This window comes from Acartia tonsa, chromosome 4 (genome assembly GCF_053477335.1).
Source record: "Acartia tonsa isolate MP-2025a chromosome 4, ASM5347733v1, whole genome shotgun sequence".
Taxonomy (NCBI): domain Eukaryota; kingdom Metazoa; phylum Arthropoda; class Copepoda; order Calanoida; family Acartiidae; genus Acartia; species Acartia tonsa.
Genome location: NC_137263.1, coordinates 2,197,130 through 2,332,451, shown reverse-complemented (window position 1 = coordinate 2,332,451; position 135,322 = coordinate 2,197,130). Strand labels below are relative to the sequence as shown.

The window sequence follows — 135,322 nt, the reverse complement described above, 5'->3', positions numbered from 1 at the left end:
GGATGTTCTAGGAGTATTCTGACCAACCCATGATGACCCTGCAACCAAACAGCTACATTAAGTGGTCGTTTTATCCTGTAAAAGAAAGCCTGCAAGAAATACACCGCTATGACTGCTGAAAGTCTGCAACAAGTATACCCAATACACCAAAATTAAAGCCTTCAGCTTCAGTAAAAAAAACATATGGGCATTTTAAAATGACATTTTAGGTAGGTGAAAAGTTTTTCAGCATTTATGATAGAAATTGGGTATTGGGTCTACTTTTGATCAGTTAAAACGGTTTATTTCTTGCAGGCCTCCTTTAAATCAGAAGGCTTGATGCTGACATTTATATTAGTTATTGTAAATGTTGATTAAAAGAAGAAATACTTTTTAGTTTCAAAGAAGAATTATTCTATCTATGTTCATATTTTGTTTTCCAGTTTTCTTTGTTTCTTCCAAATTGAAAGAATTTAAAAATTTATTAAAACATCCACTTGAATGTGACTGTGCCTTATCTGCTGCGCCTAACAGGGCTGTTGAGCCCTCCGGGGATCTTTGGTTGACCTGTATACCTTCTACTCCTAGTAGTTCTCTTACTACCTAGAAATACAGATATATGTATAGTTAGGTTAGGTAGCCCTCTGGGAATCTCTAGCTAACCTGTATACCTTCTACTCCTAGTAGTTCTCTTACTATCTAGATATATAGTTAGGTAAGGTAGCCCTCTGGGGATCTCTAGTTAACATGTATACCTTCTATACCTAGTAGTTCTCTTACTACCTAGATATATAGTTAGGTAAGGTAGCCCTCTGGGGATCTCTAGTTAACCTGTATACCTTATACACCTAGTAGTTCTCTTACTACCTAGAGATATATAGTTAGGTAAGGTAGCCCTCTGGGGATCTCTAGTTAACCTGTATACCTTATACACCTAGTAGTTCTCTTACTACCTAGAGATATATAGTTAAGTAAGGTAGCCCTCTGGGGATCTCTAGTTAACCTGTATACCTTCTACACCTAGTAGTTCTCTTACTATATAGATATATAGTTAGGTAAGGTAGTCCTCTGGGGATCTCTAGTTAACCTGTATACCTTCTACTCCTAGTAGTTCTCTTACTATATAGATATATAGTTAGGTAAGGTAGCCCTCTGGGGATATCTAGTTAACATGTATACCTTCTATACCTAGTAGTTCTCTTACTACCTAGATATATAGTTAGGTAAGGTAGCCCTCTGGGGATCTCTAGTTAACATGTATACCTTCTATACCTAGTAGTTCTCTTACTACCTAGATATATAGTTAGGTAAGGTAGCCCTCTGGGGATCTCTAGTTAACCTGTATACCTTATACACCTAGTAGTTCTCTTACTACCTAGAGATATATAGTTAGGTAAGGTAGCCCTCTGGGGATCTCTAGTTAACATGTATACCTTCTATACCTAGTAGTTCTCTTACTACCTAGATATATAGTTAGGTAAGGTAGCCCTCTGGGGATCTCTAGTTAACCTGTATACCTTATACACCTAGTAGTTCTCTTACTACCTAGAGATATATAGTTAGGTAAGGTAGCCCTCTGGGGATCTCTAGTTAACCTGTATACCTTATACACCTAGTAGTTCTCTTACTACCTAGAGATATATAGTTAGGTAAGGTAGCCCTCTGGGGATCTCTAGTTAACCTGTATACCTTCTACACCTAGTAGTTCTCTTACTATATAGATATATAGTTAGGTAAGGTAGTCCTCTGGGGATCTCTAGTTAACCTGTATACCTTCTACTCCTAGTAGTTCTCTTACTATATAGATATATAGTTAGGTAAGGTAGCCCTCTGGGGATATCTAGTTAACTTGTATACCTATATAGATAGATAGATAGGTAGGTTAAGTGATTGATTGATAGATAGCTAGATAGATAGCTAGCTAGTTAGATAGATAGATATCACTACACAAACAGACAAATAAACACCCTAAAACTTTGTAACATTTCCTACCTTTTCATTTCCGAGACAGGAGGCGACAATAAGAGCGCTTTCTCCATGGTTATCAACCTAAAAAAGAAACATAAGTAGCGCAGCAATAATTAGGGATAGAACAATTGATTATAATAAATTTTGTAGGATAGACATGCAAAAACTATTATTTATATCATGTATCCCAAACCCCGCGGGGCTACCCAACCATAACTGACATTTTTAGTTTTAACCATGAACAGGCAGGGCTACCTAACTATAACTAACATCTGAAATGCTAACCCGAACCTGGTGTAGCTACTCAACTCTAACTAACATCTATATTGTTAACCCTAACTCTACCTAACCTGATTAACATCACCACGCTGTATACAAGATTTTACTTGTTCTAAGTCATTTTGTCTGACTGCCTCTATGGAATAGTACCTCTATAATGTTAACCCTAACCCTGCGGGGCTATGCCTAACCCTACCTAACCTGATTAACATCATCACCCCGCTGTATACAAGATTTTACTTGTTCTAAATCATTTTGTCCGACTACAACCATAGGGATTATATCTCTACAATGTTAATCCTAACCCTGCGGGGCTATTCCTAACCCTACCTAACCTGATTAACATCATCACCCCGCTGTATACAAGATTTAACTTGTTCAAGATCATTTTGTCTGACTGCCTCTATGAGGCCAGTCTCTCCCATAATTCTACAAATCTGAAATTTTAAATTCATTAAAAGTAATTTTCGTAGCGAAGCTACTCCATGATATACTTGTCCATCCGTCCGTTAGTCAGTAACGCTACGATAAAAATATCATTTTCTCAGCTACTATTCAAGATAGTAGAGGGATGAAGATTTCCTATACACAAGAGTATCTAGTTTCGTCGGTTTGTATGTCATGCTACAAAAACTAAATATTAAAACACATTAAAACAAAACACTGGTTATTTGCTCTTTAAATCACTTATTCCGTATTTTAATTCATGGAAAATTTGTACTTCGCTAATAATGGATATTATCTTCCTTGTTAAAAGCGAAGCTTTTCTATAATTAGGGTCGGTCCGTCCGTAACGGATAGCTTTTTTTCGCTAATTTAGGCATGTTAGAATTGTCCTATTGATTTCAAACTTTGCAAGATGATTCCTGTAGTGGTTAAGCATGATTTAGAAAGCTTAGCAACTCTATAATCATTACCAGAATGTCCTTACGTCCATTTTAAACATGTTGATATTTTACTTTTTTAACAACAAATTTTTATGTGATCTAATAATCCGATTGATCTGATTTTTGGTATACTGATTCCTGGGACAACAAAGTACAATATTATAAGCGAAGCAACTCTATATCAAGTCCTAAAAATGTAAGTATGTACATAAACATTATTCTGTATCAAGCAGTTTTTCAACAATTTTACTTACAATTTTGCTTCGACATTTATATTCTGATTATTCAGTTCTGACACTATAAAAGTGTTAGTGTCCGTTTGTCCTACCGTTTCAGTGCTTCGCTTTTTATGGATGTTGTCATCCTTGTTTTTAATATAGTATCAAATGTGAAGCAGCCTTTAGAGCCTATGAAAAAATAAGCCATACAATACAAATGACCAATGATAGGTCAGCATACATTTATATTGACCAATGGTAAAATGAATTCTAGCCTATTGTTGTTCATTTGTATTGATAGGCGCTATAACCTGCTTCATAAAATGTACTATTAGACCAATATTTTAGTTATTTTTATACATATATGAAAGCAATTAGAGGCTAGTAGCGAAGCCACTAATTTATAAATTACTAACAACGTCTTATGGTAATACATTGGTATGCTTAATTTAGTAACTTAATTTCTTTTTTCATTTTCCTATTTGGTTGAATTAACCCCCTTGCCACACACTTTTAAACTTGTTATATAAAGTAATAGGAATTTTTGTCCGCAGCTTAAGATCTCAATAACTTCCGAATCAATTGTGATATCTATATTAGGTTTCGTGATGGTGTCAGGTTATTTCATTTAAAGATTTTCATATTTAGTTCTAAGGATGGTATTTAGCTATTTTTCTGATCCACTTTGCCCCTTTAAATAAAGAGCCTCTAGATGCTAGGGTTGCAGTCGCTAGTATCAATTAAACAATAGAATAATTAATTTAAATGTTTTTTTTTCAGGATAGGGATGAATAAAAAATATAATCAACAGAAGGGTGGACGTTTTAAAAGGCTCAAATAAAAAAAATGGATATTATGAAATAACTAAGTTTGTTTGTTTCGTGATCGTATGGCTTGTAGTTAGTTTCATTAATATCAGGAATATGGGTATATATGATCGTATGGCTTGTAGTTAGTTTCATTAATATCAGGAATATGAGTATATATGATCATGTGGCTTGTAGTTAGTTTCATTAAAATCAGGAATATGGGTATTAAAATGCTTTGAACAATATAAGATAATAAAACTTTTCTCTTGATTTTGAAAAATATCCTATCGTATTTTTTTTATGTAGTAAGGTTTTTTTAAGACTTCAGATTTTGACAACTACTTAACCGATATGGATCTCCTTTACTATGAAGATTTTTAGAAGTTAAGGAGAGGTTTTTAACTATTCTAAGGAAGGTTAATTCCACCCTCTAAGTTTACCTTTACTTTTCAAACTTCAAAGTGGACGAACAACCCCCCCCCCCCCCTTCTCTCCATAGATGCCTCTAGGGGCGTATCCTCTAGTTTATAACTATAAATATATATAACATAACTTAAAATATAGATCTGCCTATTCTTTTATTCCTGGTTAATACTTATTATGTCTAACAACTCTTTCTTATTCATTTAAATCAACAATATTAAAACTAAAAATCATTTTATTTTGGGTTAAATTTATTTTATGTCTAAAAAGTTATTTTCAAAAAATTTCTTTGCTCTTCTGCTTTTACTTTTTACTCGGGTGGAAAGACGTATTTGGGGATGTATGTATTATTACTGTGAGGTTAGGTTAGAAAACGCAGAGAATGTACCATTACGGATACGACCCTGCAGGGCTAGAACCCCGGTCATGGCTGGAAATAAAGAAAGGAAATCTTGCCAGCATGAGGTAATTAAATATACACGGAAATGATCCTTTTATGTATATTGTAATGTAATTGTATATACATATATACATTTTTTGTATAATTTGATACTTGTTTCTATAGTTCTAAAAATATATTCCCTAGAAGGGAAGAAAAGGGAATAAAAAACATGAAGAAATAATCCAGGGAAAAGGGATGTTGTTTCCAGTATGGCTTCGAAACCGGTTGATATCCGCTTTATCAGCCATACTGAAAAATCATATATAGCATTTAGTATTACAGATTTCAATTACAGACAATTTTACACGAATAATAAAATAAAAATCATAAAATTAGTACCATTTTTTGTTAGTCCGTGCCTTTGGACCTCGGGGCTAAAAAAACTTTTAATTTTAATTTTTATATCCGCAGAAAGCTGTCTTTAATTCGGTAAGATAAATATTAATTAATATCAATTTAGAATTCTAAACAAAATTGAACATGAATTTGTTGCAAAATTGCCTAAATACAGAAATACATATAAACATAATTATATCTTTAGGATTTGATTATACAGTTGCTATAATATTGTACCTTTTTGTCATAGTAATCATTATTCCCAAAATTAGATAAATGGGATAATTATATCATTGCCAAAATAGTTCACAAGTACATTCCAAATTCCTTTTTTTAAATAAAAAAAATAGAAAAAAAACTCAACATTTAATTCTAAAAAAAACTAAACTTCGCAAGTAAAAATAATGAATTTTTTTTATACATCTATAAATGCCGTAATACAGAATTTTTTTTTAATATTATATTACAGCCCTGAAAGAAAAAAGTATATAATTTATAAATATTATTAAGTATGAGAAATCATGATGATATTATGTGTAGTATAATTTCATAAATTACTTAATGCTTTTGCAAAAAAATGCCGGGAGGGAGAGGACAATGATGTGTTTATTATACTAGTCCCCAAAGTTTTTCTTTTGCGTTGCCTAAACAACTTTGGGGATTTTTTAATAAATTTGTATTGGTTGGTTAAGTAAATTGAGTTTCCAAACGCTTCAACCACTTTTTAAAAAATTCCAAAATGAAATATCTCTTATGTTGATATTTAGTCGATCTTTTGTTCAATCCGAAATTTTGTCTAAATTTAAAGTAATATTCTAAGTTATTTTATGTTATTTATAATACACTCTTTATCCTTGTATAATAGTAACAGAATGGCTGACTGTATATGCAGAAGGATACCGCAAACCGCCGAACCGATATTTTTCTCCTTAAGTATGTAGCTTCAAAAATGTAATCATAAAAATTAATTCAAGCTTTATTGACTCCGAGCATCAAGATTCCCGGTCTAACAAAACAGTGATTTTTATTTATCTATCTTTATTTTCTATCTATCTACAGTATAGTGAAAATGTAATAACGTATTGCTAAATGTTTCTATCTACTATCTATCTATACATCTACCTATTTGTTTATCTATCTAACTATCTATCTATTGATCTAAATGGTAGTGAAAATGTAATAATGTGTTGCTAAAAGTTTCTATATACTATATGTATATCTATCTATCTGTTTATCTATCTGTCTATCTATTTATCTAAATGGGAGTGAAAATGTAATAATGTGTTGCTAAATGTTTCTAAATAGAAATACATAAGAATCCTTTTTTTCGATAGAGTACCGTTATATCCCCCTTTTTTCATTTCAAAATAGATTTAGCCCTGGTAGGTAGCTTAAAACATAATAGCGTTTACATAAGTAAAAATTATTTTAGTCATTTCACCTCACCTAAATGTGGACCAGAAACTAGCTTGCTATTCATAATTATGCTTATTTCAATTAGGTTAGGTTAATTGAGGATTCAAAGAGCTTCCGCAGGGGTTGGAATTTTTGTAAGGGGAAAGTTTGTGTTTCCTTTGGTTTATCATATGTTATATCCAAATACTAGCGGTTAAAACTCTAGCGTCTAGAAGCTTTTTATCTTAAGGAGTAGAGAATGGAGATAAAATTAAATTAAAACAATCCAACACGGCATAAACCAAAAAAGCCAAAAACAAACCTTGAAGCTTCCCTAAAATGGAGAACCCTATCAGTTTGGTAGTTATCAAAATCTTAAGCTACAGACAAAAAACATTACTACTTTTTATTAGAGTATAAAAATCTAAAACTATTTCGGGGGTGGGGGATAGATCATTTGTGTTCAATCGAAAAATAAAGGATTTTGTAAGAAAATTCTCTTGAAAATTAGGCCATTACCATAACTATTACCATTTACTATTACTATTTCTTTTCATAAAAAAAAACATACACTTTCTATTTTGGTAGCAAAGCTCCTCTATTATATACTTTATAATAATGTTTGAAAATTACTATTACCATAACTATTTATTACCATTTACTATTACTATTTCTTTTCATAAAAAACATACAATTACTATTCTAATAGCAAAGCTCCTCTATAATATACTTTAAAATAATGTTTGAAAATTACTATTAACATTTACTATTACTATTTCTTTTCATAAAAACATACACTTTCTATTCTAGTATTGAAGCTACTCTATAAAATACTTAATATTATTGGAAAATTTGATATATGTATATTGAAGAACCTTCTTTCAAAAAATCACAAAATGTAAAAGAAGAAACATAGGACCTTAATAAAGCCAACCAGTAAAGGAGAATTCGATTTGGTCAGAGGTTAAAAAATTTTAGCGGACAGACAAACAGACAGACATATTTGTAAAATATATTCAGGGATTTTAAGGGATAAGACAATGAAAGATAAATTGATGTACAAGTACATCCTCAAAAAGTACTAATGAAATAACCACTTATTAAAATCAAGGTTATGTGTTTAAAAATTTGAAAACATCAAAATTCAATACCTATAGCCCAAAGTGTGTAAGCCAACGAAAAAGATTACGTGCTTATAAAACTTTGTTACTAAGGAAATTTTGTGTCCAATGTCCCTTCCCTGACTGCTTTATATTAAAGTATAAGATATCTTTTACTCTCTTAAAACACCTCTTATGAGATATTGAGCTGAAATTCACTTTTAAAAAGTGATTCCTAGTGAAATTATTTAAGATAAGCTACAGAAAAATATCAGCCAAGGCTACACTGTGCTATCATTATATCCATAATATAAGGGTTTTGAGAACTTCCCAAAGTTAATAGTGGGCTTACATCCAGGGAGGCAGGGGACTGTTTATTACGCTAGTCCCCAAAGTTTTATAATACCGTTTTCTATTTCGTTGGCTTAGAAATCTTGGCGACTTTTATTGAATTTTGATGGTTTCATTAAATTTTGTGTCCAAACGATTCCACCATTAATTGAAATCTACAGAAGGGGTAATCTTGTTAATCTTTGACATGGTGATTTTTTATCATAGACACCTTCTAAATTTTAGCTTACGGACGGATGGACAGACGTAGGGACCAACCTTACATGTAGAAAAAGTTTTCTTAAAAAAATATGTTTTATATAATGTTTGAACACTAGGGTGAAATAAGTTTCTAAGATGAAAGGAAAATTTTTATTTAATCTCAAAACAAGGTCATCTATAAATAATTTCAGTATATGCAGGAAAGGAGGGAGAGGACATTGGACCGTAAATAATTCTGGTCCCAAAGTTGTTCATTGGCTCAAAAACTTTGGGTACTTACACTTTATTTTCATTGGTAAGTTTCAAAACTATTAGTGTTCAAACATTTCAACCAACAATTTTAATCTATAGAGAGCATAATTTAAGATAAGATAAGATTTATTTTCCAATAAGGTACAACATGGTTTTAGTATTTTATATTGACACTAGCGGCTACGCCCCTAGAGGCCTCTAGTGGCACTTTAAATGTTTTTGTTTGTTAAAGTTAATTTTTTATGTACGATACCACCTTATTTGACGTTGAAGTCTCCCCTAAATTTCAATTTTTTTTGTCATTTCTCTTGGGAGGGTGGTGGTACCCTCCCCCAAAATAGTTATAAACCTTCTCGGGACTTATGAGAAGCTACCTTGTTAAGGAGAACCCGATCGGTTAAGCGGTTAGCGAGATTCTTCGGTACACACAGACACACAGACAGACAAACATCCTGTTACTTTAGTATAAGGATATCTAAATTACTTTAGTCATCATTCATGACAGTAAAGTTTTTGTGTGTCTTTTAAGATCTTGCAAACCACTGAACCATTTATGTTCGTTAATACCTGGAAGCTTTACATGTGTAGGTTATTAACAAATAATTTCTTAATATAAAATACGCCTACTAGATGCTATGGGCGCAGCTGCTGGTAATGAATAAGAAATTGGATTTATTGTTACTTGGATCTTACACCAGATTATCATGTATAAAAGTAAACCTTGCAGCGGGCTTAAATAACCATTACGTCCCCTTTCTTTAACCCATCCCCTAAGCCCCCCCCCCCCCCCCTCTAACTGGATAAACAAACTAGCCAATAAATGAGAGGGGAAATAACAATCTAAATTGACGAAAATTTTTCCCCTGTCATAATATTGACGTATATTCAATATCAATTCAATACGTATCAATTATTTTAGCATAGAGACTGATCTACAAAAGTCACCTTGTAGAGATGGAACAATAATAATAAAAATTGTATTGAAATCAAACTTTTGTGAAAATTGCAATTCTAAGCGTCTACGCGTTTTTCTTATCTTCTTCTATAGGGTGAAATGAAAAAAATGCATGATTTTGAAAAAAAATGACCAAAATATCAAATAATCTGCTTAGGAGAGGATATTGGGCTATAAATAATACTGGTTTTAATAATAACGACATAATTACAATTAATTACTCTTCATTGGTTGGTTTAAACCAGCAGTATCCAAACTTTTCCTCAACATTTAATGTTAATCAATTTGTAATTCCTTTCAATTTTCCTTAAGATCATATGAAATTACAATGTGAAATTTTAGCAGAATAAAAAATATAGGAAAATTCGTCAAAAAGATATTTGACCATATAAAAATTCATAATTAGAAATAATATTAAAAATGGAATCAACTTCTGAAGATTAAAGGGAAAAATAATAATTGGCAGTTTAAACATTAAGATAAATAAGTGCATTAATTCTAAAACAGAAAAAAATCAAGAATTGTGGAGACCCTGTAAATTATATATTTGCACAAGTTTTATTTTTTCTGATAGTGTCTCAACAACTTTACTCAATAAAACAGGGGTTTAGGAATAGGAAAATAATGATAAAATAATGCTGCTTATAATTCGGACAATCTTCTTCTTATTGACTTAGAATTTACATTGTTTAGATGCACCCAGTGCATTGTTTACTTTTCAATATTAATTTCTGATAGCGTCTCAACAACTTTACTAAATAAAACAGGGATTTAGGGGATAGGAAAATACATATTAAATATTGCTGCTTATAATTGGGATAATCTTACTTCCTATTGTCTTAGAATATGAATTGTTTAGACGCACCCAGTGCATTGTTTACTATTCAATATTTATTTCTGATAGCGTCTCAACAACTTTACTCAATAAAACAGGGGTTTGGGAATAGGAAAATACATATAAAATAATGCTTATAATAAGGACAACCTTACTTCTTATTGACTTAGAATTTACATTGTTTAGACGCACCCAGTGCATTGTTTACTTTTCAATATTAATTTATGATAGCGTCTCAACAACTTTACTCAATAAAACAGGGGTTTGGGAATAGGAAAATACAGATAAATAATGCTGCTTATAAATGGGATCTTACTTCTTGTTGTCTTAGGATATACATTGTTCAGATGCACCAAGTGCAATGTTTACTTTTAAAATACAGCGTATGATAGCGTCTTAACAACTTTACTAAATAAAACGAGGGAAATTATAATTCCTTCAAGATACCTAGTCTAGCACAGAAATAAATTGGAAAAAAGAAGTTGGGTCACCGTAGGTTCTACTTAAAGTACCTGAAAAGGGGTATTATTATTTTTAGAGAGAGTACCTAAATAAGAATTCAAAAATTTATTTTACTTACTTATCTATTTTCCTATTGAGTAACCTAGTACGTATATACTATATTATAGATATCATATATAGCAAACAATCTTATTTTATTTATTTTTAGAAGGATTAAATAACTTTTCTGTTTGATCTTCTGTCGATGTTCTGAATTATACAGAAGCTTTTAGAGGCACTTGGGGAACGGGGAAGGAGGCTAAAATGCCCCCCTCTTTCAATTTTAGTTTGAAGAAGAAAAAGTAAATTTTTTCCAGGGGTGATTTTCTTTTGGAGAAAGGAACTGCCTTACCCCAAAATATTTAAAATAAGAAGCTTTATTGTGGAGGAAAAGCATATTTGTCTATAGCGGTTTGTGAGATCTTAAGCTAACAACGGATGGACACAAAGACATTCTGTTATTTTTATGTAAGAATTACAAAATTAATAAACTCAGTATTACTAAACCACAAAATGACAGAAAGGTAGTTCATTTTTATGCATTTTTCGTTAGGAAAACAATTTTGATCTTTTAATCTAACAAGGATATCAACATTCACAAAGCAAAGCTCTAAAGTCAGAAGGAAGGACAAACGAACAAAGACTCTTTTAGACTAGAGTGTCAGAACTTAATGAGAAAAACATTAATTATTTGTACGTCCAAACAAAATTGAAATCAATTTGTTGCAATATTGTCTAAGTTCAGGATACTGTATAAGGACATAATAGTTTTAATTTAAGAATTTATTATAGAAATTATAATATTGAACCGAGTTGTCCTGGGATAACACCATTCCAAAAATCATATGAATAGGGTTATCATATCATACAAAAATTTGTTGTCAAAAAAAGGTAAAATTAAGAAGGATATTTTAAATGGACAAAGGGCCTATCTGGTAACGATTATAGTCTTCCTAAATCTCTCCTAACTGCTATAGGAATCATCATGCAAAGTTTAAAATCGATAGGTCAACTCTAACATGTCTAAATCAACTAAAAGAGCTAACAGTTACAGACGTACGGTCCTTATTCTATGCTAATTTTCTGAAATATTTTGAGGCTACATATTTTTTTTAATGACCCTGTAAGATTGCATTGTCTATAGTTAATGATCTATGGCGATGATTATTTTTTCATTAATAAAACTAATCATAATATTCACTCTTAATTATCATGAAAACAGGAATCTAAAGGGATAAGACAATAGCCGATAAATTGATCTACATCCGCAATGATGATACACAAAATTATCGCTTTTGTAAATTACAATTAGGACACTCAGCCAAATAAACCAACCAATCAAAATTTTTAAAAGTCTTCATATTTATTAAGACAACGAATAAGAAAACGTAATCATAAAACTTTGGGGACTAGCGTAATATACCCAAAGCCCGATGCCCCCTCCCTACCAGCATTAAGAGCAATGCTTTTCTACATTTATTGTGCGATTGTTTGTACGTTATATAAATTGATATAACGTATTACTTGGATGTTGCACCAGATTTTCATTTACTCTGATAAATTAATACTCGCAGCTGGCTAAAATGAGGATATCCCCCATCCACCCCCTATAATCGATTCCCTCTCCTCATACTAGATGAACTAAATGAGGTCCATTTTAGCAACCTTAATTGAGGACAAATTTTCCCCTATGAATATATCTACATGCATATTGACTATGGCTATATCCATTATGACTATAATCCTATTATATAAAGTAGTAAGAGTTTTTTGTCTGTCCCGAAGGATCTCGCTAACCGCTGAACCGATATTGTTCTCCTTTACAGTGAAGCTTCTTACAGGTCCTGGGAAACTATTTTTGGGAAGGGTGTCTTCACAAAAACATATTTTTTTTAACTCTTTTGTAAACTCAAATTTAAAATGGGATAAGGTCGGTTTTACCTAAAGTGTCCCTAGAGTCTTCTAGGGGCGTAGCCGCTAGTTTGAAAATTTTGTATGGTAATGTTATAAGAAATTACTTGATAGAATTGTGCCATTACTTTAAAACGTTTCATTATCTTTTATGGCATAAAATTGCGGAATAAATCATTTTCACTTATCCATATAATCTTTGATCAAAAATACGTACTTATTTTATTTTACTAATTTTATAATAAATCTAATGTCTTTACAAAATACTTAATTTGTGTATTTTAGACTATTCTAAAACGTTTGATTGTGTGTCATTTGATGATCTTATTAAAATATAGTAATAGTTATTTATCGCTTCGTATTATAGACAGCTTTCTGTGGATATTAGAATAAAAAATTATAAGATTAAAACCAGTTTTGTTAGCCCGAGCCATCAGCCCCTGAGGGTATTAATTATTTTTATTTTAATATCGTGGAAAATTGTCTGAAATATGATTCTATACATGATTTTTACTGAAAACCAGTTTTAAACAAGCGGTTTGAAATCCATACTGGAAAATGAGTACTTGTAAAATATTTCACTTGACAAGCATGACAAAATGCAATCCAAAAGTTCCAAAGCACATAACTGAATTTTAAAAAGGCTTCGTTCGTCTGTTTATTTCTTTAGGGTACTGGTAGGTTATGTTATGTTGTATTGGTTACTGTGCAGCCCCGCAGATTTAGGGCACAGAAAAAATATGTCCCGTAGGGTTACAGCCCCCCGCAAAATTAATTATAGATAAAACTATACTTTTTCTTGCTTAAATTTTAAGAACTTTATATGATTCTTTACATAAAACAATTTTCACTTCAAACAATAAACTTCTAGTTTAGTATTAGATTAAAATTGTTAAGGCCTATTCACCTTTAAATCTTTCGTTTAACTGTCATTTTATACAGAGAAAATTATTGCAGAATAAGAGAGAGAGAGAGAGAGAGGGGGGGAGAAGAAAGAGAGTGAGAGTGAAAAATATAGAAAAGAGTTATTTCAATGCGTCAAATTATCGGGCTCTCTCCTTCTCTCTCTCTCTCTCTTCTCTCTCTCTCTCTCTCACACTCTCTCTCTCTCTCTTCTCTCTCTCTCTCTCTCACACTCTCTCTCTCTCTTATACTGTATCGGAGCCCCAGAGGTTTTCTGTTCAAATCTCCGTTGGGATCGTAGGAACCTTACGGGCTCTAGCTCAAGGGTGTGAAGACAATGTATATATTTTTATAACACCTACTAATATGGAATTATTATTATTTGGCCTTACATCAGATTATCATGAACTCTAGTAAAGTGAAACTTGAATCTTGCTAAAATAACGATCCACCACTCAAGATTCAAAGTTGCTTGCGAATAGGGGGGTGTAAACATCATCTAAACTACAAAATTGAAATTGACAGTCATCCCCTGTTTCTACCATACAAAAAGTTTAATAAAAACCGTTTTAAATTTTTGACTTAAAAAAAACTATTTTATCGACACTGACCTATTCTTACATTAATAAATCTAATGAGATTCTTAAGTCATATACTTCTCTTCGACTTATTATTTGTTACATTTTAATATCTTTCGAATATGTCCCCAGGACATAAGGACCTATATCGAAGGGACAAAAAAGTAACTTAAAATCAACCCAAGACTTTAATAAAAAAAAACATTGCCGAATACTACAACTTGACATATGCGAATCTCTTCTAAAATGGAGAACTCATTCGGTTGGGGGCTTTTTAAAAGTAAGGTCTTTTGTCATTCTAGATATTGTGATACAAGGCCTTTTGTAAACACTCCGTGTTAAGATCATTTTGAGGGTTGTTGGGGGGATCATTATATTGGTACCTATTAAAGGGAAAGTTAAGGGGTAGGAAAGTGCATTTTGGGGAAAGGGTGTCAGAGAGGTGGGATATACTTTAGTGAATTTTATTAAAATTAACCTTTAACATTAAATTTTACCCCCTGAAATAATTTTTCTGGATTCATGTTAAATTTGACGTCTTATAGTAGGTAAAAGGGCATCCTATTAGAAAACCGAATTTGTTAGTTATTTTTTTTTATATATTTGTTATGAATTGATTAAGGTCGCTATTTTAGGAAACTTTCGGTTTGGTTTTAAGCTATTTAATGCCTCCTTCCTCCTATTTTAAATACAAAACTTGTGTTATACTGGTACATAAAGTTTTTAAACAATCTCTCTAAATGGTTGGCTTTAAAATTTTGGGCACTTTTTATTAAATCTTGAATGGTTGTATCAACTAGCAGTTTTAACCTTTTACATCAATAATTTAAATGTAAAAGAGTAATTTATTGTCCATTGTCATTACCCTCAAAGAGAAAGCTATGTACAAGTATGCCAAAAATATTTCCTTAAAAATTACCGTTTATAAGATCTTAGGGACGCATAGATGAAAAACATCTAAGTTCTTTAGGGGATGAAGAGTTTAATTGAGATTCTGCCACTTTTACCACTAGCAAAAATACGACCACTATGTTTTTGACAAAAAGTGGATGAGTTTTAGTTAATTTCGGTTTTTGCTGTATTTTTGGCAATTTTTTTATCCACTGTCAAAATCACACCTTTACACCATAATCAAATAGGGTTATAAGGTGTTAAAATGGGTAAAAAAGTTTTACTCTAGAGATTTATTAGAACAAACAGATGTAACAGTTCTCTAGAGGATCAGAGGTTAAACCAAGGTGTCAAGTGAAAATGTATTGGATAATGTTAATAAGTTTAGAGTATAAGGTGGTGAAAGGGGGTAAAACAAAAGAAGAATTATAGGTTTTACATAAAGTTACACGTATAAAACTTCCCTGAAAACATGACTGTTCTAGAGATTCTATAGAACAAACTGATTAATAGTTTTAGGGGATAAGGGGTTAAACAAAGGTGTCAAGTTAAAATGTATTGGATAATGTTAATAAGTTTAGAGTATAAGGTGGTGAAAGGGGGTGTAAAACAAAAAGGGAAGAATTTTGGGAAGGTGTGAACACTTACATATATAAGTTAGGGCTGTTCATTGTTTGAACTTTCTGAATATATTTCTTTTGGTCAGCAAAATAGGTATAAAAGTCGCTGTTAATGTAATTTTCAATAATCATCAAAATATCTTAAAAATTCAGTTTAACTTCTGTTACTAAAATTAAAATACTTGTGGAGAAATAGGGAAACTAATTATTAGGATTTAATTATAAAAAGCTCTGGTTGTAATATTGGACGGTGTTGTCCTAGGAATAATTATTCCAAAAATCAGAAGCATATCATACAACAAGTTGTGTCAAAAAAGGTTTAAAAAACCAGCAAGTTTTAAATGGACTTTCTGGTAACGATTATAAAGTTGCTACGCTTCCTAAATTGTATCTTACTGTTATAGCAATAATCTTGCAAAGTTTAAAATCAATAGGACAATTTTAACATGTATAAATTTAAAAAAGAGCTAACCATTACGACTGGACGTACAGACGGACAAACCCTAATTATAGAAAAGCTTGACTTTTAATAAAAATAATGCACAGGTCTAATGGCTAGATAGGTATATGATATATGTATATGTATTTATATTATTGGATTGAAGAGAGAGAACAACAACAAAGAACAATTTTCTTAGCTTTGTCTTATTTAGGTGAAGGGAGAAAGTCGCTCAAAAAATCATCATGTGACGTCATAAAAAAAAGATGGATTATCCATCTCTTTTTTGGGAGTTTTCTTTCCAACTTCTCTTCTCCTCATCCCTCATTTTTATGAAGTTCACCTAGTATCAAAACAATAAAAAAAACTTTCTGAGCATGACACTTGTAATCTAACAAGGATGAAAACATCCATAATATCAAAGCTCTATCAAATAAGAAGGGTGTACAAACGAACAATAAATCTTGTAGAATGTCAGAACTTAATAAGCAGAACATTAATTTGTAAGTCTTAACAAATTTGCATAAATATTGGATACTGTACATAAGGATATAATTTCATTTTAGGATTTAAATATATACATAGATTCTTATTTACTAAGTATATTTGCGATTACTTTTATTTAATGAAATCTTCCAATTTTTAACATGTACAAAACGGCCTGCTTAATTGCTTCAAGATCCATGTCAGATCTATATAGGAAATAAATGTCTATAAACGAGCTCAAGTTTTCCAAGGAATATATGATTAAAACTCATAGTGCTCCAATAATCCATAATAAACTCTCATTGCCCAGAACGATAAGACCCATTATTTTACTTTATTAAAAATAAATTCATTTTTTTCATTTCATGTTGCTATTTACCTTATATTGATGTATTTAATTTCTAATCATAAAAAAGAAAATTTAAATTTATAATATGATAAATTTAAGAAAACTATGTTTTAAAAGAATTCGATTGTGGCGACATTTTGTGTGTTCAAATATTAAACTAAAATTGTAATCATCATCATTAACCCTTTAGTGATGGTAATGTAAAGAAAAAAATATAATTTTAAAAAATCTTTTAAAAATCATTTAAATTATTAAATATTTACTTTCTTTTAGATAGTAATGCCGGGTGAGGAAAATAGATTTATTGAGAAATAGATATGCATATAGAAAACTAGCCAATAGGGAGATAATAATATCGAGCCAACTCTAGTCTTATAATATTATAGTGTGTTGTCCTTGGAATCATGGTTTCAAAATCAGCTAAATCACTCAAAGGTCCTTTAAGTGTCCTTTATAGGTAATTTTTATTAATTAATGGGGGTGTAACATTTTTGACTTGACTCCCCACTGGGCTATTTTAAGGGTGTTTACCAAAGACTTATTCTATGGTGTTTACCATTGTCAAGAGGGGTGAACAGCGGTTTTGGAGGGGGGGTGGGGCACTTAGAGGGGTTGTTGTAACCATCCCCCTGCATGGAGGAGGGGTTGTGGATACACCCTACTTCTGCACGCCTGATCTGGTCAAAGATATATATCCTTTACTAAGTATATTTGCGATTACTTTTATTTAATGAAATCTTCTAATTTTTAACATGTACAAAACGGCCTGCTGTATTGCATAAAGATCCATGACAGATCTATATAGGAAATAAACGTCTATAATCGAGCTCGAATTCTCCAAGTAAAGAATGTTAAAAACTCATAGTGCTCCAATAATCCCAATTAAATTCTCATTGACCAGAACGATAAGACCCATTATTCTACTTTTAGCATCATTAATTCAGTTTGTTTAATTCATGTTGCTATTTGAATAACATTGAAGTATTTGATTTCTATTCATATCACAGAAAATTTAAATTTATAATATAGTAAATCTAAGAAAACTTAGTTTTAATATAAATTGATTCGTGCGACACTCCCGTAATGTGGTCTGATATTAAACTAAACATTTTAACCCTTTCAGGACGAAAATTTGAAATGAAAAATATTATGTGAATATTCTTTAGAAAATGTTAAAAAATGAGGCAAAACGTTATATCGTGTATTGTTACATTGAATATAGATAAAACAAAAAATTACTGAATAAATCAGTTAAACAGATATTATAAAATAAGACATTAAAGTCGTAATCTTTATGTGCAACTTAATATTTTTAAAAGAAAGAGAGAGAACGGGTCGATAGAGAGAGAGGTAGAGAGAGAGAGAACATGGGGATAGAGAAAAGAGAGAGAGAGAACGGGGTGATATAAATAGAGAGAGAACAGGGGGATAGAGGGAGAGAGAGAGAGAGAGAGAGAGAATTAGGGGATAGAGAGAGAAAGAGAGAACGGGGGGATAGAGAGAGAGAAAGAAAGAGAGAGAACGAGAGAGAATTAGGGGAGAGGACATAACAGTTTCAAAAATTTTATTGTTGAGTTTGAATTCAATAGGACAATTCTAATATGCCTAAATTAACAATCAGAACTATCTGTTAGGGATATTCAGATGGACAGACCAACCCCCACTGTAGAAAAGTTTTGCTTTTAACAAGAAATAGATCATTAATATTATACAATCCCTTTTCAAACTGACCAATAAATGAGGTCCATACTGGCAAGCTATGTTGGGAATATTTACACAATTTTTCAGCCATTGATTAGTAAATGAGAAAATCACATTTTTCCCTAATCCTAGCCAACAGCAGACGAACGGACAGACATTTTGAATTATAAATGAGATTCGCTACTAAATAACAGCGGAAAATGAATTTTGCAAATGTTCCATTATAATCTTGATAAAAAATGTAATCCAAAACAAATATTTTAGCTATAGGCGTACAGAAGTGCATTGCTTTCCAAAAAATTAAACATTTCTCCTACAGTAATTTTATTTATTTCAGAGCACTTAAGACAGAAAGTAAAACTTTTTAAATTTAAATTTATTGACTTCGCTACTAACATTTAACAGAAAGGATGACAAAATCCATAACTATAGAAGCTCTTGAATTAAAAAAATAAAAGGCAAAGCAAATGAAAGCAAAAAGGGTGCACAAAAGACAGACATACTGAGTAATGATACTTAGTGGTATTTGAATCTTTACACAAAAAATATCTTCGATAAAAGCTGGGAAAATTATTTAAGAGCATTACCGATAGACCGACAGACAATACAATTATTCTTAGAGTATACATGCATTGGTCAGCAAACATAAAATAAGCCTTCTGTCTTAACCCTGAATTCTTAATACATCGAATTTTATACCTTAATATTTGCATTAGCCTTCTACCTTTCCAGTACGGATATTTAATATTCTCAAGAACATTACAGACCAGTGAACAACGTGAGCTGTAGGCTAGTATTATATAATGTAGTAAGCCTTTCTTTGTCTGTAGCGAAGGATTTCGCTAACCGCTGAACCTATATGGTCAAGAAAGACCAGTGAAGCTTCTTGAGGGTCACGAGATGGGTTTAGGCTTGTTTTTTAAGGTCATGGGATGATTTTATGCTATTTTTCTGACCTTTATATCCGAATATAGTGCCCCTAGATTCTGGGGCGCAACCGCTAGTATATTTATTTGACCAGTATATTCTAAACCATTATAAAACCAAATATTTACTTTGGCAGCCAAACCAATCTGTCTGAACAAGCTAATCTATCTTTAAATTTGGGATAGATAGATAGATAGATAGATAGATAGATAGATAGATAGATAGATAGATAGATAGATAGATAGATATAGATAGATAGATAGATAGATAGATAGATAGATAGATAGATAGATAGATAGATAGATAGATAGATAGATAGATAGATAGATAGATAGATAGATAGATAGATAGATAGATAGATAGATAGATAGATAGATAGATAGATAGATAGATAGATAGATAGATAGATAGATATATAGATAGATAGATAGATAGATAGATAGATAGATAGATAGATAGATAGATAGATAGATAGATAGATAGATAGATAGATAGATAGATAGATAGATAGATAGATAGATAGATAGATAGATAGATAGATAGATAGATAGATAGATAGATAGATAGATAGATAGATAGATAGATAGATAGATAGATAGATAGATAGATAGATAGATAGATAGATAGATAGATAGATAGATAGATAGATAGATAGATAGATAGATAGATAGATAGATAGATAGATAGATAGATAGATAGATAGATAGATAGATAGATAGATAGATAGATAGATAGATAGATAGATAGATAGATAGATAGATAGATAGATAGATAGATAGATAGATAGATAGATAGATAGATAGATAGATATATAGATAGATAGATAGATAGATAGATAGATAGATAGATAGATAGATAGATAGATAGATAGATAGATAGATACATAGATACATAGATAGATAGATAGATAGATAGATAGATAGATAGATAGATAGATAGATAGATAGATAGATAGATAGATAGATAGATAGATAGATAGATAGATAGATAGATAGATAGATAGATAGATAGATAGATAGATAGATAGATAGATAGATAGATAGATAGATAGATAGATAGATAGATAGATAGATAGATAGATAGATAGATAGATAGATAGATAGATAGATAGATAGATAGATAGATAGATAGATAGATAGATAGATAGATAGATAGATAGATAGATAGATAGATAGATAGATAGATAGATAGATAGATAGATAGATAGATAGATAGATAGATAGATAGATATAGATAGAAAGATAGAAAGAGATAAACACATAGATAGATGAAAACTAGCTGCTTTGCTTCTAGCATTCAGGATAAAGTCCCAAAAATAGCTTAAAATCAACGAAAAACAATTATCAAGCATACGCACACAAACATCCTGTTACTTTAGCAAAAAAAAAGAATTATATCAGCGTTAAACTAAGCCCATGGTAGGGGGAAAAAAGACAAATCCATCATATCTTAAATTATATTAAAACAATGGATATAGAATATACGTGGATATTATGACAGGGGAAAATTTGTCGTCGATATAGCTTGTTAATATAGACCTCATTTATTGATCATTTCGTTCATCCAGTAGACGGGGAGGGGATGGAGTAAAGGGGGATGATGCGGGGTTCCGTTATTTTAGCCAGCTGCGAGCATCACTTTATCAGAGTACATGAAACTCTGGTGTAACATCCACGTAATGATATATCCATTATTAGAACAAACTGCAACTGACGCATGTACCCTAGCTAACGAAAAGCCTTACTCATTTCAAATTTCATATTTCAAGACAAAATATTTCAAATCTCACGTAGGTTTAATATATAGAACGGGATCTTAAGGGATAAGACAATGGACGATATATTTATGTACATACCCAATTATGATGAACAAAATTACTCAATTTCTAGATTAAGATAATTGGTTGAAAAGTTTAAATACTGCTAGTTAATATGTATCAACCAATCAAGATGAAGTAAAATTACATATTTTTTTTAAGCCAACGAATGAAGCAATGTTAAAACATTGGTTAGTAGTATAAATTACAGTCCAATGTCCCCTCCCTCCCTGAAAATAGCCGAGACAATTTATGCCTAAACTGTCGAAAACATAAGGAATAAAATATATATAAAGTGTCCATACACTTTAGCCGCCAGAGATGGGTTTTTGAAAGATGAATGCCGCGTTTTTTTTAATTCGCAGAGTATACAACTATTAATTTAATTATTTGGCTTTTGTTGCATCTTTTTAGGGCTGTAATAGACATTATACAAATGGCTAAAATAATAATTTTAAAATTTTGAATTCTTAAGTTGTATACTCTGTTGAAATCCTATCGTTTTCGTTCAATCAATCAACGTCGAAAAACGCGGCATTCATCATTCAAAACCCATCTCAGGATTGATAAATCCAAAAACAATATATTAAAATGTTGCATATTGCGGCCATTTGAAAAGTCATAATAGTTGGTAACTGTACCTTTCACACAATTAAAAAAACTCCTTTTTCTTGGAGGGAAGAGGGGCATTTAATCATATTATTCTGACTATATTATTATCGGTCTACTGGGAATCTAGGTAATGGATATAGAATAGACGTGGATATTATAACAGGGGAAAATTTGTCGTCAATTTTGCTTGCTAATATGGACCTTATTAATTGGTCAGTTTGTTCATCTAGAAGAAGAGGAGGGGATGGGGTAAAGGGAGGGGTTGTATAGGGGGTATCGTTATTTTAGCCAAATGAGAGCATTACTTTATCAGGGTACCTGAAAATCTGTTGCAACATCTAAGTAATAATATATCAATTCTGTCACCAAAATATGCGGCAACCAAACCCTGAGTTAATGGTATCTAGGTATAAATATGCGGCTAACAAACCCTAAGTTAATATTATCTAGTTATAAATGTGGAGAAAAAACATAAAAGTACATTTATGGGCAAATTTATTTACCTATTTACTATACATACATACACATATATTTACAGAGATAAAGGGGAAAAAGTAGAAGCTATTTATCATATCGTATTATAGGCAGCTTTCCGGTAATATTAATATGAAAAAATATAACTCATTATTATTTTATTGTTTACAACTGCAGACATAATTGTCATTGTTAAAAGCAAAGATTTTCTACAGTTAGGGTCTGTCCATAACGGATAGCTCTTTTCGTAAATTTAGACATGTTATAATTTTCCTATCAATTTTAAACTTTTCAAGCCGATTTCTATAGCAATTAGGTACGACCCAGGAAGCGTAGAAATTCAATAATTACCAGAAAAGTCCATAAGTACTTTTAGAATATGCTGATTTGAACTTTTTTTGACAACAAATTTTTCCTGTATTTAAGCTATTTCACCAAAAAAATTGTATAATTTTGTTTAGACTACAAATTAATATTCTGCTTAGTGAGTTCTGACACTCTACAAGTGTTAATGTTCGTATGTCCTACCGTTTCAAAGCTTTGATTTTATGTATGTTGTCATCCTTGTTTTTTTTTAAAAAACTACCTATCCTTCTACCCGTACTTATTTATTCTAAATATCATATTGCATAATATTCTAGAAATAATATGAAAACATTTACCTATCCTTCTACCCGTACTTATTTATTCTAAATATCATATTGCAAAATATTCTAGCAATAATATGAAAACATTTACCTATTCTTATACCCGTGTACTTATTTATTCTAAATATCATATTGCAAAATATTCTAGAAATAATATGAAAACATTTACCTATCCTTCTACCCGTACTTATTTATTCTAAATATCATATTGCAAAATATTCTAGCAATAATATGAAAACATTTACCTATCCTTCTACCCGTACTTATTTATTCTTAATATCATATTGCAAAATATTCTAGCAATAATATGGAAACATTTACCTATCCATCTACCTGTGTGCTTATTTATTCTTAATATCATATTGCAAAATATTCAAGCAATAATATGGAAACATTTACCTATCCTTCTACCCGTACTTATTTATTCTTAATATCATATTGTAAAATATTCTAGCAATAGTAGGAAACATTTACCTATCCTTCTACCCGTGTACTTATTTATTCTAAATATCATATTGCAAAATATTCTAGCAATAATATGGAAACATTTACCTATCCTTCTACCCGTACTTATTTATTCTTAATATCATATTGCAAAATATTCTAGCAATAATATGGAAACATTTACCTATCCTTCTACCCGTACTTATTTATTCTTAATATCATATTGTAAAATATTCTAGCAATAATATGGAAACATTTACCTATCCTTCTACCCGTGTACTTATTTATTCTTAATATCATATTGCAAAATATTCTAGAAATAATATGAAAACATTTACCTATCATTCTACCCGTACTTATTTATTCTAAATATCATATTGCAAAATATTCTAGCAATAATAGGGAAACATTTACCTATCCTTCTACCCGTGTACTTATTTATTCTAAATATCATATTGCAAAATATTCTAGAAATAATATGGAAACATTTACCTATCCTTCTACCCATACTTATTTATTCTAAATATCATATTGCAAAATATTCGAGCAATAATATGAAAACATTTACCTATCCTTCTACCCGTGTACTTATTTATTCTAAATATCATATTGCAAAATATTCTAGCAATAATATGGAAACATTTACCTATCCTTCTACCCGTGTACTTATTTATTCTAAATATCATATTGCAAAATATTCTAGCAATAATATGGAAACATTTACCTATCCTTCTACCCGTGTACTTATTTATTCTAAATATCATATTGCAAAATATTCTAGCAATAATATGGAAACATTTACCTATCCTTCTACCCATACTTATTTATTCTAAATATCATATTGCAAAATATTCTAGCAATAATATGGAAACATTTACCTATCCTTCTACCAGTACTTATTTATTCTAAATATCATATTGCAAAATATTCTAGAAATAATATGGAAACATTTACCTATCCTTCTACCCGTACTTATTTATTCTAAATATCATATTGCAAAATATTCTAGCAATAATATGGAAACATTTACCTATCCTTCTACCCGTACTTATTTATTCTAAATATCATATTGCAAAATATTCTAGCAATAATAGGGAAACATTTACCTATCCTTCTACCCGTGTACTTATTTATTCTTAATATCATATTGCAAAATATTCTAGAAATAATATGAAAACATTTACCTATCATTCTACCCGTACTTATTTATTCTTAATATCATATTGCAAAATATTCTAGAAATAATATGAAAACATTTACCTATCCTTCAACCCGTACTTATTTATTCTTAATATCATATTGCAAAATATTCTAGAAATAATATAAAAATATTTACCTATCCTTCTACCCGTACTTATTTATTCTAAATATCATATTGCAAAATATTCTAGAAATAATATGGAAACATTTACCTATCCTTCTACCCGTGTACTATATGAATTAGATTTGGATATTCACTTGTATTTATACAGATTTTCCAGTGGACCCCCCCCCTTTACATGGATCCCTATTTATATGGACCGCGGTAGCACTCGAGGCGACATCTTTCGGATACATAATAAATTAAATATAGTTCTATTATTGTCACTGTGCAAAATACAATGATATTAACCCATACAAATCCGTTATTATACATAATTGCTGAAAAATGAACTGAAAATGTGCAACTTTCAAATGAAATCGATACTGAGGCTTTAGCTCTAAAATCATTGTTTATATACAGATAATATGTTACAGTCCCCTAGCGGTTAAAAATTGAATTCAAATGTTTTAGATTCATAGTTATATACACTTAAAAATATACGCTATTTACATTTTAAATAGATCATGCGATATCAAAAATAAATACTACTAAATAGAAAATAGGTATTCACTTGTTGGCTTCTTTATAAAGACTATTAAATTTAAAAAAATGGAAATATTAAGTGCATGTGAAATGCTCCTCAGGTTACCTCCCTATTTCCCCCAATTTCCTGTATCTGTTACAGTTGGATAGGGAAAGGAGGGGAAGGAGTTCATTTTATGTTGCTTAGTCATACTTAATAATAACAATTTGTTTTATTTTTTCACGCCAAAGCATTGCCTGGTAAGGGATATTTGATATTAAGGAATTTGCAAGTTTAGCTTGACATGGGATATTTTGTTTATCTTTCATATCAAAATATGAAATTCATTCAGCCAATTTTTATTTTCTAGGATAGGGACAATTAATATCGCATATATCCATTTATTTTTTACATATAATGGACGTGATTTTTAACAATCGCTTGTACATGTTTATCTATTTCAGATTCGTCGCTGGCTTCCTGATCCATTTGGTTGATAGTTTTACGCGCATACTGCTCAGGTATTTTATTACTATTACCTGGAGCTTTTCTAGGTGGGGTGAATTTACTTCGTGTTTTACCAAAGCGGGACTCAGGATGTGGGGGCTCCCCAGCTTTCTTTTTGTTGCAGTTCTGCACTACATGGCCAGGGATATTACAATGCCAGCATTTAATATTTTTACTCCTCCCATTAAAGACTCCTATAACGCCCTCGATTTGATCCCAAGCAATAGGATCATCCTCATGATCTACCCAAGAAGGAACCTCGTCAGGTTCTTCGGTTAAGTTTTCCTTATACACTGCCGTGTTAGTGGGGGTATTATCTTCGATAATGCTGATTATGGGTTGTTTTTTCGTTTCCGCAGAATTTCTAGGTAGGAACATTTCCATGGCTTGGGAATAGCAAGCCGAAAGGTTTTCCTTGCTAATATGGCCAGACCCGTCCCAATTAACGTATCTTTGTCCGAGGTTAATAAGTTTATTTAAGTAAGCGTTGTAATCGTCCAAAAATTGCATACTCTCAACGTAATTGGCCATGTCCATGGCAAGGTTGGTATACAGCAGATTTTTGCTAACGTTAAGATAGAATTCTTTCCACTTCTTTTTAGGTATGATGCCAGGATTCATGAGTTTGAACACCCTAAGTTTGTTTTCAAAATAGGTGTCAAGGGGTTGATTAGTCTCCTGTTTTAGGTTGTAGAAGTACTGCGAGGCTACTTCTGGATCCGAGAAAGGAGTGACCAGCCTCCTAATCATCAGGTAATAACTTAAGGCAGATAAGGCCTGATTTCTTTCAGGCGTAATTAGGTCTCCTAATCGTTCCCCTCTAGAGTCATAAATTCGCTGGTATAAAATATCCTTAAAAAGGATTGGGTCACAGATTCTGTATGTCTTTGCAACCCTCCACAAATTAGAAAAGAAATTATCAAAGTCGGCCCTGCCGTCCCACCTAGGGGCATCCCTCGCAAAGTCGGAATCCCATTTTTGTCCCTTAATAAAGCATTCTTTAATAAAATCATCGTCGGCGGCGCTAGTTGTTGCCGTCGCGGGTGTGCCTGTGCCTGGTGTGTTTCTTGTAGAGGGTCTTGTTGCTACATTGGGTGCAGACCGTGTAGGTCTACGGAGGGGCTCTAACGACTTAATCCTATCAGGGATAAAGGGAAACCTTTCTAATAAGGTTTTTTCGTATTCCGTTAGGGAAGTTTCTCTTACATTCATCCAATTGTCATTATCCGCCGGACCTACAAAGCCTACAATTGAATAAGCCATACAACCTGGGGCTGTAATTCTATCCTTGGCGACCCATTCGGTCACGTTTATCCTTTGTTGGACCGATAGCCGGTCATAAAAAGTGGCATTAATTGAATCATCACCTATGGTGTTAAAATGAGTCGTGTTGAGACTTTCGTTTAACGTTTTTTCCGCAAACAATGGGCCTAGATTTCCGTCCGCTGGGAGTTTTGATACCCTACGTTTTAGGTCTAAGATGTCGGTATCGGCTAATAATCTGCGATGTGATTCCGTGTCCTTAAACCCTGCCCATTTTGTTTCTATTTCGAGCTTCATAATCTCGGATTCTTGTTTTATTATATCTCTATAATGTGACGAGTATTCGTTTAATTTAACATTTAACGCTTCCGTTATGAGTTCTTTGATTTTTTCAGGGGAAAGCGGGTCTGACTGCGGCTGCGTGTTACCAGGGACGGCCGAAGCCGGCGGAGCCGGCGGAGTTTTGGTTTTATCATCCCCCTTCTTGGCATTATCGGTCATGGTGCTGGAGTGTAGTGTTCGTTAACACTGCTTTGTCTACCACGAACTTTTTTAAGAACTTGGGAGTATCCCTTTCTTCCTGTTTTAGGGAGAAAATATGGAAATGTGTGAAATTAAATACTAGTGTGAAAATAAAAGGCGGGTTCCTTTTTATCTTTATTTGGCAGTTTGCCACGAAATAATTATTAGCAATATTCTGTAACAAATTGTTACTATAAACTGTTTCCGTGAATAAACTTAGTTATCAGGAAAATATTAATTTCACTTTGCAATCGAAGCTACTTTACAGTTTAATTTTGTCTGTACGTTAATAATTATCTATACCTTCCCCCCTCAAAAATTGAGTGGTAGACAAGACTGCGCCAAAATGACGTATGAGGGGATGTACAGACAGACCGGAATACGAGTATAGAGTAGCTTCGACACAATTAAATATCAATAATATAACAAAGGTATTTCTAAAAAATACAATATTTATTAAGCAATTAAACTGGTTAGAATAGGCAGATTAATGGGATTATTATTATAGGATATATTTAAATATGATATCAATTAAAGGCTTGGACGTCTCGTTTTCTGTACAGGACAGAAAACCACGTGCACAGGAATATGGGACTAAGACTGTCGACAACCTAGCATATAGGTATACAGTCTACCAAGTGTAAGCTGGTGGAGAGATGTTCTCACAAGGCCTACATAAAATCAACTAGTCCCTCAACACAGCAGGATGGAGTATAGTGGCGGTTACAAGTGGAGGTCTGACTCAGCCAGAGAAGTATAGGAATGTGGACAGGGATGGAAATGCATAAACTTGAATGGAGAATACCACACTTCTAACCGTACTTATTTTTTCTTAATATCATATTGCAAAATATTCTAGCAATAATAGGGAAAACATTTACCTACGAAACAACAGGAATCTAATGGGATAAGACAATGGACGATAAATTTATATTTATCCCGAATGATAATAAATAAATTTATTCCTTCTGTAGATTAAAATTATTGGTCAAAAAGTCTGGACATTATTCTAGATTTAGAAACCAGTTTAGATTTTATTAAAGTACCTAAAGTTTTTGTGCCTTCGATTAGGATTTTAAAACTTTGGGTCAGGGGCGTCCAAGCTTTTTTTTTTGGGGGGGGGGGAAATTTTTATAAGGGGGGGGTAAAATGGCGCGCGAAGCGCGCCGCAAATTTTTTTTACCCCCCCCAAAATTTTTACCCCGGGGGTAAAATTTGCTTGGGGGGGTAATTTCCCCCCCCTGAAATCTGTTGGCAGGGGTAAAATTTGTTTACCCCCCCCAAAATTTACCCCCGGGGTAAAATTTTTGGGGGGGGTAATTTCAATTTTATCAAAAATTTAGTATTAAAAATGCGCGCAAAGGGGTAAATTTTAAATGGGGGGGGTAAAATGAAAAAAATTTTGGGGGTGCCTACGGCACCCCCAAATTCGTTTGGGGGGGGTAATCGCCCCATTACCCCCCCCCTTGGACGCCGCAGTATTAATAATATAGAAAACAATATAACAGTAAATTATTATACAGTATATTAGAAAATATAAAAGTGCCTGTGGATAATACTATTTTGTACCTACCAATCAATGGTTAATACGTGGAACCAACGAATGGAAGGCAACGAATGAGGGAGAGTGTTTATAAACCTTTGGGTACCAGTATAATTTAAAGCTTAAAACCAGGTAATACTTAATTATCGACCATTGTCCCATTCCTAATTTAATATTCTGTAAGTGCTGAGGAAAATATTTATGAAATAAAAACAGGGAGGGGGGAGACAAGGGACATTAAATCTCATTGGTACCCAAAGTTTTAAAACCATGTTATCATATTTGTTGGCTTAAAAACTTTAGGTATTTTAATTGAAGTTTAATTGGTTAGTTCCAAACTAGTATTACCTAAATTTTTCAACAAAAATTTTGATCTAGTTAAAGGGTAATCATGTTTATCATCATTGGGGAGGTATATCAATTTATAGACCATTGTCTTATCCCTTAAGACCCATGAAAAAATGGGAAAATAAATATCTATCTATCTATCTTTCTATTCATATACTTCTCTTTTATGCAATTATTAATAAAAAGGTTTAATAAATATACATATTCCCAGTATGGCTTAGAAACCGATTAATATCCGCAGGATTAGAACCGGTTCTCAGCCGTACTGAAAAGTAATACATCGCATATCACATACAATATTTAACGAAAATAAAATTAAGGCCTGGTATAACAAAACTGGTTTAAATTTTTTTTATTTAAATATTCGCGGAAATCAGTCTAATATATTTTTAGATAGGAAAATTAAATAAACATATCAAGGACAATAGTATTAAAAATCGTAAATCACTTTTAATTTTTAAAAGCGAAGCCTTTCTATAATTAGGGTCGGTCCGTCCGTCCGTCCGTACGTCCGTAACGGATAGCTTTTTCCGTTAATTTAGGCATGTTAGAATTGTCCTATCGATTTCAAATTTTGCATGGTGATTCCTTTAGTAGTTAGGTACGATTTAGAAAGCGTAGCAACTCTATAATCATTATCAAAATGTCCGTACGTCCATTTTAAACATGTTGATTTTTTTACTTTTTTAACAACAAATTTTTATGTGATCAAATCATCGGATTGATCTGATTTTTGGTATATTGATTCCTGGGGCAACAAATGTAATAAGCGAAGCAACTCTATAATCAAGTCCTAAAAATGTAAGTATGTCCATAAAAATTATCCTGTATCAAGCAGTTTTACAACAAATTTACTTACAATTTTGCTTTGACTCTTATAAATTTATATTATGATAATTAAGTTCTAACACTATACAAGTGTTAATGTCCGTTTGTCCTACTGTTTCAGTGCTTCGCTTTTATGGATGTTGTCATCATGTTCTAACATGTATAATTTAAGGAAAAGAGTTAACCGTTACGGACAGAAAGAAATACCCACCCTAATTATAGAAAAGCTTTTGACAAAAGGTGAAGCCGGTATAGGTATATTAATGAATAGATAGCGCTGTTTCACAAAATCAAGTTATTTAGAGACAGTTTAACCTTATAATAGTGTTTGAATAATATGAAAAAACATCAAAAATACCGTTGGGAAAATATTCTTTTGTACTCTTTAAAGACTAAAGGCTAGTTAATTAATTTATGACCATGAGTAGCGCAGCAAGAAAATTCAAAAAAGCTTGAAAAAGAAAAGAACAGATTTTCATTTAAAAAAATCCTATTTATAATTTAGATAGATTTCAAAATAATCATGTTTTTGTTTATAGAATAGAATAGAATAGAATTTATTAACTAATGCAATACATTTAAATTATTAAATATACATATAAAATCATATTTTAAAAATTGCATAGCAAGGAGTAATTAAGCCTTGGAGTAGGCCGTAAATTTACCCCTTTTGTAATGTAAAGTTTTTCTTTTTAAAAAATCACTCTTACAACCGTTTTTATTAAAAAGTACAATTTTCCAACAACTTGACAGTTTTCTTGATGGATTTATTATTACTTGGATCTTACACCAAAATAGCAACTAGAATATTTCCCCTGTCATACTATCCAGGTATGTTCTATATACATTATGACAACATCAAAAAATATCTGCAAAAGTTTCTTTTAAAGGCTTGAAAGACTGAAACTCAGTGAAAGTATACAGACATAAGGAAAACGAACTTTTTATTAAACCCTATTTATAGATTAGCTAAATTTTAAAAGAATCATGTTATTGTTTTTTATATTTCTACATTTGTGATGTAAAGTTTTTACGAAAAATCACTTTTACAACCATTTTTATTAAAAAGTACAATTTTCCAACAACTCGAAAGTTTTCTTCAATCTCTGTAAAGGATAAATGGATGTAGAATATACGTGGATATTATAACAGGGTAAAAACTGTCGTCACTTTAGGTTGCTAACATGGACATAATTTATTGGCCAAATCATTCATCCAATAGGAAGAAATGGAATTGGGTTAAGGGGGTAGTTGGAGATTATTGTTATTTAAATTAACTATAAGTTTCACTTTTTTAAGTACATAATAATCTGGTAAAAAAGTAATAGGTAATTAATCTTTTCTTATATGTGATAAATGTCATGCATTTGAAATACATTTTTTTCGATTTTTAACTTTCTTTTATTACCATATCCTTACCATCCCCCTTACTTTCAGGGAGGGAGATGAAGATGGGTTGTTTACTACTCTAGTACCCAAAGTTTTAAAATAATACTTTCTTATTCTTTGGCTAATCAACTTTGGGGACTTTACTAGAATTTTGATTGTTTGGTCCATTAAGTTGAATATTTATTATTACATATTACATAAGGGGTAATTTTGTGTATCATCATTGCATCAATTTATCGGCCATTATCTTATCCCTTTAGATCCCTGACCTCTACTAGTCAGAATCTATTTATCTAACAACTTTTATACAACTTTCAAATTGCTCAAAAGTTATTTCAGTAAAATCTGCAATTTTTCAATTGGAGCCCATATTACAACCTTCCCCCCCCCTCCAAAATGATTCATGTGACTTGAATTTTTATAGGAAGGAAGGGGACATTGGGTTGTTTTTTACACTAGTCCCCAAAGTATTTTATATTAAGTTTAGTGTCCAAATGTTTGAACCACTATTTGTAAACTGAAGGAGTAATATTGTGTATCATCATCAGGGATGTGCAAAAATTTGGCACTTGTTTTATCCCTTTAGATCCCTGAGAAGTTTATTCTTAAATAAAAGTACTAGGAAGTCTTTCCGTTTTGTATCTGTCTGTAGTAATGAATCTGGCTAATCGCTGAACCTATATGGTTCTCATTTTCAGTAAAGATTCCAACAAGTCCAGGGTAGGTTTGTGACCATTATAGGGGGAGATCGAGGTGTACCTCCAACTTACCTCCACCTTTCCAAGAGAAATAATCCCAGAAAAATACCATCTTCATCATTGATTTTATTTTCAATGCTAAATTGGAGGTTGAGGGTCGACTCCCCCTCACCTTCGATATTTTTTTTTTGAAATCTAGGATCTACTGCAGTTCACGGTAACGAATATTGCCAAAAATCTATGAATTTTAAAGGCTGCTAGCCGCCAAGCGGCTGAACGTACAGATCATGCCCGCACACTGTTTTAGGCGGCATAAGAAGGCCTACAAATATTCTGGCATAGCCATAAATCAATAATGCATAAGGGGGGGGGGGGAGTTCTGACACATTTGCGTAAACAGTGAGTATAGGCTTTATCTTTGGACTGAGAGGATAGGTTATTAGGGATAAAATCATTCTTATATGATGAATTTCCCCCAGATTTAAGATTTTTTGGATAGGCCTCCAGGTTCCAGAGCTCCAGGTCTCTGTACAGGTAAAAATGAAAAAAAAAAAAACTTTAGAGAGTGAGATGCCAGCTTATGAGACAAAATATGTATGTTTTTTCTTCAAATATGTGAATAACAATCAAAAAGAAGCATATTTTGTTTTATAAGTTAATCTCTAACTCTTCAAAAAAAAAATCTTATTTTTAATTTTTACCTGTACAGAGACCACCTGGAGGCCTGGAGCTTCGGAACCTGGAGGCCTATCCAAAAAATCTTAAATCTGGGGGAAATTCATCATATAAGAATGATTTTATCCCTAATAACCTATCTTCTCAGTCCAAAGATAAAGCCTATACTCACTGTTTACGCAAATATGACAGAACTTCCCCCCCCCCCCCCCCTTATTTCGCAATGCAGAGAAATGCGTGAAAAAGGCCTATTTTACGCGTTTTTTCTTCAGTGAAGCTTTCTCTGTGCATCATTGGATCTTAGCTATTCCAAATTATTTGTAGGCCTTCTTATGCCGCTTAAAATGGTGTGCGGGTATGATCTGTACGTTCAGCCGTTTGGCAGCTAGCAGCCTTTAAAATTCATAGTTTTTTGGCAATATTCGTTACCAGCAATATTTTACCGTGAACTGCAGTAGATCCAAAATCTATATAATTGCGCAGTGTTAATTCATGTAGAAGGAGGGATACCAAAGCCTCCAATATCACAATAAGAGTTTAAATCATGTTTTTTTAGAGAAAAGTAATTTTCTGAAAAGACATTACATGTTAAAAGTTTTCTACATTTATTCCCTTCATCTATAATATTGTTTTTGTTTGTCTGTCTGTCTTTCAAATTGCATTTTAACGTCTTAAGTATGAATTCATAAACTAGGAGGTATATATTGACACGTAAACTGTCGATTAGAGGAATATTATTATATTATGTAGAATTATTTTTTTGGAGGAGTAATTTTCTGAAAAGACATTACATGTAAAAAGTTTTCTACATTTATTTCTTTCATCTACATATAATATTGTTTTTGTTTGTCTGTCTGTAAAAATGCTTTTTTTGACGTCTTTTGTATTAGTTTTCATCTAAGAAGTGTATATTTACACTGTAATAGTCAAATTAGGCGTTATATCATGTAGAAATATTTGTTAAGTCATTTACATATTTCTGAAAAGACATTACATGTAAAAAGTTTTCTACATTTATTTCTGCCATCTACAATATTGTTTTAGTTTGTCTGTCTTTCAAATTGCATTTTAACGTCTCTAGTATTAATTCATAAACTAGGAGGTATATATTGACACTTAAACTGTCGAATAGAGGGATATATCATGTAGAATTATTTTTTAAAGGAGTAATTTTCTGAAAAGACATTACATGTTAAAAGTTTTCTACATTTATTCCCTTCATCTATAATATTGTTTTTGTTTGTCTGTCTGTCTTTTTAAATTGCATTAACGTCTTTGGTATGAGTTTTTATCTAAGAGGAGATGTAAATTGACATTCAAACTGCATGTATAATAAAGGGTAAAATCATGTATTGATTTGGTTTTTCTGTCTGTCTTTCAAATAATTTTTACTTTCTATATTTTAAGTTTTAATCTGAAAGGACATATCAAACTGTCGAAAATATCATGTACAAATATTTGTCCGTCGATTTTAATTTTTTTCTGAAAAGATATTACATGTGAAAGGTTTAATTTGATTTGGTTGCAGGGAAATTGGACTGTTTATTTAACTAGTCAAAAAATTTCATAATAACATTTCCCAATTCGTTGACTTAACAGCTTTAGGGACTTTTATTGAACTTTGATTAGTTGGTTCATTAAGTTGTGTGTCAAAACGTTTCAATCATTAATTTAAATCTACAGAATGGGTAATTCTGTGATTCATTGGGGATGTGCATCAATTCATTGACCATTGTTTTATCCCTTTAGATAAATGGTTTGTTTGTCAATGAAAATTGGATTTTTTATTAAAAAAATCAATTTAAACTTTACAAGAAAAATTAAAACAATTATAACATTATTTAAGACGGACAAAGTAAATTCGGTGAAGCCCTATAGAATAATGGATATATGTTGTCAATTTAGCTTGCTAGTATGGACCACATTTATTTGTAAGTTCATTTATCCAGTAGGAGGGGAGGGTTGGGGTAAAGTGGAATGGATGGGGGGTATCGTTATTTTAGCCAGCTGTGTGCATCACTTTATCAGAGTACATGAAAATCTGGCGCAACATCAAAGGAATAATATTTCGCTTTATAGAACACGCTTTGCATATATTAAGATAAAAAATAACCTTTATAATTCACATATTTGTATTTAAAATAATACAAAAAACTGAGTAAAAAGCAACAATGTAACAATAATGGCTTAAAATAAATAAAATAATATTTCACAGTCTCTTAATCTTACTTTTATTAAAAATCTAATCTTTTTAAAAAATTAAAATAATGCCAGTAAATAAAAATTACCAGTATGGCTTCGAAACCGATTGATATCCGCTACCGGTTCTCAACCAAACTGAAAAATCATGTTATCATCGTATTACAGACAATTTCCACGAAAATCAAAATAAATTTAAAAAATTAGGTATAGTTTTGTTAGCCCGGGACTTCGGCCCAAGTGGCTAACAAAACTGGTTTCATCTTAAATTTTTTCATTTTCGTAACCGCGGAAAGCTGTCTATTATAGGATGCGATAATTAACTATTTCATGATCTTAGAAGGCTAAAAATACTTGGTTTTAGAGCATTTTTATATTACACAAAATTAAATACCTAAATAATAGCAGGGGGGGGGGAAGTTCTGACACATTTGCGTAAACCTGGTATATATGCTTTATGTTTGGACTGACAGGATAGGTTATTAGGGATAAAATCATTCTTATATGATGAATTTTCCCAAGTTTTAATATTTTTTTAAAAAGACCTCCAGGTTCCGGAGCTCCAGACCTCCAGGTGGTCTCTGTAGAGTAAAAATGAAAAAAAAAATTTTTTTTTTAAAGAGTTAGAGGTCAGCTTATAAAACAAAATATGCATCTTTTTGGATGTTATTCACATATTTGAAGAAAAAACATGCATATTTTGTTTCATAAGCTGACTTCTAACTCTTAAACAATTTTTTTTTTTCATTTTTACCTGTACAGAGACCACCTGGAGGCCTATCCAAAAAATCTTAAAACTTGGGAAAATTCATTATATAACAATGATTTTATCCCTAATAACCTAACCTCTCAGTCTAAAGATAAAGCCTATTTACCAGGTTTACGCAAATGTGTCAGAACTTCTCCCCCCCCCCCCTTATTTATAAATAAATTGAAAGAAACTATGCAACAAAAAAGCATTTATAATGAAGGTACTTGTTGATTAATTGCATAAGCTAATAAAAGGGGTAATTCCATGAAGGGCATTTGAAGAAAAAGCTATTTAACATCCCAACATTTCCTTATTTTTAGGCTAAATTATTGTTATAGTAGTTTATATCAATTTTAACTCAATGCTTAAAATATAAGCAATTGAAATTTTAGACACAAAAAAACAAGGATAAAAGCGAAGCTCTAAAATCAGAAAGAAGGATAAACGGACAATAACTCTTGAACTTAATAAGCTTAACATAAATTTGTAAGTCTAAATAATACTGTGCATAAATATGTTGCAAAAATTGCGTAAATACAGGATACAGTAAAAGGACACACTTTCATTTTTTTAAAGATTTGATTACCTATAGTAATCCCTTTTTTATTAAACCAGTAAAATACCCTTCATGGAACTACCCCACCCACAATAAAATAACAAATCCTAACAACAACTTTATCTCTGTGATCGCTTCATCCTTCTCTCCATCTTGGCGCGCTTTTTGTCCGAAATCTCGTCCTCCTCTGGTGCGGGCTGGAAGATCCAGGGCGCCAGGATGTTGGTCCAGAACATCAGGGCGAACCTGCCTGGCACGAAGAGCAGGGCCAGGTACATGTAGTTGGACAACAGGCTCAGGATCTGTGTGGCGCTCGTTAGGATTATCAGGTCCTGAAATGTAGATATGGAGTTATTATTACTTGGATCTTACACCAGATTATCATCTAATAATTGAAACATGTAGCTGGCTAAAATAACAATCCCCACATCCACCCCCTTTACCCTCTCCCCTTCCCTCCTACTGGATGAACGAACTTACTCATAAATGATGTTTATTTAGCAACGTAAATTAAAGACAATTTTCCCCTGTCATAGGTAATATTCACGTGTCTTCTATATCCATAAATGTATACCTATTCTTATTTGTTTATATACAACAAAAATTAGGGAGGTGGGGGGGGGGTACATTGCACTACAATCAATACTGGTTGGCTCAAAAAAATATTTTATTGCTTTATTTTATTAAACCTTGAATAGATTGTAAAAACTAGCAGTGTCCAAACTTTTCATTATTAATTTCAAACTAGAATTTTTACATTGGTGATGTAAAAAATCTAAATCAATTTATCATCCACTGCCACTCATACCATATCAAACAATCTAAAATCTCAACATGATTTTTAATAGGAATATTCTAACATGTCTAAATGATGATCAGAGCTATCCCTTACAGATGTAAGAACCCTTCCTTCCCTTTAAAATTAATTACCTTACAATGCTCCGCGAGGCCGCCCTCCATATTTAGATCCACTCCGGGATCCAACACCTGCTTGTTGTCCGCCAGCTTGGGACTCCCCATAGACCTCATGAACTGGAAGGCCCCGATGTAGAATAGGAAGCAGATGACAAACATGACAATGTCGAAAGTGACGTATTGGTAGCCGAACAGAGTGTTGACAAGAAAGAAAATGCCGTTGGCGCCGAAAATCATGTTGCGGTAGAAGGTCAACGTTTCCACGTTCTCCTTGGCTATCAGGCTCGAGCCACGCGTCCCCTCTTTGCCCTTTTTCTTGTAAAACTGTTCCATTTTAACTATATTTTAATGCTTTTATTGTTTTTAAAATCTGAAATATAAATACATATCAAAATTGTGTTTTATTTCTTTTTGTCTTTAGATGTATCTTTAGGCTTTCTTCCCTCGGCCATGGAGGCAAGCTTTTTATCCAGCTTGCGCTGAACATGCACCCGCTTCACCGGATCCAGCGTCTTGGTGCTGGGTGTGCCTGAGCCAGGATAGATTCTCCCATCCCGCACTAGCTTTGCGCGGGCCGCGGTCCTGGCCGCATCACCGCACCCGTGTATCTCCGCCATGCTGTGCGACAGACAAAATCTGACGCGGCAAAACTGGCAGTTAGCGCCAATTATTGTGATCTTTGTTTTGCAACCGTCATAGTTGCAGATTTTGTTTAGTTTCTCAAATTGTTCACAGATGGCGTCAAAATCGTCCTCTTCTGTTGTTTCTTTGGCTTTAGACTTTTTGGACTTTTTAGATTTTTCATTATTTTTGACTGGCGGCGGCAAGGCAATATCAACTTTAGGGGGAGCACATCTAAGCTTGTGAAGTTCAATGTTACATTTAGGAATTTCTTTTTGGCAGGTACTACAAGTTACTACATCTATAGCAATTGAGTTAATCTTTTTATCACTGGTCGTCGGTTCTTTTGGAGTATTTTTAGGTTTATTTACAGCACCAGATGAAGTTTTAATTGGTTTTTCTACAGTAGAAGCTTTAACAACAGTTTTATCAGCATTTTTCTTTTTAATCACAATATGCCTATCCTTGCCCTCTCCTATACTTTGATGGATAAAATTAAAAGATTCAGCAACTTCGTGCATCAACATACGCTCAAAAGAATTCATTTTAGGACTCATATCAAGTTGAGCTTCATCACTGGCAATAAAGTCTTCCAGGATTTTTGTAAATTTTTCTTTTAATTCCTCCTTTCTTTGTTCTTCTGTAATATTATTTGTATCATTGTCAATTATAGTATCATCTGCTTTATTACAATTATCTTCAATTTTAATATTCTCCTTTTTTACTTCTAATGGTTTAGGTTTAAGCTCTGTGGATTTTTTAGAAGGTTGTTTGGCGGATTTTGTTGAGGCTTTTGCTGATGTTGTTGATGATGATTTTAATGATGTTGAGTTTGTGATTGATGCGGCTGTAGCTGCTAGTGTTGTGTCCTCTGGGCGGTCAACCTGGAAAAAAAAGAAGTATTACTTGAAACGGCTTCAAGTGAATTGATCAAAACTAGCGGATTCGCCCTAGCCTCTAGGGGCTTTGCCCCAAGTGGTAATTAAAAGAAATATAATTAATTACTATATACTGGTGCTGCCGCCAGTAGTTTTATGTGAACTTACTTCCCCATAAGAAAAAAAAATTGTGGAGAAATAGGTCCCTACGCAAGAAAAAGAAGAAAAAAATTGGGGGGGGATTTTTTTTGGGGGGGGGGTTGGGGGTGTCCAATCCCCCAAGAAAATAGCCTAAAACCACCACAGGACCAGTAGGTATATTCCCTGAAAAGTAGAATCCGATCGGTTCAGTGGTTACTGAGATCTTAAGGGACGAACAGACGAACAGACAGACGGACGGACAGACATCGTTCTACTTTGTATTATAGATATCAAATCAAAATTAAATGGGTAGGTACCTAAAATATAAAAAAATATCTGTTTGTTAGAAAAAGTTGAAACTAGGATAACTATGCCTTTTTTTTAAAAAATGACCAAAAAGGTTATTTTACCTGGGGTAAATCTGCGTACATTTCCGCCGTCTCTACCCTGCCATGCTCAGTCATATACTCAAACAGCTCCGCCAGGAACTTGTCCGTTCCGACGGTCTCAGAGTCGCCGATGACCACGACCTGGCGGCGGGCTCGCGTCACCGCCACGTTCAACCGCCGCCGCTCTGCGAGGAAGCCGACCTCGTGGCCGGGGTTGGAGCGGACTAGCGAGATTAGAATGATCTCTTTCTCGCGGCCCTGGAAACCGTCGACGGAATGGACCTCGATTTTGGGGTAGCGGGGGTGCAGGTTCATTCTAATTGTTTCAACCTAAACAAATAATAAAAAATCTTTATTTCTGCTTTACTTCATTGTATAACATATTCATAAGTTTGGTTTGACTAAAGCTAACTCAGAAAATATTGATCCGCATAGTATGTACTTTTCAAGGAAGCAATAATCATACAACCTATCAATGTCTTCAGTTTTTAGGTTTAAGTCTTTTATCCAGAACTCCCACGCCCTTCCCTAAAGGCTAAGGTCAAAGCAACTAGAAATATTCTAAAGTATCTGAATGCTAGTTTATCGTGTTTATATACTTCATAAGATATCTAAATGGCTAGAATGTAAAAAATTATATTTGTAGAAACTTTATATACCTAGTCATTTATAGATTTATTAAACGTTATTATGTCACTATTACAGCAATAGTAAACTATAGAGTTGCTATACTTATATAATTATATCCTCACCTGTAGATTATAAGGAGTTATAATACCAATATCCTGCTGTTTTACCCCAGCTTCTAGTAATTCTGTGACTTGGTGAACTACTAAGCTGGCTTCTCCTTCATTACCTATAAAAGACACAATTTCAGGGATTTTAAGGGATAAGACATTGGAATTAAATTGATAAATAATACCTAAGCATCCTATTACCAAATTTGTCAGTAAACTTACCAAATGACAAAGGGACGTCGTAGCTCAGTGGTAACGCACTGAGTTACGGTGATGAGAGTTCGAGTTCTAATCCCCATGTGGCAACTCGAATTTCTCAGTTAAATACATTCACGCAACTTCCCCTGGTTGTGTAAAAAGGGGATTATTGAGTAAGTTTGGATACTTAGTCAAGTACATAATATCAGTACTACCCTTATAACAAGCTCCTCTGCGGAGAGCGTCATTCATTACGGTGACTTAATTTGGGACACCTGTCATACTCGGCGAGGGTGAGGTAATAATGAGTAGCTCTCATGAGATAGCGGGTCAAGTCATAATGTGCTTGAACGTGGAGCTTGATAGCCCTAGTGGCTATACAAAAGTGTCTCAGCCTACTCCATGACTACTTAGGTCCAAACCCTAAGAGACTATGGCTAATCAATCAATCAATTACCAAATGAGGATAAACAAAATTACTCCTTCTGTAGATAAACGTTTTGGACTCTCTTATTAAAATTTAGTATATGAATTAAATATAAAACTTTGGGTACCACTACAAGTATATTTTACAGTCCAATGTCTCCATTCCTCCATGCAGAAATAATTATGAATTTTTTAAAATAAAACTTTAAGTTAGTCTGTCTTTCCGTGCATTGAGGTTTTCATATTTTTAAAACTACAAGTAAAATTCGTTATGTAGAATTAACATTCTGATTGATTTGTGACCAATAAAATCTTTTTGTTTTAGAATATAAGAACTTTATGTAGTTTAAAGAGTGACTACTTTATAATTCTGAAAACACAATACCTTTAGAAATTCCATCCATAGTTGAAAACTCGACCATATTCGCGCCACAAGTATCCACCAACAACAAAACCGTTTCCGTCAACTCATTCCGTTGCACGTCCGGCAGGTCGGCAAGTGTGTGTCTGGCAACACTGTCGCCGGCCCGCACCCGGCCCTCGTAAAGTGCGTCTGACGACCATGTCATGATGGCGGCGTTCATGCGGTATTGAGTGGTGAGCATGCGCACTACGGAATGACCGCCGTGAAGGTTGATTTGGCGCTCCATTAGGGTCAGCTCAAGCTCCTTGAAAAAAAAAAAAACTATTTATACGTTAACTAACATCTAAGGGCTTGAAAAATAGCACTAAACCATCCCAAGCTTAAATATGAAAATAAAATAACCTAAAACCACTACAGGACCAATGTGAAGCTTACAAAAAATAAAGAATCCAATTGGTTCAGTGGTTTGAGATCTGAATATTCAACATAAATAATAGGATAAAGAAGATCTTAAAAGACTTTTATATTTTTACCTTTGATGCTTTTGTGGACAAAATAGTCGGCGGCAGCTGCAGATGATCGCCGGCCAGAACTAGTTTTGGCGCCCAGCCGACCACCATCCAGCAGGCCATCTCCAGGGACTGCGAGCACTCGTCAATGACGGTCATGGAGAAGTGGTTCTCTGGAAGATGTTTGAGCGGGCTGTCCGCCCCAGAACTCGCTAGGGTACCTGTTAATAAACATTTTTAAAGTGATTTACCTCAAATTGGCTATTAGAGCACAGACTCCCCGCCCTTATTTTTAAATAAATTGAAAATAAGGGGGATTAGTTTTTCGTTGGTTTGTTTAGGGTTATGGCCCACAAGAATTACCCACCACTCTTATTTTCAGTCTATTAAAAATACGTAGTTGAAGGAGTTTTCATTGCTCGATAAGCATTTTGAGAGAAAGAACCCTAATTTAACTAATAAGAAAAGAAAAGCCCTTATCCATAAGACGTACGAAAATTTGAAATTATATAGAGTAGCTTTGATAATAGATAGATCAGGAAAGTTAGAAATATTGAAACCGAACTTATTCTAGTATTAAAAGTTTTTTTTTAACACGATCTCTAATTCGTTGGCTTAAAAGCTTTGAAGACTTGTTTCAAATCTTAATATGGTTGTATAAGCCAAGCCTTCAGTATCCAAACTTTTCCACCAATTTATCTATAGAAGGGATAATTTTGTGTATCGTAATTAGGATGTATATGATATTTTACCTAAAATAACTTGAGCATTGCTGAGAATTTCTTTTAAAACCTTCTTTTCTCTTTCTCTTAGTTCTTTGCGCAGGGCTTTGATTTCTCGGAAACCTCGTCCATCCTGAAATATAACAATAATGGATGTATAATATAAGTAGATATTATGACAGTTGAAAAATTGTTGTCAATTTAGGTTGCTAACATGGTATAAATTATTGGTCAATTCGTTCATCCAGTAGAATGAAAGGGGATGGGGTTAAACTTTATCGAAGTACATTATAATCTAGTGTAAGATAATATAAAGCGAAGGAGTCCCTAAAAAAGATTAAATATACAATTACACAGTGATCTAAAGAGATAAGAAAATGGCTGATAAATTAATGTACATCTCCAATGATGCTGCAAAAAGTTACCCGTTCTTTGAAGATTACAATTAGTGTTGATATTGTGGACACTCAAGTTAATGAACCAGCCAATCAAAATTCAATAAAAGTACCCAAAGTAGTAATGCCAATGATTAAGAAATCGTCATCAAAACATTGAGGACTAGTGTAATAATGTCTCCTCATTTCCTAAAGTATACAACAATTTGACTTTCAATTGCCTCTATGATCTAAAACTAAGAATACCAAAATGTTTGAAAAAAGAACATGTAGTGTACCTTTTTGTTCTTGTTTTTGCTCAGTATATCATCAATCTCTTTGTACACATCCCTGACAACCTGTGACTGGTCAGAGGTAGATACTTGTGCGTCCAGAGAATACCTGGAACATACAAAAGTAGTAGGATGTGTGTCTTTATTATACAAAGGCAAACAAGTTATGTTTTAAAAGTAAGAGGATGTTTGTCTGTGAGTTGCAAACGTTCCTGACAACCTTTGACAGGCTAGAGGTAGCTACCTGTGCGTCCAGAGAATACCTGGAACATACAAAAGTAGTAGGATGTGTGTCTTAATGATACAAAAACAGACAATTTATGTCAGTATAGCGAATACCTGGAACATACAAAAGTAATTACCCCATCTCTTGATTAAAATTATTGTTTGAAAAGTTTGTACACCAATAATTCAAAGCCACCAATTTAGAATTTAATAAAAGTAGGTATCCAGTTTTAAGCGATGAATAAGATATCTACTATATTGTTTATACAACTATGAGTATCAGCGTAATTTACAGCCTAATGTCCCATCCCTCCCTGACGTATCACATATCAGTATCTAAAGGGATAAGACATTGAGACAATGGCCGATAAATTGATGTACATCCCCAATGATGATTAGATTACAATTAGTAGTTCAAACGTTTGGTCACTTAACTTAATAAACCAACTAATCAAAATTAAATGAAAGTTGTCCCCAAATTTGTCAACCAACGAAAAAGAAAACATTATAATAAAACTTTGGAGACTAGTATAATAAACAGTCCAATGTCCCATTCCTTTCTGACGTATATTATCTATACCTGTGTAGATCACCAGTAATCCTAGCAGGATGGCCAAGCCTCACACATCTCACCTTTTCAGCCACTAAATAGAAACATTTAGCATTTAGTAAAGAATACAAAGGGGGGGGGGGCGAAAGTGACACTTTTTGAAACCTAAACTAAGAGTCAACAAAGGAACTGAGCTAAAAAAAGGGTTACAGGTCTGAGATTTTGCATGGCAGTTGCTTTATAGGGGTACAATATGGAACTGTGAAGAAACGGCGGCGCAACCGCCGAAAACCGCCGTAATTTTTGTTGCCTTTTCTCGGCGGTTTTCGGCGGTTGCGCCGCCGTTTCTTCACAGTTCCATATTGTACCCCTATAAAGCAACTGCCATGCAAAATGTCAGACCTGTAACACTTTTTTTAGTTGAGTTCCTTTGACTTTTAGTTTTGGTTTCAAAAAGTGTCACTTTCGCCCCCCCCCCCCTTTTTATACGCAGGGAGGGAGGGGACATTAGACTTTAAATAAAACTGGTACCCAATATTTTGAAGCAATGGTGTCTTGTTGGGTGGCTTCAAAATTTTTTTTGGGATTTTTAGTTTGTTGGTTCCAACCTAAAAGTATCGAACCTTTAAACCAACTATTTTAGGATGAGGTAATTTTGTTTATTATTAAAAGTTTTTAAGTTTTGTAGAGCCAAATATTTGTCTAGTGATTTCTTATTTATTGGTTATAGATTAATTCGGTGTTATTGGAATGAATATCGAATATACGTGGCTACGTGACATGAGAAAAATTGTCGTCAATTTAGGTTTTTAACATGGACATCATTTATTTTAGTTCATCCTATAGCAGGGAGGGTATAGGGTAAAGGGGGTGGATGGGTATCATTATTTAGCCAGCTAATAGTTTCACTTTATTAGCTAGAGTACATGGAAATCTGGTGCAACATCCAAGTTATAATAATATCGATACATTTACCTAATCTTTGTAATTGATTATCAACAGCAATATTGCTAGGGGCGCACACTAATATTTTATCTTCACATCTAGTATATTATATAATATATATTACCTAATCTTTGTAGTAGATTGTCAACAGCAATATTGCTAGGGGCGCAAACTAATATTTTATTCTCACATCTAGTATATTATATAATATATATTACCTAATCTTTGTAGTAGATTGTCAACAGCAATATTGCTAGGGGCGCACACTAATATTTTATCTTCACATCTAGTATATTATATAATATATATTACCTAATCTTTGTAGTAGATTATCAACAGCAATATTGCTAGGGGCGCAAACTAATATTTTATTCTCACATCTAGTATATTATATAATATATATTACCTAATCTTTGTAGTAGATTAACAACAGCAATATTGCTAGGGGCGCACACTAATATTTTATCTTCACATCTAGCATATTATATAATATATATTTACCTAATCTTTGTAGTAGATTGTCTACAGCAATATTGCTAGGGGCGCACACTAATATTTTATCTTCACATCTAGTATATTATATAATATATATTTACCTAATCTTTGTAGTAGATTGTCTACAGCAATATTGCTAGGGGCGCACACTAATATTTTATCCACACATCTTGTAGCTTGTACTATTAACTCCACAATTGTCGTCGTTTTTCCAGTACCTGAAAATATGGATATAGAATTTACGTGCATATTATTACAGGGGGAACTTTGTTGTCATTTTAGCTTGCTAATATGGACCTCATTTAATGGCCATTTCGTTTAACAAGTATGAATGGAACTGTAATAAACATACTGTTCTAGTTAGCTCTACTATAGTGAATGTTAGGGTACGTATATCGAATACATCTCATCTTTTTTTATTACAACAATAACAATATTTTCAAACAGTATTCAAGACAGTATTTTTTTTACTTGGACCCCTATCCAGTATCAGGTGCCTGTAAGTAAGAGGTTTAAAAATTAGTTGATACGAGACATCTACTGTTACAAAATGAAGCTAATCAAACCTGGAGGTGAATAATCTCAGCTCCTATAACAGCTAAAGATCTAAAGAAATTTGTGCATATCCCCTGTTTGATAAAGAATTTTCGACACCCCCAACAGCTAAGGGTTAAAATATTTTCTCTGGTCCCTTCCTTTAAAGTAAGAAATAGAAACCTGTTGTTAAAATATGTAACTAACTAAACCTTAATTTTTTTAAAGACCAACCTTTTAAATGACCCAAGGAAAAACAAACGACGAGAAAACCCTTTTAAAAAATTCGAATTGGTGGATGAAGTAAAGACTATATACCTGGAGGCCCGTGAATGATGGCAAGTTCTCGCTGTTTCAAAGCAAATCTGACTCCATCCTTCTGAGAATCATCCAGATTTGTGTTGTTCCATCTAAATTAAAGCAATTAGTATTTATATTCATTTATCTGAAGGGAAAAGACAATGGTCGAAAAATTTATGTATATCTCCAATGATATTACACAAAATTAATCCTTCTGCAGATTACATTTAGTGGTTAAAACGTTTGGACACCTAACTTAATGAACGAAACAATCATAATTCATTACAGGCCCCAAATTTGTTAAGCCAACGGGTAAGAAAAAAAACTTTGGGAACTAGTGTTTTTTAAACATTCAACAAAAAGCCCAATGTTACCTACCACCCTGCAGTTATGCCTACCATATTTCGTTATTATTTGTATCAATTATGGCAGGATTGAAAGACTGGCATAGTGCAGACACACAGACATCCTGTTACTTTATTATAAGGATTTATTATTCCTACCTTATATCATTATTATTTGTATCAATTATGGCAGGATTGAAAGACTGGCATACAGACAGACACACAGACATCCTGTTTCTTTATTATAAGGATTTATTATTCCTACCTTATATCATCATTATTTGTATCAATTATGGCAGGATTGAAAGACTAGCATAGTACAGACAGACAGACACATAGACATCCTGTTACTTTAGTATAAGGATTTATTATTCATACCTAATATCATTATTATTTGGATCAATTATGGCAGGATTGAAAGACTAGCATAGTGCAGACAGACAGACACATAGACATCCTGTTACTTTATTATAAGGATTTATTATTCCTACCTTATATCATTATTATTTGTATCAATTATGGCAGGATTGAAAGCATAGCATAGTGCAGACAGACAGACACACAGACATCCTGTTACTTTATTATAAGGATTTATTATTCATACCTTATATCATTATTATTTGTATCAATTATGGCAGGATTGAAAGACTGGCATAGTGCAGACAGACACACAGACATCCTGGTACTTTATTATAAGGATTTATTATTCATACCTTATATCATTATTATTTGTATCAATTATGGCAAGATTGAAAGACTAGCATAGTTCAGACAGACAGACACACAGACATCCTGTTACTTTATTATAAGGATTTATTATTCATACCTTATATCATTATTATTTGTATCAATTATGGCAAGATTGAAAGACTAGCATAGTACAGACAGACAGACAGACACATAGACATCCTGGTACTTTATTATAAGGATTTATTATTCATACCTTATATCATTATTATTTGTATCAATTATGGCAGGATTGAAAGATTAGCATAGTGCAGACAGACAGACAGACAGACAGACAGACACATAGACATCCTGTTACTTTATTATAAGGATTTATTATTCATACCTTATATCATTATTATTTGTATCAATTATGGCAAGATTGAAAGACTAGCATAGTTCAGACAGACAGACAGACAGACATCCTGGTACTTTATTATAAGGATTTATTATTCATACCTTATATCATTATTATTTGTATCAATTATGGCAAGATTGAAAGACTAGCATAGTTCAGACAGACAGACACACAGACATCCTGTTACTTTATTATAAGGATTTATTATTCATACCTTATATCATTATTATTTGTATCAATTATGGCAGGATTGAAAGACTGGCATAGTGCAGACAGACACACAGACATCCTGGTACTTTATTATAAGGATTTATTATTCATACCTTATATCATTATTATTTGTATCAATTATGGCAAGATTGAAAGACTAGCATAGTTCAGACAGACAGACACACAGACATCCTGTTACTTTATTATAAGGATTTATTATTCATACCTTATATCATTATTATTTGTATCAATTATGGCAAGATTGAAAGACTAGCATAGTACAGACAGACAGACAGACACATAGACATCCTGGTACTTTATTATAAGGATTTATTATTCATACCTTATATCATTATTATTTGTATCAATTATGGCAGGATTGAAAGATTAGCATAGTGCAGACAGACAGACAGACAGACAGACAGACACATAGACATCCTGTTACTTTATTATAAGGATTTATTATTCATACCTTATATCATTATTATTTGTATCAATTATGGCAAGATTGAAAGACTAGCATAGTTCAGACAGACAGACAGACAGACATCCTGGTACTTTATTATAAGGATTTATTATTCATACCTTATATCATTATTATTTGTATCAATTATGGCAAGATTGAAAGACTAGCATAGTTCAGACAGACAGACACACAGACATCCTGTTACTTTATTATAAGGATTTATTATTCATACCTTATATCATTATTATTTGTATCAATTATGGCAAGATTGAAAGACTAGCATAGTACAGACAGACAGACAGACACATAGACATCCTGGTACTTTATTATAAGGATTTATTATTCATACCTTATATCATTATTATTTGTATCAATTATGGCAGGATTGAAAGATTAGCATAGTGCAGACAGACAGACAGACAGACAGACAGACACATAGACATCCTGTTACTTTATTATAAGGATTTATTATTCATACCTTATATCATTATTATTTGTATCAATTATGGCAAGATTGAAAGACTAGCATAGTTCAGACAGACAGACAGACAGACATCCTGGTACTTTATTATAAGGATTTATTATTCATACCTTATATCATTATTATTTGTATCAATTATGGCAAGATTGAAAGACTGGCATAGTGCAGACAGACAGACAGACATCCTGTTACTTTATTATAAGGATTTATTATTCATACCTTATATCATTATTATTTGTATCAATTATGGCAAGATTGAAAGACTGGCATAGTACAGACAGACACACAGACATCCTGTTACTTTATTATAAGGATTTATTATTCATACCTTATATCATTATTATTTGTATCAATTATGGCAAGATTGAAAGACTGGCATAGTGCAGACAGACAGACAGACATCCTGTTACTTTATTATAAGGATTTATTATTCATACCTTATATCATTATTATTTGTATCAATTATGGCAAGATTGAAAGACTGGCATAGTACAGACAGACACACAGACATCCTGTTACTTTATTATAAGGATTTATTATTCATACCTTATATCATTATTATTTGTATCAATTATGGCAAGATTGAAAGACTGGCATAGTACAGACAGACACACAGACATCCTGTTACTTTATTATAAGGATTTATTATTCATACCTTATATCATTATTATTTGTATCAATTATGGCAAGATTGAAAGACTGGCATAGTACAGACAGACACACAGACATCCTGGTACTTTATTATAAGGATTTATTATTCATACCTTATATCATTATTATTTGTATCAATTATGGCAAGATTGAAAGACTGGCATAGTGCAGACAGACAGACAGACATCCTGTTACTTTATTATAAGGATTTATTATTCATACCTTATATCATTATTATTTGTATCAATTATGGCAAGATTGAAAGACTGGCATAGTACAGACAGACAGACATCCTGTTACTTTATTATAAGGATTTATTATTCATACCTTATATCATTATTATTTGTATCAATTATGGCAAGATTGAAAGACTGGCATAGTACAGACAGACACATAGACATCCTGTTACTTTATTATAAGGATTTATTATTCATACCTTATATCATTATTATTTGTATCAATTATGGCAAGATTGAAAGACTAGCATAGTGCAGACAGACAGACACATAGACATCCTGTTACTTTATTATAAGGATTTATTATTCATACCTTATATCATTATTATTTGTATTAATTATGGCAAGATTGAAAGACTGGCATAGTGCAGACAGACAGACACATAGACATCCTGGTACTTTATTATAAGGATTTATTATTCCTACCTTATATCATTATTATTTGTATCAATTATGGCAGGATTGAAAGACTGGCATAGTTCAGACAGACACACAGACATCCTGGTACTTTATTATAAGGATTTATTATTCATACCTTATATCATTATTATTTGTATCAATTATGGCAAGATTGAAAGACTGGCATAGTGCAGACAGACAGACACACAGACATCCTGGTACTTTATTATAAGGATTTATTATTCATACCTTATATCATTATTATTTGTATCAATTATGGCAGGATTGAAAGACTGGCATAGTTCAGACAGACACACAGACATCCTGGTACTTTATTATAAGGATTTATTATTCATACCTTATATCATTATTATTTGTATCAATTATGGCAAGATTGAAAGACTGGCATAGTGCAGACAGACAGACACACAGACATCCTGGTACTTTATTATAAGGATTTATTATTCATACCTTATATCATTATTATTTGTATCAATTATGGCAGGATTGAAAGACTGGCATAGTACAGACAGACACACAGACATCCTGGTACTTTATTATAAGGATTTATTATTCATACCTTATATCATTATTATTTGTATCAATTATGGCAGGATTGAAAGACTAGCATAGTTCAGACAGACAGACACACAGACATCCTGTTACTTTATTATAAGGATTTATTATTCATACCTTATATCATTATTATTTGTATCAATTATGGCAAGATTGAAAGACTAGCATAGTTCAGACAGACAGACACACAGACATCCTGTTACTTTATTATAAGGATTTATTATTCATACCTTATATCATTATTATTTGTATCAATTATGGCAAGATTGAAAGACTAGCATAGTACAGACAGACAGACAGACACATAGACATCCTGGTACTTTATTATAAGGATTTATTATTCATACCTTATATCATTATTATTTGTATCAATTATGGCAAGATTGAAAGACTAGCATAGTGCAGACAGACAGACAGACAGACAGACAGACACATAGACATCCTGTTACTTTATTATAAGGATTTATTATTCATACCTTATATCATTATTATTTGTATCAATTATGGCAAGATTGAAAGACTAGCATAGTTCAGACAGACAGACAGACAGACATCCTGGTACTTTATTATAAGGATTTATTATTCATACCTTATATCATTATTATTTGTATCAATTATGGCAAGATTGAAAGACTGGCATAGTGCAGACAGACAGACAGACATCCTGTTACTTTATTATAAGGATTTATTATTCATACCTTATATCATTATTATTTGTATCAATTATGGCAAGATTGAAAGACTGGCATAGTACAGACAGACACACAGACATCCTGTTACTTTATTATAAGGATTTATTATTTCTACCTTATGTCATTATTATTTGTATCAATTATGGCAGGATTGAAAGACTGGCATAGTGCAGACAGACAGACACATAGACATCCTGTTACTTTATTATAAGGATTTATTATTCATACCTTATATCATTATTATTTGTATCAATTATGGCAAGATTGAAAGACTGGCATAGTACAGACAGACACACAGACATCCTGTTACTTTATTATAAGGATTTATTATTCATACCTTATATCATTATTATTTGTATCAATTATGGCAAGATTGAAAGACTGGCATAGTACAGACAGACACACAGACATCCTGTTACTTTATTATAAGGATTTATTATTCATACCTTATATCATTATTATTTGTATCAATTATGGCAAGATTGAAAGACTGGCATAGTGCAGACAGACAGACACACAGACATCCTGGTACTTTATTATAAGGATTTATTATTCATACCTTATATCATTATTATTTGTATCAATTATGGCAGGATTGAAAGACTAGCATAGTGCAGACAGACAGACACACAGACATCCTGTTACTTTATTATAAGGATTTATTATTCATACCTTATATCATTATTATTTGTATCAATTATGGCAAGATTGAAAGACTGGCATAGTGCAGACAGACAGACAGACATCCTGTTACTTTATTATAAGGATTTATTATTCATACCTTATATCATTATTATTTGTATCAATTATGGCAAGATTGAAAGACTGGCATAGTACAGACAGACACACAGACATCCTGTTACTTTATTATAAGGATTTATTATTCATACCTTATATCATTATTATTTGTATCAATTATGGCAAGATTGAAAGACTAGCATAGTACAGACAGACAGACAGACAGACATCCTGGTACTTTATTATAAGGATTTATTATTCATACCTTATATCATTATTATTTGTATCAATTATGGCAAGATTGAAAGACTGGCATAGTGCAGACAGACAGACAGACATCCTGTTACTTTATTATAAGGATTTATTATTCATACCTTATATCATTATTATTTGTATCAATTATGGCAAGATTGAAAGACTGGCATAGTACAGACAGACACACAGACATCCTGTTACTTTATTATACAGATTTATTATTCCTACCTTATATCATTATTATTTGTATCAATTATGGCAGGATTGAAAGACTAGCATAGTGCAGACAGACACACAGACATCCTGTTACTTTATTATAAGGATTTAATATTCATACCTTATATCATTATTATTTGTATCAATTATGGCAGGATTGAAAGACTGGTGAGGAATACTTGGCTCTGTCTATACAATAGTTACACTTATATAAAAAAAAGTTGGATACTGTTACTTTGCACAACGCAATCAAAGATTAGATTAAACCCAAAGTTACAAAAGATAGTTTTAATTTAAAACACTTGAGGGCATTATCAGTTCAATTCAGGGATAGGACAATGGCCAATAAACTGATGTACATCCCAATGATGATACACAATATTACAACTTTCTTATGTAATTTACAATTAGAGGTTGAAACGTTGGGACACTCAACTAAATGAATAAACTAATCCAAATGTAATAATGTTCCCAAATTTGTTAAGCCAATGAATGAGAAAACGTTATAAGATGTAAAACTTTGGGAATAAGTGTAATAAACAGCCCAATGTCTATAACAATAACTTATCCCTCCCTGGATTTTAGTTTTCTAGAAATAATTCTTTATGCTAGTGTACTATCCCTGTCCGAGAAGAATATCTGCCAGGTGTGTGTTGTCCAGCTTGGACAGGCCGGCCAGGGTGCTGTTCAGCCGCTTGTACGTCACGTCGTTTGCCATCTTGATGACGGCTAGCTGCTGGTCATCCTCCAGCTCAACTAGAGAGGTCTCTTCCTAAAAGGATGATAAAAAAATGGATATAGGATACAGTTAGATCTTAAGACAGGGGAACAAATTGTCGTCCATTTAGGTTTCTAACATTGATATTGTTAATTGGTCAGTTTGTTTATACAGTAGGAGAGGAGGGGATGGATTGAAGGATCGTTATTTTTATTAGAGTACGTGATAATCTTGTGTAAGATCCAAGTTATAATAAATAAAGAAACGAAGCTCAAAAGAAAATGGATGGAAAAACTGCCAAGGATTTTTTAAATGAGCGGTTGTTCGGTCAAAAATCAAAAAAGAGGGTAGAGAAAGGAGAAAATCAAGAAACCTTTCATAAATTCTTTATGTAACTACTCGAGTCGACAACCTGACGGATGAATTACTGAGTTCTATATTAGATGCTATTTAAAGAGGGATATCTTCACACTAAAAATAACCATTTATCTTAAACAGCAGACGAGAAAAATCACATTTACAACATATCAGTACGGAAGTACAGACAGTCGAACGGACAGAAGGACGGTTACTGTTGAAAGCCGTGGTATTTGTTTTTACCTGGAAAGCCACAGAGATGGAGCTGGATTTAACATCCAGTACGACTCCGGATATTTCAGGTTTAACTGTTTCATCTCCCTGAATGATAAAAAAAAATAAGAACGTACTGTTGACAAATTCAAATATATAAAGGGGGGGGGGGCGAAAGTGACACTTTTTGAAACCAAAACTAAAAGTCAAAGGAACTCAACTAAAAAAAGAGTTACAGGTCTGACATTTTGCATGGCAGTTGCTTTATAGGGGTACAATATGGAACTGTGAAGAAACGGCGGCGCAACCGCCGAAAACCGCCGAGAAAAGGCAACAAAAATTACGGCGGGAAACGGCGGTTTTCGGCGGTTGCGCCGCCGTTTCTACACAGTTCCATATTGTACCCCTATAAAGCAACTGCCATGCAAAATCTCAGACCTGTAACCCTTTTTTTAGTCGAGTTCCTTTGTTGACTCTTAGTTTTGGTTTAAAAAAGTGTCACTTTCGCCCCCCCCCTTTTCATCTTTTTAGAAGGGAGGGTGGGACATTGGGACATTGGGCAGTTTATTAAAGTCCCCAAAGTTTATAATAACGTTTTCTTATTCGTTGGCTCAACAACTTTGGGGACGTTCATTGAATTTTGATTGGTTAGTTAATTAAGTTAAGTGTCCAAAGGTTTCAACCACTAATTGTAATCTAAAGAAAGAATAATTTTGTTTATTATCATTGAGGATGTACATCATTTATCGGCAATTGTCTTATACCTTAAGATCCTTGTCTCTTTTGTCTATAAGAATTGTCAATTTTGAAGGAATTAATCCTTGTAAATGAATTATAGTCACCTGTTTGATAATGCCAACAATATCACCGGATGTGATTTTATGCGCGGGAAACTCCGCGGCATTGCGCTGTACCAGGCTCACCACTGTACGCCCGTACAAACCAGTTCTTTGACCTGGTTTCATGAATAATAGGATTTATAAATTGTTAGGTATAATAAAAACTATCTAAAATTCAAACAAGAACTTATATCTACATAAGCTGTCATTTTGTTATCATTATAAGGGGTTGTACATCAATTTATCTCCAATTTCTTATCCTTAAAGATTCCTGATTTTGTCCCAGAGTTTATTCATGAACATATATCCGTATAACCCTGCCTGAAATCCATAGCTTCTGTAGGGCAACTCCACGTTGACATAAGGCTCGCAGCGGTAATCCCTAAATAACAAAGATAACTAATCATCGTACATACACGACACGTTGCCATGGTGACTTGTTTTAAGAAAAGGAAGCCTGCAGAAAGCACAGTACACCGCTTTAACTGCTTAAAGACTGCTACAAGTAGACCCGATACCCCAAAATTTGAAGCCATAAGCTTCAATAACAAAAATGTATAGGCATCTTAAATGAGACATTTTAGAGCTTTGAAAATCTTCAAAATTATTGTATCCCTCAGATCAGAAATTTTATTATTAAATAATATTACACCACATGGAAGCAACATTTTAAGCTTAATTTAGGCACAAAGTTAGAATGCCAGTAACTGCAGATTACATTTTTACCAGGGTGTCGGAGCCGTATAATTTTGATGCGGCTCCGGCTCCTACCTTAAAATTAATATATCATTTTTTTAAAAGCGAAGCTTTTCTATAATTAGGGTCGGTCCGTCCGTCCGTCCGTCCGTCCGTCCGTCCGTCCGTACGTCCGTCCGAGATAGTTAGCTTTTATTCGTTAATTTAGGCATGTTAGAATTGTCCTATCGATTTCAAACTTTGCATGGTGATTCCTGTAGTAGTTAGGTACGATTTAGAAAGCGTAGCAACTCTATAATCGTTACCAGAATGTCCGTACGTCCATTTTAAACATGTTGATTTTTTTACTTTTTTTAAAACAATTTTTTATGTGATAAAATCATCCGATTGATCTGATTTTTTGATTACTGATTCCTATTACTATAAGGTACAATATTATGAGCGAAGCATCTCTATAATCAAGTATTAAAAATGTCAGTATGTCCTTAAACAGAATTCTGTATTTAAGAAGTTTTGCAACAAATTTACGTATAATTTTGTCAAACCATATATTTTCATATTTTGTATATTCAGTTCTGACACTCAACAAAAGTTAATGTTCGTCTGTCATATCGTTTCAGAGCTTCGCTTTTATGGATGTTGTCATCCTTGTTTCATTATTGAATTTGATAAAATAATATAAATAATATAAAATATTTTGCTTTTATTTGATTAAAGCTATATAAAAATAGAAGGATGTGTATCTATTGGTTAAGTAACAATAGTTTTTCAGTTTATTATATGGAAATAGACCGTTGCCAAATTATAATATTACTTTAGAAAATCATTTTTAGCCTTCCGGAGCCGGAGCCGTTTATAACGAAAAATACGGCTCCGGATCCGGCTCCACCAAAAATGTTGCTGCTCCCGGCTCCGAAACACTGATTTTTACAATAAAAAAAAAGAACTTATCAACGTCAAAATCTCTCCTTAAAAAATCGGTTTAACAGCCAAATGAAGAAACTGACAATTTTTTACATACCAAACGATGGAAAGCAGAAAAGGAACCGCCAAAAATGTACTTTACCTGAATAAGATCAGCAGCTTCGGCGATTTCCGCCTCCCTCTCCAACTGCAGCAGCTCTTTCTGCCGGCTCACAAACTTATCCATTTTTTATTAATTAATTTTTATTGCATTTTTATATAAGTCTGTAATATTATTATAGCATAATTTATTTAATAGCACACAATTAATATAATAAAATACATAACAATTTAATAAAATAACCAAACAAAGAAAAAATCAAAACCCCTATATATGAATATCATAACTTTATTTTTAATTAAAATTCATTAGAAATATAGGTACCTAAAATTCTAGGATGGGGTTACGAATGGACTATTTTTCCAAAGAAAGGTTTAGGGAATTACCCCTCCCCCATCTTTGATTAAAGTTTAAAAATCGTCAACCCTCCCTCATTTTTTTTGGAATGTTTAATGAAAGATAATAAATACTTATAATTATTGTATATTTTTTCTACATTTAAGTAGTAGTTTTTTTACAATTTTACTTACAATCCTACAATTAAAAAAAACAAACATTTTATTCTTATTTTCCTAAATATAAAAAAATACAACAGATGCATAAGAAAAAAAGTATGTGTTGTTATAAGTGTAATGTATAATTTTCTCAATACAAGGATGTATATGTTCATTAATGCATAGAAAATTGAAACTAAAATTAAAATAATAAGTCAATCAATATTGAATTCAATTAAGAAATAAAGAACCTTAAAATTTTTCTTTTAAACTTATTTTCATCTTACGAGTAGGGGAAGCTCAACTATAAAGAAAAGCTATGAATTTTTAAAAAATTTAAACATATGTTTGTAGTATAACATACAATAAAACACAATATAAGATTCCATTATTAAGGTGATAGTATTTGAATAATAGAAAAAAATTTTAAAGAAGACTTTCCACTAAAGAAACTTAAAAGGGTTCTAATGTAGAATCACTGCAAAAGAAAGGTTATATGGTCTTAATAGTATTTTTTGGCAAGTATAATCAATCAATCACAAGATGACATTTTCGTTGGATTATAAATCTAACTTATGTTTTCAAATTTGACCAACAAACAATGAAATTAAGGCAGTTTTGTTAGGCAAAGTAGCAAAACTCTTGTAGAAACTTTGGTGGGAAGTCCTCTTGTAGCTGAACAGGTGTGAGTTCACACCACAGAAAAGTAGGATCAATAAAAGATTAAATTCTGGGAGTACAGGGAACGGCATATTGAAGAAAAAATAGCAGGGACAGTTCCAGGAAGAAAATTGGATCCCAATCTGAACAATATCTTTATTAGGTACCAAAGAAGATTTTTTTATTGCATCGTATTACAGACAGTTTTCCGCGGATATCAAAATGAAAAAAAATGAAAAATTTTAAGATTGAAACCAGTTTTATGATTTTGATTTAAATATTCATGGAGTATGAGGCTATAAATGTTTTTTTTTCCGTATGGTTCTATATTTATCGAAACAATACTGAGAATGCAGGTTTTAAAATGTGGTGTTTTAAACTTTATTCCTGTGATATATGCAACTTTTAAACATGTTTAATATAAACTTAAGCAGCATTATTTTTTTTTCAATTTTATTGTGAAAAATATTATATTAATAAACTTTATTATGCAAAGTTATTTGATGGATTACTCTTTAAATCTTCCTTTTACTTAATTTTCTCAAAAGCCGTACCTTATCCCTGAAATTTATTTAAATAGAAAATAAATCAGAAAGAAGGTTAGAATTATAAAAAATGCAATAATATAAAACGCTTTAAAAATGTATAAAATAAAATAACAAAAAGTTTTCTCAACTTATTAAAAAATAATTAAAGTATTAATTAAAATTAATTTATCAATATCGAATAGAATAATTTCAACCAATTAAACATGTGCTATTTACATTTTAATTTTCCTATTAAAATTCATTCATAACACTTTATATTTCTTAAAAATAATTTTTGTGCTTTTAAAATGATTAAAAAGTAAGTAAGTAGTTATAGGAATAAATATATGGATAAAAAGGACTAACAATGAACTAGATCTTAAGAATATGATTAAATATGAATTAACAAAATAACCAATGCTGTCTTAAAGTCTTATACGTATTTTTAGACTAAAACAAAGCATTTGACCAATTACAAAGTTTATTTTTTAATCTTAAGCCCTCAATAACTACTAAACTGATTGAATTCTCCTTTTTAGGAAGGCTTAACTTAGGTCCCGGGAAGGTTTTAGGTTATCTTCTTTTTAAATTTAAGCCTTGAGATTGTTTTAGGCTATTTTTCTGCCCCTTCTAAACCTTCAACACAGAACCACTAGGAGCCACTAGTTTTAAACAAAACATTTGTAAGCCAAATTCCTTTGTCAATTGTCCTCTTTAAGTCCATAAACCTATTCATATATCTTTGATAACATCTAAAAAATGTAATACGTGTAAAAAAAAGCTAAGATTTATCACAGATTTTACTTTTAGATTTCTATAACAAATGGTTTAGTAACATCACTTTTGTCGCTAGTGGACAACTCACCCCCCCCCCCCCCCTCCCCTCCCTCGAAAATAATAAAAGTTTAATGCATCTACATTTAAGTTGGGTTACTTAGGTTCAATAGAGCCCCGCAGGGTTAGTTTCACCTGCAGGAGAATTATTTGTAAAATAAAAGTTAATATAAGGACAAGGTGGGAGGATCGACGGAGGGTTGTGGGGGGTAATTGTACAATGTATGTACACTAACAAAAAAAGGGATATTGCCAATACATAAGATGGTAAATTATCATAATTTATTACTTATTATTTTTTATTAAATACATTGATTGTTAAAAATACATGTGGTAACTTTACTTAACTTTGGATAATTTTTTTTCGGTTTGCTTTAAAGTACCTAGTCGAGCACAGAAATCACCCCTTATTTTAAAATCAAGGGGTAATTTTTCATGTGTTTTTAAGTTAATATGGGTTAGAGCACCGCTGGTATAGGTCCCACAAGGTTAGGCTTTCAAAAACAATTCATTTTCGAATAAAGGGGGAAGGGGTTTCTGTGCTCGGTAAGCATTTTGAGGGAAATCACCTAGACTGTTTAAATCTTAAGCTATTGAAATATCAATTCTACAACATATAGGGAAGCATTGTCTTTTACAACTTCCTAATTATAGAAGGGATATGACAACTGAAGAACAATTATTCTGTTTCTAACTTTTCCGCCCGTCAAAATTAATTTTTATGTTATCTTGATTAGATGCGCAGGAAGGTTAGAGAAAATTACTTTTTGTTCGGTTGCCATATTTCTCCCAACAAATTATTAGTCTTTTTTTTCAAAAAAAAGGCTTTAAATTAAAAATATCACAGTGCACGCTAGCAAAGGCGTTTGTTGGAATAAAAACCATAAAATGATTAAATAGTAAAACAATACAGAAATTTTACACAAGAAAAGGGAAAATATCATATGATTTATTTTCAATTTTGATTAAAACCTAATTTAGGAAATAAAGAAATAAAGTTTTTAAGGTAATTTTGGTAGTTGTCTAAATTTTAATTCTTATAAAAACTATTTTTATTAGATTCCCTAATTTATTGACTATTTATTACTGGTAAAAAGGTGTATACCCTTTTGGTCCTTCACGGGTGGTTTATCCCCATCTGAGGCTCAGCTACACCCGTTTCCTCATCCAGTGTGGGGTCAACTCTTTCCATGTCCACTTGAAGTATGTGTTGCTGTCGTGGCACTCCCGCAGGATCAGTTTCTGTGTCTCCGGGTGGACACCCAGGCACTTGTTCATCTTGGTGTGGCGCATGTTCTTGCTGGTCGCATCGTACACCCACGGCCCGTCCGTAGTGCCCGCCTTGCACCATGCCACCTAGAGATATAGCAATGTTAGTGATACATTTAAGAATTACATCTAAGCTCCCTAGAAGCCTCTAGGGGCATTTGAGTAAAGGGAGTGAGGGAGTCGATCCTAAACCTTCAATTTTCAGCTACACTATAAAGGAGGAATGTTGTAACGGGTCAGCGGTTATCGAGATCTTTTGATACACACCGACAGACAGACATAATGCTACTTTTAGCATTGTAAGGATGACTGACATGATATGGCCTGTATGAAAACAATGTGTGAATACACAATGTTGTATGGTTAGCGTCAATAAGGCGTTTTAGCCAACGAATGGAAGATTGTGTTAATAAAACTTTTGAAACTTTCCTAAAATGGAGAACTTGATTGGTTTATTAACAAGTTTGCAAGATCTTAAGGGACAAAGGTAAAATTTGTACCTGAATTTGATCATTGCCCTGTGCTTCTAGACACCACTCTCCACTGGTCATCTGTCCCTCCGTGTTCAACCTTATCAGCTGATTCCCGCCAAAACCGTGGCACCCGCTGGCGCCCGCCGACTCAGGCGGATGCCGGCCAAACGTGTCGAAGCACAGGCCGACGGCGTCGTTCTTCAGTTCGCCCCAGTATTTGTTGGGCGGCAACGGCGGGTACTTGTCGAAAACGTCGTAGGCGATTTCTTTCATAAACCAGTTGAATGATTTGCAGTTCATTCGTTCCTGCAGTTCAGATAATTTAATTTTCTTTCTTTTCAGGGAAAAAGGCCTAAAACCACCTGATAAGGGCCAATCTTATTATACTATTAAAATTATAGCTGCACAGTTAAACCAAGAATACCTTTTGATATAAAAAAAAGTAAGGTTTTAGGCTATTTTGCTTATACAACACCAATCTAAATCTTATTTTACCTGCAATTTTTTAAAAAGACAATTTGAAATAAATTGAGTACCACAAGTTTTAATGAAAACATTGGGTGCCAATGTATTTTGACATTCCACTGTCCTCTCCCTCCCAGAGATTAACCTAATGCATAATTATCTTTTCCTTTAGTGCAAGTTGTTCTGAGATATCTCCCATGTCAATATATCTGGCCAATGGCTCCCTGTGGTAGATAATACGCAATAGTGGTAAGAACTATGTATAGAGTAGCTACGCAGGGATACAAAGGGATAAGACAATAACCGATAGATTGGTGTACAATGTTTATCCACAAAATTACCCCTATTGTAGATTACAATTAGTGATTGAAACGTTGGGACACTCAACTAAATGAACCAATCAATCAAAATTCAATAAATTTACCCAAAGTTTTAGAGCCAGCGAATAAGATAGCATGGTTATAAAACTTTGGGTACCAGTGAAATTTACAAACTAATGTCCCCACCCTCCCACCCTTAAGAAAACCTTTCATTTGCTTATACGACCTTTGTCTTAAAGTCCTAAATGTGCATGGTGGTAAGTTGCACCTGTTTTGGGCCAAGACATTCTCTTACTATTAACATCGCCCACCTAACATAGCTCCCATGAAAACAATTTTTAACATCTTTAGTTATAACGCGGTGTTGGGTCTAGATTCGAACCAATCCCTTTTCAGATAACAAGTAGATGTGCAACAGTATTACACAAAAGTCGCGGGTTTTTAGTTACTCAACATGTTCTCGCCACAATGCAGTGCTGCGTCCCTAGTGTAGAAGTACTCCTTGTATTTATCATCAAACCAGGTCTCAATAACGCGCTTGTAGTTACGCAGGGTGGTTGGCTGTCCCTACTCACGGACAATATGTGTTTTTATTACGAGCGCAGCTAATATATAAGCTTTAAAATGAGTTTATGAGGCTGGCTAATGAAAAATTGTTTTCATTGATTTTATTAGCTCCCGGAAAAGGGCAAAAATATCCTAAACCCTTCTTTAAACTTACTTAAATCTAAATATAAAACATTTTAAGACATTCCTGACACCTTTGTAACGCTTTAATAAAATAGATAACTCGATCGGTTCAGTAGTAAATAAAATCTTATGCTAAAAAAAAACATACGATTTTATATTATAGGATAGCTGCGATACTAATAAAAACAGGTATTGTTCCTTGAATTTATTGGCGAGACTGCCAGAGTGGCAGGAGGAGCAGGAGTGACCGCGGTACACGTGGCTCACACGGGAGCACGGCACCCACACTGACCGTCCGCCGCACATCCATACCTTAAACAAATAATAATATAATTTCTAATTACGCAAAGGGTGCATAACGTATCAAGTAAACTCAATGGATATAGAATATAATAAGTGGATATTATGACAGAGGAAAAATTTTCGTCAATTTAGGTTGCTAACATAGACATCACTTATTGGTCAGTTCATTCATACAATAGGAGGGGAGAGGATGGGGTAAGATCGTAACTTTAGCCATCTACGAGTTTCACTTTATTCGAGAACATGTAAATCTGATGTAAGATCCAAGTAATAATAAATCCATTATCCTTTTTAACTTGTTTTTTAACACTCCAATAACAGACAGATAGGATAATGGATGGAGGGAAAATATTCTTCACAATGTATGAGAAATTTTCTTTTTTTTCAGATTGTTGATATTGCGTAGCAGGAGATTAATCTAATTACAATTATCCCCCATCCCCCCCCCCCCCCCGGTTTTAAAAATCAAACTTATAAATACATCTATCTTTCGGACTACCTATCTATCTATTTTTCTATTTTGCTACCTTAAAAGATAGTTCAAAATTTTCTCCTCCCCAGACCCAGAGACCAGGATCATACCATCCAAGTTCCTCAAACCAGGACCTGATACCAGCAGTGCCAGATTTAGGATTGTTTCATGGATACAGGTATAGTTCAATGATAAATAATCCTTTTATATTTGTCAGTCTGTGTGTCTGTAACAAAGGATCTCGCTAACCGCTGATTTATATGGTTCTCCTTTGCAGTGAAGCTTCTCATATGTACAGGGAAGGTTTATAACCATTTTGTGCAATTAGAGTCAAAACTAATATAGTATATCACTTAACTGGAAACTTTACCTTCCAACCCCCTACCCTAGTAAAAGAAATGAAGCTTAAAAATAAGAAATTATCAATATACCTAATGTTGTCCTATTTCCAGCTGTTTTTGAGATCTTACGCCTCAGCTTTCTTAAGTATAAAGGATTAAAAACAAGAGCAAACAAAATTGGCCTTCTGCCTGTCAATGGCGAACAATCCGCCGGCGTGGGTCGGCGCGTTGTAGGGCTCGCTGTGGTACGTCCTCTTGTTGATCTCCTTCTTAGGTACAGTTCCCTCCTGAGAATATCAAAGTGTTGATTAAGGATCTTAAGGGATAAGACAATATCGCCGATAAATCAATGTACACCCCCAATGATGATATACAAAAAAACCTTCTGTAGATTTAAATTAGTGGTTGAAACGTCTGGACACTCAACTTAATTAACCAATCAATCAAAAACATTTAAAGTCCCCAAAGTTAATGAGCCATGGCATAAGATAAAGGTACATGAGAAAAAAGGAATAGAAGATGTCGACCCTTTACTTTCAATTTTATTTTTAAATGGAAAAATTAGGGAGTGTGTATATTTTTTAGGGGGGATATCTTTTGTTAACGTGAAGGTACCCTCGCCTAAAATACTTCAAAGTATTCTCTGGACCTATAAGAAGCTTCATTGTAAAGGAGAACCGTGTCGGTTCATCAGTTGGCAAGATCATTCGCTACATATAATTATACAAGGACAGACAAACATCATGATACTTTTACATCAGACTAACAATATAAATAAAAGTTATAGAAGGAATTTAATTTATTACACATGTTAATACCAGAAACGATTTCAAGTAATTTTAAAAAGATTAAAACATGTTTAATTTTAACTATAGGAGAAAATATTGTACACTAATGTTTGGCAGGTGTTTAAATATTACATTTAATGTTAAAAAAATAACAACTGAAGTACAAGTAATTTTATTTTGTGTGCTTCTCCCATAGTTTTTAATGAGAGATAGGGCTAGTTGGGGTAATAACTGATTCAATCAAAAATGTACACAATTACCTCTGAAACTACTGTAAAAGCACAAAAAAAATAAAATTTTGTGTACTTCAAGTCTGCGAATGAATGTTCATGCATTTTTCGAGATCTTTAGCACCAAACAAACAAAACCTTAGTTCTTAAACTTAATAGGACGTTGAGCTTAGACCCAAACTCATCACCTCCTTGACAACTAACAGACCCCGTTCAGGGATCTAAAGGGATACGAGTGACTATGGCCGATAAGGGGGGGGGGGGAGTTTTCACACATTTGCGTAAACCTGGCACCTAGGCTTTATCTTTGGACTGAGATAATAGGTTATTAGTGATAAAATCATTCTTATATGATGAATTTCACGAAGTTTTAAGATTTTTTGGATAGGCCTCCAGTAACTTGTAACTTTAAAAATTTTTTATTTTTTTATTTTTACCTATACAGAGACCACCTGGAGGCCTGGAGCTCCGAAACCTGGAGGCCTATCCAAAAAATCTCAAAACTTCGTGAAATTCATCATATAAGAATGATTTTATCATTAATAATCTATCCTCTCAGTCCAAAGATAAAGCCTAGATGCCATGTTTACGCAAATGTGTCAAAACTCCCCCCCCCCCCCTTGATGTACATCCCCAATTATGACGCACAAAATTAACCTTCCTGTAATTTAAAATGAGTGGTTGAAATTTTTGGACACTAAAATTTAAAGTCCCTTAAATTTGATAAGCGAACGAATAAGAAAACGATATTATAAAACTTTAGGGACTAGTGTAATAATCAGTCCAATGTCCCCCCCTGGTTTAACTTACCTTATAGAACATACCCCACTCGAAGAGTCCTCTGGAATGTGAACCTGCCGCGTACACGGGGGTGATGGAGAAGTCATTCCAGTTGATCCCGTCGATCACGGGAACGGCCAACGTTGTCCGGTCCTTCATTTTTACAGTTCAATTATTAACATTGATTAAGAAACCTCTGTGTGTGCATTTGTGAATACCAATAGATTTATTATCCTTGAATGTCAATTAGTCACACTAATCCATCAAATACCAAACTATTTGTTTATATTTAATCAAAAGTATTCAATCCGTATAATAAAAAATATAAATTTCCAAGGCAAGGGAAGGCATTGTCCTAATGGTTTAAGACCGACTTACTATATGGATATAAAAAAAAACTGAGAATAAAATTATAACCCATAATTTGGTCGGATTATATCTCCACTGTGTTACTTTTGCTTCAATTAAGGTATTGATCACCTAGACTTTATATACATTTAATTTTATTTACCTACCTACCAAACAATGTTACTATTTAAACTTTCTTGTCTTTAATGACGGATAAAAACAAAACTTGCATGAACCTATTGAGCTAGGATAGCACACATAAATATTCCTTAATTATTATCTAGCGATGCTTATGGCCAGAATAGTAATTTCCCAAATCTAGTTTTAATTAAACCGTTCCTCATGAATAGGGGCAAGCAGGGGCGGCAGCCAATTATAATCCACCTCACAATGGGCGTCCAGAAAAACGACAACATCGCCGGTCGCCGCGACGGCGCCGTTGTTACGCGCGCGGATCAGACCCTCGCGCTCCTTGTTGCGCACAATCTTGACCTTGGCGTAGTACGAGTCCTTGGCCAGGTTGTCCAGCTTCTCATGCAGGTGCTCCAGCTCGGACTTGTCGTCGACAAGCACGATCTCGTGCAAGAACTGGGGCGGGGAACGGTTGAGAACGCTGTGTACGGTACGCAGCAAGGTGGACCAACCTAAATAAATTATGTTTATAGGTTTGTTACGAATCTTATTTCAAACAAGAGTGGTCGAAGTTGAGCACAAATAATATAATCCTTCTTGATTTAGAAAAAAATTCAAATAAAAGAAAGGGGGAAGGGATTAATATTTCGTTTTGTTTATTTATTGGTTAAATTAAATACTGGGTAGGATAGCCCCTAGGATTTGGACACAGAAACAAGAAAACTAACCCTCTTCCCCAACCCCTTTACATCATTTCAATATATTTCAAACTAAAGCACCGAAAATAATAGATTATAGTTTTGTTTTGCTTTGTTTTATTAATTGCTACTTTGTAAAAAATATCTGTCAAGGAAGGGCAAACCAACTCTATATGTAGAAAAGGCTTCGCTAATAATATATACTCACAAACTAATTCATATTTACCTTCATTGTGGAAAACAAGAACGACACTTGCGGTGGGAAGGTCAGTGGGATAATCCCACCATTTACATTCCTCCTCCCGAGTGTCAGGCACAGTACGATTCAAACTGAGGACGTTAAGATGTTGTCTTTAGTAATTATTAAAAATGGCGGATTCGCCAATAGCCTCTAGGCTCAAGATGATTGAGAATGGTATGCATAAGTTTTCAATTTCTTTTCAAGGTCTCATGGAAGGTTTATCCTATCCTCATAATTTATAGATAAAAACCTGCCGGAGACTTATAAGATTTTTTTCTGAAATGGAAACCAAATGGGTACTTTTTATTACGGACAGACAAACAAACACACATCGTATTATAACCATGAAAAGAATAGAAGCTAAGCTACTCTTTAGGCGACCTTAGCTTTCTGTCTTACGGTAATGCTAGTCCATTGCAATTTGCAGATTTATAAATTCGATGAATCGATGTCATATAAATATGATTGTAAAAACAAAACAATAAATTTGTTTTAAATAATAATAAATTCTGAGAGGCATAAGCAAAAAAGTTTTCTGAAGACAACAATCATCCTGCCTAATTTCATCTGAGACCAGCTGATTAAACCCATACACTCCCTTCAGCCGTTCCTCCTCGTCTCTCTGCTCTACGCGCAATTTGTGCGCCTTGCCGTCCTCGCCAGGGCCCGAGCCGCCGCCGTACGTGGCCGGCTCAAAGTTGCCCTTGTTCCCCTTGCCCTTGAAGACGGGCACCTCGTCTGGGTGAGATTGGTGGCGGGCCTTCTGCCCAACTCCGCTGATAACTCCTAAAAAAGTTTAATTAAAAATAACAAAAAGGATCAAAATAAAGGGAGTAGACGGTCATTATAATATAGAACTCAATTTTCATTTCATAATCAAAGTTTTGTACTAAATGAAATAATATGTATAAATATTAAACCAGTTGTACTATAAACAGAAGTCAGGAGGTTTGAATATGTAACCCCTGTTATTTTAACACCAGGGCCTTTCTATACGGCTATACAAATCGATATATTATTACTTTGATATTGCACCAATTTTCCATGTACTCTGATAAAAGTTGTGCTACTGGCTAAAAAAAAAACAGGATGATCGAACGGACCAATAATAACGAAAAATTTTCAAATAATTTTTCTATAATAAATAAATTTTTCAAAATATCCACGTATATCCTAAATCCAAAATGCTATACTTTACCTTTGAGCATACCCTGGCGGGCAGCCAACAGTTCCGACAAGTCATTCTCTCTACCCATAGACTTCACCACCAGCACAAAGCCGACCAGGGCCGTCAGGCCGACAAGCGAGAATTTTATCACGCGGCTCCGCTTAAACTGAACCACCCGCATTTTGGAGACAGCGCACGCTCCTCTACTCTCCCTCTTAATTTGTCTACCCTACCACGCGTCCCCTTGGTTACAACCTTTGTAAATATCCTTGATTCTGAAATATACAAACTTTATTTAGAAATGTATTGTACACTAGTAGATTTTGAAATGATTATGGCGCTTGCTAGCATTGGGAGATACTATCATAATTACCTAAGTATGACAACTAATATATTTTATCTCTTTTAGAAACAAAATATAAACTTTGGCTCCCTGTATTCGAGAAGGATGGAATAGTACAGAAAACAAGGATGACGACAACCATAATAGCGAAGCTCTGAAACGGTAGGACAAACGAACATAAACACTTGTAGAATGTTAGAACTGAATAATCAGAGTATAAATGTAAAAATATAATCACAATGCTAAGATAGAAATCGATAGACAATTATAATATGCCTATATTAACGAAAAGGCTATCCGTTCCTGACGGACCGACCCTAATTACAGAAAGCTTCGCTTTTAAAAATATAACTACATTAAAACTTTTACTCCCTAAATAAGCCTAATAAATGTAATTAATCGGGTATCTGGATCTTAATAAATTCCCGGCCTAAAAATCAAATACCGGCCAAATCGGTTTAGAATTCTTCGCAAGATCTTTGAAAAACCTACTACTTTATATAGAAGGATTTTAAGGAGATAAAAATAAAATCTTTTCACATATTAATTCAGGCATATTTAATTTCACATACAAGTCATATTCATACGTGGAAAAAATATAAATCCTCCTTACTAGCAGACAAAATTTTTAACTCGGCCAGTAAGAGTGTGTGTGTGTATGTGTGTAGTTGTGTGTGTGTGTGCGCCTGTGTGTGTGTGCAAGTGCGTGTGCCTGTGTTGGCTTGTGTGTGTGTTGTGATGATTTGTCTGCTTTTAAAACAGCTGATCATAATATACACAACTTTCTTTTTATTGAATGTCGTCTTCACTCAATTTTTAATTCATGGTTTTCGAAAAAAGAATTCTCAAAAATACATATTTTTTTATTGATGTATAAACTGCCAAAAATTATTAACTTATGCATAGATTACTTTAAAACTTATGATTTTAAGGAAAATATACACATTTTCGTATTTAAGTTTAGGGCGGAGGGGAGGGGGTTAGACATAATTAACCCCTTCCCATATTACAAAAAAAAAATTTAAAACTAAAATCAAAATAGATGTGAATAACAGTGAATAATTTTTAAAGAAATTGAAGAAGAATTTAAAATTAATTTGGAAGCGTAAGGAGGGTAATTTTTCTAAATGTAAAATTTCTCTCTAAAAGTCGACAACCATGTTTATTCTATTCGACCCGGTTGCGCTATGCCGCGTTTTTATGAAAACAAATAATTTCAACATTTTCATGACTTGACTGATTAATACGATTTTGATGACAAGTTGCAAAAATGAATAGGGAAACTAAATGACAGTCGATTTATTAGGAAGGATTGTGAAAAGCGAAGCTTTTTACATTAGGGACAGCCCCGTCCGTCTTTATCTAATATTTCTTAATGAAAAAGAGTCATGTTAGAAATATATAATCCATTTCATACTCAATTTGCATAACGATTCCTGTAATCCATAGTTTTTAAAGTCCATACGTACTCAATGATTGCTCTTGAACGCTTCATACAAAATTTTACATTTATTATACTATACAATATGTTATTTTTTACTATATTTAGGCGAACTATTGAAATTAATGCCCTAAAAACCATCCAGGGACCTATGCAAAGATGCCGCCCTTCAAAGAATATCTCAATCGTATAAGGATGCGTTTAGCTAACAGAGGGAGGGGACATAGGCCTATTTATACATGAGTCCCCAAAGTTTTATAACTATGTACGTTTCTTATTCGTTGACTTTAAAACTCTGGGGACTTGTATCGAATTTTATTTGTTGGTTCATATGTACGTGAAGTTTAGTGTCGATCCAAACGTTTTAACCTTTAGTTGTAATCTACCAGAGGGGGAATTTTGTGTATTATCATTGGGTACCCAATAGGGTTGGGCCGGATATCCGGCCATTTTCAATATCCGGCCGTATACCGGATATTGAAACTATCCGGCCGGATATCCGACTATGACTTTTTTTATATTTACACCAAAAATCTCTGCTTTTTAAATTTTAAATGGCTATAATTTTTTTATTATTGAAGCTAGAAGAACATTTTTAAAATATATGTTTATCTTTATGTAAATTTTATATATGAAATCTCAAAAGTTTATTAATAAATATTTTTTGCTACTTTAATATCTGGTAATTTAGCCGGTTATCCGGCCGGATATCCGGTAATTTGGCCGGATAACCGGATATTTGCCGGATATCCGGCGTTGGCCGGTATCCGGCCAAAAAAGTTCCGGCCCAACCCTAGTACCAAAATGGGTATGCACATGTTTATTCGGCCATTGTCTTATCCCTTTAGATTTCTAGGTTAGTTAAAGCGTAACTGACAAACTCAATACCTTACTACTTAACTCTTTTTAATAGGATACCTTCATATTTCAGAATATCTTCAACTCTAAAAAGTCTCCTACAAAAAAATACATAAAAAATGTCTGGGAAGGAGGATAGTAGTTCCGACGCTACGACACAACAAGAACAATCAACGTCCAAGGATGACGAATCCAAAAGCTCCACTGAATCTTCCCCAGAAAATACAACACAGGTTTTTTATAATTTTTTTTTGCTGCGCTATTGCTTTCAATTAACGGTTGCAAGGGTCTTTGTGTTCGAATGGAAAGGAAGGAGCATATAAAGAGCCTATAACTAACACGTTTTAAGATTTTAATTTCAATAAATACAACTCGCTAAGGTATAGCCAACAAGCGAAATAAATAAAAAGTAATATTTGGGGGGTCTAAAACCATCGCAGGACAAACAAGATAGGTACTAATAATACCTACCGAATTTAAAATAATGAGGTCGAATTCATAAAACAACTAACTTTTAGGATACAAACACAGAAAAGAGTAGCGAAGAAAACGTACAAACCCCTACTAACACCACAGAGTCTTCTCAAGAACCCACACAGCCGCCAGAAGCGGCGGGCGCAGCTGCCACTAGCTCCAGCTCGCCGAGCGGCAGCGGCGGCAGTACCAGTGATATGGCCGGTGAAAAGATTGAATTTAAAGTTGTGTACAATAAGAAAAAGTTTGATATAACATTTGGTAGTGAAGAGACAGTTGGGGCGCTGAAAGCACATTTGCAGGATGTTATCGGAGTTCCTTCCACTATGCAGAAGGTTATGATCAAAGGTAATAATCAACTCTAGCCGAAAGTGTTAAGCGCCCGCGAGTTATTGGAGAAATGATGGGTTCGAATTTCGTCCCAAAGTCTTGTAGGTAAAGAAGTGTTAAGGGGTATTTCCACTAAGATAATTACCAGGGTTCTTAGGCGATAGGGTATTACACGATAAATTCATTTGATGTACATCCCCAATTATTGTTAACATAATTAACTTTTCTTGCCATAGATTAAGTTTATTGGTGGAGTTCAGATGCTGCTAGTTTGAATCAATCAATTAAACATTAAGCTTAGGAATTGAAAATCCATTAATTAAAATCTTTTTTTATTTAGGTTTAGCAAAAGACGAAATGACATTAAAGAAGCTTGGTGTGGCCAAGGGGTCCAAAATTATGGTCGTTGGCTCCACATTAAATGATGTTTTAGAGGTTGGTATCAAGTTTTAAAATAATTTTCTTGTCAACATGTGATTCAATCCTATAATACAAGCGACGAAGTTTTAAGTAAAGAAATTTATCTGTTTGTAGCGGACTTATTTTGTGGATGAAATATAAGAAAAATATGTTCACTTTGTAACCAAAAGTGTTGTCGGGTTGTTCCTACACTGTGCAGTGCAACTATTTGTACAAATACGGCATTGTTCATCTAGACTTTGAACCAATAATATGGCCAGATGTTTCTTTCATTGCGTTTCTACTGGTCTAATTACGAGATTATGTTTATTTTGAATTTCTATAGGTATTGTTGTAATCAATATATTATTACTCGGATGTTGCACCAGATTTCATGTATTCTTATTAAGTGATGCTTGTAGCTGGCTAAAATAACGAAACCCCATCCCCTTCCTTCCTACTGGATGAACGAACTGTCCCAAAACCAGTTTCATGTTAGCAAGCCAAATTACGACAATTTTTTTTTTGTCACAATATCTACGTTGTTGTAGGTTACCAAAAAGCCCACGCCCCAACAGTTGAAAGAGGAGGAGGTGACGGAGAGCGCCAAGGAATCTTTGAGCCAACAGAAGCAACACAAGAAGGTCCTTGAGAAAGGTCCTCCAGAAGATGTTATGCCGGGTATTAAGGTGAGTCCTGGGACAATAAGGTTCATCCTAGGATGTTATGCAAAGTATTAAGATAGGTTTCAATAGTGCAGCAACTCTATAATTAGGATACTATTAGATGAGTCCTGGGACAATAAGGTCCATGAGAGGATGTTATGCTGGGTATTAAGGCAGGTTTCAGTAGTGCAGCTACTTTATAATTAGGATACTATTAGAGGAGTCCTAAGACAATAAGGTCAATGAGAGTATGTTGTTCAGTGTATTAAGGTAGGTTTTAGTAGTGCAGCTCCTAATTGATATTAAGGATAAGACTGTTGGCGATAGATTGATGTAAATAAGGGGGGAGGCGGATGTGCCACTTTTTGAAACCAAAACTAAAAGTCAAAGGAACTCAACTAAAAAAAGAGTTACAGGTCTGAAATTTTGCATGGCAGTTGCTTAATAGGGGTACAATATGGAACTGTAAAGAAACGGCGGCGCAACCGCCGAGAAAAGGCAAAATAAAATCGTTTGGTTGCGCCGCCGTTTCTTTACAGTTCCATATTGTACCCCTATAAAGCAACTGCCATGCAAAATCTCAGACCTGTAACTCTTTTTTTAGATGAGTTCCTTTGTTGACTTTTGGTTTTGGTTTCAAAAAGTGGCACATCCGCCTCCCCCCTTTGGACTAGATTGTACTAAGCAATCAAGATTGGATATATTAACCTAAAATATTTTAATTGCGAAATACCATTACTCTGATTAAGGAGTTGTTACCCTTCCCTTAAGGACACATTAAAAGCTTCACTGTAAATCGGTCCAGCGGCTAGCGAGTGTTAAGCTACACACAAACAGATAGACATCCTGTTCTTTTTTTTATAAGCGTAATGTTAATGTTTAGAATGTGAAAGAAGCCTTACCACCGTGTCCTATATCTGGGATGGTAAACAAGACTGGCGGAAAGGTTCGGCTCACATTCAAGCTTGAGCTGGACCAAGTGTGGATTGGAACCAAGGAGAGGACACAAAAAATACCTTTGAATTCTATTAAGGTTAATATTAGTTTTATTCACATTCAAAAGTAATAATTTTTATGTATTAAATGATAAATTTACTATATTGAAACAATAGTCTTTTCTTCAAATCTATTCTTAACACTATTTCCCAAGCCCCTTGAATCCTCTAGGGGCCCTTGAGAGGAAAACTAAATCCCCCGTATTTAAGGGGGGGGGCGTAATGACATAAGCTCTTAAACCGTGAGCAAAATGGTCTAAATATTGAGCTAGACCCTTCAAACTTGGTATATAAGCCTAGTCCTATAGGTATTACATCTAAATGGCAAAAAAATCCAAAATTTTTTTTTTTTTAGGTTAGGTTAGGTAAGAAAAACCCTGCGGAAATGGGGTTTTTAGGCTTTTTTTGGTCTATTTTGATGTGGAAACTTGCCTTAAATTGTTTTTTTCTTAGGGTTTTAACTTAAATACACTGTATCTATTCATATGGACATTATTTAAGATGATTCAGCAAGTCGGGGACCGACCCCAGGGGGCTAGGTGGGTGACCCGCAGGGGTTAAGTTCATTTTTCCCAATATATTTGTTGTGATACATCAAATTATAGGTTTTTTAGGTCAAGGAACTCAAATTCAGAGCTAAAATAAGCATTAGACTAATCTGAAGCTAGCCCCAGCGGGCTAGGTTGGTGGCCCGCAGGGGTTAAGTGCATTTTTTCTAATATATATCTTATTATATATCAAACTATAGGTTTTTAGGGCAAGAAACTCAAATTCTGAGCGAAAATTAGCATTAGACTGACCTGAAGCTTACCCCCCCCCCGGGCTAGGTTGGTTTTCTGCAGGGCTTAAGAGCATTTACCTAACCTAACCTAGAAACTTACTTATATTTTTACAGGTTTCTTTCTTGAATAAACTGTGTCTATTAATGAAGACTTTATTTAAGATGATCCAGCAAGTCGGGGACCGACCCCAGCGGGCTAGGTGGGTGGCCCGCAGGGGTTAAGTGCATTTTCCCCAATATATATGATGTGATACATCAAATGATATGTTTTTTAGGTCAAAGAACTCAAATTCAGAACTAAAATAAGCATTACAATAATCTGAAGCTAACCCCAGCGGGCTAGCTGGGTTGCCCACAGGGCTTAAGTGCATTTTACCTAAGCTAACCTAGAAACTTACATTTATTATTTTTTTTAGTTTTTTTTTCTAGAATAAACTGTCCATTCATGAGGACCTTATTTCAGATGATTCACCAAGTCGAAGACCGACCCCAGCGGGCTAGGTAGGTGGCCTGCGGGGGTTAAGTGCATTTTCCCCAATATATATATGTTGTGATAAATCCAATTATAGGTTTTTTAGGTCAAAGAACTCAAATTCAGAGCTGAAATAAGCATTAGACTAATCTGAAGCTAACCCCAGCGGGCTAGATAGGTAGCCCACAGGGCTTAAGTGCATTTTACCTAACCTAACCTAGAAACTTACGTTTAATATTTTTTTTAGGTTTTTTTTTCAAATAAACTGTCCATTCATGAGGACCTTATTTCAGATGATCCAGCAAGTCGAAGACCGACCCCAGCGGGCTAGGTGGGTGTCCCTCAGGGGTTAAATGCATTTTTTTGAAAAGTATGTGTTGTCATACATCCAACTATAGGTTTTTAAGGTCAAGAAACTCAAATTTACAGCTAATAAAAGCATCAGACTAATCTGAAGCTAGCCCCAGCGGGCTAGGTGGGTTGCCTGCAAGTCTTAAGTGCATTTTACCTAACCTAACCTAGAACCTTACTTGTTTTTTTATGGTTTTTTTCTGGAATAAACTGTGTCTATTTATTAGAACATTATTTAAGATTTAAGACCCCAGCAGGCTAGGTGCGTGGCCCGCAGGGGTTAAGTGCATTTTTAGTTGTCATACATAAAATTATAGGTTTTTTAGGTCCAGAAATTCAAAGGGGTAGTTTCACGAAATGCATTTGAACTTAATTTAGTGAACTGCATATTTTTTCCTGGTTAATTGGTTAAACTACATTTATATGGCATATATTTGAAAGAATTTAAATTTTGATAATGTTAGCGGTGGAAGAATTTAATATGCTAATAGGATACAATTTTTTGATTTAATGTATACCACATACCACGAAAAAACTAGCATCAGGTTGCTATTGTGTTTTTTTTAGCTCCAAATTGACTTAAAAAACCTATAGTTTGATGTATAACAACACATAATTTGGAAAATTTACCCCTGCAGGCCACCCACCTAATCCGTGGGGGTTAGCCTTAGGTCAGTCTAATGCTTAAAATAGCTCTGAATTTGAGTTTCTTGACATAAAAAACCTATAATTTGATGTATGACAACACATACTTTATAAAAAATGCACTACACCCCTGTGGGCCACCCACCTAGCCCGCTGGGGTCGGTCCCCAACTTGCTGGATTATCTAAAATAATGTCCTCATTAATAGACACAGTTTATTCAAGGAAAAAACCAAAAAAGAATAAGTAAGTTTCTAGGTTAGGTAAAATGCACATAAGCCCTGTGGAAAATCTACCTAGCCCGCAGGGGTTAGCTTCAGGTAAGTCTTATGCCAATTTTAGCTCTGAATTTGAGTTTCTTGACCTTAAAAACCTTTATTTTGATATATAACAAGATCTATATTGGAAATAATGCATTTAACCCCTGTGGGCCACCAACCTAGCCCGCTGGGGCTAGTTTCAGATTAGTCTTATGCTAATTCTAGCTCTGAATTTGAGTTAACTGACCTAAAAAACTTATAATTTGATGTATCGCAACATATATATTGGAAAAAATGCACTTAACCCCTGCGGGCCACCCACCTAGCCCGCTGGGGTCGGTCCCCGACTTGCTGGATCATCTTAAATAAAGTCCTCATTAATAGACACAGTTTATTCAAGAAAAAAACCTGTGAAAATATAAGTAAGTTTCTAGGTTAGGTTAGGTAAATGCTCTTAAGCCCTGCAGAAAACCAACCTAGCCCGAGGGGGTTAGCTTCAGGTCAGTCTAATGCTAATTTTCGCTCAGAATTTGAGTTTCTTGACCTAAAAAACCTATAGTTTGATATATAACAAGATATATATTAGAAAAAATGCACTTAACCCCTGCGGGCCACCAACCTAGCCCGCTGGGGCTAGCTTCAGATTAGTCTAATGCTTATTTTAGCTCTGAATTTGAGTTCCTTGACCTAAAAAACCTATAATTTGATGTATCACAACAAATATATTAGAAAAAATGAACTTAACCCCTGCGGGCCACCCACCTAGCCCCCTGGGGTCGGTCCCCGACTTGCTGAATCATCTTAAATAATGTCCATATGAATAGATACAGTGTATTTAAGTTAAAACCTTAAGAAAAAACAATTTAAGGCAAGTTTCCAAATCAAAATAGACCAAAAAAAGCCTAAAAACCCCATTTCCGCAGGGTTTTTCTTACCTAACCTAACCTAAAAATAAATTTTTTTGGGTTTTTTTGCCATTTAGATGTAATACCTATAGGACTAAGCTTATATACCAAGTTTGAAGGGTCTAGCTCAATATTTAGACCATTTTGCTCACGGTTTAAGAGCTTATGTCATTACGCCCCCCCCCCCCTTTTTATTTTTGAAAGGTACAGTAAAATAAAGGGGGGGGGGTAATTTATTTCTAGGAGGATTTTCCTGGGTGGGTGATGATACCCTTCCCCAAAATAGTTATGAACCTTTCCAGGATCTACAAGAAGATATATTGTAAAGGAGAACCATATCTGTTCAGCGGTTATTTAGATCTAATTCTACACACACATAAACATATCTTATTAATCTTACATAAGGATAAACCTAGGACATAGTCCAATAATACTTTAACATTACAGAACATTCGAACCATGCCTTGATATTTTTAAAACTACATGTTTCAGACTGTTGTGAGTGAACCAATCGAGGGCCATGAGGAGTATAGCATGCTGGCGCTACAGCTGGGACCTACAGAGGCGTCCAGGTACTGGATATACTGGGTACCCAATCAGGAAAATAATACTTTTACAATTGAATTTGTGGCATTTTTCTACTTCTTGTTTTACTGAATACTTTTGGATGCTCCTTTAGCATCAAGTTGCCTTGTATTTAATGGGATAGGAAGCGATAGATAAAAACCCTTAGACCTAATTTTTAAAACTGAAAAAGCATTAACCATCCCGGGACCTATGTGAAGTTTCTTTAAAAAGGATAGCTCTTTGAGTTCAGCTAATATAGATATCTTAAAGCTTCAGACAAAAAACCTTACTGCTTTATATAACAGGATATGAAATACTAGGGACGACCGTTATCTTTGATTTAAAAATAGATTGAAACCTTCCAAAGACCCGAATAAAGGTTCTCTGAATTAAAGAATGTAGTTGGTTCATAAGTTATACAGTTCTGAATGACTACCCTCTAACAGTTAGGGGAGGAAATACAGTAAAATAGCCTTATACCATTACAATAATTGGATCTAGTGCAGTTCACGATAAAATATTCCTGGTATCGATTATCTCCAAAAAATCTATGACTTTTAAATCAAGTATTATTTGTAACCAGTATGTGGAAGCAATCAAGGAGGCAATCTTGGGGAAGTGGCAACTATTCTAGTTTTTCTTCCATTGACCTTGCCATGCACACCTCTCAGGCAAAAACAAATTAAAGCAAGAATAAAAAGTAGTTTGTGTCAGGGAGGAAGGGGACATTGGGCTGTTTATTACACTAGTCCCTAAAGCCGTATAATGACGTTGTTGGCTGAATAACCTTGGTGACTTTAATTGAATTTTATTTGGTTGGTTCATTTAGTTGAGTGTCCAAACGTTTCAACAACTATTTGTAATTTAAAGAAGGGGTAATTTTGTGTTTCATCATTGGTGATGTACAACAATTTATCGGCCATTGTCTTATCCTTTTATATCCCTGTTCTTTTTTTGTTTATTTTAATCATATTCCAATAAATATAGCAGATCAAGATCCATACTCAGTAAATTGGACCAATAAGAACATACCTAGTGAAAGAATATTCCTGCCATATTATTTTTTATAACCTGTCCACGACTCCACATTTTGGGACTAAACGGCAGTTATATTTCATTTTATCCTTATATAGTAGGTATAAGGGGGTAATTTTATGCTACGTATTTTTTAAAAAAATTTGAGAGGAGTAAAATAGGGGATTCATAGTTTGAGGGGGATAAATACCCCTTTACCCCACCCTTAGACTTGTATGAGCTAATTTTTAAATTAGCTCGATTAAAAGTTTTCGCCAAAGACTTTTTGATTATTCTTGTTTTTAATTGAGATTTGCAGGGAAGCTTCTGAATATTGATGGATAGACAACAAACCAGCAAACAACAAACATACACACAGAAAATACAAACAAAAAATATACAGTGAGAAAAATATGTGACAAATCGAAAATTTTAAGGAAATGGTGATCAAATAATCAAGAATCTGTTTAATTGTTATTTACCGCATCTTATTATAGGCAGATTTCGGCGGATATTAAAATGAAAATTTATTTCATTATTCGTAGAAAATTGTCTGTAGTACGATGCTATGCATGATTTTTTAGCATGGCTGAGAACCGGTACTTATCCAGGGTATATTAATCAGTTTCCAAGCCATATTTGAATAAAAAATTGCAATTTGATTAGGTTTGTTTTGGTAAAAACTGAAATTTTCATTACAAAAAAATAAAATTTAAGTCTTCATGCATAATAATAAAGTAAGTGGGTTTTAGGCTACTTCATAATAAAAAAACAAGGTATTTGAAAATTCAAAGTCATTATTTGGAAGAGTATAAATGCCCAAAAAGGTTAAAAATGCTAAAACTAGTTATTTCTGTGATAAAAAGAGAAAAATAAATATTGAAATAGAAATTGTTTCCTCTTTACTTATTGAAGAAAAGCTATACTATAATTTTTATGTTCGGGTCTGTTGGTTGGTCTGTCAAGTCAACTTTAGACACGTTGCCGTTCTTGACTAGGATTTTCTGCTGCGCTTCTTATGGACATAATACATATAATTGTTCTTGTTGAAAGAAATGAACAACCCGTCGATTCAGCGTATTTTTAAAATCGAAGCTTTTCTATAATTAGGGTCGGTCAGTACGTCCGGGACGGATAGCTTTTTTCGTTAATTTAGGCATGTTAGAATTGTCCTATCGTTTTCAAACTTTGCATGGTGATTCCTGTAGTTGTTAGGTACGATTTAGAAAGCGTAGCAACTCTATAATCATTACCAGTATGTCTGTGCGTCCAATTTAAATTTAAACATGTTGATTTTTTTTACTTATTTAACAACACATTTTTATGGGATCTAATTATCCGATTGATCTGATTTTTGGTTTACTGATTCCTGGGACAACAAAGTACAATATTAAAGGCGAAGCAACTCTATAATCAAGTCCTACATATGTAAGTATGTCCATAAACATTATTACGTATTAATCAGTCTTTCAACATTTTTACTTATAATTTTGCTTCGACTCTTATACATTTATATTCTGATTATTCAGTTCTGACACTATACAAGTGTTAATGTCCGTTTCTGTGTTTCGATTTTTATGGATGTTGTCATCCTTGTTATATTTGATCGTAGACATAATATTATAGAAGGCTCATAATATATGTATGTGAGAATAGACAAAATAATTTTTAGGTGTATTAAACCAGAGAGAGATTACATTGGGCTGTTTTCTATTAAACTAGTCCCCAAAGTTTTACGAAGCTGTTTACGTATTCGTTGTCTTTACTACTTTGGGGAATTTAATTCAATTTTGGTTGCTTGGTTAAGTGTCCAAACTTTGAACTGCTTATTGTAATTAACAGAAGAGGTAACTTTGTGTATCATCATTAAGGGTGTACATTATTTATCAGCTATTTTCTTATCATTTAGATTAATGTATTGAACATTTTTTAGAGTAGCAAAGATAATCTCAATTCTTTTTGTAGTTCTGCTCTTTTTAACAATAGACAATTTAATTACATCAGTTTCATATACCTACACATTTTAAAAGGATGGCAGATTACTCTAAAACTGCGTCTATTGTAAAAAGACTGACTACTTAAGCCAAGTCTTTCTAAAATGTTCTTATATGTGCTTTAAATAATTTGAAAAGGGTGTCTTAAAAATTATTTAGTTTTAAACATTTCATACTGGGAGGTAGGGAACATTGGACTGTGAATTAGCTTAATAAACACGATATCTCACTCGTTAATTTATAGGTATAACTTTGGGAATTTTTGTCATACGTTGATTCGGTATACCATCCTTATCCCAGTCAACATTTTCATTTAAAATCATTGTATTTTTTTCTTACATCTATTCATTCAAAATCATCGCGCCAGAAAAATGACAGTCAGGGATTTTTCAGATTCAACTCCCTTCTAAAATGGCACCGTTTTCAATGATTATAGAAATGAATTTTAAATGAGTCATTTTTGTGGAGACCTGACTTTTAAATGACAGTCATTTTTGTGGAGAAATGAAATTTACATGCCAGTTCATCTTTTTATGGAAATAAACCCCGAACCACTTCATTATGCATTTAAAAAAAATCAATTTAAGCTTAGATTCAAAAAGATTTTTTTATGGAATTGAAGGAATTATATTCTTGTTTCATTAATACACACTTTTCAACAGTTATTAACGTAAATTAGGTTTCATCTATTTATAGCAATTAAAAAAAAAATATTTAATTCATGAAATTAATTAAACCATAACATTATGCAGATTTCATAATTCCTTTGCATATATCACTAAAAAATCTATTCAAATTAAAACCTCTGGTATCGCATAATTGTACTTACTCTAATTAATAAGACACAACAAAAAAGATATGTAAAATTTAACATTTTGAAACAAAAAATCATTTTTTTAAAGAAAACAATGAAGAAAAAATAGTAAATTCAATTAAATCTATGGCCCTTGGCCGTTTGACACTTCAGAATTCTGGTATCCATGCTAGAGGTAAGCTTTGATATACTGGAGGCCGGAATAGAGGCTGCAGCGAGTTTAATGGCCTCCCAGAGGTCATCTTTGCTGGAAACTGCCGGCCATCCCTGTAAATCTCATACTTCATGAGACTCCAGAGGTTCTCTATTGGGTTCAGGTCAGGTGAATTTGGTGGCTTGTCCATGATCTTGTTCCCCTTGATACCTTTCTTCTCCAAGAAGCTGATCGTGGATTTAGCAGTATGGGCACGGGCATTATCCTGCATGAAAATCTACTTTGATTTCTCAGATCTTTTAAGCTTATTGTACCATGGTAAAAACAAGATGTTGAGAAGGTCTATGTAAGCCTCAGAGTTAATTTTAACCCCTTCTGGTACTCTAAAGGGCCCAAGAAGTTGATCCCCCTTGATTCCAGCCCAAAACATCACACCCCACTTGTTGCCTCCGAAATCTTGTACCTGCTTCCCTCCCATGAAGAACCCAACCTGTTGCTTAACAATCTGGTCCATCAAGGCTAGCACGGCATTCATCTGTGAACAAAACCTGCTGGAAGTCTGTCTTTATGTATTGTTTGACAAATTCTAGCCGTTTTGAACCGTGAGCAGGGGTTAGGGGCCAGGAGACCTGGCAAGATTTGACAGTACCAAGCCTTTTCAAGATACGATTTCTCGTTGTTTTAGGTATATTTTCTACCCCAGCCTCTTCAAATACTCTGGCACTGGTAAGGTGTGGGCTCCTTGCTAACACAAGCTTGATTTTGTTCAAATCACGAGACGAAACCTTTTTTATACCTCACTTTGCAGGGGGTTTCCGGTGCAGAACCCCCAAGTTAAAATATCGCTGAATTGTGCGGTGATCTCTACCCAATCTTTTGGAAATTTCCTAAGTATCAAGTCCCTGTGAAAATAATTTATGAATTTGACTCTTTTCACCTTGATTAAGATCTTTTTTCTTCCCCATTTTGACTGAAAAACAATATTTGCATAATGAAGTGGTTCTATAAAAAATCCAAAAAATATTGTTATTGATTGATATTTAAGCATTTTATTTAAAAAATAATCACTTTCTTCAATAATATGTGTTGCTTTAACAAATGTAAACAATGTAATGTAAATCTGTACACTTATGGACTACCATAAACGAAATATCCACAAAAATGTAGATTGCATAATGAAGTGGTTCAAGGTTTAATATAAGATTTTAAAGTAGCATCCTAGGACTTGCCACATGTACCTAAGTAATGGCCAAAGATATTACTAACATAAGTATTGTATAGTAGTAGTTACAGAATTTGGTCATTTATATGACTAATTCAAATAAGATTTTTTTATTTTAAATAAGTGTTAAAAAGTCATTACATGTTCAAAAATATTTCTGTTGTATTTTCTTATAACATAATAATTATTATATTTTAATTAAATTTATTTTTACTTAACATTTTCCACTTTTAAAATTAAAATTTGAGACCTCTAGCTGGATTTTTTTTAACCATGTACTATAGAAAAGACAGAAGGGCATGAATATTAAATGAAAGGCATTTAGATGAAAAAAAGATGACAAGAATGTTTTTTTCATAAAAAAATGAAAAATAAATGACCAGCATTTATTTTTCATCTTTTAATGATATGAAGATTCTTGGCATAGTTTGGAAAAAGTCAAACATGAAAATTTAATGCCGGGTCATTTTCCAGAAAATTACAAAAATGAAAAATAAATGCTGGTCATTTACTTTTCATTTTTCAATGAAAAAAACATTTCTGTCATCTCTCTGAATTTGAAATTGTCATTTCATTTTTTCGGAGAAATGACGCATGTTTGACTGGGATTGTTCATCAATATTTTAATATACAGATAGGGTTAATTTGTTACCGAATATGGGGGGGGGGGGGGGGGGGAAATACAGACTTGTACATCAATTTAGCATCTTTTGTTTTAACCATAAGAAACCCCTTAAAAATAATACATTAAGAGAATTGGCTAGGCTAGTCGTAGGAAAACAATATTGCAACAAGGACAGAACAATAACTCTTATAAAGTGTCAGAACTTAATGAGTAGAACACTAATTCGTAAGTCAAATAAAAACCGTGCATAAATCTGTTGAAAGATTGCGTAAATCCTTATGTAGTAATATGTTTCCGTTTGTCTGTACCGAAGGATCTCACTAACCACTGAACAAATATGGTTCTGTTTCACAGTGTAGCTTCTCATTGGTCCTGAAAAGGTTTATAATTATTTGGGGGGGGGGTGGTTAAATTGTACCTTGTTGTCCTAGGAATCATTATTACAGAAATCAGATAAATAGGCTGATTTCTTTATATTATCATACAAAAATTTGTTGTAGTTTGTGTATACAACAACCCACACAAGAAATATACATCCTGTTACTTTTTTAAAATACTAGCGGCTACGCCCCTAGAGGCCTCTAGGGGCACTTGAGGAGGAGAGAGTCGAATTTGATAATTCAATTTCTTATTTTAGATTTTAAAAGAAAAAGTTAAAAAAAATTACGTTTGATGTTTATTTTTCGTTGAACTATCTTTCTAAAATTGGTAAATTTTTAAAAAATTTAATTTCTCTAGGGAGGGTGGTGGTACCCTCCCCCAAAATAGTTATAAACCTTCCCGGGACATATGAGAATCTACCCTGTTAAGGAGAACCCAATCGGTTCAGCGGTTAGCGAGATCCTTCGGTACACACAGACAAACATCCTGTTACTTTAGTATAAGGATTGTTAGGATACTTTTTTATCGGACACCCTAAAAACGCAAACTTACACGAACATTTTTACACACAGACACACGCGCACACACACATAAATACAGACGTATATTTCAGGGAGGGCGGGGATATTCAATTGTAAATTATACTAGTTCCCAAAGTTTTATAATTACGATCTCTTATTCGTTGGCTTCAAAACTTTGGGCAATTTCATTAAATCTTATTGGTTGGTATCAAAAATTCTAGATGATAATTTTAATCTATAGAAAGTTAATTTTATTTATCATAAATGGGATTGTATATAAACTTATTACCATTGTCTTATCCCTTTACATCCCTGAAAATAGCCATATCTTTTATAGCAAGCAAGCTTACTACATATGTACTACATCTTTTTTTTAGTCGAGGTAGAGAAAGAACAGCGCGTACTACAACTTTCTTCTCCCCCCCACCCCCCTTGCCCTTGCATAGTAGCGTGTGCGTGTGTTTTTTTTCACATACACACAGACAGCATTTTTCTCTCATACTGATAGCAGAAAAAAATATAAGAGAAAAAAGGCTACATATTATTTTTTAGTGATAAGCGTTTTTGTTAAGAGTTGACATATATCATCAAAAATGTCGGGGGTAAGATTTTTTAAATTTAATTTTTATGTTTTTTTAGATGTCATTTTTATATAAGTAAATTTTAAGTAAAATATAAAAATTCCTTTTTGACGTATTACTTAAAAATGAATATATTACCTATATATGTAATTTTTATTTACATATGGTCAAAAAATATATTTTACGTAAGTCAGAAAATTGGCCATTTTTTCTCTAAATAGACTGATTAAACTGTACAGTTTTGGCATATTGTCATTATTAAACATGCGTTATATTATATACTTGGATGTTGCACCAGATTTTGATGTATTATAATAAAGTGATACTTGCAGCTGGCTGAAGTAAAGAAACCCCCAACCGTACCCGTCCCCTTTAACTGCATCCTACTGGGTGAACGAACTGACCAATAAATGTTGTGCATATTAGCAACCTTAATTGACTACAAATTTACCCCTATCAATATATCCACGTATATTCTTCAAGAATATCATCACGTCGATATTATATGTCAGTCTTGAAAACTTTTTATTAAAGCCAACTAGCCGATATAAATAAATGTCAATGTTGAGCTTGTCAATGACATATCAATATTTTGTCATCCATGACCACTTTATATCACTGCAATATGGTCGACATAAACTTGAAAAGAAATTGCCTATCGGTAGAATGTAGATAGTTTTAAGAAGAAAATTTTAACTAAAATACAGGTTTTACAGGTTAGTTATTTTAGCTTTTTTAGTTTACAATAGTTAAAGTCTTGAATAATGCCACAACAATGAATTTATTATTACATCAATGAAATAATAATATTTATAAAAAAGTGAAACTTGTAGCGGGCTAAAATAACGATCCACCCGATCACCTCCCCTTACTGGATAAACGAACTGATCGATAAATGACAGGCAAAATAGCAAGCTGAATTGACGTCAATTTTTGTCTTGTCAAAATATCCACGTATATTCTACAAAAACAAAGTTGTCCCTTCTGTAGATTTATCAATGGTGTATATGTTTGGACATCAAGATTTATTGAAAATACTCAAAGTTTTTAGGCAAACAAATGAGAGGCTGTGTTTATCTAAATCCAAAAACTAGTATAAAATAAGTCCCAATATCCCCTCCCTCCCTGTAAAAACTTATGTGTTTATGAAAGGAAAATTAAAAACTAATAAAAATCTTTGAAAGGAAAACATATGTTTTAATTATGATTAGTAAAAGTTATTTATCGCAACGTATTATAGACAGCTTTCCGCGGATATCAAAACGAAAAATTATAAGGTTGAAACTAGTTTTGTTAGACCCGAGAGGCCGAATGCCCTGGCTATCATTACTGGTATTAATTTTGTGACTTTTATTTCAATATTCGTGGAAAACTGTTTGTAATACGATGATGTACATGATTTTTAAGTGCTACAGATAACCGGTTCTATTCCAGTGGATAATAATCGGTTTTAATCCATACTGGAAAACAATTATATTATACTTTTGCTAATTTAGAAGCAAAGCAACTCTTCATGTTTACAGGCCTCAAAAGTTTATTTTAAAACACAATCTCACATTTTTTAGCTAGATAAATCATTGAAAATTTTTATTTGAAAATATGAACCTGCAGTGTTAAAACTTTTTCACCAATGATTTTGATATACTTAAGTGGCAAATTTTAGGGGTTGACTTCAATTTATCATCCATTGTCTTATCCCTTAAGATACCTGACTAACAAAATTGTTTTTTCTTTTTTTCTTAACCACAAGAAATATTTAACAAGGATGACAACATCCATAAAAGCGAAATGAAGGGACAAACGAACATATTGTAAGTAAATTTGTTGCAAAACTGCATTAATAGACGATATTGTTTAAGGACATACATACATTTTTGAAAATTGTTTATAGAGATACTTCGCTTATAACATTGTACCTTGTTGGAATAGGAATCAGTTTCAAAAGATTAGAAGAATCGGATAATTTTAACATACAAAACTTTGTTGTCAAAAAGTTAAAAATCGATATGTTTTTTAGATGGACGTACGGACATTCTGGTATTGATTATAGAGTTACTACGCTTTCTAAATTGTACCTAACTACTACAGGAATCATCTTGCAAAGCTTGGAATCGAAGGGACAATTCTAACCTGTTTAAATTAACGAAAAGAGCTAACTGTCTGTGACGTACGGACGGACGGACCGACCCTAATTATAGAAAAGCTTCGCTTTTAAAAAGATAAGATACTGAAGTTGCAATACTGCAATATGATATTTTAAATAAAGAATAATTCATCAGAAATTTAAAGGGCCAGGCATAAGACAATGGTCGATATATAGATGAACGAAAAGGAAACGTTGTCATAAAACTTTTAAGTGTAATAAACCCAATGTCACCTCCCTCTCTGGCATTATTATATTTACAGAAAAGAATAAAAGATAATAATATTCGCAAGTAGCGGAGCAAAATAAGCAAAAACTCACTAAGAGGCTAGGGACCACCGGGGGGGGGGGAAGTTTAAGTGGGGATCCCCCCCCCCCCCCAAAAAAAAGCTTGGACGCCCCTGGGGCCCCCACCCCTCGCTAGATATACTCTAGATCTTTAATGAAATGAGAAAAAATTGAATGCTTAAATCCACAAAAATATATAAAAATTAGTTCAGAAAGAATAATAAAAATTTACAATGGGAAAATATAAAGGGTGTGCAAACAAAAAATAGCGGACCATTTTTAAAATATAAATTGTGCGGCTTTGTGTTAATAATAGATATGAATGCTCCGTATATCGTTAAAAACTCTAATTGTTGCTACTTAAACTATACGTAGCACAGGAATGGTTCTAAGAAATAAAAAAAATACGCCTAAATTAAGGCTAAGAATTATACGTTAAGGACGGCCGGACCAAAAAATATGCAGATAAGCTTCGCTCTTCATAATTAAGGCCTTTACATAATCTAAAAATGTTATTTACACAAAATGCCAATCAAAAAAAAAAATTCTAAAGCGTTATACGATGATTTTTTGTTTACTGTCTGTCTACGTAAAATAGTTTAAAATAAACATGTTAAAAATAATAAACATTAAATAATTTTATGATTAATATTATAGATTAAATTAAACCTTAACGCATATAAGAAGCAAGCAAAAATTTCAAAGAGGGGGAGGGGTGGTTGTTTAAAGAATATCCTTAAACTCTCCCATGTTTCGATTTTAATGATAAAATTGCCTATAACTATAATGAGACCTATTTGAAGCTTGCCTGAAAATTAGGTCTAATGACAGAAAAAAAACCTTACTACCTTAGATATTAGGACTAAAAGTCACGCCACTAAAGGCCTCTAGGGGCAAGGAGAAGGGAGAGTCCACCCCTGCATTTTATTTTAATAATTATATACTTATAATAATATATAAAATTTTATTTTGGAGGGGGTCATTTTTTCTAGAGGGGATTATTTTAAATGAATGATTGTACCCTCCCTTAAAATAGACATAAACCTTCCATAAAACTATAAGAAGCCTCAATGTTAAGGGAAACCATCACAGTCGAGCTGTAAGTGAAATCAAATTATTAAAATTCTTGGATTATATAAAAAAAATTTAAAATCCTCGAATCAAAAAAATTAAAAATCTTCTAATTATTCTAGTAAATGTAAACAATTTAAAAAGGTATATATGATACTTAAAAAGTGTTATTTTCTGCAACCAAAGACTTTTTTGCTGTTTTGATATGAGTATAAAGGTAAATCATTTTGTATTAGTAAAATTAATAGTTTTTTTGCAATTTTTTGACCACAACATTAAAGTAATATATAAATTTATTACCACAACTATTAAGAATATACAATTGACTATCGAAAAAGTTCCAAATTTTTATTGTTATTCTTGTTAAAAATTCAGCTACTCTATAAATAATCTGCCAATCTTCGTCCTATCTCTCTTATTTATTGTCAGATTTTAAAAATTTCAACCATTTATTTTGTCTTTGTTTTAACTGCATTTTTTCGGCCTGCTGCATCTATCATATGATATTTCATCATCATTTGCGTATCCCCCCCCCCCCCCCCCGATTAAACTTCAAAATTACATCCACTTTTGGTTGATATACAATGCTGTCTAAAAATACAATTTCTCCCCCACAAATTTCCCCCTGCCCTGTGCACTTTTCACGTGGCTTGTCATACACACACACACACACATACACAAAACGCTTTTTGGAGGTTATTTTAATTCTCCCTTCAGAGGCTGTGCCATTGACGAAAAAGTTCCCCCCTCTCTCTCTCTCTCTCTCCACAACTTCACATGATTACCAAAAATGCCTCCTCCCTCTGTTTACTCTAGGAAACCAAAACACCGGCTCTCCCTCTCCTCCCTCCTCTCTCATTTTCTATCCATCTCCCTCTCTCTATCTCTCTCGTTTTTTACACCCTGATATTTATACTATATACTACTACGTATAACTTAGTAAACCAAATATGCTACAAGAAACTAATTCTAATAAGGTAGGTTAGGTTAAAAAGCGCCAATAGTAATTTTTGTTTTATTTGGTGATTTTTGGTGATATATAGTTATTTTTTGAGTAAATTTATATGTTATTTATTATATGATTTATATTATATTTTTATATAAAAATGTATAACTAAAAATATAAACAAAAATCAGCTGGCCAAAGAATTTTTTTTAGATAAAAGTGATGACTTTTTTTAAAAAAATATTTACATCATACTTGTTTGTTGTTATAAGGACCTATTTAGAATTAAGATTTAGACATTGGAATATTCAATGGATGTAGCATATACGTGGATATTAGGACAGGAGAAAATTTGTAGTTAATCTAGCCTCCTAATATGCACATCATTTATTGGTCAGTTTTTTCATCCACTTGGAGGGTAGGTGATTGGATAAAGGAGGTTGAAGGTTGTATCGTTATTTTAGCCAGCTGCGAACATCATTTATCAGAGTACATGAAAATCTAATGCAACATCCAAGTAATAATATTTTGATTTATAATTCTAATGATAGAAAAAAAACTTTATTGTATCAAATTCTAGAGTGAAGAATGATTTACCTCTCAATTTTCTTTTTCATTATTTTTTGGGAAAACTTGATTTTCTCGACTGTTACTCAAAAAAGACGACTTGTGATAAAGGGGGAGGTCATTTTCTAGTAAATTCCGTAAAGGTGTGTGTGTTATAAGGCCTAAAAATAGTAGTAGAAAGATAAGGTGCTCTATATATTTGTATTCCCTATTGAATAGAACAATAGGGAGCACCTTATCGTTCTACTACTATTTTTAGGCCTTATAACACACACACCTTTACACACTTTTACGGAATTTACTAGAAAATGACCTCCCCCTTTTTGATTTATGAACACCAAACACATCACTTAATGTAAGGTTGGTTAGTTATATATTAGCTGCGCTATTTTAGAAGATATTAAGAAAATTGAAGAATGATATTCATAAATCAGGTTTAAAATATAAAAATAATAATCTGGAAATTGTTTTCATTCATTTGAGACATTTTAACATAATTTTAACATTTATGTAACTAGGAGGATTAGTTTTTTTAAAAATTATAATTATTAAAAGCGAAGCCTTTCTATAATTAGGGTAGGTCCGTCCGTACGTCCGTACGTCCGTCCGTCTGTACGTCCGTAACGGATAGCTTTTTTCGTTAATTTAGGCATGTTAGAATTGTCCTATCGATTTCAAATTTTTCATGGTGATTCCTTTAGTAGTTAGGTACGATTTAGAAAGCGTAGCAACTCTATAATCATTACCAAAATGTCCGTACGTCCATTTTAAACATGTTGATTTTTTTACTTTTTTAACAACAAATTTTTATGTGATCTATTTATCCGATTGATCTGATTTTTGGTATATTGATTCCTGGGACAACAAAGTATAATGTTATAAGCGAAGCAACTCTATAATCAAGTCCTAAATATGTAAGTATGTCATAAACCTTATCCCGTATAAAGCAATTTTTCAACAAAATTACTTACAATTTTGCTTCAACTCTTATACATTTATATTCCGATTATTCAGTTCTGACACTATATAAGTGTTCATGTCCGTTTTTCCTTCCGTTTCAGTGCTTCGCTTTTATGGATGTTGTCATCCTTGTTTGAATTAAAACATTATTAACTTAGTGGCTACTTTCCTATAAAGTCCACTAAATTTATATTAAAAGGGAGGGGAAGGTCGACACACCTCCTCAAATTTATATTCAAAAAAAAAATAAGGAGAGGAGGTTTTTTTAATGCCTATGCTCCTGAAGGGGTTGGAGATACCCCCCCCCCCCCCCACAAATTCTAAAAACCTATAAGGATAAAGCCCAATCGACAGACAAACAAACAATTTGTTTATTTGTAAGAGATAAATAAAACAGAAATTTAATTTGCATATCCTTATATCCTATACATAATGTACCCTTATTATGTTTTATTAATGCCACTTAAGCGTTTTTATATCAATTTAAGTGAAATAGAACTTCTTTTCTGACAAAACTCACGTCTGTCTATGGATTTATATTTGAATGTATAAAGTTTCAATGGATATATTATTACTTGGATGTAGCACCAGATTTTTATGTACTCTAATAAAGTGATGCTTGCAAATAGCTAAAAAACGATACTATCCCATTTACCCCATCTCCTCAGCTCCCCTCCTTATGGATGAGCGAACTGACCAATAAATGAGGTCCATATTAGGAACCTAAATTAATGACAACATTTTCCCTTGTCAAAATATCCATGTATACAAGATCCATTAAAGTTTTACATGCAGAAATGTGCATGCCAGTTTTTAGAAGCGTATCTACTCTATTGATAGGGTATGGTCATAAATGTTTGCAATGAACGGTTTAATTTCTTAGAATATAGCTTTGCATGGTGACATTCAATCCGGGAGGGAGGGAACATTGAGCTGTTTTTACAATATTCTCCAAACTTTTATGATAAAGTTTTCTTATTCGTTGGCTTTGGGGACTTTTATTAGATTTAGATTGCTTGGTTCAATAAGTTGAATGTCCAAACGTTTTAAATACTAATTGTAAATGTTTTGACCAACCCCTCCTACACAGCCCTGTTCTAGTTCATATAAAAAAGAATAGCTATGCTAAATGAAATTATCATTCTTGTTTGCCTAATTTTTTAATAGAAACTGAAATTTTTAGAAATAAAGATTGACGGGCCATTCTTCCCCCCCCCCCCCCAGACATAGAAAGTGCAGCCACTATTTGATTTTAAATATCTTGTTGTACAATTATTCCTTTTTTAATTCTTTTTACAAGGTAATTATAAATGTAAAAGTACAAATAACGATATAATATAATAGTATTATAATTGTAAAGTGTTAAAGCCTATTGCAAATATTCTTTATACAAATACAGGAAAACAAGGATGACAACATCCACAATTAGCATAGCAGTAAACAAATAATTGCTGAAAAAATCAAGTTATAAAATAAATGTTCAGTGGTTATAATAAAATAAAGAAGAAAAAGAAAGGTAGAGAAGCATATAATTCATAATATAAAATCACTTTTTTAAGTAGTCAAACATAAAATGCACATTTGTATGGAGAATGTTTACACAAAAAAATCAGCAATATATTTTAAGTAGGAACTTAGAAATTCATGTTTTCCCCAAAAATGAACGAAGGACAGACAGACACTATTCATTAAAGAGTAGCTTTTATGCTAAAAGTAGAACCAAGTTAAATGTAGAAATAGGTGTTGACATACAAACTTACTTGTGAAAGTCGATTCTATGGCATTCAGTAAAAGTGCCCATAACTGACATTTTTTCAACAAACATTTAATTTAACAAGGGACATTAGGATGTTTTTATTACACAAGTCCCTAAAGTTTTGTAATAACGTTTCCTCATTTGTTGGCTCAACAATTTTGGTTCCTTTTTTTGATTTTTGATTGGTTGATTCATTAAGTCGAGTGTCCAAACGGTTCAACTACTAATTTTGATGTACAGATGTGGTAATCTTGTGTATCATCATTGAGGATGTACATCAATTCCTCGGCCATTGTCTTTTCCCTTCAGAGCGCTGAATTTACCAAGTTTAATTTTAAAGTAGTAAGCTAAATCTTTGTAACAAATTATGAAATACCATCAAGACTTAATTTGTATGTTGAATTTGTTGATATAATAACAGCATAAAAGGTTAACAGGTCATGTGTCATTAACCTTGTCCAACAATGGATAAAGTATATACGTGGATATATTGCCAGAGGAAAATTTAGCTTGCTAATATGGACCTTATTTATTGGTCAGTTGGTTCATCCAGTAGGAGTCGAGGGGATGTGGCAAAGGGGGTGGATGTGGGGTATAGTTATTTTAGCCCTCTACGAGCATCACTTTAATAGAGTATATAAAAATCTGGTGCAACATCCATGTAATAAGTTATCCAACCTTGATTATAAATAATATTGGAAGGGTATGGAAAGCAAATATGTATATATAATTATATAAAGATTACAAGGGAATTTTATCATACAAAAAAAAGTTCTAAGAACTTCTAGATCCCTCTTTCCTATTCCTACCTTGAAAACCAAGGAGGGGGGGGGGGAAATTTGACTGTATTTTATACAAACATGTTCTCTTATTCGTTGAGTTAAAATTTTTTTCATTGGTGATATATATTTTTTTCTTATCCCTAAAGATTCATGTCTTCCATGATTTTGTAAAACTATTTATATGGTTATTCTCATATTTACGTATCTGCAGACAACTAACAAGAAAACTTTGTAAGAAATTTGTTTATTATACTATTATATAACTTTTTATTTAATTCATAACTTTGGTTGAGTCGTCCACAAAGTGTTATTTCGAGTTGCGATTATATTTAAATTTTAGTTAAGTTTTTTGTTGCCAGGTTTTTATTTTGTTAAAAGTTTTCTAAATTTTTATTATTGAAACCTAATTTTATAGATTGTATTTTTGCAAAAATGCTAACTAAAGACATAAAAAAATTGTCTTGTTAAAAATCTTAGTTTTACAAAATACCTACTAGGAGTAAATTTTAATGTTTTTATCTTGATTACAATATCATATTGATATGTATTAATATTTTATCAAACTCAGACCCACAGATAGGAGTAATCCTTTAATTTTTTTGTCCCGCTTTAACAGATAATTCTGAGATTCTGAGCGGTTTTAACTATTGAATACTAGCGGATAAGTTCATAGCATGGCTTCCATGATTATAAATTTATTATTACTTAGATCTTACCCCAGATTTTCATGTTCTCTATTAGTGAAACTTATGGCGGGCTAATATAACTATCTCCCCCATCCATACACTTTACCCCATCCCCTCCACTCCTACCAGATAGACGCACTGACCGATAAATGACAGGGGAAATAGCAACCTAAATTGACAACACTGTTTTATTATTTAATATCAATATATATTCTACCTACATTTCTATGGTTACTTGAGATGGAGGGTATTAAATCCTCCCTCCCTCCATTTATTGTTTTATTTTATAAAGCAAAAATTCTTGGGTGGGTTGAATTTTTTTTTACAGGGGGTAATCTATAATACAAAGTAGAACGATGCATGCCTGTTTGTCTGTTTGAAGCGAAGGATCTCGCTAACCCTAGAGGCTAGGGGCGAAGCCGCTAGTATTATATATAGTGAACGATTTAATCCTATGATAAAGTAAAATGTATAAAAATGAATGTTAAATTTACAAATCCTTTAGGAATGTAAACAATTTTATAATTATGTTAAACATTGACAAAGTTTATTTTGATTGGGTTCTAGGGATACTAATTAGCATGCAGTTACAATAGGAATCTGTTAAACTAAGTTTAAAGTGGATGGTCGACCCAAGTGCCCCTAGAGGCATCTAGGGTCAAATCAAAGCTGCGGGTTAAAGTAATGACTTTGAGGCAAACAAATAATTTAGTTGTACTACCTTTTTATAATCAACTTTAAATTATCTTAGCTTTTACTACAAACATCACGCACTGGAAAAAGAAGTTTCTAAAAGGGATCGAAAAAGATAAGACAATGGCCGATAGATTAATCTACATCACCAATGATAATACACACAATTACCCGTATTATTACAATCAGTAGTTGATACGTTTGGACACTCAACCTAATCAACCAACCAATCGAAAGTTGTGAAGCCAACGGATAAGAAAACGTTAAACTTTAGGGATTAGTGTAATAAACAGCCCAATGTCCCCTCCCTACCTGAAATTTTAAAGTTGTGACGCAGTTGATGACAACAAGTAGACTTAGAAACCACTTTAATTAATCATCAATTATTAGCTTGATAAGCCTATTTTAATTATTTAAAAAGTATTGTTAGTCAAGACGTTATTGGATCATCAAATTATTCAAATACTTATTATTCATTTTGTAGTGATTTTTTATAGCGAAGCTTTTCTACAATTGTATATATGGTCTGTTTGTCACTCAACATGCTGTATGCTGTTTAGACCAGGGAGGGAAGAGACATTGGTCTGTTTATTACACTAGTCCCCAAAGTATACTTTTTTCTTATTCATTGGCTTAACAACTTTTTGTGAATTTTATATTTACCTTTAATTGGTTTGTTCATTAAATCTCTTTTTTTAAATGATCTAACAGTTTAATGTCCTTTTTAAGTTTTTAAAAATTCTAATAATTATTTTTTTTGCTGTGATACTTATGAATAAAATTTATTCATTTATTTTAAATAGAAATGTTAAAATCTTATCCCAAGTTATTTAATGGTAAACAGACAAGTTTTGAAACTGAAATATTACCTAGGAAAAAGGTGGGATACAATACTATATATAAAAGTAATAGAATGTATATGTGTCTGTCTGTACTAAAAGTTGAAAGGACAAAGCTCTGCTCCATGTGAAAGCTTTTAAGATTATTTTTGGAGATGATCAAACCTCTTAATTAACAAGGAAAATTTTAAAGTCTTTGAAAATCAATATATGAAATATAGTCTAAGAATTTTAATGCAAGACTAAGTTTTGACTCTTGAGCATATTTTGAGACAAGGTGATAGAAAGGACAATGGACCGTAACTTTAGTAAAAGTACCCAAAGTTTTGATGCAACGTAATTTTAAAACTTTGGTTACCAGTGTAATTTACAGTCCGTTGTCCCCTCCCTCCCTGGTGTCTGTCTTAAAAAAGATATTTCATAGAAAATATTTTCCTTTAAAAAAGTCTCTTTTGAGGCTACTTACGCAAGTTAAAGCAAACGTGAAACAAGGACAATCATGTTTATAAGGGATAAGACAATGGACGATGAACTGATGTACATCCCCAATGATGATACATAAAATTATCCCAACTGTAGATTTAGATTAGTTGTTGAAACATTTGAACACTCATCTTACTGAACCAACCAAACAAAATTACAAAAAGTCCCCAAAGTTGTTTAGCCAACGAATAAGAAAATATTATTATAATACTTTGAGGACTAATTTAATTACTAACCTGATATCCCTTCCCTCCCTTCATATGAAAGCACATTACTATCTGAAAAGGACAGAGAGTAAGTAAGAGAATGACGTATGGAAAGAAAATTTGTAAATGTTGAATACCTGCGCTTCTGAAGGAACGTCGGTCAATTTAAATTCAATTATGGACGTACAGACATACTTGATGAAGATATACAGTAGCTCCGCTGCCTAGTGAACGTCTCGGACACACGAGACTGAAAATATATGTAATTCTAGTCAGCCGAGAAAATTACATCTTTCTAAAAGAGTGAAGTAAATATTTTATTTGCTTTCCGTATAGATATGTTATATTTGTATATGTGGTAAAAAAATTGTAATTCATTGACATGATGATTTTTAGACAGTAAGGCTGACTTGCTTTTGTTTTTGAGTAGTTTTTTAATTAAATTCTTTTTATAAAAACCAGTAAGTTTCACGACACCCCTTTCCTCAAAAAAAATTTCTTCTTTATTTTTAAAAACTACTAGTAGTGTATTTGTGTCCTATAAGTTCTAGGAAACTCCTGTACAACTATAACCCTCCCCAACCTGTAACGACCATAAACCTAACCTAAAAAAAAGCCTTCATAAAGTGTAAAATAAAAACAGTATTAAAATATTTTTAGAAATACTTCATCAAACATGTCAATTATATATATATATTTTTTTTTTAATTTTCGCAAGATATTATTATTTATATTTCAATCAGTAATATAAATTGTTTTAATTTGTAGAATCATGTTACATGATTATTTATACACAAATTAATGTGTCAAAAAAATGAAAAATTACTCAAATTCAAAACATTTATGTTATGTTTTTATAAATTTAATTTAAACAAAATTAAAAGGAATTTTTCTATGTTTGCATATTTTTTGCAACTTTGATTATAAGTAGCGCAGCTACTTTTTAAGTAATGTGTGTCTGTATGTCCATTATTCATAGATATGGACAAAAGAATGTTTAATTAGTTGAGTATAAAAAGCGCCTGCATAGAATTTTGCCAATTATGATTTTGACACCTCCTATATAATATATCATTAGTTTAGGGATATTTGAATGAATTTGCCATATAACATTACTGTTTGAAAAATACTGTATTTCTAATACATGCGGCTGCTAAAACCATATCGGGACCTAAGTGAAACTTAACTAAGAAGGAGAACTCAATCAGTTAAGTTGGTATTGAAATCTTAACCATAAGAAAAAAACCTTTTACTATATTTTGTAGGATAAAATGTTTTCAAATTGATATTGCTGAGCTACAAATGAACATAATAATTCTTGTTTGTCTTTTTGCTAGGCAAGCTCTAAATATAATTTTACTAAATTATTTATTAATTACTTATAGAGGCTTGGCAGTTAAATTAATTCATTTTTAGTAGCGAAGCTACTATATAATTCGCTTTGTCCGTCCGTCCGTCCGTCAGTCCGTCAGTCCGTAACGCTATGGGGGAAATGGGATTTACTCAGCTCCTATAAAAGATAGAAAGCTGAAATTTTTTGACAACATTCCCTTCATTAAGGAGCACAATTAACTATAAAACGTCAATGGCGGTCGGACGGCTTTTTAGCAGGTTTTAGGCTATTTTTTTATTTTCCACATTTTTCCTCATATCTTTGGTGTTTATGGTCCAATTTTTAAAAATTTTTTCAGTTAGATATATCAAAATTAAATTTTCCTTCGTTTTGAGAACCATCAATGACGGTCAGACTGCCTTTTTGCAGGTTTTTGGCTATTTTTATATTTTTTACATTTTCCCCCATATCTTTGGTGTTTATGGTCCGATTTTCAAACTTTTTTCAGTTATAGATATCAAATTAAATTTCCCATCGTTTGAAGAACACAACAATGACGGTCAGACTGCCTTTTTGCAGGTTTTTAGCTATTTTTATATTTTTTACATTTTCCCCCATATCTTTGGTGTTTATGGACTGATTTTCAAAAATTTTTCAGTTAAAGATATCAAAATTAAATTTTTGGTCATTTGAAGAAATCAACAATGACGGTCAGACTGCCTTTTTGCAGGTTTTTGGCTATTTTTATATTTTTTACATTTTCCCCCATATCTTTGGTGTTTATTAATCGATTTTCAAAATTATTTCAGTTAAAGATATCAAAATCAAATTTCCCGTCGTTTGAAGAAAACAACAATGACCGTCAGTCCCATCCACGAAATTTTGTTCTTCGCTACTTATGGATGTTGTCATCCTTGTTTAAAAATAACTTATTTATTCTCTTTAAAAAAAGCCTTTTTGACAATCTAAAAGTTTTTATTTATAATCTGTAGTCCTAGCATTTTGCTTGTTTGTCCAATTTGATCAAAAAAAGGACATAAGAGTTTTGCCTATCTTACACGTTTAATCATATTGATTTTTCAAATGGTGATTCCTAGAAAGATAAGTTATTAGTCTGAACAGTTTAGCCTCTCTTCGCATTCTTAAAATATTTATACTAAATTTTTGTTAATTCCAAATAAAATTATGTTTCTTAAAGTGCTGAGTTCCGACTGTCTGATTTGTGGAGCTTCGCTTTTTATGGATGTTGTTATTCTTGTTTTTAATTCGCAAGGATAGGAATTAGCTTTTAATTTAATTTTAAAAACATAAAAATATTGAGGTTAGGTCTCTAGTAAATTTGTTGACTTTTTGATGCCATAAAAATGTACTAAATGTTAAGTTTTGTTTACAATTTTTCTGCAATTTTGCATTTGTATGTTTTGCTAAGCAAGCTTTAATTATTAGTTATTTATTTTCAAAGGCTTGGCACTAAAATTGATTCTTTAAAAAATATATAAATATCCTTAATCAATAATATATGTATATTCACCTGAAAATTGTAGATTATTTAGTTCTTTGAGTTTTTTGGATGTAGTAGGTGCATTGGAATGGTACCCAAAGTTTAAAAAAAAAAACTTTCTCAAATTCGTTGCCTCAAAAACTTTAGGTATTTTTGTTTATTTTAATTGGTTGGTTAAAACTATCAGTGTCCAAATTTTTCCACCAATAAAATTAACTTACAAGATAATTTTTTTTCATCATCAGTTGATATGTACATCAAATCAAAATGTATGTACACCCAAATTAAATAAAATTTTATCCATTTTATATAAAATTTTATGTTATGTTAATTTCATGAATTTCTTTATTTTTATTTGAAGAGGAAATTATTTCTGACATTAAGGAGTTTTTAATATTTACTTTTCTTTCTTTCTTTGCTAAAACTTACTTAGACTTTTATTAGCGAAGGTACTCTTTAATTCACTTTGTCTGTCCTTCTGTCAGTCTGCCCGTCAGTTGTTCACCAGTCAGTCAATAAATCCGTCAGTCCGTCCGTCAGTTTATTCTTCATCTCGTCAGTCAGTCTGTCAGTATGTCCTTCAGTCAGTAACGCTATTAAAGAAGTGTGATTTTTTCAGATGTTATTCATGATAAACGACTTATTATTTTCTTAAAGATTTCCTATACCAATGAGCATTGAGTATGTAATTTACTTTGTCCGTCGGTCTGTCAGTCAAGTTACAAAATCAAATCTTTAAAAATATAATAATATGAGAAAAAGTTTTTGTGATTTTAACAAATGCTCTTTAATATTGTCCCTATCCCATCATTATTTTGACTTTTGGATGTTATGATCCTTGTTAAATTAAAGAATCAATAGTACCTACTAGACTTAAAGTACAGATTTAACAGACAAAAATCAAATTATTTTCATAAATAGAGCAGCAACAATATTTAGAAGTATCTGTACAATTATAAACATTCCTTAATTGTTGTCAAAAAAAGAAAAAAAAGTGCAAAGTTTGAAATAGTTAGTGCAACTGTACAAGGAGGGAGGGGACATAGGGCTTTTCATTACACTAGTTCCCAAAGTTTTATATTATCGTTTTTATATTTGTTTTCTTGTTTGAGACTTTTAAATTTTGATTGGATGGTTCAATAAGTGTTAAAAAATTTCAAACACTAATACTAATTGTTAAAAAGAGGTAATCTTATGTTTAATAATTGGGGATGTACAATAATTTGTCGGCCATTGTCTTATCCCTTTAGATCCCTGGAGTATACGTCACATCACGAGAGTTGTCGCGCGACAGAAAAAAATTTGTTGGAAATTATCCAATTTATTTTCAAAGCACAAATATACACACGCGAAAAAAGTAGAGAAAATATATGTATATTAGCGGCTGCGACTCTAGTATCTGGGGGCTCTGTATTCAAAGTGGCAGAAATGGGCTAGAAAAATAAGTTAAAACCATCCCAAGTCTCAAATCTGAAAATAAAATAGCCTAAAACCACCACAGGACTTTGTTATGGCTTACCTAAAATAAGGAACCAAATCGGAGATTTTAAGCTTCAGACAAAAAAAACCTTACTACTTTATTTAATAGGATTATTCATTCTATTTAAGATATTAGACATAGACAAAATCACTAATTCAGCAGTTTAGAAACCATAACCCCCCCCCCCCCCATTCAAATTATTTTCATCTTTAGCACAGGTACTCTTGGAAGGAGGGGGCATTACAGGTACCCAATCTTTTATTGACCCGATTTCTCCTTCGTTGGCTTTAAAACTCTCATTTAATCTTGATTGATTAGTTCAAACTAGCAGTGTCTACACTTTTCAACCAATAATTTTAATGTGCACTAGTGTTATATTTATTTATGTTTGTCAGGATTTGGGGGATGCATAAATTTATCGTCTATTGTCTTATCCCTTACTATCCCTGCGTATTTTGTAGGCCTATAGTAAGCAAGAGTATTATCCGTAAGTGTAAGAAATAGATTCTTATTATGTGAGATAAAAGGGGGACTTATTAACGTTTTATTGTCAGAATAAGCTATTTTTTACATGAATTTGAATTTTGAAAATTATACTAATTTGACACAACTGATAATAATTATGTCGCTGCTGACTTTTACATGTTTCTTAGCTGCGTAGCTAGTATAAAAGCACTTGTCTGTCCGTCTGTATGTAGCTACATGTTTCTTAGCTGTGTAGCTAGTATACAAGCACTTGTCTGTCGGTCTGTATGTAGCTACATGTTTCTTAGCTGCGTAGCTAGTATACAAGCACTTGTCTGTCGGTCTGTATGTAGCTACATGTTTCTTAGCTGTGTAGCTAGTATACAAGCACTTGTCTGTCCGTCTGTATGTAGCTATATGTTTCTTAGCTGCGTAGCTAGTATACAAGCACTTGTCTGTCCGTCTGTATGTAGCTACATGTTTCTTAGCTGTGTAGTTATTATACAAGGGCTTGTCTGTCCGTCTGTATGTAGTTACATGTTTCTTAACTGTGTAGCTAGTATACAAGCACTTGTCTGTCCGTCTGTATGTAGTTACATGTTTCTTAGCTGTGTCGCTAGTATACAAGCACTTGTCTGTCCGTCTGTATGTAGCTACATGTTTCTTAGCTGTGTAGTTATTATACAAGGGCTTGTCTGTCCGTCTGTATGTAGTTACATGTTTCTTAGCTGTGTAGCTAGTATACAAGAACTTGTCTGTCCGTCTGTATGTAGCTACATGTTTCTTAGCTGCGTAGCTAGTATACAAGAACTTGTCTGTCCGTCTGTATGTAGCTACATGTTTCTTAGCTGTGTAGCTAGTATACAAGAACTTGTCTGTCCGTCTGTATGTAGCTACATGTTTCTTAGCTGCGTAGCTAGTATACAAGCACTTGTCTGTCCGTCTGTATGTAGCTACATGTTTCTTAGCTGCGTAGCTAGTATACAAGCACTTGTCTGTCCGTCTGTATGTAGCTACATGTTTCTTAGCTGCGTAGCTAGTATACAAGAACTTGTCTGTCCGTCTGTATGTAGCTACATGTTTCTTAGCTGCGTAGCTAGTATACAAGCACTTGTCTGTCCGTCTGTATGTAGCTACATGTTTCTTAGCTGTGTAGCTAGTATACAAGAACTTGTCTGTCCGTCTGTATGTAGCTACATGTTTCTTAGCTGCGTAGCTAGTATACAAGCACTTGTCTGTCCGTCTGTATGTTGCTACATGTTTCTTAGCTGCGTAGCTAGTATACAAGCACTTGTCTGTCGGTCTGTATGTAGCTACATGTTTCTTAGCTGCGTAGCTAGTATACAAGCACTTGTCTGTCCGTCTGTATGTAGCTACATGTTTCTTAGCTGTGTAGCTAGTATACAAGAACTTGTCTGTCCGTCTGTATGTAGCTACATGTTTCTTAGCTGCGTAGCTAGTATACAAGAACTTGTCTGTCCGTCTGTATGTAGCTACATGTTTCTTAGCTGCGTAGCTAGTATACAAGCACTTGTCTGTCCGTCTGTATGTAGCTACATGTTTCTTAGCTGCGTAGCTAGTATACAAGCACTTGTCTGTCCGTCTGTATGTAGCTACATGTTTCTTAGCTGCGTAGCTAGTATACAAGAACTTGTCTGTCCGTCTGTATGTAGCTACATGTTTCTTAGCTGCGTAGCTAGTATACAAGCACTTGTCTGTCCGTCTGTATGTAGCTACATGTTTCTTAGCTGTGTAGCTAGTATACAAGAACTTGTCTGTCCGTCTGTATGTAGCTACATGTTTCTTAGCTGCGTAGCTAGTATACAAGCACTTGTCTGTCCGTCTGTATGTTGCTACATGTTTCTTAGCTGCGTAGCTAGTATACAAGCACTTGTCTGTCGGTCTGTTTGTAGCTACTATAAAACAAAGTTTGTTTGTCTGTATGTTTGGTCTTGTATGCTTCTTTACTTCAAAATATTATTAATTTCGCCAAAACAATTTTAGTCTTGATAATTTTTTTTTACATCTGTAAAACAAGTAGCATACGATGTCCGTCTGTCTGTCTGAAGCTTGAGTTCTCGGTAACCATGAACCTCAGGGTGATACTTCTCAGAGAATAAAGATACTGGCCCTGCAGTGAGTTTAAGATATTTTATTGTGGGGAGTGGGGTGACACGTTGTTCATTCTCAATCCTTGTTCTTACTTCCTGTCTGTTCAGAAGATCTCAGAAACTGCTTGAAATTGTTTTTTTGTATTTGATAGAAGCTTATTCTAAAAAGTGTTACCTTAAAACAAAAGAAATTACTTTGATAATATTCAAATTAGAAAACAGTAAAAGTGTCTAACTATGACGTCAGAAAAAATTTACAATTAACCATTGAGAGGCCGCTATATATTTTACCACAGTGAATACTGGCTTCTTATTGGTTAATTGTTAATTTTTTCTGACGTCATAGTTCGACATTTTTACTGTTTTCTTCAAATTACTTATAAGATACTCTCTGTCCTACACTACTTTTGGATATTACCATTCTTGTTCCATATTTTACATATGTAATTTTCCTTATTATAAATTCTATTTTTTATTGTATAAATTTTAGTTTTATTTTAATTTGGAAAATTATAAGTAATATATCAAAATGTAGAATATACGTGGATAATTTGACAGGGGAAAAAAAGCGTATTTTAGGTTGCTATCATGGAACTCATTTATTGGTCAGTTCCTTCATCGAATAGGAGGGAAGAAGATGGGGCTAAGTTACTATGAGGTGGAGGGTATCATTAGATTAGCCCGCTGTGCGTTTCGTTTTATTGAAGAACATGAAATTCTGGTGTAACATCCATGTAATATTGTATCCATTCTTACACTAAAATTTCAGATTAAATAAAAGAACATGAAAAGTGAAATTTAAAGCTATAAACTATTAACATGTCAAAGTGTAAAAATATTATGTTTCCGCGAACTTTTAAGCAATTTTTTGCACAAAATTGCAAGTCTTTAATAAATTATTTGTCTTCTTCCAGAGAGGAAGGGGACATCTATAGATTCTATACGTTCTCGTATTTGTTGGCTTAAAATCTTTGGGTACTTTTGTTAAATCTTGATTGGTTGGTTCAAACCAGCAGTGTCTTAACTTTTCGCTCAATAATTTTAATCTACAAAAGGGATAATTTTAAATATAATTATTGGGGGGAGTAAATCCATTTAGTGTTCATTGTCTTTTCTTTAGGGTCCTTGTTTGTTATTTAGTAGAAAGGCCTCCCTTATTTTAAAGAAAACTCTTAGCTTGAATAAGGGTAAGTAGATACCCCCAGGGTTAGACTTCTGATACGGTTAAACATTTAACCCCTAACGGTCGGGGGGGGGGGGGGGGCGTTGAACGCCCCCCCATCCGGTTTTTTCTATCTCATTTTCTGTGTGTGAAAGATAAAGAGCCCAAACTGCTTGACTTTTTAAGTATGGGTATGACACATAACTGAGAGTTGGAATTTTTTGAATATCTCCATCCTGGCGGGCACAGGATGCCAGCAAACCTGGCAGGGTCATCCAGGTAAAGAGCAAAAATATTTTTTTGACTAAAACAAAGCATTTTATCATACCAAAATACTGAAAAATCCTCTAGTAGTACATCCTTATATGAAATACAGGTGTTCAAGTCAATTTCAGGTTCCAGGTATGATCCTGCAGGTCCTGATCCTCCAGGTCTCCAGAAATCTTTAAAAGGCTCCTGTGGCCGCAATTTTTGACTTAGAGACTTCAAATTTTAAACTTATGCTTTTCTTACATGTCTACATAACGTATTAAAATTTCATGAAGATCCGCCGCCGTTTTCCCGCCGACCGTCGACTGCGGCGGCTGGCAGCTGCCAAGTACAGCTGCGGCCGCTGAAATTTATATTTTGATATTTCTAATGTAAAATTTACATAAAGATAAACATTTTCTGGGAAAAAATTTTTCTTCTAGCTTCAAAAATAAAAAAATTACAGCCGTTTGAAATTTTTAAATAAAAAAGACCTAAAAACAAAGGTTGTTAAATAAAAGGGTGAAGGAAGCGAAAATTGACTTAGACTTATAAAAGGTCGGAAATTCATTATCAAACAGGGGACTTGCACAAAAAAATTTAGCCCTCTAGCTCTAATAGTAACTGAGATAATTAGGGGGGGGCGACCGATTAAGGTGCGGCAAGGGGCCCGACTGTAAAGGGTTAAGGATTGAAAAAGTTTTCAAATCTGGGAAGACACATTTATTTCATAGCAAAAATTTTCGACCGACAGTCAATATGTCCATAAGACGAGTCCAATATCTTAAAATATCTATCCGTTAAGGACGCAATTAAAGACATTATTTAAATGTAGAAAAGATTTGCAGATAAAAAATTGTAGAAAGTGAGAAAGATATATATTATATGTTAATAATGGATATAGGATATACGTGGATATATAGACAGGCGAAAATTGGTCAGCAATTTAGCATGTTAATATGCACTACATTTCTTGATTAGTTCGTTTATCCAGTAGAAACGGAATGGATGGGGGAATCGTTATTTTAGCCAGCTGCAAGTATTACTTTATCCAAGATTCCAAGTACATTAAAATCTTGTGCAAACATCCAATTTATAATATATCGATTATGTTAATAATTGTTCCAATTTTAAACAACTTATTGTTTCCCATTCGGTAGAAATTTTAATTATTAGCCCCAGGATAAAAAAAAACAATTGAGGCGAAGCTTTTCTAAAAGTGTAAGGAATAAGTGTTGGTTTTGATTAGGTAGCTGCCATTTCTATACCTAGAAAAAATACAATTGAATAAAAGAAAAAGGAAGCATAGCAAAAGCTAACTAAAAAAATTTTCCTAATTTTTTTTATACAAACTTTGTTTATGTTTTTTTATGAATTAGTAATTAAAACTAATGTTACATATTTCATTTGTATTTACAGCATTAATTGACCATATTAGATTTATTTTATACTTATGCATATATAATTGTACTTGTTCGTATGTATATGTATATAATTATATTGGTACATGGCATTTATGCAACCACTAGAAGTATAGTTGTTGCAGTTTTGTCATAATTGTTTGTGGGGATGCATATTCGGCAAAAAAACGTTGCAAAATGTACCACTGGCATTTATACATTACTTGTTGGAGTTTTGTCAAAATTGTTTGTTTTGATGTAAATTTGGCAAGAAATTGGCAGATTTGCTGCAAAATATACCACTGGCAATTTATACATTACTTGTTGGAGTTTTGTCAAATTGTTTGTTTTGATGCAAATTTGGCAATAAATTTGCAGAATTGCTGCAAAATATATCTTTGCCATTTATAGATCTAATCATTCTAAGTTCAGTGACAAAATTACATCCAACTAATTAAATACTTTATTTATTTTGTGAAAAATATCTTGGCCACCAGAAACATGCGTCAGCCGCCTGTAAGCCTCAGGGAAACCAACCTTTTACAATTTAAAAAAAAAGCGGCCAATGTGTTTCAAAATTCAGCCATGTAACGTCATAAAAAATAGGTGAGAGAGAAGTGGGAAAGAAGACTCAAAAAAAGAGATGGATAATCCCTTCATTTTTATGACGTCACATGGCTGATGTTTTAGACATTTTGTTTGGTTACATCCAAACGGGTTTAAATTTAAGGCTTAGTCGCGAGCTGCCGAGCTCTGGAAGAATGAAATTAATATCTAATTATTTTTTTCTTCAGGGATTGAATTGTCGGATCGCTTTCGCCATCGCAGCCGGAGCCATCGGATCATCCTTCCAGCATGGATACAATACTGGCGTGCTTAATGCTCCACAAACTGTAAGTACTACATTATCTTCCATTAATCTATCCCTGTATCTCTAGGGTTTGAATTGTCATATCGCGCTAGCCATTGCAGCCGGAGCTATTGGGTCAGCTTTCCAGCATGGTTTTAATCTTGGAGTCCTGAATGCTCCGCATGCTGTAAGTATTATATAAATAATCTATCATTGATCTATCTCTGTATCATATGTTCCTATTTGTTGTAAGTATTATTTTTATCTTGCATTGTCATATCTCAGCATTTTATCATCGTATAGATAAGCCAATGGTCGATAAATTTATGTGCATCCCCAATATTGCTACACAAAATTACCCCTTCTGTAGATTACAATTAGAGGTTGTAAAGTGTGAACTTTTAACTTAATCAACCAATCAATATTAAATAAAAAGTCTCCAAAGTTGTTAAGCCAAGAATGCGTTATGATAAAACTTTGTGTACTAGTGTAATAAACAGAGAACATACGTCCATATCCTATAATATAAAGTAGTAAGGTCTTTTTTCGTCTGAAGCTAAGGATCTGGGAAATTGATGGTCCGATTGGGTTGAACTTTTAAGGGAAGCTTTATAAATGAGTTGATGTTATGCTATTTTCCTGAGCTCTTCCGTATTTCCTTATAGGCTAGGTGCGAAGCAACTAGTTTAAAAACTTAAAAATTAATATTTCTAAAAATGTAAAAATACATAATTGAGTTCCAATAATGTTATGTAAGTTCAAAAAAAAAATTCGAAGAATTTATAACTTTTTTCTATAAATCTTTCTATCTATCACTCAATTAAGTTTTTCCCCAAAATTTATTTAATCAATCTATGTTTTTTAGATCATTTTTTACATTAAAATCGTCAAAAAAAATATAAGAAAAAAACTTTTCTCTCGAGTTATTTTTTCTAGCTACGTGACAAAAAGCACATTTGAACTGTCTACATTTTTTTTATCCAGACAAAATCCTTTTTTATACCATAAAATGAGGTTTGGAAATATCTTTTCAGTATGGGTTAGGAACCTTTTAATATCCGCTGGATTAGAACCGGTTGTCAGCCATATAAAAAAAATCATGTAAAGCATCGCATTACAGACAATTTTCAACGAATATTAAAATAAAAATCATTAAAATTAATACCAGTTTTGGTATTAAGCTGGTTTAAAGCTTACATTTTTTATTTTAATATCCGCGGAAGATGTCTATAATACGATGCGATTAATAACTATTTTTTGAACTACTTTTCAAAACATAGAATGAAGTTCAAATTCTAAGGGAAAAATGGGATGTAATTTTTACTGGTAATAAAAGTACACTTTCTCTTATTCGTTAGCTAAAAAAAAATTATTAAATCATGACTAATTAGTCCAACTAGCAGTGTCCAAACACTTACAATTATAAATTAAATCTACATCATGGATAATTTTGTTTATCATAAATGGGAATAATTCATTCATTGTCATATCCCTTAAGATCCATGAATCTTATCATTCTTTTTTCTAGTTGATTGAGGGGTGGATCCGCGGAGACTGTGGAAATGCGAGCAGCTCTGATGACGTCACTGATGGCACAGCTGTTGACACCACGTGTTTGGATCCCACCACTGTGACCCTGATCTGGTCCTGGGTCGTGGCCATCTTCTGTGTGGGCGGTATGATTGGCGGCTCTATGGTCGGCTTTGCATCTTCATACTTTGGCAGAAAGGTAAATTAATGGATATATTATTACTTGGATGTTACACCAGATATTAATGTTCTCTAATAAAGTGAAACTTGCATCGGGCTAAAATATAGATTTCTCCCGTCCTCCTGTTTTCCATCCCCTCCCCTCCTATTGGATGAACAATCTGACCAATAAACGAGTTCCATGCCAGCAAGCTAAATTGACGATAATTTCCCCTCCCCCCTCCCTGTCAAAATATCCACGTATTATATTCTACATCCATTTTTAAATTGTAGTTTTGATATTTTCCCAAACAGAACAAACAGTATAAAAGTTTATTTCAGGCAAGTACCTGCCAAAAATAGCATTAATCCTTTTACTAGCAGACGAAAGCGAATGTCAATAAACTTTACTTGAATTAACCAACCAGTTCTATGTAAAAATGTAAAGGTCTTGGTATTATAGAAATTGTTTTGCGAAAAATGTTTATACGAGGTTTTATTTAAAATTCCATTAAATTTTTTTCCAAATTTTAATTGTTAACGTTACAGGTTTTCTTCAGAGTAGCATATATACATTTAGTTAAATAATTCTTGTTTTTTTTCAGACAGCCCTGTTGTTGAACAATATCCTTGTTGTGTTGGCAACCCTGCTCATGGGTCTGGCCAAGATGGCCGGCAGCTATCAGATGCTTATTGCAGGTACATTTTTATCTAGCGCTTGGTGCTTTCTGAAATGATCATCTATAAACGTTCTCATGTGGGTTGTATGCACCTTGCAGGGAGGGAGGGGACATTGGGCTGTTTACTAAATTAGTCCCCAAAATTCTATAATAACGTTTTCTTATTTGTTTGCTTAACAACTATGGGAGCTTTTATTGAATTTTGATTTGTTGGTTCATTAAGTTAAGTATCCAAACGTTTCAATTTCTTATTGTAATCCACGGAGGGGGTGATTTTCTATGTAATCATTGGGAAAGTACAGCAATTTAATGGCCATTTTCTTTTTTTTAAAAGGTTCCATAAAAAAAGACCTTTCATATCAAATACAAATTATGGATGTTGTAATTCTTGTTTGATTGGTAGGTCGTCTGTTGATTGGTATTAACTCTGGTCTGAACGCTGGTCTGGCCCCCATGTATCTTTCTGAGATTGCCCCCAAGTCTCTGAGAGGAGCTATCGGCACTGTGTACCAGCTCATCATTACCATCTCCATCCTCTTGGCTCAGGTATTGTTTTATTTTTGGGAGGGAGAGGACATTGGACGCCGATACCCTAACATAAAATATGGTCCTAGGACAAACGCCGGAGTGGATGAATGTCGGAGTAGACAAACGTCGGAGTGGACAATTAACCTAACCTATTTTAAACCATCTTATAGGTTTTATAAATGCCTCACCACTGCTGCGGGCTTATTTGTATTTTCATATATTAACCTAACCTGTATAGAAATATTTAATCAACTTAAAATTTTAGACACTCCTGCGTTTGTCCACTATGTCGTTTGTCACTTCTGCATTTGTCCTGTGACCTAAAATCTAATTCTTAGGCTTAAAAACTTTTGTTTAAGACCTAATTTATATTATATAGGTATATGTTGCAATTTAAAAACAATATGGTTTTTTTCATTTGCACGTGTCATCTTTATTTTTATTTCCATCTAGCTACGTGATAACTTTGTATTCCTCCTGGTGACGTAATAATATTAACTAGTACTACGTGACTCTATTCAGATTTTGGGAATGAAGAATGTTTTGGGCACAGACAACTATTGGCCTCTGCTTCTCTCTCTTACCATTGTACCAGCTGTTTTCCAGGTATAGTTGGTTAGATAGATAGATAGATAGATAGATATAGATAGATAGATAGATAGATAGATAGATAGATAGATAGATAGATAGATAGATAGATAGATAGATAGATAGATAGATAGATAGATAGATAGATAGATAGATAGATAGATAGATAGATAGATAGATAGATAGATAGAATGTTTTGGGTACAGACAACTACTGGCCTCTGCTTCTCTCTCTAACTATTGTACCAGCTGTTTTCCAGGTATAGTTAGATAGTTAGATAGATAGATAGACAGACAGGCATACAGACAAAAAGACAAACAGACACAGTACCTAGTCCATTTTACTTAATTTGCACATGGCCATAATTAAAAGTTAAAGTAAATAAGTTTATTTTGAATAAATGATATTTTTTAAGAAATAGATTCTCTTATCTAAAGTAAATATGCCAAAAGATGGATGTTTAAGTAAATATTATAAATCAAATAAGAAATAAAGTTAAAAAACACACGTTTTAAAAACTTTTAAAAAAGTCAGAAAAGAAAATTTTTTTAACTATACAGTTTTCATCTTTTTTTATAAATCATAAATTAAAGATAGGACTTTAATTATACTGGTACCCAAAGTTTTATAAACTTAATGTTATTAGTTGGCTTAAAATCTTTGGGCACTATAAATAAATCACGATTGATAACCTTGTAATTTTAACTAAAGAAGGGTTAATTTTGTGTATCAAAATTAAGGATGTATCATGTGTGTACTGTACACCATCTATTGTCCATTGTCTTATCCCTTAAGATCTCTGCTATTTTTAGATTGTGACCCTTCCCTTCTGCCCTGAGTCCCCGAAGTTTCTGCTGTTGGACAGAGATGATGAAATTGGCGCCAACAAAGGTAATTTTTTTGAAGGGAGGAGGGGGGGGCATTGGGCTGTTTTATTACACTAGTCCTCAAAGTTTTATAATAATGATTTCTCATTCGATTGCTTTACAACCTTGGAGACTTTTATTGAATTTTGAATGGTTAGTTCATTTAGTTGAGTATCTAAACGTTTCAACCACTGTAGAGGGGGTAATGAGTGTATTATCATTGTCTTATCCCTTTAGATCCCTAAATTATTTGTGTATTAAGTTCTCTGCAACTTCTGCACTGTTTTTGCAAAGAGATAATTTTTAGTAGCGAAGCTCTTTCATAATCTTTCTCTTCCTTTTTTATGGCGACCGAACGTCTGCCTTTTAATTGACTTTCCGTTTGTCCATCCATGAATTTAATATCCATGCTTTTTGTATTATATAACAAGAATGCTCTTAAATAATTAATTAAATAATTTTAAGTTGCAAAGAATCCTTAGAAATTTAGTTATGCAATATTTTTCATATTATTTTGTTAATATATGTTTTTCACAACTTAAAAAAAAGAGGAGATCAAGACAAAAAAAATTAAATCATATTAGGATGAATGTTCTCTATGCTATGTAGTTTGCCCTAAACCTTTCTGCCAATCAGAAATGATCACGATTAATAAAAGGATATTTATTGTTTCAAGAATGGATAGAGGAATATTATTTAGGAATGGATGGTTAGAGACCCCGCCCCCTCCCATTCTTCCCCCCCCCCCCTCATTTTAAAATTCTTGATATTTAGCCCTGACCTGGTTGAGAGGTACCTTGGAGGTTCATGATGAGATGGGTGGGTTGACCTCCCCCCCCCCCCTCATAAATAATTTCAAAAAGATAAAGATTGTTATTAATACCCCCCCCCCCTTTATTTCCCCCATAAAATAAAAACTGTAATATTTAGCCCTGACCTGAAGTGGATTCTTTTTAAGAATCCACCTCTGGTTGAGAGGTACCCTAGAAGTTCATGATGAGATGTCTGGGTAAATACCATCCCCCTCCCCCACATTTTTTTCCAAAAATAAAATTGTTAATATTTAGCCCTGACCTGGTTGAGAGGTACCCTGGAGGTTCATGATGGGTTAGGTGGGTAGACTCCCAGGGGCGTCCAAGCTTTTTATTTTGGGGGGGGTAAAATTTTTTTAAGGGGGGGGTAAAATGGCGCGCGAAGAGCGCCGCAAATTTTTTTTACCCCCCCCAAAATTTTTACCCTGGGGGTAAAATTTGCTTGGGGGGGGTAATAACCCCCCTTAAAATCTGTTGGCAGGGGTAAAATTTGTTTACCCCCCCCAAAATTTACCCCCGGGGTAAAATTTTTGGGGGGGTTAATTTGAATTTTATCAAAAATTTAGTATTAAAAATGCGCGCGAAGCGCGCAAAAATTTTTTTTGTTAGAGATTTTCTATTTTGAGGGGGGTATTTACCCCCCAAAAATTGTTTTGGGGGGTAAATACCCCCTCCTAAATGGTTGGGGGTGCCTACAGCACCCCCAGGGTAGGGGTAAATTTTAAATGGGGGGGGGTAAAATGAAAAAAAATTTGGGGGGGGTAATTGCCCCATTACCCCCCCCCCCTTGGACGCCTATGTAGACTCCCCTACCCCCTAATATTTCCCTAAATTAAAATTGTTGATATTTAGCCCTGACTTGGCTTAGAGATATTCTTAACCCCCCCCCCCATTTTCTCAAAAAATGTAAAATATTGGCCTGGTTGAGAGGTACCCTGGAAGTTTATGATAGGTTCAGTGGGTGAACCCCGCCCCCTCCCCTTTTTTCTTAAAAATATAAAATGTTACTATTTAGCCCTGACCTGGTTGAGAGGTACCCTTGAGGTTCATGATGAGATGGATGAGATGAAACAAGAACAAGAATCTATGAAGCTTGTACCAAAGGTCAGCTAATTATTTCATTGATAAGTTAAAGACATAATAGGAATCCTCCCAAAAACTGTAACTTAAAATTTTAATAAAATAGCTATAGTTATATAAATTTTAAAGTGTAAATTAAGATGATAATACTTTTTAAAGAAAGTTTACTTTTGTTATTATTATATAGATTTATCCTTTTCTAAATGCAAAAATCTGAATTTTATATTTATTCTTTTATATCCATTTAGTTTAATTTAAACTGAATGTTTAATGTTCAACAATATTTAAAACTTTTTGGTTAAAGATGTGAAATTTTAATTTGAAGACAACCAAAATCTTTGAAAAAGTCCCATCCATTAATCTGTGCTTTATATTTTTTTTATTGAAATCATTATTTAGGATAAAGGAGGGGGGGGGCGAAAAAGGAAAATGTTTTTTGCTGGGATATTGTATTGAAGTCTATAAAAATCAAGTATTTGAAATATGTTGAATGCAATTGTTCTTTAAAAATCAAATGCTTTACTTGATGTCAGCAAATAACAATTTAACAAGGACAATTATATCCATATATTAGAACAGAAATAACATTTTTATGAAAAAAGAACAAGCAAGTGTTATACAGATTGAAAATGGCAGTGTAATTGGTTAGGTTTTCTCATTTAAACTCTACAAATCCATTATCTAATTTTATGTCATTAAATTATAGACAAATCTCTATTATAAAGTAGCTGACTAGAATACTTATTATTAAACAAATACTTATATATAACATATTATTTTTTTTTGAAAAATCAGCAAAATGTAAGAAAAATTAGGGCTTACATTAAATTTTTATAGGTTTAGTCAAAGAGTGGGAATTTTTTATCTTTCTCCACCCCCCCCCCCTCTCCAACAAAAACAAATCTTTAGAAAATATGCACATTTTAGGTATAAATAAGCCTTATTGAGAGGCTAAAAAACGGGTTTTAAATTATTTGGGGGCAAATTTATCTCTTGTAATTAGTTCACTTTTAGATATTATGTGATTTATTCACATTTCACCCGCCTGATAATGCTGCTTAAGTACACCCACACGTTTCTAATTGCTACATTTTTATTTGGGCCTAATTAAAGCAGTGTAAACTAGATTATACTCTTATTTTGACTTTTTAAAGTATTTTTTGCTGACCACCAAACTTGTCTATCATTTATTTGATATTAGTATCTAAAAAAAAATTTACTTAATTAAGACTTTTTACGTAGTATTAATACTTATGATTATAAATACATTTATGTAAGCTTTATTTAAAATACTAGAGTTGGCTCAATATAACTATATCGCTATTGGCTAGTTTTCTTAAGTACATATCTATTTATCTATTTCTCAATAAATCAATTTTCCTTCCCCGCCATTACTATCTAAAAGAAAGAAGTAAATATTTATTAATTTAAATGATTTTAAAAATATTTTTTCGATTATATTTTTTTTATATTACCATCACCAAAGGGTTAATATGATTAAAATTTTAGTTTTAATATTTTAACACAAAGGAAGTGTCGCCACAATCGAATTCTTTTAAAACAGAGTTTTCTTAAATTTTCTATATTATGAACGTATATTTTTTGTTTATTAAATCAAGATAAAATACTTCAATGTAATTCAAATATCAACATGGATTGAAAAACTTGATTCATTCTATAAACAAATAGAATAAAGGTCTTATTGCTTTGGTCAATGAGAGTTTAATGAGGATTATTAGAGCACTATGATTATTAAAGACTGTACTATTGGAAAACTCGAGCTCATTTATAGACGTGTCATGGATCTTGATGCAATAAAGCAAGCCGTTTTATAAAAAATCTGTCAAAAATATTTCATAAGGTAAAAAATAGAAAAAGTTGTCGCTCATATAGGTATAGAATAAAGACCTTGTGTTTTGAAGTATTTCAATGACGGATGTGTCTAAAAATTGATGTCTAAAAATTGCCGGACATATTTTCAAGGTTCTCTCCAGTTTTTGCACTTCAAACAACTTTTTGCTTGTAAAAATTTTTCTTTTTTCCTTGTATTTTATAAGTTTTATATACTTAGAAAAATTTAACATTTTAATACCATAAAGGAAATATTAACAAATACTGCGTAAGAACTTCCCTTTCTATTAATAATAAGATATTTTGTAGATTACCCTGTAAGAATTAGAAACCCACTATGCCCTAAGAACTTTGTTGTAGGCCACCCTGCTTTCAAGAACTCCCCTTAACATTAAATATTTTGTAGGTCAACCTGTATGAAACATATGTATACAAACCTTTTTCAGAAAACTCCCCTCTTATAGGACAAAACCTGCTCTGAGAACTCCCCTTAATATAAAAATATTTTTTAGGTCACCCTGAAGGAAATTTTGACAAATCCTGCCCTAAGATCTATTTTGTAGCCCACCCTGTATGAATTATTTGTATACAAACCTTTTTCATGAAAACTCCCCTTAACATAAATATATTTATGTAGATCACCCTGTATGAAATATAAGCAAACCCCTTTTATAATAACAGCCCTTAATACTAAAATATTTTGTAGGTGACCCTAAAGGAGATTTCCCCCCCCCCCCTATCCCCCCCACCAGAACTACCCTTAATATTAAAATATTTTGTAGGTCACCCTGAAGGAGATGTTGACCAACCCGGCCCTGAGAACTCCCCTTATCATTGCTAATATGATGATGTTGGCTCAGCAACTGTCAGGTATCATTTTGTCATCCTATTGCTATATAATTCATTTATTTGATTTTTGGAATAATGATTCCTAGAACAATATCAATATAAGGGAGGCATCTCTATAATCAAATTCTTAAAATTCCTTCTGATTTTAGAGTTTTACTTCTATGTATGTCATCCTTGTTAATTATGAGTCTCTAAAGCATTGTTAAAGGGATACTTGAAGTGTTAACTTTTAAAATAAATTTATTATTTATATTGATAAAATAAGTCTCATTATCTTAATTTTTTAAACCTTTTCCTCTAACCCTTACGAGCTTTTCTTTTCAAATTATGGATGAAAAATTCTTTTTTTAAAAAGATTTAAATTGTAAAAAAAATTGTGCGCAAAAGAGAAAATTTTGAAAGAATCAAAATATATTAAAATAATAAGAATATTAAAGAACAAAAGACAATTTTATAAGAACATTCAATAGAATTTTGTTTCTAATAATTTATTCTTTTGATCAAAGCTTATTTGCGCATTTGGTTTATCTAATTTTCATAGTAAAAAGGATGACAAAAAAGCTCTAAGGCATTAGAACATTTACTAATGTAGAGTTACATTAGATATATTATCACTTGGATGATGCACCAGATTTTCAGATAGAATATACTCTGAAAATTGATGCTCGCAGCTGGCTAAAATTATGATACCCCCCTTCCATCACTTTCTCTGTTACTCTTACCCCCTCATACTGACCAATAAATGAGGTCCATATTAGCATGCTAAATTGACGACAAATTTTCCTCTGTCAATATATCCATGTTTATCCATTAGTATAACAACAAATTCAATATTCGTCATGAATTAAGTCTCAAAATTCCAAAAATCCAGAGTGCCTAATTTAGACATACTTACATATTATGTTTTGATTATAGAGATGCTTGCTAAAACAATGTTCTTTATCGTCCTTGTAATCCAAATTCCAAAAACAGATACTTACATCATGTAAAAATTTGTATTCAAAAAAGCCCCAGACCATCATATTAAAAACAGAAACGAAAGCTATAGAGTAGCTACTCTCTAAATATTATGGCATTATGGCCAACTGTTACAGGAATCATAATGGAAATTTTTCAATTCATTTCAAAATAAGGGTTAGAAGGGGGGGGGGGTTCTTTGTTCAACTAGCCACTTTGAGGGAATGGATGTAGAAAATACATAGAACTCATTTATTGGTCAGTTTGTTCATCCATTAGGAGGGGAGGGAAAGTGGTAAAGGGGGAGGATGGAGGATATAATTATTTCAGCCCGCTGCGAATTTCACTTTATTATACATGTAGAATATGAGTATCTGGTTTAACATCCATTAATATATCTATTTTTGTAGGTATCAACGCCGCCATCTTCTTCTCCACCAGAATCTTTGAGAGCGCGGGTCTGGACGAGTCGGCCAGTCAGTCTGCCACCCTTGGCATGGGTGCCATGAACGTGGCCATGACCTTTGTGTCCCTGGTCCTGATTGAGAAGGCTGGTAGGAAGACCTTGATGATTGTTGGTCTGTGCATCATGTTCTGTATGACCACTCTCCTTCTGGTCTCTCTGGTTCTTTCTGTAAGTAGTACTTTATCATGTAGCGCAGCTACTCAATACCTATAGTGTCCGTACGTCTGTTTGTATGTCTCTTCATAACTATGCAATGATGATTGTTGGTCTGTGCATCATGTTCTGTATGACTACTCTCCGCCTTGTATCTCTGGTTCTTTCTGAAAGTAGTTTTATATTATGTAGCGTAGCTACTCAATACCTATAGTGTCCGTACGTCTGTTTGTATGTCTCTTCATAACTATGCAATGATGATTATTGGTCTGTGCATCATGTTCTGTATGTATGTATGTTCTTCTCCTTGTATCTCTGGTTCTTTCTGTAAGTAGTTTTATATTATGTAGCGTAGCTACTCAATATGGTGCATGTCCGTACGTCTGTTTGTATGCCTGTTCATAACTATACAATGATGATTGTTGCCTGCGCATAATGTTCTGTATGACAACTCTCCTCCTTGTCTCTCTGGTTCTTTCTGTAAGTAATTTTTTATTATGTAGCGTAGCTACTCAATATAGTGTATGTCCGTATGACTGTATGTCTCTTCATAACTATACTATGATGATTGTTGGTCTGTGCATCATGTTCTGTATGACAACTCTCCTCCCTGTATCTCTGGTTCTTTCTGTAAGTAGTGCTTTATTTTAGGGAGGGAGGGGACATTGGGCTGTCTATTTCACTAGTCCCCAAAGGTTTATAACAACGTTTTCTTATTCGTCAACTTAACAACTTTGGGGACCGGACTTCTATTGAATTTTGTTTAGTTGGTTAATAAAGTTCAAAGTGTTCAAACGTTTCTACCACTAATTGTTATTTACAGAAGGGTTAATTTTGTGTATCATCATTTGGGATGTACATCAATGTATCTAGCATTGTCTTATCTCTTTAGATATCTGAGTTTTTAAAAAATGTATTGAAGCTACTCAATATCGATAGTGTATATCCGTACGTTCGTTCGTCAGTATGTCCCTCCGTAACAACGTGAAAAATAGCAGTTTCATAAATGTCAAAATATTTTTCAACTCTTGTAGACTTAAATTGTCAAAACTTAATAAGCAGAACATTAACTTGTAAGTCTAAACTAAATTATACATACATTTGTTGCAAAATTGTTTAAATACAGGATACTGTATAAAGACTTTTTCTTTAAGGGTTTAATTATAGCGGTGCTTTGCTTATAATATTAGACCTTGTTGTCCTAGGAATTGTTATTCCAAAAATCAGTTGAATAGGATGATTATAACATACATAAAGTCGTTGCCTAAAAAGTTAAAAATCTGCATGTTTTTGAAAAATTATCAACTTATTATTACTTTATTTATTGTTTAATATGTATAATGTAATACTTTTATTATGAAACAAAAGCCAAGCATCTAAAATAAACAAAATACAATTTGTTTATTTTATTATTTTTTAAAATAATTTTAGATAAGAAAACGTGAATAAACAACTTTTCATCGTTTTAATCATTTTTGGTATCGCGGCCACTCTGTAATTGGGGATGTACGTCTATTCTAAGGGTCACTTATGATATCTAGTGAAGTAGTTAAAAAATAATTTTGAGCTATTGATGATTTTACCATACCAACAAAGACAAATAAAATTGTGACTCTTTAGGAATATATTCTTTCTTTTTAACACTTTACTGTTATATTTTTTTAAAAATATTTGTAAGCTTTTAATTTTTACGCCTTTTTTGGACATAATTGTTTTTATTTTTTTAAAAAATCAACACAATGTCATGTTGATCATGGACGCCGTTTCAAGGTTTTTAAGTGACAGGTTGACAGTTTTTGAACATATCAAAAATCGAAAAATAAATTTTCGGGTACTTTTATCGAATTTTGATTCTTTGGCATTCAAACAAGTGTCCAAACTAATTCTAGTGTACAGTAGGGCAATTTGGTATGTATAATGTAAATCATATTTTAATTCATTATCTTATTCCTTTTTAGACAAAATAAATTCGAGAAATTTCTAGGACCTATGAGAAGCTACATTGTTAAGGAGAACCATATCGGTTCAGCGGTTAGCGAGATACTTCTGTATAGACAGACACAGATCCTGTTACTTTATTATAAAATTGGCCTATCAGTGCTTTTTACTACAATTCATACATTTTTAAAGATAAAAACAATTTATTTTGTTTTTATTAAATTATCAAGTTTTACTCACAATTTTACTATAAACACAGTTTCTTATCTTTTTAGTAATGAAGCTACATTATAACAATGATTTTTCCGTATGGCTCTCAGACCCCCGAAAATTATTTGTTGCTTCAATTAAATTTGCCTTTTAAGTGATTTTAAAAAAATACTTTCTAAGTTTCAATAGCATAGAAAATTTTTTTGCATTGCATTGTTTGTGAGTTGTAATTGTTGCGCTACTTTGCAGGGTCCCCAAAGTTTTGTAATTACGCTTTCTTATTTGTTAGCTTAATAACTTTGGGGACTTTATTGAGTTTGGCTTTGTTGGTTTCATTAAACTGAGTGTCCAAAAGATTCAATAAGTAATTTAAAATGTACAGAAGTGGTAATTTTTAAGTATCATCATTGGGAATGTACATAAATATATCAGCATTTGTCTTATCCCTTTTTAACCCTGTATTGTTGCTCTACTTAGGACATGATTATCCTTGTTCACTTAATAATTATTAAGTTAATAAGAAGCTAAAATCACGTTAAGAAGGCATGACGACCAACTATAATATAAATATTTACTTTTTTAGTATAAAACTAAGGTACTTTTAACTTACTTGGGGCTTATCACACAAAGTATCATCTTGGGCACTGATACTTCCCCCCCCCCCCCCACCACCTACCTTATTTTGATAATTGGAAAAAAGGGTGGTAGTTTTTTTGTTCTTAGGTTAGGTCAGTTTAGGTTAGGATAAATTGGATATAAAATAAGTATATTGTTCTTATGTCGTTAGTCTGTCGCTAAGTCGTCAGCCATGAACATTTTTCATTAAAGCCATATCTTTCAAATGAAATTGTAAAAGAATAGAGGGGACAAGAACTACATGTAACTCAATCCACGGTGTAGGGACTTTGCCGACTTTCAATATCTTTTAATATCAGCCAATAGCGTCGGAAATATTAACACAGCCAAGTCGCTACAATAGAGCATAAAGCAATTTTACAACAAAAAAAAGGTCCACATCACTAGAACCATATAGTTGTCTGGGTTATACATCTATACTTATACATTGATTGATTAGATATCCTACATAAATGGAAATTCTGATATAGTGTTATAAAAGAATACATGATATGATAACAGATATTGCTAAGTATAAAGTTGGATAAAGGAATAAATATAAATTATAGTTTCCTAAAAATTCTATTTTAACAAGCAGAATGTTTTTTTGTCTGTAGATTTCGAAGACTACTGAACCGATTGAGTTTAATGCTATATATATTTCAAATAAAGTCTTTAGATGAATTTATGTTTTTTTTCTGTCACTCTTAGCCCCCTTCGTACACAGAGCCCCTAGATCCATGTCGGAGGCAAATCCAATAATTGATAATACAACAACAAGAAATTTGAACAGGGTTAATCTATCCTTTTACCCCTGAAGTCTATGATATGTATGTATAACACTTTATAGTTGTTTATTTAGGAATTAATTGTGGTTTCCTTTATCATTTTTACCATATATCTATCATTAATAGATGTAGAACAACTTTTATCAAAAACAATTACTCATAATCTAATTCTTTTTAAATTTTATCGTAATAAAATTGAGATCTAAAGGAATAGGACAATAACCCATAAATTCTTGTACATCCTCAATGATGATACACAGAATTACCCCTTCTGTAAATTACATTCAGTGGTTGAAACGCTTAGACACTCAACCAGTCAGTGAAATTTCAATAAAAGTCCCCAAAGTTGTTAGGCCAACGAATAGGAAAATGTTATAATAAAACTTTTTTTCTTTTTTTGTGAATCTTTATCTCTATGCGCGTTTTTATGACTATTGAAAGGTGTACTTTTAAGCAAAAAGCAAAGTACAATAGCAAAATGGATATAGAATATGCGTGGATATTATGACAGGGGAAAAATTTTCGTCAATTCAGATTGTTTACATGGTCAGTAGGAGGGGAGGGGTTTGGGTAAAGGGGTTAGATGGGGGGGGGGGGGTGGTTATTTTATCCAGTTACACGTTTCATTTTATTAGAGTACATGATAATCTGGTGTAAGATCAAAATAATAATAAATCCATTAATTATTAATTGTTTTCATAAAAAAAGCAACAATGTGTTAAGCAAAAATTATGCAACTAAAAATCATCAAAATCCCACGTATGACAAAAAGGCAGGGATCTTACGGGATAAGACAATGGATGATAAATTGCTGTAAATACCCAATTATGATAGACAATATTACCCCTTCTGTATATGAAAGTTATTGGTTTAATGCTCTACAAGCAAAATTAAGTAAAGGTACCCAAAGTTTTTGATCTAACGAATAAGATAGTGTGATTATTTTTTTTCTTACAATTGAATACTTTTTAGGCAACAATTTCTTGGATTTCCTACTTGGCTATCGTTGCTGTCATCCTGTTTGTTGTCGGTTTCGCTACAGGTAAACATTTTTTTCCAGTATAGATTTGAAACCGATTAATATCCGCTGGATTAGAACCGGTTCTAAGCTATACTGAAACCTCATGAATAGCAAACAATTTTCTACAAATATTAAAATAAAAATCATAATATTAAAACCATGGTTTGTTAGCCTGCGCCCTCGGCCCCTCGGGTATAACAAAATTGGTTATAATCTTACAATTGTTCATATTAATATCCACGGAAGGCTGTCGATAATACGATGCGATAAATAACTATTGTTAATCCCAATGTTTAAACAGTTAGAATAAACTTAAGATAGTATATGATTTAATGCATTAACAAGGATGATAACATCAATATAGACAAGCATTTACGACAGTTATACGTACAAAACACAGATGCACACAGACCATAGGAATCCTCAATAAATATTTCGGTTGTCTACCTTAAATGATAGCTAAGAAAATCACTTTTCCCCTATAGAATTATTGACTGCTGAATGGCGGAGAGACAGAGTGATTTACAAATATATTTTGCCAGTATATCGTATTGTAAGGAGAGTTTTCATCAGTATGGTAGGTTTTTATGCCATAACTTCATATACAGGTCCTAGTTCTATTCCCGGTCCTGGTTCTTTGTTACAGAGCTGTTTACCCAGTCTGGCAGGTTTAATGCTATACTACCAATGTCAGCCCTATCTATAATATATTATATATGATATTCAGGTCCTGGTTCAATCCCCTGGTTCTTTGTTACTGAGCTGTTTACGCAGTCAGGCAGACCTATTGCCTCCTCCATTGCTGTGGCTGTCAACTGGTCAGCCAACTTCCTTGTTGGTCTCGGTTTCTCCCCAATCCAGGTATGATTAATAACTGGATAAAACCTGCAACCCTGGCTTAATACATGGCGCATCTTCTCGTTGTCAGGAAGGTAATAGGATCGAATAGTTAGAGTAGGGGGAATGCCTTAGCCCAAAACATGTGCAACTCATTACGATGCACAGTTAGGACTTCCAGATAAAGGTCGTACAATCAAAGGGTTAGTTGTCAGCCATAAAATAAAAGTAACATGATCTGTGTCTGTACAAAACGATCTAGTTAACCGCTCAACCGGGTACTCCTTTACAATGTAGCTTGGCATAGGTCCTTGGAAGGTTTATAACTATTTTGTCATTGGGAAAGAAAATTTTCATGTGAAATAAATAACACCAATTAAATTTGACTGTAGTATAGTGTATATATAAATGTATGTAATATTCATTTAATTCATATATTATTGTTGTTCTTTTTATGTATGTATACTCAAGAATAATAAATCTAATCTGATCTAATCTCTTTCAGTTGGCTGCTGGTCCCTATGTTTTCATCATCTTTATAATCACCCAGCTCCTGTTCATCATCTATGTGTGGCTGGTTGTACCTGAGACTAAGGAATGGATATATTATATATCTGGATATTACCCCGTCCCGTTAAAAAAAATTGTTAAAATTTTAGCCCCCAGCCATAATATGGTTGATTTATGCAAAAAAATGACACATGCAAAATAGTTTTTCTGCAATGCAAAAATTGCGATGGTACAAAATGAAATTTTGTAAAAATCTTTAAAATTGAGATAGTACAAGAGCATTAAAAACAGGTCTTTTTGCAAATTTTAAAAACTTTGCAGTGCTTGTACCATCGCAATTTTTGCATTACAGAAAAACTATTTTACATGGGTCATTATTTTGCATAAATCAACCATAGGAGGGGATGAGGTAAAGGGGATGGAGGGTGGGTATCTTAATTTTAGCCAGCTGCGAGCATTACTTTATCAGAGTACATGAAAATCTGGTGCAACATCCAAGTAATAATATATCCATTGACTCAGGGTAAAACTGTTGAGGAGGTGACTGCACAGTTCAGAAAGTAAATCAACATCATTGAGAAAGCACATCCATTTTCATTCAAAAAGGTGTAAAAAAAAACAATCGCTCTCAAAATTTTCATCATAAACTTACAATTTTAGCTACAAGTTTGGTTTTGGTTTCCTAATTCATGCTTGAACGATGACAAAAAATATTGAATTTTGAATCTATTCACCTCTCCAGAGCACCACTGCTCGAGACCTATCCCTTGTGGAAAATGTTACCCTACCAGTAGAGTGCATATTTTATTACAAATTCAAATTGTGAGCGATTGTTTTTATTTAACACCTTTTATCTCATACAATTATCTAAACTTAAAATTAAAAGTTACTTTTTGAAAATAAGATTTAAATCTAAATGAAAACCATGTATGAGATTAAAACACAAATTCGGAATAGAACACCTGTACTTTATTAGAATATTTTGATAAAATAAGAATCAAAATTTAAATGCCAACCTTTTTTAAAAACAGATGAAGCAAAGTCTAGTACTGAAAATATAAATATTGAATGTTATTTTTATAAAACATGTATTTTAAAATATGCAATTTGTTTGTCATAATATCTTTTGCAATATCTTTTAAGAATTAGCAAATATTATATTTTTTGCAATAGTAAAATTTAAAAGAAAATGATCTTCCTGATTTCTAAAGGCAAAAAGTTATTAATTGCATCGTGTTATAGACAGCTTTCCGCGGATATTAAAATGGTAAATTAGAAGGTTAAGACCAGTTTTGCTGAAGGCTCGGAATAACAAAAATATAAATGATTTAAATTTAAATAATTGTTGAAATTTGTTTGTAATACGATGCTATACATAATTATTTAGTATTGATGAGAACCGGTTTTAAACCAGCGGATATTAATCGGTTTTGAAGCCATACTGGAAATAATTTTCTTCTGTTCCAAAAATATGAAGCTATCAAATAATGTGATCGAATTCTTGCTGTGTGAAAAATATTCAAAAAAAATGTTAAGATGCACAAAATGAAAACCAGTGGTAGATCCATACCAGTTCAAATAACGCAATACCAAAAATTTTAAAAAGCAACATTTTTTTCTGTTAAGTTATCATTTCTCCATATCATCTTATTGAGTTTAAGTCAAAATATTGACTTTTAATTTAGTTTGATTGACTTTAAGTCATTTTATATTGACTTGCAATATTGTTTCTGAGTTCATTTCATCAGTGGTAAATGTACAAAATTTTAGGATCTACTGCAGTTCACGGTAAAATGTTCCTGGTAACGATTATCTCCAAAAATGTATGTTCTATTAAGGCTGCTAAGGGCAAAACGGGGGGATGTATAAGTTATACTTGCAGGTTTTTATGCCGCTTAACACGGTGTGCAGGTATGTTATATATGTACAGCCGTTTGGTAGCTACCAATCTTAATATTTTTGGAGATACTCGTTACCAGGAATATTTTGCCATGAACTGTGCCAGATCCAAATTGTAAATGTTAAATGTGTTGTTGTGTTTGCTTGTAACTAAATAAGATTATTTTTTATGCGTAAGTTACCCAGCGGTTGTTGAGAATTTAATTGTTACATCGACACCTGGTTTTGTACAGTAACCAACAGGGCTCGGCAGCCGCGCGTCAGCCGTCTGTAAGCCTCATGGAATTCTACCTTTTACAATATTTAAAAATCTTCTAGAAGTCTAAACTTGACTCAAATGTGGCAATCCCTCTTTTCATAACGGATTTAAGTTTGAGGCTTCGGTTGCGGTTGCCAAGCCCTGACAGTAACCTACAAGGAGGATATATCTAATTGTAGCGAAACAATTATTTGACGATAATTTTGTTAATATTAAAAGCAAGTTCAATAAATGTAGCAATTAAAGGTTAAATCAAATTATAGAGAAGCAGTGTTATTAAATTTTATTTTAATGATACAATTATATTTTTTCAATAGATTTTAAATAACAAACAAATTTTTACTAGCTACCTCCCCAATAAAAAATGAACAGCGATTTTATAGGATTTGTAGAATTTATAGCATATTTTTGTACAATTTAATCAATTTTTAAAGACTTTAATATCCCTTACAGGAAAAAATTATTGAAATATCTAAAAGTTTCAGCAAAAGAAAATATTGTTGAAATCTAGCCATAAAGAAATATATATCTCTAATTAGATTTTAAGATTATAATTTTAACTAGCAAAGTTTTATATAATAAAAGTAATAAATGTAATAGATAATTAAAAAGATCCACCAAAACAAAAAAATATCTTAGATCTGCATTTTAAGAAAAAAATTGATAAAAATAAGAATAGTTTTTTTATCGCATCGTATTATAGACAGTTTTCCCCGGATATTTTTTAAATGAAAAATTTTAAGATTAAAACCAGTTTTGTTGGCTGTCTATAATACAATGCTTTACATGCTTTTTCAGTATGGCTGAGAACCGGTTCTAATCCACCGGTTTTGGATCGGTTTTGAACCCATGCTTTAAAAAAATAGATTTAAATGTCAGGAATAAAAATAGTAAAATAAAATACTAAAAATATAATATATTAGGTAAATAATTGTTTTAAGTGCAAAAAAGTCAAGTTTTCATTAGTTTGCAATAATTTGAGGAGCTTTTTAATGTGTAGTTTTTAAGAACTTCATCATTTAGGGTCTAAAACTTTTATGATGATTTTCTTATGTTAATTGATTTCATAGCATAAACAGATATTGAGCATGAACTATGAATAAAATTTTACCAAATGTTTTCCTTTTTTAGATTTAAACAAAGCCTTTGATACTCAACACTCTACTGTTTTGTTCAATATCTGTAGCAGGATAAAATATTTTTTAATTGGTTGACCAAAAATTAGATGTGAATAAATATATTTGATAAAAATAATTGTTTTTATACTTAGATAGATACTAATTGTTTATTTTAGATAGATACTCTATAACAGGGGCATTTCCGCACGTCATCAGTGTTTATTTCTATTTTCTTCAGGGAGGGAGGGGACATTGGCCTGTTTATTACACTAGTCCCCAAAAATTAATAATAATGTTCTGTTATTCGTTGGCTCAACAACTTTGGGGACTTGCATTGAATTGGTTCATTAAGTTGAGTGTACAAACGTTACAACCACCAATCTTAATCTACAGAAGGGGTAATTGTGTGTACCATAATTGGGGATATCGTCAATTTATCGTCCATTGTCTTTTCCCTTTAGATCCCTGGTTTTCTTACAGGTTCAGGAAACTTTACAAAATGGAAATTTTTCAGGCTGTAAAAGGTATTTTGTTTTCTTTTTTAAAGCCAACCCTGATGTATATATACTAGAATATACGTGGATATTGATAGGGGGAAAGGTGTCGTCAATATAGGTTTCTATTTCCCCTGTCATTAATTGGACAGTTCGTTTATTCAGTAGGGGGGGAGGGGATGGGATAAACAGGGGGGGGGGTCTTTTTTTTAGCCCGCTAGCAGTATGAGGCTTACTTTATTGGAGTATGGTGCAAGATCGATGTGATAATAAATTCATTTCCATTATACTATCACAGAAAGCTTGCAAATGTTTGAAGATAAAATTATGAAGCATAGGATCCCTCACACTGTCTGAGTAATGATTTATTTGTACAAGTAACACAATTTTTAAAAGCGAAGCTTTTCTATAATTAGGGTCGGTCCGTCCGAGATAGATAGCTTTTATTAGTTTATTTAGGCATGTTGGATTTGTCCTATCGATTTCAAACTTTGCATGATGATTCCTCTAGTAGTTAGGAACGATTTAGAAAGCGTAGAAACTCTATAATCATTACCAGAATGTCCGTACGTCCATTTTAAACATGTTGATTTTTCTACTTTTTTAACAACATATTTTTATGTGATCTAAATATCCGTTTGATCTGATTTTTGGTATATTGATTCCTGGGACAACAAAGTACAATATTATAAGCGAAGCAACTCTATAATCAAGTCATAAGAATGTAGGTATGTCCATAAACATTATCCTGTATCAAGCAGTTTTTCAACAAATTTACTTACAATTTTGCTTGGACTATCAAACTTTTATATTCTGATTATTTAGTTCAGACACTATACAAGTGTTAATGTCCGTTTGTCCTATCGTTTCAGTGCTTCGCTTTTATGGATGTTGTCATCCTTGTTTACTAGAAATTAGACTACATAGAATCACATTTTCATGTTTACATTCAAATTTAAAACAGATATAAAGTCTTTGTTTTATTTTTTTGTACTAGATTTTGAAAATATGAAATTCGAGAATAAAGAAAGAATAAAGGAATAAAGACAGACTAGCTGAGAGGAGGTCCTTACTGTCAGAGATAGTCTGGGAATTGCCTTTGAGGATGAGATACACTATGAGATCTTATTTCAGTGTATCTCTGAACCAAACCTTTGTATGGAAATCCTATTTGTGCTTAGTAATGATTTGCGCCTGTTTTGGGCCAAGGCATTCCCGTCTATCCTCTAGCGGTGAGGAATTAGGTTAAGGGTCTAAAATCACCCTCAGGCATTTATAAAGTATAATTTAAAGTCTAATGTCCCCTCCCTCCCTGCTAAACCATTTAATTAAACTTTCGGGAATAGTCCCTTTTCTAGTCCCTTTTATAGGTTATCTTAGGTTAGATTAGGTTATATTGGGTTAGGTGATTGCCCCACTGGGTTAGGCAATTGGCCACGCAGGGTTAGAGCCTCCCGCAGGGGCTAGAAATATGAGAAAAGCATGTGTGAAAAATTACGAAGAATTGCCCCTTAAGGTGCGTTGCCACGAAAGGGACTATACCCCAATTTTCTTGTGTAAGTGTTGTCTACGGATGTCGTCATCCGTGATTATTTTACTTTTAAAAATGTAGATTTATTTTTTGGACATTCTGGTAACGATTAGAGAGTTGCCACGCTTTCTAAACCATACCTAACTACTACAGGAATCACCATGCCAAGACTGAAATCGAAATGACAATTCTAACATGCCTAAACTCTTGTAGAATTTTTTTAATGTACAAAATATATACCGTACTGTACAAAACTAGACTATTCATGCCTGTAACTTTTTTTTTCTTCTTTTGTCCGCAGTGTACTTTCCAGCTAATACGTTTTTTTATATACAGATGAGGTAATTATGTTTATGGTAATTGGGGGTGAACATCAATTTTCCACCAATGTCTTATCCTTCAAGAAATCGGAAATTTTCTCTTGGGTGGCTTAAAATTATTGGTTGACAAGATTAAACACTGTTACTTTGTACAGCCCAATTAACATTCAACCAATTTATTTACCTTTCTTCAGCAGCATCATTTAGAGCGTAATTACCAAAATAGATTTAAAATATTATAAAGACATGGGTTGTTTTTAAAAGCGAAGCATTGTTTTATAATTAGGGTCGGTCCGTCCGTATGTCCGTAACGGATAGCTTTTTTCGTTACTTTAGGTATGTTAAAATTGTCCTATCGATTTCAAAATTATATGATTATTCCTGTAGTAGTTAGGTACGATTTAGAAAACGTAGCAACTCTATAAACGTTGCCTGAATATCTGTACGTCCATTTTAAACATGTTGGTTTTCAACTTTTTTAATAACAATTTTTTATGTTATTTAATCAGCCGATTGATCTGATTTTGGAGTACTGATTCCTACTACAATAAGGTACAATATCATAAGCGAGGCATCTCTATAATCAAGTCCTAAAAATGTCAGTATGTCTTTAAACAGTATTCTGTAATTAAGAAGTTTTGCAAAAAAAATTACGTATAAATTTGTCAAAACTTATATATCTATATTTTGTATATTCAGTTCTGACACTCTACTAGAGGTAATGTTCTTCTGTCATACCATTTCAGAGCTTCGCTTTGTCATCCTTGTTCATTTGTTTGTTTTTTATACTACCCCAAAAAAATAACTACCCCACTCCCCAGGGGCGTCCAAGCTTTTTTTTTTGAGGGGGGTAAAAAATTTTAGGGGGGGGGGGTAATTCGTGTTTGGGGGGGGGTAAAATGGCGCGCGAAGCTCGCCGAAATTTTTTTTTACCCCCCCCCCCAAATTTTTACCCCGGGGGTAAAATTTGATTGGGGGTGGTAATTACCCCCCCTAAAGTCTGTTGGGGGGGGTAAATACTCCCCCCAAATCTGTTGGGGGGGGGGTAATTACCCCCCCCAAACTAATTTACCCCGGGGGGGTAAAATTTTTGGGGGGGGTAATTTAATTATGTAAAAAAAGCACCTACCTAATCTATTAAGTTAATAAGTACTATCCTATAACATAAAGTAATAAGTAAGGTTTATTTGACTATAGCTTCAGATTTCATTACTTTTAATACTGAGTTCTCCTTTTTAGGAAAGCTTCACATAGATCCCATGATGGTTCCACACTATTATAGGTCAATCCTTTGAGTGGTTTTAGGCTATTTTTCTCCTCCCTTTTTACCCTTTAGAAAACACGAGTTCTTAGATGCTAAGGGCACCACTACTATTCAAATATATAGTAGTATCTCATTCTTTAGAACATAACAAGGATGACAACATCCATAAGTAGCGAAGCATAAACAATTAAATAAGAATTTAGATATTAGTTGACAAAAGCATGTATATTAGGAAAAAATCACGAAACCTTTTCAACATTTGTTTTTAATTTCTTAATATTTATTTATATTTCAGTACTATGACTAACAGACTGACGGTCAAAGTAAATTACATACTGGATGCTCAGAACAACGGGAAATTTAATTTTGATATTTTTAACTACAAAAATTTTAAAAAAACGGACCATAAACACCAAAGATATGAAGAAAAATGTGAAAAATATAAAAATAGCCAAAAACCTGCAAAAAGGCAGTTTGACCGCCATTGATGTGTTCTTGAAACGAAAGGAAATTTAATTTTGATATATATAACTGAAAAACTTTGGAAATTGGGCCATAAACACCAAAGGTAGGGAGAAAAATGTGAAAAATACAAAAATAGCCTAAAACCTGCTTAAAGGCAGTCTGACCGTCATAGTTGTTTTCTTGAAACGACAGTAAATTTAATTTTAATTCTATAACTGAAAAAATTTTGGAAATCGGACCATAAACACCAAAGATATGGAGAAAAATGTGAAATATACAAAAATAGCCTAAAACCTGCTAAAAAGCGGTCCTATCGCCATTGATGTTTTATAATTAATTGTGCTCCTTGATAATGGGAATGTTGTCAAAAAATTTCAGCCTTTTATCTTTTAAAGGAGCCGAGAAAATCACGTTTCCCCCAAACTAAGACGGACAGACGGACATACGGACAGACGGACATTTCAAATTATAGAGTAGCTTCGCTACTAAAAATACAATAATTAACTCACTAACCAATGAACCAATATGATTATACTTTAAAGTGAAGCGTCTTATAGGTCCTGGTAAGTTTTATAACTAGTTTTGAGAAAACTAAACAAGCTTTTTTTATGATTTCAATGGAATTGAATGCTTATTCTGTCCCATGAAGACGTCTAGACTCCTAACTCTTACCCGTTTTTGTACAACCCAATCTTTTTCTGATCTTTAAAAATAATCAAAAAATGTTTTTTTTTCTAGTTCGACTTTGAGACCCAATAAGTACCCGTAAAGATCATCTCACAAAAATTTGCTTTTATACTTTTTTGTAGGCAATTTAACAACAAACAACTTATGTTTCATTAAATTTTCTGTCAATCGATTAGAACATGGAGATAAATGTCATTTAATGAAGATATGTCAAAATAATAACGATTTCGCCTAGCAACTGACTTGGCCCTGCCCTACCCTAAAGATTTTATGACTGACTGACAGTTTGCAATGATATAAAGCTTGATATTTCAACGACTAATGTACTACTTATTTTATTTTTGGTAACACAGTTCACCAAAATAACTTTAAATCTTTTTTTTCAATTAAAATATAACTTCACTTTTTTATTCTCGTTTAGCGTGTATGATGAAATTTGTAAACAATAACAATCTGTCTGCTATGAACGTATTCGTAAGAAACCTGTTTTTTGGAAGCCGGTTTAAATGTCGTCTTCAAGATCTGATTTAATTAAAACTTTAGGATATACTTTTCATTAACTATTAGAAGACCAAACGAGGAACATAAAATATATTACACCTCGAGGCTCGAGTCACACTATGACTTTTTTTAGGGGGGGGGGGGCGGGGATTACTCCCTCCCCCCCAAAAAAAAATTTTCAGTAAAATTTTTTTTTTAAGAACATTTATTTTGGGGGGGTAAATTACCCCCCCAAAATCGTTTGGGGGGGGTAAATACCCCCCCCATAATCGTTGGGGGTGCCTACGGCACCCCCAAGGTAGGGGTAATTTTTTTTTGGGGGGGGTATTGTTCACAAAACTTTGGGGGTGCCTACGGCACCCCCAAAATCGTTTGGGGGTGCCAAATCGCCCATTACCCCCCCCCCCTTGGACGCCTATGCCACTCCCCTTATTTTTTAGTAGCGAAGCTACTCTATAATTCACAATGTCCGTCCGTCCGTCTGTCCGTCCGTCCGTCCGTAATTAATGAATTGGGGGAAACGTGATTTTCTCGGCTCATATAAAAGATAGAGAGCTGAAATTTTTTGACAACATTCCCATTATTAAGGAGCATCAATAGCGGTCGGACTGCTTTTTAGCAGGTTTTAGGCTATTTTTATATTTTCCAAATTTTACCCATCTTTGGTGTTTATGGTCCGATTTTCAAAACTTTTTCAGTTAAAGATATCAAAATTAAATTTCCCGTCATTTTAAGAAGACAACGATGACGGTCAGACTGCCTTTTTGCAGGGTTTTGGCTATTTTTATATTTTTCACATTTTCCCCTATATCTTTGGTGTTTATGGCCCGATTTTCAAAATTTTTGAGTTAAAGATATCAAAATTAAATTTCCTGTCGTTTGAAGAAAACAACAATGATGGTCAGACTGCCTTTTTGCAGGTTTTTGGCTATTTTTATATTTTTCAGATTTTCCCCCATATCTTTGGTGTTTATGGTCCAATTTTCAAAAAGTTTTCAGTTAAAGATATCAAAATTAAATTTCCTGTCGTTTGAAGAAAACAACAATGATGGTCAGACTGCCTTCTTGCAGGTTTTTGGCTATTTTTATATTTTTCAGATTTTCCCCTATATCTTTGGTGTTTATGGTCCAATTTTCAAAAAGTTTTCAGTTAAAGATATCAAAATTAAATTTCCTGTCGTTTGAAGGAAACAACAATGATGGTCAGACTGCCTTTTTGCAGGTTTTTGGCTATTTTTTATATTTTTCAAATTTCCCCCCATATCTTTGGTGTTTATGGTCCAATTTTCAAAAAGTTTTCAGTTAAAGATATTAAAATCAAATTTCTGGCGTTTTAAGAAAAGAAACAATGGCAGCCAAACTGCCTTTTAGCAGGTTTTTTGGCTATTTTTATATGTTTGACATATTTCCCCATATCTTTTTTAAATTCTAAAACTTTTTTGCATTAACAGTTTCAAAATATTTTTCCCATTGATATGTGATTCTAGTATGTAATTTACTTTAACCGTCTTCATCATACAAAATAAAACAAGGTTTCGTGTTTATTTTCTCCAATAAATCTATTCTTGACTTTAATAAATACACTTTAAATCTACTTATACGTATTCCTATCCACAATTTTTTGTGCTTCGCTACTTATGGATGTTGTCATCCTTGTTTTTAATTTATATCCACCCACGCGCGCGCGTACAAACACACACACACACACGCACACACAAATCTCATGGGGATTTAAAAATTTCAGATTAAGGGTTCATCAAGTTTATTTTCATAAAAGTTGAAAATACAGAAATCGATGTATAATTCCTTGGATGTTGCACCAGATTTTCATGCACTCTTATAAAGAGATGCTTGCAGCTGGCTAAAATAACGATAACCAGCATACAAACCTCCCGTCCTCATGGATGAACGAACTGACCAATAAATTAGATCCATATTTGCAAGCTAAATTTTGCCCTGTCAATATATCCAAGTATATCCTAAATCCATTACTAGGTGTTTTTAATGTATTAAAGTTGTAACCTTTGTATAAATATCCCGTAATTTTTGTGAGAGAATATTATTAAAGCCCTGAGATGGGGTTTTAATAAATGCCGCGTTTTTTCGACAATTTTTTAGACATTGATTGATTGAACGAAGACGATGGGAGAGTATACAACATAAGAATTTAAAATTTTAAAATTGTTATTTTAGCCATACAACTTAAATCCATTTTCGCTGCATATTTATCAATGCATCTTTTTAGATCTGTATTAGACATTATACAAATTTGGCCAAAATAATAATTTTAAAATTTTGAATACTTTAGTTGTATACTCTGCTAAAAACCTTATTCCATCTTGAAGATCAATGCCCCGTACGATTTTAACAGAGTATACAACTTGAAAATTCAAAATTTTAAATTATTATTTTAGCCATTTGTATAATGTCTAACACAGCTCTAAAAAGACGCATTAATAAATATGCAGCGAAAATGGATTTAAGTTGTATTAGACATTATACGAATGGCTAAAATAATAATTTTAAAATTTTGAATTCTTATGTTGTATACTCTCCCATCGTCTTCGTTCAATCAATCAATGTCTAAAAAATTGTCGAAAAAACGCGGCATTTATTAAAAACCCATCTCTGGCTTCCAACATAACATATGCACCTATTCAATAATTGGGTGTTCCATAGCTTCCCCAATAATTTTATATCCGCATTCACAGAGAGAGAGGGGACATTGGGCTGTTAATTATTATAGTCCCTAAAGTTTTATGATAACGGTTTCTTATTCGTTGGCTTAACAATTTGGGGACTTTTATCGAATTTTGATTAAGTTGAGTGTCCAAACGTTTCAACCACTATCTGTAATCTAATTTTGTTTAGAATTATTGATGATGTGCATCACTTTATCGGCTATTGTCTTATTCATTTAGATCTATGTAGTGTTTATCAAAATTTTTTTGTAACAAGAATGACACCATCCATAAGTAGAAAAGCAGGAATCATAGTTTGACTAACTTACATTGTGAATAAAGGAGCTGATTTCGTTGACGTACAAGAATATACAGAAAGTAGACAATAACCTTTTTTTCAGTTTGCTTCGAACCCGATTAATCTCCGCTGGGTTACAACCGGTTTGAGCTATACTGAAAAATTATGTATCATATCGTATTAGAGACAATTTTCTACGAATGATTAACTGATGCTCATCCCCAATGATCTACCCCTTCTGTAGATTACAATTAATGGTTTAAACGTTTGGATACTCAACAAAATAAACCAGCCAATCAAAATTCAATAAAAGTCTCCAAAGTTCTTAAGCCATCAAATAAGAAAAGTTATTACAAAACTTTGGGGACTAGTGTAATAAGCAGCCCAATGTCCCCTCCTTGTCTGTGTTGCAATAACATGCGGTTATCAATACTCTGTAGTTTTGCGGGAGTGATAACACCTCAGCTTAAATAAGAGTAGGGGCAGGTGCAGATCAATAGCTTTTAAATTTAACATATGTTTTTAAAAGCGAAGCTTTTCTATAAGTAGTGTCTGTCTGTCTATTCGTCCGTATATACATCCGTAATGGTTAGCTATTTTTGTTATTTTAGACACGTTAGAATTGTCATATTGATTTTAATTTTTTTATGATGATTCCTATAACGGTTGGGCACGAAAACGTATAAAATCTGTAATCGTTAACAAAAAGTCCGTAAATCCCTTTAAAA

General features: G+C 32.9%; 6 protein-coding genes across 15 annotated transcripts in view; 2 read left to right on the top strand and 4 right to left on the bottom strand.

Annotated features, from left to right (window-relative positions):
- LOC145318142 (uncharacterized) overlaps positions 1-2,659 on the bottom strand; it is a 3,311-nt gene extending 652 nt beyond the window's left edge. The window contains exons 1-3 of the mRNA XM_080159490.1: positions 2,562-2,659; positions 1,972-2,028; positions 493-582 (exon numbers count right to left, since the gene is read on the bottom strand). Coding sequence (XP_080015616.1) covers positions 493-582; positions 1,972-2,028; positions 2,562-2,651 — 237 coding nt within the window. The 5' untranslated portion in view covers positions 2,652-2,659. The remainder of the gene's footprint in view (positions 1-492; positions 583-1,971; positions 2,029-2,561) is intronic.
- Positions 2,660-36,474: 33,815 nt separating this feature from the next.
- On the bottom strand, positions 36,475-38,160 carry LOC145315666 (transmembrane protein 208). Of its 4 annotated transcripts, none has more exons than XR_013878108.1 (3): positions 37,765-38,159; positions 36,902-37,166; positions 36,475-36,522 (listed from the first exon to the last, which is right to left on the bottom strand). XR_013878108.1 is itself a non-coding variant. In XM_080155674.1 (3 exons), the coding sequence occupies exons 1-2, from the start codon at positions 38,080-38,082 to the stop codon at positions 36,954-36,956; spliced, it is 531 nt and encodes a 176-aa protein (XP_080011800.1). In that variant the 5' UTR covers positions 38,083-38,160; the 3' UTR covers positions 36,475-36,522; positions 36,926-36,953. The 4 variants fall into 4 exon arrangements, 3 of the variants coding, with proteins under 3 accessions (XP_080011800.1, XP_080011798.1, XP_080011799.1); XM_080155674.1 differs by having other exon boundaries at positions 36,926-37,166; positions 37,765-38,160; XM_080155672.1 differs by having other exon boundaries at positions 36,917-37,166.
- On the bottom strand, positions 38,102-56,811 carry LOC145315664 (DNA-binding protein SMUBP-2-like). The gene is made up of 16 exons (XM_080155671.1): positions 56,688-56,811; positions 55,247-55,307; positions 54,929-55,041; positions 54,117-54,194; positions 53,423-53,570; positions 52,920-52,989; positions 46,469-46,560; positions 45,718-45,834; positions 44,207-44,270; positions 43,408-43,510; positions 42,765-42,867; positions 42,037-42,233; positions 41,525-41,807; positions 40,531-40,634; positions 39,800-40,108; positions 38,102-39,254 (listed from the first exon to the last, which is right to left on the bottom strand). The coding sequence occupies exons 1-16, from the start codon at positions 56,769-56,771 to the stop codon at positions 38,151-38,153; spliced, it is 3,030 nt and encodes a 1,009-aa protein (XP_080011797.1). The 5' UTR covers positions 56,772-56,811; the 3' UTR covers positions 38,102-38,150.
- On the bottom strand, positions 56,809-68,149 carry LOC145315667 (N-acetylgalactosaminyltransferase 7-like). Its single transcript, XM_080155675.1, is given in 13 exon segments — positions 56,809-57,942; positions 60,266-60,516; positions 60,930-61,208; positions 61,513-61,587; positions 62,168-62,254; positions 62,555-62,689; positions 63,208-63,286; positions 63,683-63,780; positions 65,322-65,446; positions 65,981-66,283; positions 66,696-66,799; positions 67,268-67,496; positions 67,909-68,149. Coding segments are annotated over 12 exon segments (1,872 nt in total). The 5' UTR covers positions 68,060-68,149; the 3' UTR covers positions 56,809-57,942; positions 60,266-60,309.
- A 2,427-nt stretch (positions 68,150-70,576) lies between these two features.
- LOC145315663 (ubiquitin domain-containing protein UBFD1-like) lies at positions 70,577-79,267 on the top strand. 2 transcript variants are annotated; one of them, XR_013878107.1, is made up of 9 exons: positions 70,577-70,753; positions 71,039-71,342; positions 71,665-71,759; positions 72,275-72,412; positions 73,272-73,421; positions 77,288-77,395; positions 77,946-78,033; positions 78,696-78,849; positions 78,961-79,267. XR_013878107.1 is itself a non-coding variant. In XM_080155670.1 (8 exons), exons 1-7 carry the CDS (start codon positions 70,640-70,642, stop codon positions 77,994-77,996), a joined length of 960 nt encoding a protein of 319 aa, XP_080011796.1. In that variant the 5' UTR covers positions 70,577-70,639; the 3' UTR covers positions 77,997-78,033; positions 78,696-79,267. The 2 variants fall into 2 exon arrangements, 1 of the variants encoding a protein (XP_080011796.1); XM_080155670.1 differs by having other exon boundaries at positions 78,696-79,267.
- A 5,195-nt stretch (positions 79,268-84,462) lies between these two features.
- On the top strand, positions 84,463-125,866 carry LOC145315662 (solute carrier family 2, facilitated glucose transporter member 1-like). Of its 6 annotated transcripts, none has more exons than XM_080155668.1 (15): positions 84,463-84,689; positions 106,584-106,682; positions 108,168-108,368; positions 108,934-109,027; positions 109,412-109,554; positions 110,059-110,142; positions 110,937-111,015; positions 112,058-112,086; positions 112,847-112,906; positions 115,516-115,603; positions 116,950-117,173; positions 121,682-121,751; positions 122,458-122,591; positions 123,073-123,163; positions 123,601-125,866. In XM_080155668.1, exons 1-15 carry the CDS (start codon positions 84,681-84,683, stop codon positions 123,639-123,641), a joined length of 1,446 nt encoding a protein of 481 aa, XP_080011794.1. In that variant the 5' UTR covers positions 84,463-84,680; the 3' UTR covers positions 123,642-125,866. The 6 variants fall into 6 exon arrangements, with proteins under 6 accessions (XP_080011794.1, XP_080011795.1, XP_080011793.1 ...); XM_080155667.1 differs by lacking the exon at positions 84,463-84,689 and adding an exon at positions 88,361-88,387; XM_080155666.1 differs by lacking the exon at positions 84,463-84,689 and adding an exon at positions 89,100-89,147.
- The last annotated feature ends 9,456 nt before the right edge of the window (positions 125,867-135,322 follow it).

What these genes read in the sequence shown, in the direction of transcription:
- LOC145315666 (XM_080155674.1), bottom strand. Translation starts at nt 38,082, where the DNA reads ATGGAACAGTTTTACAAGAAAAAGGGCAAAGAGGGGACGCGTGGCTCG. An exon ending in GCCTCGCGGAGCATTGTAAG is followed by an intron (nt 37,167 to 37,764) that starts GTAATTAATTTT and finishes TCTACATTTCAG; the next exon opens with GACCTGATAATCCTAACGAG.
- LOC145315664 (XM_080155671.1), bottom strand. Translation starts at nt 56,771, where the DNA reads ATGGATAAGTTTGTGAGCCGGCAGAAAGAGCTGCTGCAGTTGGAGAGG. An exon ending in GGCAGATATTCTTCTCGGAC is followed by an intron (nt 52,990 to 53,422) that starts AGGGATAGTACA and finishes TAACTATTGTAT; the next exon opens with AGACAGAGCCAAGTATTCCT. An exon ending in CATCATTCACGGGCCTCCAG is followed by an intron (nt 45,835 to 46,468) that starts GTATATAGTCTT and finishes CCATATTTTCAG; the next exon opens with GTACTGGAAAAACGACGACA.
- LOC145315663 (XM_080155670.1), top strand. Translation starts at nt 70,640, where the DNA reads ATGTCTGGGAAGGAGGATAGTAGTTCCGACGCTACGACACAACAAGAA. An exon ending in GCAGAAGGTTATGATCAAAG is followed by an intron (nt 71,343 to 71,664) that starts GTAATAATCAAC and finishes TTTTTTATTTAG; the next exon opens with GTTTAGCAAAAGACGAAATG. An exon ending in TATACTGGGTACCCAATCAG is followed by an intron (nt 77,396 to 77,945) that starts GAAAATAATACT and finishes ATTTGTAACCAG; the next exon opens with TATGTGGAAGCAATCAAGGA.
- LOC145315662 (XM_080155665.1), top strand. Translation starts at nt 95,366, where the DNA reads ATGTTAAAATCTTATCCCAAGTTATTTAATGGTAAACAGACAAGTTTT. An exon ending in AAATATTACCTAGGAAAAAG is followed by an intron (nt 95,441 to 106,583) that starts GTGGGATACAAT and finishes TTTTTTCTTCAG; the next exon opens with GGATTGAATTGTCGGATCGC. An exon ending in CTTCATACTTTGGCAGAAAG is followed by an intron (nt 108,369 to 108,933) that starts GTAAATTAATGG and finishes GTTTTTTTTCAG; the next exon opens with ACAGCCCTGTTGTTGAACAA.